Source organism: Lonchura striata, chromosome 6 (assembly GCF_046129695.1).
Source record: "Lonchura striata isolate bLonStr1 chromosome 6, bLonStr1.mat, whole genome shotgun sequence".
Taxonomy (NCBI): domain Eukaryota; kingdom Metazoa; phylum Chordata; class Aves; order Passeriformes; family Estrildidae; genus Lonchura; species Lonchura striata.
The window spans coordinates 10,462,393-10,605,511 of NC_134608.1; the positions used below are offsets into that span (position 1 = coordinate 10,462,393).

The 143,119-nt window shown below is 42.2% G+C and overlaps 2 protein-coding genes across 12 annotated transcripts; one reads left to right on the forward strand and one right to left on the reverse strand.

Moving 5' to 3' along the window:
• The first annotated feature begins 16,254 nt into the window (after window positions 1–16,254).
• Window positions 16,255–106,990, forward strand: CDC42BPB (CDC42 binding protein kinase beta). Of its 11 annotated transcripts, none has more exons than XM_021541356.3 (39): window positions 16,255–16,592; window positions 44,920–45,011; window positions 57,145–57,228; window positions 60,794–60,889; window positions 65,206–65,354; window positions 67,242–67,335; window positions 68,648–68,848; window positions 69,723–69,971; window positions 70,932–71,011; window positions 71,981–72,147; window positions 72,240–72,359; window positions 74,177–74,310; window positions 76,000–76,242; window positions 77,787–77,897; window positions 78,347–78,591; window positions 78,772–78,877; window positions 79,392–79,516; window positions 80,281–80,386; window positions 81,999–82,147; window positions 82,793–82,887; window positions 82,975–83,054; window positions 84,492–84,542; window positions 85,621–85,710; window positions 86,150–86,224; window positions 86,595–86,700; window positions 89,086–89,222; window positions 89,809–89,948; window positions 91,483–91,564; window positions 94,729–94,945; window positions 95,335–95,397; window positions 97,642–98,238; window positions 101,130–101,227; window positions 101,337–101,421; window positions 101,568–101,688; window positions 101,780–101,897; window positions 102,806–102,844; window positions 102,974–103,082; window positions 103,174–103,244; window positions 105,258–106,990. In XM_021541356.3, the coding sequence occupies exons 1-39, from the start codon at window positions 16,415–16,417 to the stop codon at window positions 105,387–105,389; spliced, it is 5,235 nt and encodes a 1,744-aa protein (XP_021397031.2). In that variant the 5' UTR covers window positions 16,255–16,414; the 3' UTR covers window positions 105,390–106,990. The 11 variants fall into 11 exon arrangements, with proteins under 11 accessions (XP_021397031.2, XP_021397032.2, XP_021397036.2 ...); XM_021541357.2 differs by having other exon boundaries at window positions 101,571–101,688; XM_021541361.2 differs by lacking the exon at window positions 84,492–84,542 and having other exon boundaries at window positions 101,571–101,688.
• A 5,725-nt stretch (window positions 106,991–112,715) lies between these two features.
• Window positions 112,716–134,346, reverse strand: AMN (amnion associated transmembrane protein). The gene is made up of 12 exons (XM_077783953.1): window positions 134,163–134,346; window positions 132,016–132,134; window positions 131,858–131,902; window positions 122,167–122,254; window positions 120,502–120,737; window positions 118,861–118,998; window positions 118,672–118,780; window positions 117,531–117,613; window positions 116,389–116,575; window positions 115,453–115,627; window positions 113,267–113,402; window positions 112,716–113,007 (listed from the first exon to the last, which is right to left on the reverse strand). The coding sequence occupies exons 1-12, from the start codon at window positions 134,203–134,205 to the stop codon at window positions 112,912–112,914; spliced, it is 1,455 nt and encodes a 484-aa protein (XP_077640079.1). The 5' UTR covers window positions 134,206–134,346; the 3' UTR covers window positions 112,716–112,911.
• Window positions 134,347–143,119: the final 8,773 nt, after the last annotated feature.

Here is a 143,119-nt window from a genome sequence, read left to right on the forward strand (position 1 = left end):
AACTAAGTGGGAGCACTTGCACTAAAGCAAAGGTTAAGTTCTTGAGTGCTACGGGCAGCTGCTGGGCAGGCCTGGCTGTGTCCTGCCAGTAAAAGCCATTTCAGGATACTCCCTGCACTTTGTAGCATTCTAAAAGCAAGAAATAAGTTGCTTGAGCCTTCAAGTGACTCAGATCACTCTGCGTCCTTGGATTCTCACATCAGGTCAAGCGTGAATAAATTGTACTTGCTGCTTTCTTAGATATATTGCTTTTGTTGGAACAGCAAACTGCCAGGTTTACTAGCAAGCTGAAGAAAATCTCTGAGGTTTGGTTTATATTTTTCTGCTGAGCATTAATGACTTGTTATTTATTCCACCATTATTTAAAAAAATATTAAAATATGCAGAGATTTTATGGCAGCTCCTGCTGAGTCATTTCAAAGTGTAAAAACTCCTTCACTAAAAATTAGCCCATGACATTTGTTAGCTAGGTTATCTGGGGTTGCATTCCTTTCCTTTGCCTACCTAGTAACTATTGACATGACAAGTACAAGCAAGGTACAAGATAAAGGGTAAATGTAAATTTGAAATAAAGCCTTCTGTGTTGAAAGGTGGGAACTGTGTTCCAATCAATCTGCTGCTACTGTTTTCCTACTGTTGAAGTGGATATAAGTCAGGGAAAAGGAAGATGCCACATAATGTGGTGATGTGCTTGCTGCAGTGCAGGCTGCTGAACAAGGTATCTCAGGGCCTTAAAGACCATGAGAGTTGGGAATGATTTGCTGGCTCATATTTTGCACCATATGTCCCAGCAGTTCAAGTACCTACAGAGTGTGCTTAAGCAATGATATGCTGCCAAGATGAAGGCTGGTGTTCCTCAGCCTTTCAGCAGCTCTGCTGAGAGAAATGATTACAGAATCTGCAGAATATGTTAGATTTTCTTTATTTTGGGAATGTGGAGCTGGTTGAACTTGCCAACCAGCCCAGCAAAAAAAGGTGAAAGGTATCAGAGGCAATAAAAGGCAAGTCAGTGTAGAACTTGCAGAGTTCAAAAATACTTGAACCAATCCTGTCAGTGAGACAATATTACATAAATTGCAGTTAAAAAAAAAAAAATGCAGTCAAAGAGAGCTGAGGTGGGGAAACCCAACATAAACATGTATTAGGAAGAAAATACTGTTATTTCTGAAGGATGCAGTAATCTATTTGATACAGGTCTTGGTAAATCAGCGCTTCAGTGCCTTATTTGCAATGATGAGACAGATGATGTGAAATGATAAGAAGTCTTGCATAACTAATTCACTGCAATATTTCAGAGCTGTTAGTGGGATGATAGTAAGAGAAAATAGAGAAGACATTTTGTGCCAAGATTTTTAAAAGCACTTCATAAAGAGAAAAGTTAAAGATTAATTGACTACTGGCTATGGTATGATAATGCAGTAAAGCATTGAGTTAGATAGGCAACTGGCTTAAAAGCAGCTCATGATGGGAGGCTAGGACATGAGCACCAGCAAGCATTTGATTTTAAGACTCTAATTATCTGTAATGTCTTGTATTTTTAAATGGCTAGGTTGTGATATTGAAATATTAGTTACAAAATTTGCAGGTTAAGACAACAGTCAGATTTAATAAGCAGGAAAGGGGCTGGTATGTGTGCAATACAACTCTGCTCTGAAAGGTGACTGAAAATTACATACAGGAATTTTTTTAACATGGTTATATTTCATGGAAAAGTAAATGATAGTTTCATAACCACCTGTTCTGCAAACTGAACAGGACATCCTTGAACATCAGTAGGGATATTTGCAGAGTTGGGTGCTTCTCAAAGTGAATCAGAGCATCAGTCTCTGACCTGAAGCCAATAAAGGAGAGATGGGTTTTAAAGTTGATGACTAATGAGAAACAATACATCAGGGAGAAGTGCCAAGTTGCAAATAGCACTGTCATGCAATACACTGCCAAGTATTTCTGCGTCCTATTCAGAAAAGTTTTGAGCTCATCAGCGTTGTGTGTCACTGCAATAAAACTGGGAGAAATAACACTGTTGCTGGGGGTACAGAATGCAGAATCTCTGCCATATGGCCTGTGGTAGGTGCATTTTGCTGAGACTACAGCACAAACCAAATGCACTAGTTCCACAAATGCTAGTTTAGGACTTGTGTTAAAGCTGTGATAGGTTTCAATTTTTCTTTTCCATATAAGGAATCTTTAAGATGAAGTAAACATATGCTTCATAGAGGGGAGGCTGCTCAGGAATTCAGCTGTTCTGGGTAGTGTGGTTTTGTATATGGGTAGTGTTTGAGGCTGAGTGACAAGTGTTGAGAGACATAGAAGAAACTCACAGGCTGCTCAGAAACAGACACAAGAAGATATATTAATAGCATAGCCTCAGCAGTCAGGAAGAGAGTACCTACCTTGTGTGTCCCTGTGTCTGTCCAGCCTAAATCCAGAGAGCTGCTCAGTTGGATCAGGGCACTGACTGAAGGGCCTTCAGGGATGTCAACAGCTAGCCAGTTACATTTTACAATCCTTAAAGAGAAGCTTCTGATGTTCCCACACTCTTGTTTTCCTCCCTTCTCCAAACTGGGAATGCAACTCAGGTCCCAGTCAACCTTTCTATTATTGTTTCAATCCCCCAAGCCAGTAAAAATAGCTTGTAAAGGCTTTCACGTTATCTCTACCACCCATTTTTTAGTCATTCTGCAGGAACACTGTGCCCTGCTCCCTTGTTGAGCCTGAGCCTTCTAAGCAAGTGTCTTTTGCATCTTTTCTTTTTTCTTTTTTTTTCTTTTTTTTTTTTTTTTTTCCAAAATCCTGCTGCAAACAGCTCAGCTATCTGGAAAATGGCCACTTACTCTTCACCTTTGCCCACTTCTCTGTTAAGAACCTCATTAAAGTGCTCCTCTGCCTTCCTGCAGTTGAATTCTTTAGAACTAAAAGCTTCAATTTTTCTTCTTTATCAGACTCACTCCCACTTCCTATCTTCTCTTCACTGCCACTTTTGTAAAATGCTCACATGCTGTTAGGACTCCTACTCTGCCCCATCATGTCCAGAAAGCCACAAAAGAAATATCTTTTGCTTCATCCTGTCAGATTTTTATACCCACTTTCAGCAATATCTTATGGCTCTGCAAGAGGTTGAGCTGGATTTTGAAGGCAAAGAATCAGTCACACAGCACATTAATCCTCAGATGCTTTTGTGTCATCCTCCCCATGTTGGGTGTATCTTGTAGATACCAGGATCTTGCACAATCCTCATACAGCACTCTATCAAACGCTCAAATTCTTAGCATTCTGTGATGTCCCTTTCTAGATTTGTGTTTCTCAAAGCCTGTGGGGTATTTCTGTGGCTGTTCTTCATCTACTTCTTCATCATGCAGGTATTTATGTTATCAGCATTCTTACGAGTCACAGTGAGAACTCCTCACGAGTCTGGTGTTCTGGGTTTCTGATTTCCTTAGCAACTGTCTCCTGCTATGTGTCTGGTGCTCTCCCTGCACCAGCACCTATGGAACCTGATTTCTCCCAAATTTGGCAAAAGCACAGAAATGGCAAAGATACTGTCATCCTGAAAATTCTGTGTAAATGGGTGATTTAACAGAGGAGGATGAGAAGCTGCACTTTTACCCTTCCAGAGAGAAAGGCAAGACTGACTCCAGGCCTCACCTACTGGGTCTGGCAACCAGCACAGCCAGGATCCTTGTGGCACTCTGTTGAGAACCCACAGGAGGTAGGTGGGAAACAGAAAGGGAACTGGAAATACTGACATGAATCAGAAGGAAGTGGAAAACACTTTGGCATACTACAGAGGGCTGGAGGACAGAGGCATGAGAAGCATGGGTGGGAAAGGCAGGTACAGGTCTGAGTGCTGGACACAGAGCAGTTCTGGGGTGCTGCTATGGAAACAACACAGAGGATGAGTAGAAGAATGATGGTTAGTGCACAGGGCACAGATCCACTGGAAAAAGGTTCCTTAGTTCTGCAGCTCATAAGCACACTCTATCCTGGGTCACTACTGACAAATGCATTGACATGATAAACAGTGACCTGATCTCTGGAGTTCTGCATAATATCTCTAGGTGTGGCACACTTAGCAGATCTCATCCCTTGTAACTATTCACAGCCCCAGGACTCTTTTAACATATGATTGATTTCTTCCTCTATTTTAGCACTTAATTCTCTTGTACATTTCTTATGACAGCTTGAGAAAACCAGCATGTATCTGGGCAGTTCTTCATGGACTGTTCCTGTTTTTCATCATTCACTTCTGTGGTGACTACTGACAAAGCAGATACCATGCTCCCTTTTTTCTCCTGGAACAGCAAATTTATTCACTGAGGGCTTCAAAACTGGTGGCTGCTAATGACCCAGGCTCATCATAATACATGCTCATGCTGCATATCCAGCTGGCTTGCTTCTCCTACAAAACAGTGCTTTGCTCATTTTTATATGAGAGTGTTCCAGCTCTCTCAGCTTTTGCATGGCAGTGATAATTCTCTGGTTGCAATGTTGTATTTCGGGGGATGGTCTTACTATATAGGATCAAAACACTCCACATTCCAAGATCCACTTGAACATATTGTTGTTAGGTGATTTCCCAATGTGTATTTGAGTTTAATACAAATCAGGGCTTTTATAGGAGAAATATTCAGCATGTGTCCAGCCTGCAGTCTAAAGAACCAGGCTTCTTCACCTGACCACCCTCATTCAATATGATGAGGAAAGGAGCCTGCAAACAAAAACTACTGAAGGATTATCTGTGTGCTCATGGGAATACTAAAGTCCTGCAGAGTCATACACTAGCTAAGAAGAGCCATTAAAACACCATTAGAACTCATACTTTGTGCTAAATGAGGCCCACAGCCCTGCCTCAGGGTAGTGAAAATGAAGCAAACCTTCACAGGAGCCTCAGGAGTTTTCTCAAGGGGAAAGGCAGCAGGCAGAGGGAGGTGCAGGCAGAACAGGACAAGCTGTAAGCTTGCAGTGCATCTGGGTCTAACCTGAGCTGCAGCCCAGTGGCTGCATGCCAACTGCATTAAAATCATAGAAGGATTTAGGCTGGAAAAGATCTTTCAGTTCATCAAGTTCAGCTGTAAACCTACCATGGCCAAGTCCACCACCAATGTCATGGCCTGTCCCACAAGACAGGACAGCTACTCACAGCTGGGAGGGTGATGGCCACTCTGACCAGGCACTTTAGATACATGAGCCTGCCCACTTGCCATCAGGGACAAAATCCTGGAATAGCTGTCCATCCAGGGCTCAGAGTGGCTCAGACCTTGGGTTGCTGCCCCAAATTCCTCCATTTGGTGTGTGCCTCCAGCTAGTGCTATCCTCATGCTTTGCTAGGGGTCCAGCAGGACCTCACAACAGGAGCTGCACCTTGCTCAGTGGTGGCTGCTTCTCGAGGAGGTTTTTGCAGTAGTAACACACCAGATGGTTTTGGGGCAAGATAAATGGGACATGACTGGTGAGGACCTGGAAAGGTAAATCCATCAATTAGCTTAGTACAGTCTTTGTCACACAGAGGAGAGACCTGTCAGCCCTGCTGAGCAGTGTCTCTGCAGGTTCCCCAACTGTGAGGCCTGGCTCCAGGGCTGATATCACCTCCCTTCTGCCCAAAGGCCATTTGCCCCAGAAAAAAAGGCAATTCCATAAATCAGCAATGCTTCCCTGTGGCACAGCAGGCTGAAGGTATCCTGGGCTGTGTTGGGAAGAATGTTGCCAACAGGGAGAAGGAGGTGATCCCCTCTGCTCAGCCCTGGTGAAGCCCAGCTGGAGCATTTGTCTAGCTCTGGGCTCCTCTGTACAAGGCAGACATGGATATAGTGGAGAGAGTCCAGGGAGGGAACCCTATGATGATTAAGAGACTAGACCATCTCTCTTACGGGGAAAGGCTGAAAGCCTGTTCAACCTGGAAAAGAGAATGCTCAAGGGGATCTTACCAATGTGTAATAAAATAAACACCTGAAGTGAGAGTGTAAAGAGAATGGAGCCAGACTGTTTTCAGTGGTGCCTCTGACAGGATAAGAGGCAGTGGGCAGTGAGAAACCTGGGACTTTCCATCTGAACATCCAGAAACACTTATTCTCCCTGAGGGTGACTGAGAACTGGCACAAGTTGACCAGGGAGATTGAGGAGTCTTCACCCCTGGAAATATTCTCTCACTCCTATAGATACTGCCCACTGCCCTGGGGTTCTATGTAGCCCTGCTTGAGCAGGGGGAGTGGGATCAGATGACCTCCAGAGGCCCCTTCCAACCCCAACCACTCTGTGATTCTGTAACAGAAACAGTGAAGAGCATGTGTAACACCTGGACTTTTAAAAAAGGCGACTTCAACTTCCTACTATGACAATGACTGATTACATTTGGAAGCTGTCCCTAAGCTTCTGCTTGAGCTGAAGCCTGCTGTGAGTACTTTGCATTTGCTCTTAGAAACTACACCCAGGTGGATGGTTCAGAGAACAAATGTATTTAAATTAGGCATGTGGATTTGCATCTTAATCATGTTATCATGATTAAGTAGTACCTCAGCGTTACCTGAGGCAACCATAGACTACACACCTAAACGAAACCTGAAATAGTCAAAGCCCTTCTGCTTTACATACGTCAGTGCAGATTTTCACATCTGCAGGGCAAATCATAGATTGGCAAGCAGCATTTTAATGATTGAAAGAGACAGCCTTGTCCGGGACAGGCCCCAATTAACTTCAATAGAATGTTTTGAAATAATGTATTCTGTTCCTGGACCATCACAACATTAAATTTAGGCCTTGTCCTACTCCTAACATAATCAATAACAAAACCTCAGGATCAGATGGATGTCAGTGGATTTCAATGAAGTTATGACCGATTCTATCAGCCCTGGGGAGTTTAGTTATTGACAGAGTGAGTCTCTGCAATTTGCTATTGACTCAAATGAAGTAATGACAATTTACTGTAGCTGCCATCCCCACCTCGTGCTTAATATCAAGAACAAAAGCAGTATCCTTTTGGAATGGAATGGAATGGAATAGAATGGAATGGAATGGAATGGAATGGAATGGAATGGAATAGAATAGAATAGAATAGAATAGAATAGAATAGAATAGAATAGAATAGAATAGAATAGTTTCAGTCTGTTAGGATCATGCAGTCCAAGCCCTTTCCAGTGTTAGACCACTCTCTCAGTAAAGAAATGCTTCCGAATCTCCAGTCTAAACCTCCCTGATGTAGCTTTGAACCACATGTTATGTCATTGGATGTCAAAGAGAAGAGACCAGTATCTCCCTCTCCACTTTCCCTTCTCAAGAAGCTGTAGAAAGCAATGAGATCACCCCATGGCCTCCTTTTCTGCAAACTAGACAGGTCCAAAATTCCTAGCCACTCCTCACAGCACACTCCTTCCAGCCCTTTCACCAGCTTTGTTGCCCTACTCTGGATGCATTCAAGTTCCTCATACCCTTCTTACATTGTGGGGACCAAGATGGCACACAATATTCAAGAAGATCCTCTCAGAAAGAGACGTCACAACTTCATGCTCTTATGCATTGCCTAGCCTGAGCCCTTCAGCCTGTGACAATGGCCACTTCAATTTTAGAAATGTCCCCATTTCTCCATCAGAGCTAAGACTCAGAACAAGTGATAACCACAGCAGCTACCTCCTCATACACCATACATCTGTTCTTATATGTCAGAGAAGCAGCTCTCAAACCCGAGGCTCCTCGGGGAATCCTTCTTTGCTGTTTCTCCCAGTGTTTTCTGGTCAGAAGACCTCCTCACACGGGGCTATAAACTCGTAGCACCATGTGGTTATCACTGCCTGGTTTTTTACCTCTGAAAACAGGGCTTTGATAAGAGATTTCTGATGCCATAAAATGGATTTTTGACACTGTCACACACTAGCAGATGCAGCCTCTACCCCCAGTGTAGGAATTGCACCCACACCTGCAACATGGTGTTTGGTCTTGTCTGGGAAGCTGAAATCCCAACTGAAGCAGCTCATCACAGATTTAATTTTTAGAACTTCAGGTTGCTCTAAAACATGGGGAGCATTTCAACACTATATGGAGACAGCTAAAAAGAGAACATGATTAAAGAGCTGGGGCTGCAGATAACTTTATATTTCCAGGCGTGGTTGAGGGCTGGCAATTACAGAGCTGGCTGGAGACCTGTGTAGAACCAGCAGTTGTCCTCTCCTTCTTCACTGAAGCTGGAGAGCCAGCCTTGCTGCTACTCTTTCTGAAGACAGGTGAATACCCTACTTGGGGCATTGTCAGTCACCATACAGCCCCCATCCCCAAATTCTCTGGTGCATGTCCAGCTCCTCAGGATCCTCCCTGACTTTTTGTCTGCCCTTCTCCTTGATTCCTGCAGACAAAGACTTCCACATGACCTCCACAGACTTCTGAAAAGTCCAGGTGTGTGCTACTGGAGGATGAGTAACTCATCACTCTTCTCAAAAAGAAGGGCATCAACATGAGAAATGACAGAGAGCCAGCCCTTAGCAGAGAGGTGGGATGTGGGTAAATCAAATATTTCTGGTGGGTGGTGGACTGGCGGTGTCTGGGAGCAGGGGAGCCAGGCAGGAGTAGCATTTACCCTTGCCTGCAGTGCTGTGAAATCTAGGTCTCTTCTGAAGTGCTGTCAATGTTGTTACAAATCTTTGTAATTGCTAACATGTGAGAGGAGACGGAAGCCTTTGGCACAGCTCCGTGCTGTGGCGGGGTAACTGCAGATCCACACTGAGTGACTCTGGATGTGCAATGGTGCAGTCAAGATCAGCCTGAAGCTTGGCTGAAATCCTTATTCAGAGCAAATGAACAGGAGCAAAATGTCTTCTTTGCACATTGTCAGAAAAATCACTTTGTTTTTAGAAGAGGTTTTATCAAACAGAAAAGTGAGAATTATCAGGAGCAGTCTTTCAGGATATTTGATGCTGATGCTGGTACAGTTATTTTTTTACTGTCCCAGGATACTGTGAATTGAAGCCATTTTGTTCCCACCTATGTCTTTTCGAACAGTGCTCAGCAATTTATAATAAAGAACCATCAGCTGGGAATGGCTTGCCAGGTTATCGTTACTGAAGAAGTAAAAGCATTTTTCTGCAGTGTCTCCTGCTGCTTTTAGGGCAGTGTACAACAGCATTTTTTCTGCATGCTATTTAGGTTCTGCCTGTATCTTAGAAAGAGATTGGAATATTTTCTGATTTCAACTTCTCATTACCACAAAATTATTATCTATGAATTGTCCATTGTGGAGTGGGAACCAGGAAAGAGAGTACAATAGAACTTGATCTTTATTTTGATTACACATTTTCTGAAAAATCAAAGAGCACTTTGTCAGAGAAGAATGAAGTATGTATTAAAGTAACATTACTTAAAATGCAAAAATATTTCATTCAAATCAGATTACTTCTATTCCTTTTAGAGAGACTTAGTTGTGCTTATCTCCATGGGAACACTACTATTAAAGTCAGTGACAGATTTTTAAAGGTTCAAGAGAGAAGACAGAAGAAGTTTTATTTTTCATCTCCTATCATTCCTCTCAAGACATTAAAAAATTAATAAAATGCAGTATTAATTTAAAATGTGGTATGAATAACACTGCTAATCTCAGCAACCCAGGAGAACTAATCCTAGAGTTTAACTAAGAAAAAGGAATACATTTCCTGTATATTTATTGCACATATCACCTAAAATTCCCCTTATTCTCTACAACGAACTATACAACTGTCAGCTTGGCTGAACCACGGTGCCAGAGCATCTAGCAAAAAAACCAAAAATCCCACAAAACAAAATCAGATAATCTTAGTCTAGCGTCAACCCAGGCACAAAAACTCGCCTCCAGCAATGATGCTTTTCACACTTTGTACAAAGATTGATCTGACCAAGTCTGGCAGATGTGAAGTTGCAGTAACAAACACTATTGAATGACAAAATGGCAGCTGTACAGAGAGCAAGACATGGTGCTGTGACTTGCAAGACATCATAATTGTTGACAAGATTAGGGGGTTTTAACATTACCTCTGTATCACTGCTTCCACCTTCTTGTGAGATCCATGGAGAAGTATGAGCCTAAGGAGGGTTTTATGTTTTGTTTTGTCATTCTTTCAACACTGCCATGTGCCTAAACAGATTGGATCATTGAGGCAGTGTTTTCCTTAGGATACTGTGGACTTGAAATCAGAACTGAAATGAAAATGAGCTGTTGTCTTGCCTAAACATGGTGATGACATTCGTTCCAGATGTCCACGACAATGACCTCATCTAAACCCATAGTTCTCAACACTTCAGTCTTTTTCAGACAAATACTGGGAGTGGGGAAAAAACAAGAAAGAAAAGAACAAGTGATCTCATAATGATTTTGATGAAAGCAGCTGCCTACTTCAGTTAATGCTGCACTCAAAAGTGTGAATGGAATGGGAAGCCTTTTAATTTGATGGGATCCATTTCAGGCTCCTCAAATTAAACTGCCTGTAAGGAGGAAACATGTAGACCAGTAAGACCAATGCTTCCTGAAACACCACCAGACAGGCAAGATCCCTTCTTTCAGGTGAACTTATATGAGCATAAATTATTGAGAAAGACATCTACATGAGCATGAAAAAATAGATAAAATAATGTGTTTGGGAACTTGCTGCAGTTAGACTGGGGGAAGTGAGGGGTTAGCATGGTTCCTTTGCTTATCAAGGCACTCTGCTCCCTAAGTCCTGCAAAGAAAACCAGTCAAAAGTGACAGTGTCCCTAAAAGTCTCTACTAATACACCTAATAAATTTTTGCTTCTTTGTTTTTTTGTTCTCTTTAAGGAAGCATGCAGCAAGTACAAAACCTTTTCACATCCTAGTTTGCTTCACCTTCAGTCAAAATGTTGGGTTATACCATCACTAAAATCTAGATGCTTACAAGAGCAAAACAGAAGTACTGCCAAAACAAATGCACCTAATGACACAACACAATTAACAGAATGTAGCTTGCCAAAGTTTTGTTGTTCTCTCTTTTTTTTTTTTTTCTAATTTATGTTATGGGAAAACATTTTAGTGAGAATTGGAAATGACCAGACTCAGCCTTTCCCAGCACCTTCCTGTGAACAACTGCCCGTTCTTTCCTCCCACTTCACTCATCATCATGTGCAAAGGGAAGAGCATTAGTGAAACTCCCTTGCTCAGATATTGCATTACCAGAGAGCTGAAGCAGACAGAGCTCCCTGCAAGCTGAAGCACAGTTCTAGCATTCACCAACAAAAGAGCAGAGACTTTGTCTTCTTTGAGAAATTTCCTATGTACTTGCCATCATGGCTAACAAACCAGTGGTTTGTTAAAAACAGACTTTGCTGCTGTTTTCAATATTGACTGCATTAGCTCAATGTTCAGGCTTACATGGTGCAATGTCATAAAAGACAGCCCCCACTGATAGATTATTTTTGGCTCCCAATATAGATGACAGCTGTATATTTACACTACATTTGGCAAGAAGGGGGTTTTTAGAATATTGCCAAATACAAACAGAGCTGGAAAGGTGACAGTTTCCTAAAAAATAATTCCAGGAAGGAAAGTCCATGATAACAACAAGATACAAAGCAGTCGTGTGACTTTTAGGCATGTTTAACTCTTTTTTATATTCTACCTTTGGAACTCATTACTATGAGCTTTCTCTGATTCCAATTTAATTATATTTTGCATTCTGGATCCTTAGAAAACTCCTCCCTTGCTGCACATTAGCCATTGTCTCTCTCAGTTAAAAATTTTATCTGATTTCTTTAATGAATAGAATATTTTTAGGTCTTCTAGCTAGGTTTTCTAGCTATTTAGATTTCCCTTTGTCTATTACTATAAAAACAATTTAGGCAAAACCCAAATAAGATATTGCAACTTGATGCTGTTTTTTCTCTTTTTCTAGAATTATCTGTCTGAATGTAACAAAGGAGACAGTTGCAACTTCTTCATTTTTTATTTTTAGCATAGTGTTTCCCTTGCTAATGAGCTATGTTTGCAATTTCTGCCCATACTCTATATTTCTTCATTTTCCTTAATTCCTAAATGATCTGTGGGTGGATTTTCCTGAAGTCATAAGGCAGTGACACGGCTATTTCCTGTTGCCATCAAAATTCTGTAACAGAATTTCTCCCTCTACAAGGTACTAAGTTACTTGGAGTACAGCCACAAATTAAAAGAAAAAAAAAAGCAAAAAAACCCACCCCAAAACAAAAAACAAAACAAAAAACCCACACCAAACTCCAGACCTAAGTTGATTGAGTTAATTGGATTCATAAAAACCTTTCAGTAGCTACATGGACCTTGTGTCTTCAGTTCTGCAGATCTACAATGATTCCAGAAAACTGAGAACCTGTTCACTTGCCAAAAAAAAACCCAAAAAACTAAACAAACAAACAAAACCCTTAAAAAATTTAAAATCAGATCTGTTCCAGAAAAACTGGGCTGTATTTTTCCACTTAAATATGCCACAGGAAAAAGGAACTGGTAAGATGGATAATTTAATTCATTTTAGCCAGATCACATTTATTTTTAGCCTATGGAATTGGCACAGATGAGTAACAGAAGCAGAATACCTTCAGCTACATTTCCAAGTTTATGTACAATTCCTAGTAGGAATATCAAATGCCACCTTTGAGCTCAGTAGTTTTCTGTAGCTGAAACCCTTGCTATGAAAACCCAGAATTATTTACAATGCACACGGCTTTCAACTCTTCGCAAGGTTTTTTTAAAACAAAATTTCAACTAATTGTGGAATACCAATAGCATCACTCATAAATAATCCTGCACGTGCTGGTCTGCTGTACTAAAGCTTCCATAGCTGTTAAAGCTGGATTCAATATCATCTGTCACCCATCTGTCGTTCTCCCAGCACTGGAGCCGGTTCTTCCCTGCTACTGGTGCCAGTCAGGAATAGCTCCCGGAACCCCTGAATTCTGCTAATGCAAAACAGAGTGAGGAGACTGGAAACAACAGAGCGATCTGTAGGTAGAGATGGCGATTTCTTCTCCAGCTGTAGTCTCCTTTATCTCTTCCTTGCTAAAGGAGGTGATGATAATCACCACCTGCGGGAACAGATAAGAAGGGCTAAGATAGATATTGTAACAAGATCTTTAAAACTCTGTTCTCGCTGGCCATTACTCTGATCAACTGCGTGAAAATTACTCTCCAAAGTGGTAAGAAGCTGAAAATGTTAGGCTCTCCTTTTAAATAAAACGACAGCACCAGAAGAACAATTGTGATTGCTGAAACACCAAGGCTTCTCTAAATGAATGTATCTGTGATACGACACAGTATGAGGTCAGATGAAGGAACTGTAACCAAGGAGGAACACCTCGAGAGAACAATGAAACCTTCGAGATCTGCTGCAAAATATTTTTTTTCAAGTGGATGTTTGCAGAAAGAAGTACAAAGAGATAGAAGTTATTCAGGAAAAACAAAACTATTTTAGTCTACTGTGGGTTTTCATTATTTTAAAATGATGGGTTCTCTGTGTGATTCATAGGATCTTCTATCAACTTGCATTTTTTCGAATTAACAGGTCTCTACACGCCTGTATCTTCTTGACCCGGGTACTAGGTCCAAATGCACAGGATGGGATTATTATGAACTGAACTGCTGTCAAAGAGATATCAAACATGCCTGAGGGCCAAGGGATCCTAGAAACAGGTATTTCTGTAATCAGCTGCTGGCCCTCTGTGTCCCATGGTCTGCTCCACAATAAATATCCATGGCTCCGCCTGGGAGTGCTCCAGACCCTTGGGAAAGGGCAGCTCCCGTGTGCAGCCCTGCTTGGGTTTGGCCTCGCCGTTGGCCCTGGAGGTGGCAGATGGGAACGTTCAGGTCTTTCAGCAGTGGCTGACATGTCACGTCTGACCATGAGCAAAGCCCAGTCTGGCTCCTGCTGCTGGGGGCAGGGTGTTCCCAGCCCAGACAGAACCAGCGCTCGGCTGCCTCCTTTCCAGTGCCATGGTTTTGAACGCACAGCACTTCAACTACCTGCCGGGGGAGACAGGCAAGGAAACAGCATCCTAGCCAGTTCGACTTTGCATCAGGACCTGACTGGCTGCATTCCTGCAGAAGTGAACTCCCATCCCAAGCTACTCAGCATCTTGCCTTGAGGTGCTGCAGCTTCCAGAGAGAACAGTTCTCAGAATAAGCTGTGATGGGAAAAAAAGCAGTGCTGAGGAAAGGTTTGAGTGCCTTACACCCAGCTCCCTTCTCCTTCAAGGGATCAAGACAGCAGCTGTGAACACGCAGGGCTCTTTTGCCCAGGCTAGCTGCTGCTGAGAAATAAAGTCCTGTCACCAGGGAGGTTCTAAAAGGTATAAAAAGCCACAGCTTCCAGACACCATGTCCTGCTGCAAAGCCATGCCTGCTCCATTGAGGCAAATCACAGAGCAGGGAATCATGACAAAGGTTGGGAAAGAGAAGGTCCCACTCCAAATATGGTAGGAGAATTCTCCCAGTGGCCACAGCATCTGGTGAAGACTTGTGGGGATGGTGGCCTTGGGGTCACCACATCCTTCATGGGAACCTATGGCCTGGCATGGCCAGGTGTGGGGCTGGGTGGCTCGGGCAGGCTGCCCGGTCCCCAGGGCACCTGCCTGACCAGTGAGGAGGGGACTTTGCCCTGGAGCCAGGGATGGCAAAGGCCAGGGCACACACACTGTTGTCCATGAAATGGGAATCATATCTGGTGTGCAACAAGCCAAGAATTGCACACTCAAGAGAGACATTGATAATTTATTTCAGGGTTGTGCAAGCCTGGGTGCTCAGTGGTCTTGCACAAATGAAGCACAAGCCACCGGAGTTTCTGCACCATTATTCATAAACAAAAATCAGAGTTAGCAACTTACCAAGCTCAGCCCCTCTACTAAGATTGGTTAGTTATTTCCATACAAGTTACATAACCCCAGCTAACTTCTACACATGCTCAGAGAAAGTGTCTTCATCTTGGCAGGGATCTTTCTGACCTGTAGGTGTGATCTTTAGTATTACACTTAAGATAGTTCAGCAATAGGATACTTGGGCCTGGAGTATTTTCTGCAAGTTAGCAATGGAGCCCCTGGAGCAGGTCCAGCAGAAGATAGGAAGGATGACTGGGGGACTGGGGCATCACTATTATGAAGAAAGGCTGAGGGAGCAGGTCCTGTTCAGCCTCAAGAAAACACAAGTGAGAGGGGACCCCATCAATGTCTACAAGTATCTGAAAGGAGGGTGGCAAGAGGATGGAGCCAGGCTCTTCTTGGTGGTGCTGCGCAATAGGACAAGAGGCAATGGGCAGAAACTGATGCAGAGGAAGTTCCACCCGAGCTTGAGGAAGACCTTTACTGTGCAGTGACCATGCACGGAACAGGTTGCCCAGAGAGGGCTGGGAGTCTCCCTCACTGGAGACATCCAAGAGCCATCTGGATGCCATCCTGTGCTGTGTCCTCTGGGGTGACACTGCTCAAGTGGGGAGGTTGGACAAGACCCCGCTGTGTCCCAGACCCACTCAGAGAGTCTGTGATTCTGTGCACAGAGACAGACACCAGCATCGCCATGTGCTGCGTGCCTGAAGCTCCTCAGCGCCAGCAGGTCCGTGCGGGAGGGATGCTGCCTGTCCCGCTGACTAGGGCTCCTTTGTCGTGCTGGAAAGGACACACAGATCTTAGCCAAAAGAACCTCCTGACTGGGGCTAACACACACACAGAGGCACAGGCACAGACCCACACACACACATATACAGAGAGGGTCACACACACACACACACACATACAGAGAGGGTCAGGCACACAGACCCACAGACACATACACACACATACAGAGAGGGTCAGGCACACAGACACAGACACATACACACACACATACAGAGAGGGTCAGGCACACAGACCCACAGACACAGACACACACACATACAGAGAGGGTCAGGCACACAGACACATACACACACATATACAGAGAGGGACAGACACACAGACACATACACACACACACATACACACACACACAGGGTCAGGCACACAGACCCACAGACACACCCACACAGAAACACGAAAGTGCCAGCGCGGACGTGCAGCCCACGCGGCCGCTCTCGCCCTCCGCGGCGAATCTGCCGCTACGGCGCGCCGCGCGGCCCAACCTTCCTGCGCGGCTTCGCGCGGCCCTGCCCACGTCGGAGCGCGCGGGCGCCGCGCGGGGGCGTGGCCGGAGGCGCTCCGAGGGACGCGCCGGGCCCGGGGAGGAGGAGCGGGATCGGCAGCGGGATCGGCCCTTCCCCGCCGCCGGGGCGAGGCCGCAGCGGAGCGGGGCGGGGGGTGGCCGGGTTCGGCCCATGGACCGTCCGTGCCCGACGCGGAGCCCGTGGAAGGAGCCGCTCGGCCGCGGGAGGCGGCGCGGGGCGGCCGAGAGCGGCTGAACCCCGGGGCCTTCGCTTCGCCCCGTCCCGTCCGTGCCCCGCGCCCGCCGCCCGAGCGGCACCATGTCGGCCAAGGTGCGGCTGAAGCGGCTGGAGCAGCTGGTGCTGGACGGGCCGCAGCGGAACGACAGCGTGCTGAGCGTGGAGACCCTGCTCGACCTCCTGGTCGGCGTCTACGCCGAGTGCAGCCGCGACTCGCCGCTCCGCCGCGACCGATACGTGTCCGACTTCCTCGAGTGGGGTGAGCCCGGGGCGGCCGCGGGCGGGGGCTGCGCGCGGTGCCCGGCGAGAGGCGGCGGGGCGGGGCGGCCCCGCACCGCGATCCCACCGCGATCCCACCGCGCTCCGGTGCGGCCGGAGACGCCGCCCCTGGATGCGGCGCCTCCCTGGGGAACACCCCCGCCGCCGGCCGGGCCTTGACCCTCCCGGTCTCCTCCCTCGGTCCCCGGCGAACCGCTTGGCAGCCGGCAGCAGGAGCACAGCGGAGTGTCCTTGGCCTGGAACCCTGCTCGGCTTAGCCCGAAACGTCAGGCTAATCCAGTGCTCCTCGGAGGGTTTCCTACCCGGGGGAGGGGAGGAGGGGAGAGCACCAGGCTCAGGCTTTGAAATGTTGCTCTGGTGCCGGCTCCTTGCTTTACAGAGGGCGTGTGTGTGTGGCTCGAAGAAACAACAGTTCCCGTTCATCATGCTGTCTTCTTTAATTTGGGCATGCCCCCCAAGGACAGAGTATTTCTAGGCAGCCTTTCTAAGAGCTTTGTTTAATGGTTCCCTACTGTTAAGCAGGCTGATAACGAGAGACCTCCAGTAGTCCGGAGCATACTGACAAAAGAAGATGTGGATACTTTTGATGGCACTTAGGATAAAAGTTTTACATCCAATGTTGGTTAGTTAAGGCTATTGACTAGAGGTATGTGGAGAGCAGAGATCCTTCCCTACTGCATGTCTAAACGAATTTATGTTAAAACGGCCATGGTGGCTGACTGGTTTATTCAGCTGAGTAAGTTATGAATAATAATGTATGACGAAGGTGACTTCTCCATGGAATAAGAATTGGAGGGGAGGGAAGAGTGATCATTGCTCACGAGAACGTTGCCCCGTTTATCAGCTGTTCCATGCATGTACAGTTAATTAGGCTTTAAAAGAGCACTCTTCAAAAAAATCAAAGAACAACAAAAAAAACGCCAACCAACAAAACAAAGGATTTCCTAAGGGAGAGGGAGGGGCAGATTTACTTCAGTAAATGCTAATGTGTGTCTTTAGCACTAGAGAGGACAGCACTAACATGAAGGGACAGCTGGTTCTCCTTAATTTCTGTGGGGACCACCACTCTTTGTCATACACTAACAAACTAAGAGGATTCACTTCCTGGACTCTTCTATTGACGTCAGTAATGCGATTGCCAACTGAATAATTAACCACTTTATCACATCTGCCCCGCAAGGCTGCAGCCTGGGGAACATTGATTATTTGTTTTGTCATGGAAGCTTTGTATGTCTTCAGCAAAGAGCATTCAGAGTTTTTTGTTTTCAAGCTGATGGCTTGAAGGAGTGAGCACCAGCAAATTGTTAAGTGTGATAGATCAGACTGCAGCATACTTTGAAAACTGAAGTTGGAAGGATTTGGGGCAGGCCAGAGAATGATATGCTTTTTCTATAGCGCTGCTGGTGGTTGTGTCTTACTGATTGATCCCAGCGTTGTCATTTTTTGTGTGATGGAGAGGCCGATTATCCAATTGTTTATAAAATCGCTTTTTTAATTCTATTTATTGTGTTCACTGAATGTGAAAAGGTTACTGACTTGATGAAAAGTATAGCTCGCAATAAAAACTGTGTAGGTTTTACTGCAGTGTGGGATTACTCTGGTATAACAAAGTGCCTATTCAATAAATAATTGAAATGTATGTGAGCTACCATCTGGTGCTGCAGAGTGGGGATAAAAGTTTATAATCCAGGCTCTTGATGGTAAGGGGGTGGACCTAAGTCTGGACTGTATATTTGTGTTCCATCAACAAGGGATACCCTTAAAACCAATTACAGTTGATACTGTGTGTTGCTTCCTTTCCTCCAAGCTGTTAAAAACAGCTAAGTGCCAGCAAGGAGACACCTTTTATCTGTGTCCTAATGCCCTCACAGTGTGTTTCCACTGACGAGGAACTTGTTTCTGCCTCCAGCTAATAAGGAAAATATCATGCCAAACATGCTCATCTTCCTTATGTCATGATGTGTCTTAATTAGAGACTGATTTGCTGTTAGGAGATATTCTGGATTAATGTGCACAAGTTTTCTGTGCTGTTATGTGTCTATAGAAGCATCAGAATGTAGTTAACTATTTGGGATATACTTTGAAGATCAGTGTTTCTTTATCAATTGGAGACAGAAGGAATTTCCTTTTGACAAGATGGTGACTTACCACTGGCAATGGAAATGAGCTGCATAGGTATTAAATTTGAATTAAGATGAGCTATGTAACAAACATTTTTTTAAAATTGGGTGTGAGGTATCACACATGTAAAATTCCCTTGAAATTATTCAATGTGGCTGATGGGCTTGCTTGCCTTCATAATTGGCTAGAGAAAATAAGAGTTCAGGTGTGGTAGTTGAGGCAGGATTTTTTTCTGGCTGTGGGATGCAGAGGAGGTTGATTCTGAGTTGTGTGGTGTAGTTGCTGGACATGGATATCTCTGCTTTCTGACAGAGCACAGTGCTGTTCATACTCTGTAGCTGGTGGACGCTGGAGAAATGAGGAGTCCAGAAAATAAAAGTCCCATGTTCATCTTGTGAAACTTAAGCTACCTCCTCTCTATTCAACATCTGCGGAAGCCGTGCACCTTACCTGTGGAGGCTGATAAACTCCAAATGGTGCATGCCATTGCTTCTGTCCTATTAATTCCTCTGCTGCTTCCTGGTAGTCCTGCCACAGGCTTAAATCTTCCTATTTGCTAACCATAGAAGAGCGCAGGGTGTGGTCCTTTGCCTTGGGGCAGTTTGTGGCTTCCATTGCTTTACAAATCTTGTAAGAATCTGCCATTTTAACCTTGTCAATTATAGCTTTCCCATGGTGAGTGGAGCTTTCAAACAGACTGTTCTTTCCCTATACTGGATGTATAATTCACATATCTTTATGCCAAGTGTCTTTGGAGGAAGAGCTAGCTGAACTGCAAGTGAGGAGTCCAAAGTCCTTTTCTTCTAGTTATTTTTATTTATAACTTCTGTTGAATAAGCTTGCACCCAGTTGGTTATCACTGTTATATTGTTTATATAATAGATATTGAAATAATGCTCAATATTCTTAGTGGGAAATGAATCCAAGTCTGTTACTTAACAGACCCATGTCTACATGTTCAGAAAGAATTTCCCAAATCTGTGCTTAATGTCTGTTAAACTGTTGCTGCATCTGCTGCTCCTAGAGTGAGAAATAGTGAAGAGTCCTGTTTATTCTAGTTGGCTTTGCTCATTCCTCTCTGAAAGTGAGACTACTTAAAGCTATCAGCAGGCACCAAGGAGGCTGTATGGACTTTGGACTTACCTGATGGACTATGGGTGTGCAGTGTGGTATTGTCCATACACTGCAGAGGGATGTCCCAAGAGACTTTTCCTGCAGTAAATGCTGTCCCTTGTACTGACAAGGAGAGAAGTACAAGAGTGCTGGAGCAGCAGAGTCACAGCTCAGGTGTCTGCACCACCTGTCCTTTAGCTTTCAGGTACAACGTGTTCCTCCCCATGGAGCCTCTTGTTCTCTCACACTGAGGCATCCGACTCTTGCATAACCCTGTGCTAGAGTGGCTGCTTGCAGGGCACCTTGCTGGCTGGCATCACTTCTGTGCTGGTTTGACATCACCTTGTTTTTCAGGAGTTATCTTAGCAGGCTGTGGCTGGTGCTCGCTGCCCCTTCCTTCCAGTCACCAGGGACTGGTGCAACCGGCTGCTCAATTTTTGGACAGCTGCTCATCACAGTTTGCAGCCAGTAGTCAAGCATGTTCAGAGGATATTCTCAGGAATGGGCCTTATTTGTATTCAAACTGATCCAGGTGCTGCACAGCCTCTCTTGCTTCAGCCTTTGTTTCCCCTGACCCTGTTTCATACTGCTGAGGTGGCGCGTGTCCCCACACTTCATTTAGTGTTGTCTCACTTCCAGATTCTATACTGGCTGGTTCTCTCTGTGATAGCACCTCAAAACCCATGTCAGAGTAATTTAGACTGATATATGTTTGTTGTTTTTGTTTGACAAAGCTCACAACATACTTCTGTGGACTGTTTCTCCTCATTTGTTATGAGCTGTGTATTTGAATGCTGACTTACTTTCTGTGCTCTCAGTTTGTGCAGGGTCGGCTACCCAGCTAGAGTGGTGTTCTGCTTTTGGATGGTGGTGGTGGAGTTTTTTATCTCTGTCTTTGTTTTTCTTTTTTCCTGAGAGAATGGATGGTGGTGGTGGAGTTTTTTATCTCTGTCTTTGTTTTTATTTTTTCCTGAGAGAAACTCTAAGAATGCTGAAGCTGTGGGGAACATGAAGAAGATGCAGATTATTAGCACAAGTAGGCCAGTTTGGCACCTGCTGCTGAGCTCTTAAAGACTGTCTGGCATAATAAAACGTGGATGCTGTTGTAGTAACATCAATATATTCCCAGTCAGGACTAGAAGAGATAAAAAATGTACACACAGAGTGCTCAAAACAACCTCTAGCCTAGCCCTGAATTGCCACTTTTGGGTATATATTTGTTACACTTGCGTCTGGACCATAGATGGAAAAAACCATGCACAGAACATTGGCCAGGAAGGGCTGCTGTGCTGATGCAGTGATTCACAGCTTTAGGTCACTGTCGGGACTGGTGCTTCTAGTTTGGATCTTGCCATTTGGAGGGGCTCGGTGAGCTTTGCAAGTTGACTCTGAGGCCTAGTCTTTTGTCCTTTCAGTTCTGCTTAAAGAGACACCTTAACCCTTCAGATAAAAAAATACCTAATTAGTGAGGGAATAACCTTACAGGGTGGCCTTTCTGTCAGAACAGTGTAGAGCCTGTTCTCTCAGCCTGAGAGCAGTTGTGTTCAGAAGTGTACATGTGAGCCTGAGGAAAGGGTGTTTCCAGCCTGCACTAGAGCATCTTCTAAACTAGCAGCAGGGCTGACCTAGTCCTGTGCCATAGGTACTGCTGTACTAAAAAAAGTACTAGGGAAGGGCAGGGGCACAACGTGTGGCAAATGTGCTGCTAGCATAGGAGGCAGAACTATCCTCAAGTATTTTTGAGATGACCTCAGAGCTGATAGACTGTGGACTTGTAGGGTTGCTTATGAGAATCCATTGGTCTTTTGGGGTTACACCAGGAAAAACTGTCACTTGATAACATGTCATATCTCTTGTCTTGAGGGCTTAAATTCCTCACTTCCTTCCCTTTGGCAGTCTTCTCCCTCCCCTGCTTGCAGAAATACACATAAAAATCCAGGAAGGGGCCTCAGGCTCTGGCAGCTTGTATAATGTCCTTCTCTGTGCAGGCAGAGGCTGTGCAGTGAGTGATAAGCCTGTTGGGCGCGTGTGTGAAGTGACAGTGCTTGGATAATGAAGACAGCTGATGAACAAGACAACTGAATTTCAGACTTTGGCTAAGTTTCCTCTACATCATCTTCTATCCACCAAAGCCTGTTATGATCCCTTATACCAGAGCTAGTGACAGGAGGGCTTGCACTGAGGGCCCACGGGGGGAGGGTACAGCTACAGGTGCCTTGCAGATGTTCTGGAAAGGTGAGTAGTGGTAGTGACCATGGGGTTTTTTGTGCAGCATGGATGCAACTAGAACTCCTTCCTGCTCCTAAAAGCTTTCCTGTGGTCATAGATGGGAAACCATAGCTTGGATCACCTTCTGTAACGAGGTCATGATGGTCATCTGGCAGAATAATGTGACCCTGGCTGCTGAATCCCAGTTTCCTGCATTCTCTGCTTTGATGAAGCTGGTTTTGTTCTTTTCAAAGATGTATGGTAGGACTAATAAGGAGCCCAAACTGCCATGTTAGCTTTGACAGCACTGTAGTCAGGGCTAGTGACATGAGGACGTGTGGTTAAAATCCTGCTGCTGTGCGATGCTGGACTCTTTACACATCTCTTTACACATCCTCTTTACACAGGACATCTGTTTCAATCTGTTATTTTTAGAATGAGGCAGAATCTTTTAATGACTTTTTCTGTAAAACTTCATGCTGTGCAGCATTGGGACTGAAGGTTACGGTTGAATTTTAGTAGTGGCAAAGTAACAGGGTCTGGAGATTGAGAGGCCCATTGGCATGTGCTGTTAAAGTGGCAGATGGCCTGGGTGAAGATTGTCTTTTGTCCCATAGAAGGAAGTCGGTATTGCTTTTCTCCTGGGGATGATGGTGCTAATAAATAGCACCACTCTTTAGTTAGAGCTTGAGGAATTATGTGGTATATTGAAGGCTGTGTGATCTATATTTTGCATTTAAATTTTGTTTATCTATGAAAACTCAGAAGGGGGTAAATAAGCCACTGATAAGTTTGTCTTCGTACAGGAAAATATGTGTGCAGCTAGTAGTTTCTCTCTAATGGTACATGATAAAGTATAAGATTGTAATGCAGAAGTAGGATTTCATAAGCATCCATAAATCTTTTTTCTGTCTTGTTTCACTTGCAAATCTAAATTATTGTTATATTGATTTTTCACAGATAATATTAAGATACAATATTTTGCAAAAAAAATTATTCAATTTACATCCTTAAAACTTGCACGGTTGTCAGAGTTATGCATTGTCAATGGAAATGGCTTGAAAGTCAGTTTAGTCAACAGATCTAGTACAATGAACTTTTTTATCAAATTAAGTTGAACTAATCTATTTTTGCAAACAATGTGTGGGAATGAGTCAGTTTCTTCCACACCTACTAGAACAAATGATTTTAACTTGTGTGAATCGGAATTGAAAATACTTTTCTCATTCTTTTTTTTAGCAAGTTACTTCTCCTTTATGGTTGTATATTAATGTTTTAGGAATGTTGATCTGTAGTTGAGATTAGTTTGGAATGTTAAACTACAGATTCTTTAAATTTATAAAAAATTACTTTTTTTTCCCTTGCATGCAATTTGAGGCAATTCATGCAAGCTGGTTTAAGATGGGTATTACAAAATGGAAGAATTATAATATTTAACAATTGCAAATTTATCTGTGCCACTAACAGAATGCAGTGCCTTAGATTATGAAAAATTTTATGTGTTCATCGTTTTCATTACCAAAGTCTGAAAAAATTAACAGGACAATGGACTACAAATAACCCATTTAGAAACTTAGGAGGGATTTGTTAAAGCTTTTTAATGTATTTTTGCTTTTGATAATACTTGAAATAGAGTTTACATTTGTTTCCTGAGTCTCATAAGGTACACTTGAGAGTTCCAATATATTCTTGATGTTACCAAAGGGCTTGTATCATGCTCACTGTTACATCCCACTGAAGTGCTAGGGGGTCTTTCATTTTATTGTGTAAATTTTAATTTTTTTTAAAAGGGATTTAATTTAAAATATTCTTCAGGTCTGAGAATTTTTATGTACATTTGCTCTGTGGTTCAATGTGATCTGTTCATTTTTTAGCTGTCTTCTAACACTAAAAGCTTCCAACCCATTTTTCTCATCAGCATATGCAGATTGCCAGAATGCAGGCTTTCATTTATAAAGATCTTGTTCACTATAATGAATGTAGCTTTCTTCAGTAGGAAACTACACACTGTTTTCTTAAGCCCCGATTTTGCATAGACCTCAGTAATCATGTCTGGAGATATACTTAAGAGTGCATTCAGATTAAGTGTGTGCATCCATCATTTCCAGCTGAGGCCTTAGGCATCCTGAAGTGCCTGAGATCTTAATTTCTATCATTCATGTCATCAGGGTCTTAACACTGAAATGTGTTATTACTTAACCATGGCCTAAAGCTTCAAATGTGATTAGTACCTCTGGGTACCCTACCTAAGACATCTATAAAGGAATCTGAGCTTTAGAAAATAGTGGGGATATCTTTATCAAGTATTAAATCATTGAAACTGTGTGGAATTTATTAATCAGATGTGCATTAGTGAAGTCTGAAGTATAATTCTTAATCTGTTTAAGTGTAATGCCACTGAGGGGTGAATTTCTATATGTGCCTTTCACCAAAATGCCAAGAAAAGATCAGAAGCAGCACCAATTTCAAATATATCCCAAATTCTTTTCCTAATTTATAATTGTCCTCCAACATAAAAATAAACACGGGTAATTGCTTTGTGAAGTCCTGCTTGGAATGTGTTTATGCCAGTTTAGTGAGATGTGCATGCTCAGAGTTTTGGAAAAGTCAGTACAAAATTCTGTCTGGACTTTTAATTCGGCTTAAACCTGAGTTATGTTGTTTTAATTGTCATCAAAAGATTTGGTGAAAGGTGAAGTAACAAGTAAAATGACTCCTGTTTTAAACTCGTTTGAGTTGGTATATGGAAGTCAGTCTTAAAGAAGTGTTGCAGCTATTCTGACAATATTGTACTTTTTATTTGGGACTGTGTAGTTTGTGGGATGTGGATTCATTCTTTTTACAGGAGGTATAACTTCACCCAAAGCACAGCAACCACTGTGAGGGGGTTGTATATTATGATTTCCCTGCCAATAATGGTTCCTTAGCCTAAGAACTAAACTGTATGCCTTTGAAATCTCTGTCCTCATCTGAGGAAGGACAAGGTTTGTAGTAATTGCATGGTAATACTCATGGACATCTGGAATCATTTTCCCACTCTTGAGGAGTTCCTCTGTCTCTGGTTCCCCCACTACTTACAGAGATTTGACTTGTACCTTGGGAGTGGATGGGGATTGTCTCCATTGCCTTACACACCTTAGGATTGCTGATGTTGTTATAACATGGCTTCTATGATCTTCATTTTGCACATCTTTCCCAAAAGTTGGCTTTTTCATGGAGTTTTTCTCTGTGCTGCCAGCCTTATTGTTGCCCGTGTGACTTGGATTATCAATACAGAAACTGGAGTGTTCAGAGTGCCTTTTATTTTACTGTAATTAAGGCAGAGTAGAAACAGCAGGAGGGTGACTTCAGGCATGGAGATCCTATTATATAATTTTGAAAAGTGTTCCCAAAGGTTTGCTTTTTAATACGTGTTTTTAGTCTTTAGATTTAGCTCTTTTTCTGATAGGATTAGTTAGGTTGTCATGTGGTGTTGTTCCCTCCACCCCCATTTCTGTGTATCATGACTGCATGGTTGTGGTTTGTCTCTTATGACCCCTGAGAGATGGACACCCAGTGTGCAAGCTCTGCAGGCTTTGTTCTATAGGCTTCTAGTTTTTTGATCCAAAGGGGAATAAGCACATTTTTCCTATTGATAGGTGTTTTTCCTATAGTTATGTGTACTTGAGTAAGATGTTTGTATTGAAATTCTTAAATAAAGGATTTAGGTTTCTGTGTCTAGTCTGTAATTGCTTACATTATGTCAGCATAAAATGGGAATGCAATGGAGTATTTGACCACAGTTTCTTTCTTTTTAATTTGTATGCTCTTTAAGGCAAAGAGGGAATCACATTCTGTTCTCCCTGTCAGTGGCTACTTTTAGGGTGGCATTGTTGCCTTGATGCTCTCAAGTTACACATCTTGAAGGAAAAGATATTTTTGTGATTCGGAACCATGGGACTTCCCCGAGGAGGCTGTGAGAAGAAAAGTTTTACATGTACGAGAGGCTAAAAGTGATCTAAATGTCATAGTGGAGTAAGTGATAGAAGTTGGGTTGTAGGTGTAGAGTGAAGGCTGGAGCCTGTGGTATTTAATATTTCTGCCTTTATTGCATAATAGGTATTTTTCTTAAACTCACAGCACTTCATTTGTCAGAGCATACTGTCTGAGATCTTGCAGGTTAGCTGTGTCACAGGGAAGAGGCACACACATTTTCCTTCCAGATCAGCTTTAACTAGTTGTAGTAAAACACCTTGGGTGATGTGGCATCATATCACTGCATAGAGGAGTTAAGTTTGACTGTGTTAACTTACTCTGGTATGTAATTGAAGATTTCCATTACCAGTTACTTCAGCCTTTGGTTTCCTGAGCAGTTGATATTTAAGTGTGGAATAATGTCAATATACACACAGCTGTTTTTAAACTGTGGTTCTTCTGGCCTGGTACTTCAGATAACATGGGACAACAGTGTGGGGTGCCTAACTGGAGGCTGTATCAGACCCACAAACTGTCTTTATCTTACCCCTAGAAGTATTTACTGGTTATTAAGGCAAGTGAACTGTGGTTATCAGTGTGTGTTTGCTACTGTGGGCCAGCAGGATTTGCTGGATTGGATGTAGTGCTGTACCTACAGGGCTGTGCTGGGCAGGCTTGACCCTGGCAGGCATGACCTAGTCAGGTTTACATCTGTGGTTAGAAATAATCAATCCTTGTGCATCCTGAAGTTGACTCTCATGTGAATTGTGAAGATAAAAGCCCTGACATTTTCTGAAGGAGGGAAGTGGGAATTTTTAATTAAGAAAATTAAAAGCTATCTGTGAAAAAGCTTTTACTGCCCTTAGGAAAGGGCTTTGCAGTAATTTTCATCAGTGTTAAAGGTATGCATGCATTTGAGTGGCTCAGACCAGGAGAAGTTGCCCTGGTTTATCCTGACAGAACGAAAGCTGTAGGTTGTCTAGGTACAGACTTCCTGTTCTTGTGGGTAATGTTAAACATCATAAAAGATTGTGTTTAATGTTTCAGGCATGTTTTGAGGGTGGGAATAGCAGATACCACATTCCATCCTCTACCTTTTCTATATAGCATTATACTTCCTTCACACTGAAACATCACAAAATTCAGCATGACAAATGCCAAGTCTTGCTCTGTACAGCTGTAAAAGTTGGGGAATGACCATCTAGATAGCAGTCTTACAAAAAAGGATTTGTGGATCCTGGTAAACAATCAGTTGAAGAAGTCAGTGATGTGTCATTGTAGAAATGGAAGCTGCCTATGTGCAGGACTGCGTCTGAAGTGTGTAGCCAGCAGGCTGAGGAAGTTGTTTTTCTCTTCACACCACTCTTCCAAGGCCACTTCTCTTGTACTGTGTCTAGTTCAGGGCTTCCCAGTACAGAGAAACCACTGGGAAACTGAAGTGAGTCTAGGAATAAACCACTTATGTGGCTGAGGGCCTGAAGTACATGAGATGCAACAAAAACTTTAGATGTCTGGAGAAAGGAAATCTCATCATTATCCTCCACTGCTACATGTGTGCTTAGGGAGAGCAGAGAGGCAGATGCTTCCTGGGTGCACTGCCAAGACGGACTAACAGTGGACACAGGCTATAGCAAGGAGGATTCTGATTCTTTGTGAGAGAAAAATAAAAGTGCTCCCCCTGACAATGGTCTTGCACTGGAAGAGTCACCCAGAAAGATGAAAGGCTCATTATCCTGGCAGCAAACCTCAGCTGGGCAAGGCCTTTGTCACATGATTGAACTTCGATGTTATCTCAGCTTTGAGTAATTTGGGTGGATTCTGGTGTCCAGGAGTCCCTTCCAATCTAAGTTTACTTTGCAGTTCAGTATATCTTTTTTTTTCAAGTTAACAAATTTATTTAACATCATGGCTGCTCTAATAGTAAATAGTTGTTCTTCATACTTCTCAGAATGAAAAGCAATATGTGAAATAGCATCTTCTTCTTGCTGTAGATAAAGTAGCTAACACAACTTGGTTTTTTGATAGTCTCAGGTGGTCGCCTTGGTTGGCTGGCGTTTTACCACAGTCTGACTATAAGTATTGACTAGGCATGTTAAATGAAGGGAAACTAAATATTTTTCATGTTGTTCTTCCATGTATTTAAAGAAAGCACCAGTTTCCTTGTTCCTGGCAGTGAATTTGCCAGAACAGGTTTTAAGAACTTTGAACCTATATTTTATGTTTAGTGCTGTCTCTCAAGTGTGGTTTCCTTTTGTCTAGTTAGCCTTGATAGCACTTGGATATTTTAAAGCATTCCTCCATGGAGCTGTCAGAAGAGCCTGCCCTCCCTGCATGACTGTGAGCCTGAATCATCCTTTATGAAAAGTACAGGTGTAGCTGTTGTACTAGATATGTTCTCATATCACAAAGGATCTCTTATCTAATAGGGCTCCTAATATGCTTATATCTGACACTATAAGGAGTCTGGGTAAGCAGTTTCTAACAACAGGGTGAAACAAATGTTCCTCATAAGAAGAAGATGTAATGGGAGATACTAGCTTAAAAAACTAGGGTTTTTTGTTTCCTCTGTAAACTGAGAACTCATGGCTTACATGGAGTTGGACTTGCAACATGGTTTTAATGCTGATATTCTTGATTGATGATAGTAGACTCAGCTAACCAAAATGTACAACAAATTCAGTGTTTCAAAATCATATTGGTATATGGAAGTGCTATCAATTATGAGTATAATAATGTACAAATGGTACAAAATGTAAGAAAGTAATCCTTTTTTAGTGCTGTTTTGTACTTAGAAGGTATCCAGAGGCACTTGACTTGCCATACAATGAATTTATATCTGTTGTCTTTGAGTATTTTGCTTACAGCAAAACCCTTGGAAAATAATAACATTCTTCAAAATCCCCACATTCCTAAATGCCTGAAAGTCTGGTAGATATCCTTCTCAGAGAACATACATCGTCAGCTGTGTCATGTAGGCATTCGTTGAGAGCACTATATAATGTAATGGTGCACTGCCCTTCTGGGGCAAGGACTGTGTCTGTGAGCGGTTTATAATGTGTGTTCATTTTTTAGAAGAAACTTTTCTCAAAGTATTGTGTAGTTGTTTCAGATACTTTGGTGCTTGCACACTCTGGAGGTACCCTGGGAGAAAAAGAAGACAGTGAAATAATGACAGTAACGTTTTATGTGGACTGAGTCTTGCTGCTTAAAACTGCTGAGAAATGCCATTCTCCTCCTCTTTCCTTTAATTGTTCAGACTCTTCACTTTTCATGTCTTACTTATATTTAGAGAAGGCACTTTGCAGTGATGTCTTTAAAACAGTAGTGCACACTTGTGCACACATGGCAGCAGTGATCTTTTGTGGCTGTAATATGTCATCGTCCACATTGGTAATGATGGCTCATTCTTCAAGTATATGCTTGATAAGTGCAGAATAAATAATACAGACCTCACTGGAAAGTGTGCTCCAGTAGTTCACCTTCAGAGCTCTGTGGGTGACAGCTGGTGAAAGATAATGGATTATCTTTCTGCAAGAGGAAAGCATGGGCAAGACCTACTTCTTACATCAATCTCCTTGCCCTCATCTCTTCCCCCCCCTCATGTCCCATATAACACTTAAGAACCTGTCCTCTCCATTTTCTGAGGGACTTGGGTGGAGATTGCTTGTTATCACTTTTGTGTTTAAAAATATAATAAAAAAAATTAATTGGCAAGGAAATAAATTTAGCTGTGCATAACAATTCATGGAAGAGGAAATCAACACTGTCTGCTTGTAATCTTTTAACACATATCCAGAAATAGGTTGTTGGAGAGTCATAGTATTTGTTTTAAAATTTATAGTATTGAAATAAAAAATAAGCAGTTCTGTGAATTAGAAAGGAGTGGAAAAAACATTATTTAAAATCCAAAATATTAGTCAATATACTACAAGCATTGGTCAAGCCAGATGTCTTTAGCTGGTGTTTCCAGAAGTTCCTGTACTTTAAAGTTAACTTTGAGATTTTTTACTAAAATGTCTGTTAAGAGAAGTTTTGAAGGAGAGATGGAACTGACGGTATTCAAAGAAAAACTTCTCACATGAGATTACAAAGATTATTGCTAGACTTGGGGATTTTGAGTTGTTGAAGTATGTTCCCATAAGAAAGGTGAAACTCCAAAGTGACTTCTTGGTTCCTTAAAAATGCATTCCTTAGCGAGTGGCTCTTAAGAAGAGTAATTCCTTAAATTTTGATTTCATATAATGCAGGTATAAGTGCTCCTGTTTTCTTTCCTTCCTTTAAAATACAGCTGAATAGTCAGTCAGGAATGAGTTTTTGCCAACAACTACATAAACTACTCTGCCATTGTAAAATTTCTTTAAACAATCAGGTGTATTTTTGTTCTGTAACAAAATAAGAGTAATGACTGATGCAGTCTGAGCATAGTAACAGACATTGGAACAAAGTGACCCTCGCTGCTTATGCAGATAATGCAGTGGACTAGTTTAACACATGACTCTTCCTTTTTTTTTTTTTTTTTTTATCATGACTGATACTTGTTTTGAAGGATTTTATGGACCTAGGGGTTTTTTTTTGGTTTTTTTTTTTTTTTTTTTTAGTGATGCTTCTGTGCACTTGTTTTAAAATTTAAATTATATAGGAAATGAGTTAAATATCAAGAAATTACTACAAAAGTGAAATTTTGGGGCTGTTAAGATATAAACAGTAAGACAGTTGCCAGAAGTATAGTCTTCAAGGCTTTTTAACTCCTTCACAGAAAATTTGATGAACAAAAAGTCAAGTTTCATAAGCAGTCATCTTTCCCCCAGTGCTGTGGGATATTTGTGTCCTGCAGACCATTGCCACAGACCTGTGTTTTGTGTGTACCTGCTCATGAGAACCAGAGTGAAGCTGTATGTTAAAGACCATGAAACTACCAAGAGATATTTTTGGTAAATGTCATGTCCTTGCTTGATTCACAGTGGCAGTCCAAAGATGGAATAATGTATTACTGAGCACATTTTTCATGAGGCTAAAAAAAACCAAAAAAAGGCCTAAGTGACATATATATTATCTTATGTAAAGGAAAAAAAATATACAGCTGTTCCAGACTTTTACATTAGAGAATTCCAAAGAAGTTTGTGGAAGAGAAGGATTACATAGCCTCAGCTCCACAATACTAGTATCAAAAATGAACCTAGCTTGTCTGAACTGCAGCATCAACAATGAAGAGTTTGATAGTCTTTATAAGATTGTGGTTTGGGACTGAATGTGTTTTTAAAGTGAGTCAATGCAAGTGGAAAATACTACTGAAGAGCTGAAACAATCACGAAATGGGTAAAGTACCCGAGGTTTACTTAGATGACACTGGAGACAAATTAGTAAAGGAAAATATTAAATTCTATATAGAAAAAAAAAAAGGAATGGGGTATAACTAAAATGTTGTATAAGAAAGTACAAGGGCAACCATTTGACTTATCTATGTAAATATTGGCTCAGTGTCTATAGTAGTTTGCAGTTGCATTGAAGTAGATTAAAACATTTTGTAGATTGACTGAAATTCCTTGGTTTTCTGTTTGTGGTAACCCCTTATGCTTGTGGTCTCCTCAGAGGCTGTGTGTTATGTTGGAAGATTTCTGGAAATAAGTTAATGCATCTTTACTGATTCCTGGAAATGGGAACTTGTAAAAGTACATTACACCAGTAGGGTTTTCCAGCTGCATTTTGAGAGTTTTAAAGTTCTTCTAAAAGTTTTCTATGCCTTCTAATTTTTACGTATTTCTACTGAATTTTCTCATGCTATTCATGTAAATAATGATTGTTTTACATTCTTCTTTGTAGGTAGAGAGAATTGTTAGACTGTTGGTTTGACCAATGTGGTTGGAGAAGTTACAATTTCACCCTCCAATCCACTGTCACTTTTAAGTTACTATATATGGTAGAGCCAGAAAATAATGCTCTCTCTCTTAGTTCTTTTTCTTCCCTCTTTTACACAACACAGGGCTGTAAGATATTTTGTGTCATAGTGTAACCCTGCATCTGTACTGGCATGCAGATGCTCACCCTGGTGTTGCATAGGAGCTTCCAAATGTTTGGCTGTTATTTCCAAGTACGAGTAAAGGAAAAGGTTGGAAGCCAACAGAATGGAGCCTGAGGTATAGATGAAGATTTGAGATTGCCACCCTACTACAAGCTTGTTCTGAATGTCTTAGTACTTGATTTTCTGTTTTGAAATCAACACACCTGTCTAGATGGGCTGTAAATGAGGGGAAAAAAATGAATTCTCTGCTTAAATGCTCTTAAAGCAAAAGGATCATGGATGTAGTATTTATTAAACATAGATGACACATGGATAATGTTACACTTTAAGTAAGGAGGAAAGTACAAAACTGAAAATTTTTGTTTAAAATGACAAGCTTAAAAGCAAAATGCTTTGAGATACTGCACCTGATATAAGAACTTTCTGTGGTGATCCTCACTTGATATGCCTATCTTGAAAAGCTGAGGAATAAGATGTAGAGGTGAGACGTAGTATTTGCAATTGTGAGTACAGTGATTGAACAGATTTTTGTTCCCTTCCGGTTTTCAGAATATGTAAGAAGGAGGAAGCAGCTAGAACCCAGGGATCTTGGCTGGCTGCTGATCATGCTGGAGTGTTCAGTAATGGGAGGTATGATCTGGATTGGAATGGTAGTGTGGAGGATATAAGATTCCAGGAGCCTACAAGAGGTTTGGGAATGCCTAGAAGTGTGTCCATGAAAGAGCATGTCATGTGGGCTGGCAGTCTGTTGAGAGCTTTCTTAAAATCATGATCCAGAAGCTGGATTTAAGAATTTCTGAAAGATATCATGGCAAAGATGTTAAGGAAAGATGGGCTATAAATACTAAAGAAAACCAAAACTGTTCTTTGATACACAAAATACTGAGATAAAGGGAAAGAGCTTATTCAGTGTACTGTACATAAATTACCAAAAATTCGGATAGGAAAGCATTGATAAAAATACAGAATGAGGGGGAGAGAAGAAGGAAGAACTTCATCCTGCCTGTACTAGAGAAAGCTGAATTTATAATGCTTGGAGACTTGGAAATGTCTCTAGGAAGAGGCTTGGGGTTCTATTTTTAGTTTCCTGTTCTGTATGCTTTGCATACACATGTGATGTTAAAGCTCTTTAGTCATGTTCTAATTCAGTTAGATTTTAAAAATTCACTCTTAACTGTTCCAAGATTTGCTTCCCCTAACAATGATTTTTTGATTTGATGGAGAGTTTAAAAAATTTAACCTGTATAAATAGTTATGTCTAAAATTCTAGATTATCATTTATCCAAAATGTTTTGTTTAATGGGTATTCACTGTGTGTTAAAAAAACAAACCCTGTTTTAAATGGATTTTTTTTTTTTTTTTTTTTTTTTTATTTAATAGTAGATGTAATGGTCCTGGTCAGTTTGAAACTTCAGAATAATTAGCTCATACTAGCAAGCTGATAACTGATAGCTGGTAAATAGGCAGTATTCTAAAACAGAATTCTGTAGGCTTCTTGGTTTATTTCATTGGTAATTAATTTTTTTTTTTTTAGCCATAAGCACTTAAAAAAACCCTCTACTGCTAATAATCCATTATCATACAGTTTTGACTCAATTTTTTGAAAACTGTGTCTAAGACCAGGGATAGGATTTTCTCAGTTTTTTAGTAGATTTTCCCCACCCCCCTCCTCCCCCCTACTCTCGGTAGAAATTTAGATCTTTCTTATCCATTTAAAATTTTAACTGTATTATGTGGATAGTCTGGGAATAGATATAGACAAATTTTAAAAGATGCTGAGGCAGTGTCAGACATTAAGGAAAAGTTGCACAGTGAAATTAGTAGCACATTGCCTTATCTGGGTGAAGTTTTCATCACGCATTGGAAGGCTGAGAAATGTATTTCTCTTCCATTTAGACTTTCTTTTCATCCTGTCTGAGTAAGTAATTTGTCAGGAAGCATGCTGATATGCTGTCTGGAGATGTGCTTACTTTCTGAGTACCCCAAACCCCAGTGGTTTTTCTGTTACAGGCAGCTGGCCATGCTCCTGTTGCCCTGCTTGCCCTGAGTTTTCTTGGTAGTGACCTTTGGCACTTGAAGTCAGTGAAAATAGTGCTGCTGTAAATGGTCTTCCTCTTGCTCGCTGCCAGCCAGTGGTATTGGAATGAGTAGAGCGAGACAGAATAGCTTTGGCTATAGAATCCTGGTCTAGAGGGGGAAGTGAACAAGAGTTATAAATCCTGAGAGTATTTGTAATAAAAAAAAGCCACTCTGAGCTGTCCAGTATAATGTGTAGCAAATCTTAGCACGGGACTTGTTAGTATTCTCTGCAGATTTAAAGACAGTTCCCCTCTTCTCTGCTTCTGAGTAACTTGAACTACTCCAAAGATTCTTGTGCCTGGTTACAGTAATTGCTTGTCGCATGTCTTCATGGCCTTTTCCTACGGCAAAGATCTGACTTTCAGTGACCTTTTAATTAGATCTCAAGCTCCAGGCAAGTTTTGAAACAGGGTGAGTAATGTCTGAGAAAATGTCCTCCTGCCCGCTGCCATTTAGAAGGAAGTGAAGAGAAAGATGTGCCACACCTGTTCTTAAAGTAGTTGTTGCTACCCGAACTCTTAAAATTGAAAAAACAGCTCAGGGTATTTATATGTGTAGTGTTGCAGTCAGGTGCAGTTCTGTAGCGCTGTAAGCTCACCTAATTGTCCCACCCCCTTGGTCTTGTATTTCCTGGTTTATGGTCTTGATCTAGTTGGGAACTGAAGTGTCTGCTCCTTTACCCTCCTTGCCTTGATGATTCAATTTCTTCAACTACACGGTGATAGATGTGTTACGTGTATTGGTAGCTTGGGATCCTGCTGGTTTAGTGAGTAGAATCAGGTCAGTGAGGTGAGACCAGCTGGGTATGTTGGAGCTGATGGGAGAGAGCAGATCTGTGGAACTGCTGCTCTGGTCGCAGCGATCCCTACAGTTGTGCCATTAAACTACTTTAAATTTATAAGCAGAGAAAGGCATGCATTATAAGGTGGATTTCACTCCTGTTACTGTATTTCTGTTACATTTGTGTAGGCTGCTTTGGCAAGAAGAAACTTACTGGAAACCTCTAAGCTCTAAAAATAAAGGAGGTGGCATGTGGTAAATACAGCACCTGTGTAAAGTGTAAATTGTTTTATTACATAATGTACATATTGTGTTTATAGTAACTTGAGAGAAAATTTTGTGTATATCTGGAGAAAAAAACCCCATGCATTTACTGTAAGTGATTGGTAAAACAAGTATACCGCTTTCCTGTTAAGTTTTACTTCTAAGATGAAATAAAGTATGCAGTCAGAACTTTGCTCATACATTGATGATGTAAGTGGTGGCTTAATTAATGTAAGTGTATGTATGCTTATATCAGCACAATGTGGTCATCAGATTGGAATTGTTTTATTTCTTAGGATGTGCAAGAGGTGCTGGGTCTGATGAAATTTAGTTTCATCCTATGTTACTGAAATTGGAGTGAGCTCAAATTTGAGATTTTCTTAAGCTCTACTTTGAAACCATCTGAAAAATACCAAAATTCTTTTCTCAGCAGTCATAATTCTCAGGCTATTCTACAAATAATTACTAACTATCCTGTTCGGATTGTTCATCATGCAGTAAAATAAATGGATTTTAGCAATATTTACAGTGTTGTTATGGAATACAAGAAATGGGATAATTGAAATTTTACTCTTTGTAACTAGTGATTCATGTAAACCCCTGAAACAATTTTTCCATTGCTGATGTGCTTCAATATGTGATTGCCATTTGCTGTGGCTTAAATGGCCTCTCCAACACCTGCAAAATCTGGCCCTGAACTAGGAATACAGAAAAATTGAGGCATGAATAAAGCTAAATTAAAGAGATACTGCATTCTGTGGTGTTTCTTACAAAGTTTTAACATCTGTTTTGGAAGTGTCTGTCCTAATGTGGTGTAGGTTGACTAGAAACAGGCTATGGTGTAGCCACTTCCATGGTTGCTCTGCTCCACACGATATTCACCTCAGTTCTGAAAGCTATTTTGCCCTTCTGCAGCCGCATCCTGCTCCCTGCCTTGGGCTGGGGCTACAGTTCACAGCTGTATGGGTGAATGGTGTGGTGGGAGGGGATGGAATGGGATAGACAAGTTAGCTTTTGCCTGGAAATGCTCGTTGTTTGACGTACCACATGGAGTCTGGTGATCCAAACAACGGACTGGAGCGTGGTGAGAAGGAACAAGGAGGAACTCCTTCAGGAGAGAATGAATTCTCTGGATTGAAGTCATTGTGTAGCTCCCTTTTCAGTTGTCTCAAATGTCTGGGATGTCAGACAGTCCCAAGGAAAATCTATATATGGCTTGATGTCTTCCAGGCTGGGTACTGTCTTCTTGAAGAAAATAAAAAGACTGAAGATTAAGCTTATGAAGGCATTGGATATCAACAGTTATAAAAAGCAGAAAAGTTCCTTTATTGTAGAATAGTAAGCTTTTCTTTGCAGATTTTTTAGCAAGACTTAAGAGGAAGGAAAGTACCATCTTTGAAAATCTTGCAAAATCTGAGTAGAAGAAACATCCATTTGTTTTGGTCTCTGCAGAAAGTGCCAACTTGCAGACTTTGTTGGACTTCTGCTCAGTATTTTAGTCAGGGATGGTTCTAAGGCTGAAGAGGCTGATGGACCACCAGGGAATCTGTGGTTGGTATGTAATCTAATAAAAGAGCTGGGAATCTTAGGGAAAAGCTTAAGGTTAGAGAAGCATGGTAGCTTTTCCTCTCCCAAACAAATTTGACAAGTTGGAAAGAGGTATGAAAAACTGGACTACCAAGTGCAGTCAGGAGCACTGTTTCTCTAAGGGCTTTCTTAATTCTCCCATGAGAGTTAAGCTAGAATTTAATCTCAAATTGTTGGGTGTTTTCTGAAATGCCTTTGTGAGTTGTTACAGAGGTGCAGATCTTCTCATCCAGTCTTTCTGCCTGCTTAAAAAAGTCTGTGTCCTGACAGCAATATCTTGAAATATTACATTTTGGGAAGCTTCACCAGGTGTACATAGTAATTCACTTTTGGCTTTCCTGAAGTCAATGCTACTTACAGTCACATTCTTTTCAGTATTAGTACTAACAGTTTTATCTTCCAAGATCAACTTCAATATTAATAAATAAGACAAGCCCTGACTGAATTATTTCTAGAAACCAAGGAGCAATTCCCTAAATTTGGACCATTCAGTGACAGTAACATGAATAAAATGAAAAATTGGGCAGTGAGCTTCACTCTTTGATACTGATGCAAGCCTTCTCTCCTTGTACTTGCATCCCTTGTAGTACTAGCAGACACCGTGGTCTGATTGGCATGTGGTTTTTATTTTGCCTATTATTGACAAAGAAAGGTCTTGCGTATATATGAGTACAGCAAATAGTCATTTGCTGTGTTTCTTTGGGTATGTGAGCCAACCCTTACTTCCTGTCACCTGCTAGAATTCTGTTTCTGTTTAGCTCTCAAAGACACTCAGTGGCCTTGGCAGGAGTTACACTGGCAATGTATTTTGTCACTTGGACTACTGGAAACCATCTGTGTGTTCCTCAGTACTTGTCTGTACAAACCTTGAGTATTGTCTTGGACGTCCTTTCATTGTAAGCATGGAAAGCATGGGTGAATGGGCCGGGCAGGCAGATAGCCAGCTATTAAGTGTTTGTGGTAACATTCATCAGTGAGCTGGCATATTGCTGCTGATTGAGTCCTCCTGTGTGGCACTTGCTTTTGGGGTTTGCTGCACAAAAAGAATAACAGTGAACGCAGGTGATGTTTTGAGGTAAATGCCTTGCTCTTCTGCTGGCAAATTTAGCAACACTAATAGGATCAACATCAGAACTACTATTTGATATTTTTCTTGAAAGCATTTCCCAATGCCATTAGCCTTTAGCTTGGTGATAAATTTTTCATGCAGTTATCTCAGATTAGTGTACAAATTCCAAATGCCAGAATCAGTTCTTCTGTAACTGATAAAGCCAGTTACGGAGCAAGATGCAGAAGCTACAAACATTTGGTTTATACCTAAAATTAATGATGTTTTTATCTTTTTAAGCCTTTGAGGGGTTTTGTATGTGATTATTGAATCCAAATGTTACCAAATTCATGGTTCTGTTAAGTATCTGATTGAAGGTGCTCAGATGCTCTTTTACATATGTCAGAAAACTTTCATAAAATGAAGCAAAATCCATAACTGGCTGCAAATTAATACCTTTGTGCCACAGTTCTTTAAAAATCTTGAAGGCTTTTAAAGTATTTGTATACCAAATAAAGACTAACAATATGATATTTAACTTAATAATTGGTTACTTACCACCTTCTGTCTTGAAAAATCCACCTCAAGAAGACTCAGACTTTCTTGCTATTGTGTTCATGTATGTGTTTCTATGGCATTTTAGTAAATGCCATGATACTGTTACAAGAGAGCAGTACCAGCCACTGTAAAACTAGCTGGCCTTGTTTGGGGAATAAAGAGGATTCTGACATGTCAAGCAGTGTTGTAGCAACAGGCTGTTCTGCAAGGTCTGGAGGCACTGTAAGAGGTAACCAGGTTGTGCTTCTCTGGTTTTAAAGCCAGTGGAGTTTCATTGTAGTGATAACCAAGAGTCTTGCACCACTACATTGATCCAGTGGATGTTGATGAGTGATGAAGAGTTGGATCACTGGGCAAGAGGCAGACAGATTAAGTGAAGTGTGTCTATGTATGTTGTAAAAACAGGAGGGAGAGCATGACAAAAGTCAAAGGCACAGCAGCAAATGTGTCAGAACACAGAATGTGTCACTTTGACTTGTAAACAGCAGAACTTTGGTGAAGTTTGTCTTCCTGTAAATTTGTATTTCTCAACTTTACTAGGCTCAGTGGAATAACCACCTGCCCTTCCCATTGCATGAACTTCTCTTTTCGGCTGCACACTTCCTTTCTTCCCTCTTCTGTGCAGCACTGTCCCAGTGTCCCTGCATGACTGTGGACAGTGAGGTATGTCTGCTTTACACCTGGGTGTGTGCTGGCTGCCAGCTAAGCAGGTGACTGCTTTATTCCTGCTGCTGCCTTTCCCTTAGTGGAGGTGGTACCCTGGGTATCTCCTATTCACTGCTGTTTTTTAAATAAAACTTGTAGCAGCTTTGTATCTTTGGACAACTTCAGGGGAATTTGGTAAAGAGGATCTGAAGGGACTTCATTGGGATCAAAAGGTACTGGGTGAGAGGAATGGCTTCAGAATACCAACAGTGTGATCACACATACCTTATTTCCATAGGAAACCAGACTGAAAAAAAGCATTCACAGAGGTAGACAGTAAGAGGAAACAGGCCAGCACAGGAAAAGGGAAGCAAGGATCTATATTTGGAAAAATTAAAACTAGAGTCAGCATAGGATGGAAGAATAAAAAAAATTTGCATTTCTAAAATACAGGGGAAATGTCACAATCCGATACAAGAGGATTGTACTTCTTTAAAACTCAAGTGTGGGTTGTAAGAGGCATTTATCACCTTAGTAAGCAGGTTGGGGCTACCTGGGTGTGGGTATCTCCCAAGACATGTATACAAGCACTAACTTGTTAAACCTGCCAGCCTGCTGTTTTAGTAGCAATATCATAGGAGTGCTGTTTCTTTGAAAAGGGTGCACAAAGGGCACACAAGTTACTTGATTTCTAGAATGTAAGTTGATGGATGGCTGAGGGAAATGGTAAAATTTGCTGCTCTTTCATGTTCTTCCTCCAAAGAAAACATCTTAAATAAAATACTGGATCTGCCTGGTGGGAGTATGGCTCCGCAGACAGTTATCTGCGTCATTTTGTTTTTCCCTGACATTACTATTTTGCAATTCACATAGTTTCCTACCACAATATTTTGTAGAGGGAATTAGGAGATAAAGCAGAGCATGGTGGCAGATGAACTTGTGTCTGACCAGACAGTTTGGACATACCTTCAGGGTAGATCCACCTGAAGGCTGTTGTCATGTTATATAATGACTTAAACCCCAAATCACTTACACCATCAACTGTGAAACTATCTGGTGTAGGCAGTTTGTTGTATGAATAGGTTGTCCACAGAGCCCATGGAATCTCCATCCTTGGAAGTTTTTGAAACCTAACCAGGCAGAACCATGAGTAACCTGGTTTTAAATCAATATTGACTGTGATTTGAGCAGGAGATTGGATTAGAGACCAGCTAGTCCCTTTCAACCTGAATTGTGAGTCTGTATTATTTTCTTGCTGTTGTCACGTTTATTTAAAACTTGTAGCTGCCAATGATACAAAACATCAGGTGTTCTTGAACATTTGGCTGCTTCAGCCAAGTGATTTTTGTGAATTTCTGGAAATATGTACTGCCCAACAAAATTTAGACGAGTCCTCAAATAAGAATCCTGGGGTAACTCCACCACTGAAGCTGCAGTGATCATAATCCAGCAGGTTGTCTTTTGCCCATTGCAGTGTAAGGGTGTTTTGTGATTCCAGATGGGAAATTATTGGCATAAATTGGATGATCCAGAATATGAATGGAAAGTAGAAATTCAAAACATATTTTGGGACTTCTCATTTTTAACCACATTGCAGGTGGGAAGAGTTGACATATTATTTTTTGAGGGTGATGCTGACAACACTGGCATTCTTCCTTGACCTGCTTTTAGAAATGAGAGGAAATTTGACATATGAAGCCATCATGCACCCATTCCTGGGGTAGCAGTGCAGAGTGCCCAGTCTGCTGTGTCAGATCATCTCCACTGGCATTTCCTGCAGCTTTCAGTCATTCTGAAACTGCCTCCAAATATTTTCTATTAGGTGGCATAATACAGTTTGACTGCAGTGTAGCTCTCAAACCTAAATCACATACCTATTTACCTGTGAGTAAAACATTTAAGTTATGTTTTCAAATTATTAAAATGTATGTTTTCTTTTTGCATAAACAAAATATCCTCATCCCATCTATCAATGGAAGAGGAGACTATGATCAGAATAGAATTGGTGTGTGGAGAATTGTGTCTTTCACATGTACCCTGGTTTTCAATGAGGAAATCAATGCTGGCATTTCACTTCTCATTATGAATCAAAACATCAACTGTTACTGTTTTGTATTATTTTCTTGAGAGCATACATTGGCTTCTGAAAATTGGTTGTTTGGATTTGGTGTTTTTTCCTTGCCTGGCATTATAGAAAACACCCTTCTTCCAAACAAGCATAAGTACAGTAATGCAAAATCAGCTTGAGAGAAAAGGCAATGGTGCATACAAAGATACGGCTCATAGAATGTCTATCTTGAATTCTTATTACATCCTCATGAATAAACAAACTCTTGCAATTACTTGCAGCTAATGTTACCCTGACAACAGTGTGTATATATAACAAAATTCAGTAATCACTGCCAACAAAACCCCCAGTACAGCTAAAGCTCCTGTTTGCCAGGATGAAATATTTTCATTAAGGATTAAATCAACTCCAGATCATAAGTTCTGCCTTCAGTATTAGGATCAAAAAGTAATTATTCATTCCTGTATATGGAGATAAGTTTGGTTTGAGTTCTCTGTTTATCAAATAGTGTCATGCACAGGGAAAAGCTGTATTTCTTTTTACCAGTTAGGTAGTGATAAATCACTTGGCATTTTTCTGGCAAGCACAGTGGACACAGTCTGTCTCTGATGCTTTTTGCTGCAAGTTCTCCTCACTCAATTTTGCCAGTTCTGTGCATACTACCGATCAGCATATTTGCAGTTGAGGAACAGCAGCCTCCTGGGACAATTTCAGGAATGCAAATTGGAAATATTTTTTGATTTAACTTACTAAGAGATAGAAACTGTGGAATCCAATTCCACAATTGAATGTGAACTACTTAAATGCAGCAGTTCACATCCTGGTGTAAACAGGGTTCTACTTCAAAATGCCACTAAAGTATATGTAAGTTGAAATAAATTACTGGTCTGTTGCCTCCTCTGAGCTCTGATCTGTTCTGTAACTGCTGTTGCAGTCTTTGTGATCATTAGATTCTTTTGACATTCAGTTTTATTTTTGAGTTATATTTACTTTTAAGGAATCTTAGATGCCTTGACAAAGACTCTGAATTTTTTCAGTTCAGGGGAAGTCCTGCCAAGTTTAAAATTTTTCTGTACATTTAGATGTTCATGTTGGTGCTTTCTAAGACAGAGACCACTGAAGCGGCAGTATTTCTGAACACCAACACCTGCTAAATACTAAAAGCAAACATTAGTTCAGTACACAAATGGCTTGTAAAGACAGTAACTTCCTTCTAGGAGTGAATCTTTCTTTTAATTTATATATGTTAAAGCAGTAGTTTTATTAACTAGTTGACCAGTTGAGTTGGAAAAAGCAGGACCAACCTAGAACTCTTGTAGATTTTATCAGAAATTTTGGTCAAGAAAATGAGGGCTGATCATCCTTCCTTCTTCAAGAATACAGTTTCTAGGAAGATGGCAATAACACCCTTCTGTCTTACTTCTGTTTCCTGAAACTTAAGTATGTGCTCTGCTCAATGCATATTTATTAATATTAAAATACAAAACTAATCAAATTAACTTGCTCTTATTCAACTTTATGCATTTCTAAACTGAATTCCAGTTTTGATGGTGTGAAGTTTGATGCACTTCTAAGTGGGGAAAGTTGAAGATAAAATAATAAAATATTTTGTCACCAGTCTGCAAAAATGTAAGATAAAAGGGTTTGGGGTTTTTTGAGTGTGCAAGACAGCTTGAACTTACTAGGTTTGTGTCTCCTGGCTTTGAAAGTTGTTTGTGATCAATTTATAGCAGCAGAGGTTCTAATACTTAAAGCAATTATTTTATTACCCAGAGGAGTTGTGGGTGCTCCATCCCTGGAAGTGTTCAAGACCAAGTTGGATGGGACTCTGAACAACCTGGTGTAGTGGAAGGTGTGCTTGCCCACAGCAGAGAGCTTGGAACTAGATTATCTGAAAGGTCCCTTCCAACCCAAATCATTCTGTGGTTCTCTAGTTTTGATATTCTATTTACTTAGTAGAATTATTGCTAAAATTTTATATTTATTTAAAACAAAAGTTGTTATTATTGGGTTGGTGTCCTCCAGAAATAAATACTAGATTTCATTTCCCCATGAACTTCAGTAACAGAAGCTGTTGTTTTGCAAAATTAGTTCAATGACCAGCATTCTGTAATAGCAAACCCTTAATAGGGGAACTTGCAGGTTTATTTCTTGTCTGCAGTTGTGTTTCCTCCATCTGTATTCATTTGATGGGAAGGAGGTGAGAGAACCTTGCAAAACAGTTGATAATACCACTGCTGACAGCTGTGTACTGTACTTGTACAGGTATCTGACTGGACTGGTATAGATCTCTAACTGGTTTGAGGTGGTGGTGCTGGGAAGGTTCAGTGGAAATTATTTTGGGTTTGAGGTAATAGTCTCAGTGATCTTGTGGTAAGGAAAGTGTGGTTGGCGTTTCTGCCCAGCTAAAATAGGGAGTCTAGCAGAAAATCTAGCAGTGTCTCATTCTCTTTGGATAGACAAGAAATTCTCAGTGAAAGGGCTGTTACTTCTGGAGGAAGTCTTTACAGTAACACCCTCCTAAATACTAAGCAGCAGCATGACTGTTCTTCAGTACAGCCATTTCTTCAGCATTTTAGCAGTTCACGTTTTTTTGCTGAGAGGTTTTCAGGCATTCTTGATTAGACTTTATAATGAAATTTTCAGTCTCCAGCTCAGACTTCTGTATCTCTGTGTAGTTGTAAGGTTTGATTTCTTTGTGTTAGCATCTGAAATACACCTTTAAGGTAGTGACCCCTCTTGTAGGAATTCTGTTTGGCTTATAACTTACTAGCTTAACCATAATGTAAGGTGAAGTAAAGCAGACGTCTGGGCTGAATTTTAAGTAGTAGTTCTGTGATGTTTTATTCAGTTTCAGATAGGAAAAATACATGTATTGGAAAACCTTGGTCTTTTTAGTCTAACAGGATTTGTGAGGAGGTGAACAACAGCAATCTTTTTGTGCTTAGTTTGAAGAGTAAACTGTTTCTGTGCTTGTGCAAACTCATCTTTGGGCAGTTTGCTTGCACTTACACCACTGTTTTTTGTTACTGATCTGGTCTTCAGAGTAGTGACTTGTTAACAAACTTGAATGTTTGTTAACATTCTGTCTAAATAGTGATCTACATGCTGTGATGTGCTAGAAATAAATAAAGTATTCTGAATGGGATGTGGAGAGGAGAAAACCGATGGATCTACAGGTATAGTGGAATTTATCCACGAAATATTTTGAGAAATGTGGGACCACCAGAACAAAATAAGTGTAAGTAAGTTAATCACTGGACATCTTTTTAGACTGTAGCCTTTCACTATTTTCTCTAATTGAGATCTGGTGAATGTTGCTTAGCAGAAAAGATAGTTCAAAGTAAAAACCTTAAATTAGCCACAGATCTTGTGGGAAATGGTTTCACTGCTGTTGAGTAGAGACAGCAATGTCTTGAGATTGGGTTGTTAAAGCCTCAGCTGATACTAGCTGATATAATAAAAAGTAAAGCTGCACTCCACTTAGAAGAGAATTAATCTAGTGCCTGTAGGGTAGGACAGATTGTCCATAGGGTTTAGCAGTAATGAATGAGCTCTCCCTTTCACGTGGTCCTTCACTGATTCACAAAACCCTAAAGAAAGGGAGGGAAATCCTTCTGAAAGATCACTCTGCTCTATATTCTCACTAGCAGCAAGGCAGAACCATTTGTGCAATTAAACTTCTAAAAAAATTTTAATTGTTAATTAAATAGTATAATTAGCTTTTTTCCTCTCTGTAGTTTTAATAGTTGAAAATATGCTATTGCTCTGGGTATGCAACAAATACTTTTGACTTCCAGTTTATGTGTTGGCTTGTGATGTTTCTCTTTGTAATTGACTTTTCTTTTTCTTTTGTTAAACAGCAAAACCATTTACAAAACTAGTAAAGGAAATGCAACTCCATCGAGATGACTTTGAAATTATAAAAGTGATTGGAAGAGGTGCATTTGGAGAGGTAAGAGATTTTAACTTTCAGTTGAAATAATAAAACTTTTATAGTTTGTGCATCTGATTTCTTGTTACAGTTGACCTGAGGACAAAAGTTTCACACAGATGTGCTGAAATACTTCCAAATGTGGGATATAGCTAGGTACCTAATTCAAGGTCCCTTTGAAGCAGGTTATTCAGTGTCCAAGTGTGCCATTTCTGTGACTGGCTTTCTGACCTCAGTGTAGCCAAACAAGTGTCTCTTGGATATGAGTATGAGTGGGATGGTCCCACCTAGCAGCTGCACAGCTGAATTTGGGATCTCTTCTCCCACTTGCCATATGTCCTGCTCACTGCTGCTCTAATTTAACACAGAGCTGGGCTGCTTCTATGGTAGGAGCGTGGAGGCTGCTCCACCCATCTGCCTGTCTCTGTAGCAATCTGGTAATGCAGAAAGACGCATTTGGCTGCCTCAAAGGCTGTTCCCTGTCATCTTTGAAGATCAAAGGCTGCTGGATCTGTTTTTTGGACAGCAAGTTGAATCATGTTGGGATGATAGGAACGCCTTGTGTTTTGAGGACTCTCGCCAGTCCCAGGACCCTGGACTGAAGCTTAACTTCTTAATATATTTGATTAAAGTCTCATTAATCACACAAGCCTGGTAGGGCTTGCCACTGGCAAAAGCATTCACAGACAGCAGGCATAGGATGCCCGAGGCTTCTGGAGGACCTCAAAGACAACCTTTTCAGCATTTAAGAACAGGTAACTAAAGTCATAGCTGTCAGCAAAAAAGGTTATTAACTAGAGAATTTCTAGAAGTAAAAACCTCTTCTATTTCTTTCAGGAAACTTTTTTGAAGTAGTGCCACACTAAAGTGAAACACAGAGACTGCCATTAGTGGCTCACTTCAGCCCATGAGCACTCAGCTGCACCTTCAGCTGCTGGTGGCTATGGGGAAGCTTCCTGATCCTCATGTCCTGTTGTCTCCACAGAGAGCAGGATTCTGCCATGACAGGCATTCCTTCCAAGCATGGTGTGCTCTGGACACCTCAAACTCTTTCATGTAGGGCTTGAATGTTGGACAGGGGTAGCAGAGGGCAGCCAGAGGAACACCAGGACCCTACTTGACCTGGGTTCAGAAAACAAGGAGGTTTCTATGTGCATATGCACTTGGTAGTGGGTGATGTAATGACTTTATATCCACGTAATTTTAAGATACTTCAGAAATTGGTTTTGAGTAAAGTGGACACCTAAGACAGAAATTAATGTCTCAAGAATATCTCTTCATGTGTACCATCATCTAATGATGCACTAACATGTAATTTGCATATAAACATCATGAACACGGCTGCTGAAAGAAGTGGAATATTTTAATAAAATGTCCAGATTAGCAATAACGGCTTTCCCTGTAAGACAAAAGTTCACTTTTGAACTTGATGAGTGTTATATTTGTTGCAAAAGAGGAAGTGATATCTAAGAGTAATGGAAATACTGCATGCAAATCACTTATTTCATTTGAGTGATTCACTTGAGCATTATTTGAACATGAATTTTTGAGAAAAAAAAGTTACTGTAAAAAGTTTGTCAGGAAAAAGCAATAATTGGAAAAATATTGGTTAGTCTAAGGGAGGACTGAATGCTACAAACTTCGTCCAGAAAAGAAGTCTAAGGAGGAAGGTTTATAAGTAGATAAGAGGGCTAAAGAACCAAGTCAGTAGTGGGTACCTGTCTGCCTCTCTGTTAGGGTTTTGATTCAAAGCAGTGGCACAGTTTTGAAGACAATGCCCCCACCTACTGCGTAAGGATTTTACTCTCCATGAGCTGGGCTTCTTCTGGAGGAAACTAAGCAGAACCTCCATTCCAGGTGTGCACCAAATGGCCTTTTGGATCCAAGGAGTGTATAAGAATCAATCACTGGGTTTGACTCTCCTAACAGCTTCAAAGCATGTTTGGTCCAGGAAATCAGGCTAGATACAGTTTGAAACAAAATTCCTGAGCTGCATACAGTATAGATGGGAAGGCTCAGCAGAGGATACTTTGATGTTGTTCTGCTCTTGCTGTGCCAAATGACTTGCTTATAGTGGCTGTGACCACTGATATCTAAAGAATTTTAGATTAGCATTTTGGCATTTTGTCTTTTGGCAGGATTAGAAAAGGTTTCTGGATCTTTTCAGAACTAGACTTGTGATTGCTTTGGCTATCAAAAATGGGAACCCTTTATAGTGACTTGCAGATGGAGTCAGTGTTGGGAATATTCAAGGAAGGCTTGTTTTCCATAGTACTTGTTCTGTTCTTTTTCAAAAGATGCTCTTCTCTACTTAAATAATTTACCAGCTGGAAATCTCAGTACAACAGTAGATGAAGTATTTATATGCATTTCAAGAGACTTCAGTTTATATTTGCCAGGATGACCTTTCTTAGCTTGGGATCAAAGTCTTAAAGTGCATGAAAGATACAAATGCTGAGTGGAAACTTGTGTTAATAGTGTTTGGAGTGCCAGAATCAACAATGTGTTTCATACTCTTTCATTTGGAGAAGCATGGAATGTTACAAAATCAATTCACCCATCCCATCCCCTCCAGTGGAAATGAAATTTCACAGAAGTGAAATGAGAAAGTATCTTAATTTCATCCTTCTGTTGGAGCTGTGAGTGCTCATAGAGTCAGTGGTGTCAGTTATCTGTCAATATCACATCTTGTTCATCTCTTACCTAGAAAAGTTTTAGTTTATAGTTGCAGCAGCTTGAAACTTTTTATCAGTTTAGATAATACAGGAATCATTGATTTTAAGTTCATTATACTTTAATCCCTCTTGCCACAGAATATTTTGTGCTTTTTGCTTATGAAAGAATCCTTTGACCCTTGTATATACCACACTGGTATAACTGCCAGATTTTATAGGTATTATAAAATAGTAATTATGTAAAGGTTGACATTCCATAATAAGAAAATGAAATGTAGTTTCTTGAAAGGAAGTGGTGGCATCTTGTGTAAAACTACACTCAAGAAAACTGAATGGAGGAGCTGTGATTAATTTTTCATAATACTTTCATACATACATGGGAACTATGTTGGAAATTAGTTTATAGGCTTTATGTGCTAAAAATGCATTTTAAGAATGCCTATAAATATTTGTTTAAATGTATAAAGAAATTAATCAGAATTAAACTAAATATATTCCTGTTAGAATGAAGTAGTTTAATTTAAATACTAAACAAGTAGACTTCAAAAAGGATGAAAATTACATTCCGTTCTTCTCAGTTTAGCTTCTTTGGATTTTTTGGAGAATGCCAGGGGCTTTATTCTTCCCAAAGAACTTTTGCATAAATCAGTAGCTTTGAAGAAATACAGTTCAAACAAAATAAAAGCATGATATTAGTTATTAGTCAGGATCAGTGGTCAATTTTTGCCAGAAAAGATGTAAGCCAAGGAAGGAAACGTGGTATTTGACCAAAGAGAGGATTGAGAGCACATGTGAGCTTATCCCTGTGAACACAACTGCAAAATCAGTATCTAAGGCAGATTGATACAATCACCAGAATACATCTGTATTGGCATGTCAATACCTTTTTCTTTCTTTCTCCTCTGCAGAACTCAGCTTTGTTCTTTACACCTTTTCCAGCAATATGAGAACAAAGCCGAATGGAAAACCACCTGAGTGAAGGTTCTTGTAGCATGGCATGTCTGAGAAAGCAAGAGAAAAATGTTTCTTAAATTCTCATTATTATTCTAGGAGAAAAACAGCCTATCTTAGAGCCTGGAGATTTCCTCTGTAGCCACCTGGACTTCTTCTTTCACATAAAGGAAGCCAGCCACTTTGCAATCAGGGTGTACTGAATGCCTGAATATTCCTTACCACAGCATGTAAGGCCCTGACTCAGGAAGTCACTAGCTTGAGAACATAATGTATTTTTTTCAGAAGTTTCATAGTTGGGAAGAAAAATTTTAAATGTTTTTTGAGTGTGTGATAGTTAGAAATGCTTATAATTTGAAATGCTAGAAGGAGGATAAAGTACTCATGGTTCTTCCTCATCTCCTAAGCTATATTTGCCTGGATATATAACCCAGCTGGGTGGAACATTTTCATGAGTGCCCTAGTGTTACTTTCAGTTTTTCATTTTCTAGGTCATACAGGCAGGTAACTCATGTACAGAGGGACAACCTCCACAAGGAGCAAAACTAATAATAAGTGAAAAGCCCCCTGAAATAAATTAAGAAGTAAAATGGTTTTCTGTTATCTTAATTCGGGTTTCGATTAATAAAATTACTGCAGAAGTCTGTATTTGTAGACAAGAAATAGTATCTTGTGTAGCATGAAGTATTTTGTGAAACGGCACAGAAAACACACAAAGTACATAAGAGTGAAAATCACTTTTGCAAACTACACAGAAGTGAAAATACAGTTTTTAGGAGATTTAAGGTATATCAGCATAGAATGCAAAAGTCTTTCATATTTTCAACCTTTAGAAAACCACACCAAAACAACAAAGAAACCAAAAAGCAGTCAAGCTGTGGTTTGAAGTTTGCCTATGCCTGACTATTCCTTTCATCTAGAAACACCATGGACCATTACTTGAAATGAAATGATGTCCTAAGAACCTGTGCTTGGTGGGATTGTGCTTACCTGGGAAACCTGGCCAGCCTGAGAAGCGCTTTCTGTGTGCTTAGTGTTTGGCTGCACATGCCACACAAGCTGGGAGCAATTGTGCTTACAGCAGGCTGAGAGGGATAGGAAGAGGAGACTGTATATGGGAACTGCAGCTCTAATCATTTGCATGTGCTTCTTTGCAAACTTCATCTGCCCTCAGTAATGTGCTTGTTTAAGGTCACATGTCCTCATTTTGTGTAAAAGACCATTTAGGCAAACTGCTGTATATCAACACACTCCAGTCAAAGAGCAGTTGTTGAAGGAAGAATGAGTCAAAATGTACCTTGTTTGGGAGCTTGGATTGTATAACGTGGCTGACACCTCCTGGAAATTTGGCAGCATGGGACTGAAACAATTGTCTTCCTTCCCTTGTTTGTTAGCAAGGATTTCTTGAATGAGCAATACTTACTGTGGTTCCAGCAGAAGGGTGGAACTGCTTGGTCTTGCTTAGCACAAAAATAACTAAAACTCTTAATGTGCCCCACCTAAGTATTACTGTTCTGGATGGATTAGAAATGGATTCTCATGTAAATGCTGTTGTGTACAGACTTGATCTGTGTAGTGTTCAGTGATAATACGTCACCTCAGCTCAGGATGCTTAGTCACAGTCTCAGCTGGGATCAACAGACAGAAAAATGTGTTTCCAGAAGAAAATAATGGCTGAGAGAGAATAAGGCTGATCACCTGTGTACCACAGGTTCTGATCACTGATGTCATTTCTAGTGAGAGATACTGGCTGAGGTTGCAGTGAGTCAGAAGTGAATATGTAAAACCTGAGCTTCCCGCGGTCAGTCGTGCTTGGCAGTGAGAGGCAAAGCTCTTTGTGCCCTTTCCACCTGGAAATCACAGCTGTAGGGTACCGAATTCAGTGTTTTGATGTACTTCTAGAAATTAACCTAGGGCACAGGGAGCCTATGGACTGCAATTAAAGCTGTCTCACCTATTCAGAAGCTTTGGTGGTTGCCCTTAGGTGCCCAGCAGGGACTGTACCTTCCTACACTGTAGATTACAGAATTCCAAAGTATTGTACAGCACATGTGACACTTTTCATTCAACAATTCAAAGAGTCTAAGCATTCAGAATACGATGCAAAATAAGTATTTAATTAGCCCTGCTTTTCTTTAATATGCTCTTCATGAAAAAAGAAAATTAAATCAAAGCAAGCTATTTTCTGCTGTGGAAATGGATGAAGAAAGAAGCTGCTTTGTTTTGAAAATGCTTCAAAAGAGCTGGTTGCTATCTCAGTCCTCCCCAGCTCCGTGTGTGTTTGTGTGGCAGCACCCAGTAACTATGGAGACAGGCAGGTTGCAAGGGGCTGGAGACACACACAGTTCATTGTGGTGCTGCTGTGGGAGCAGACATTTGTCTCTGCAAACCCCCGGTCCTGAGGAACAGCTTAGGTGCTATTTGGGGCCTTTATTCTTCTTCTGCAGTGTCTTTCTGGCTGGGACTTGTAAGGGATTTCTTACTTGCACAGCATGAAGATATACACTGCATGCTCAAAAAAATCTGATTTTGCTTTGGAAATCTGCACCATGGCATATGAACTCTATCAAAAGACACTCTGGTTTTTAAATTTATATGTAAAATAGACATTAAAAAAACTGATAGAGCAGCCCAGACCAGTTTTTCCTCAAAGATGCAGTATTAAAACTATCAACTAATGAGCTCTATATCAAATCCTTTTTTCCTATCTGAAAGTGTCAGGAGGATAAAGTAGTTGCTGCGGTGTTTTTGCAGTAGCTGGTGTGCAGGGTATCAATAGCATGAGACAGAAATAGTAGAGTAAATGCGGCATAAACAAGCTTTAGCCAAAGGAAATGAATGTAATATTAAATTATAAATCTGGTAATAAGACATTATGGGTAAATTGTTTACATCTGAAATGACATTTTGTCTCTTCTCCCAGTCGAAAGGCTTGACTAAAACCTCTCCTCAAATGTCTAAAACCTTTCCAAGTTCCCGTCAAAGGTTAATTCATGCTATTTTACATTGTTTTATCCATGCAATTTTATTGTCTATTAGACTAAAGAGATCTTTTTATCATCCACTTTTATTGATGCCCTTCCTTCCAATTTTATTTTTAGATAAAATCATAGAATGGTTTAAGTTTGAAGGGTCTTTAAAGATCATCTTGTTCCAGCCCCTCTGCCATGGGCCAGGGACACCTTTCACTAGACCAGGTTGGTCAGAACCCCATCCACTCTGGCCTTGAATAATAAAAATAATGTACATTTTATTTTTTCTTTTTTTAGCAAGTAAGGCTTTTTCTATTCCCACACTAGCATGGGAGGCTCTTTAGTTTCTTGATCACCTCAATCGTCCTCTTTCACACCTGGTCCAGATGAAGTTTATTTTTCTGAGGTGTGGCTGTGTGTGGAGTTTCCAGTGAGTTTGTATTGCAAGGCACTAATGTTTACCCATCCTCAGTGGTGCGTATCTGCCTGTGAATTCCAGATTCAGTTTGCTTTTTTTCTTAACTACCTGCCATTATGAGCTGTTTGCACAATATTATCACCTATATGTCTGTGTTCCTCTTCAGCTGAGAACATTTTGCAGTCGGGTTTCGCCTTATTCCTGTAAGTCCAGTCCTTAAAGATAAGTTTTACCTGAAAGCTTAAGGTGCCATGAGCATGAATAGTGTTCTAGTGAATTTTTTTGGTCATTGCTTTGAAATTGATGCCAGCATGATTTTTAAAAAGTATATGTTAACTGTCTTAATTGTTTTCTGGAAAGCCAGTCTTCTATGTAAATGATTTCTGCACTTTATTGCACCATACTTACCATTTACATAAAATAAAATTTGTAACTTGATGCTGCTTACTAATGCTGATCATGTCACTCAGAGGGCACAGTACAGTGCTGGGAAGTTCTCTCTTGTCTGTAGAGGATTATTTGGCTCAGATTTGTGCCCTGTAGATTTCATTGGAACACTGGGAAAGGTGGAACTTGGCCTTGGATGGCTTTGCAGAGTGCAGCCCTAAATGTCAGTATTGAGTGGGTTTTGAAGGTCAAAACATAACCAAATACTCCTATAAAACAATAAAGAGGCAAAATACTAACTCTTGCTGAAGTCTAGAAAGCTACTTTAGCCATATTGGTTCTTTATTTTATTTTATTGCACTACAAGGGAAACAGAGCTTTGAGACACGAAGTATGGCAAGGAAATAGGTGGCAGAAGCAATACAAATCTGATGGGGTGTTGTGGTTTGTAGTTACTCTAGATGGCTTTAGCCCCACTCTTGATACATTGTTTTTTATATAAATATGTTGAAAGTTTGTTGAAGTGAAGGCACTAGGATTCATTTGGCTTTCTGAAATCCTTGAGGAAATATACTTGAGATTTATTGCAGTTTTCTTGTTGCTTCAGTCTTGAGCCTGACAAGTCATGGTGATGCTAATCAAATCAGATGGTAATCAATCCATACAGACTGGAAGGGGGGTTGCAGTGGTGGGGGAACCCTTGCACCTGTAATTTTTTTCATGTCACATTTTTAAGACTTAATAAAACAGAATCACCTAAATATCTACCAGACTACTTTGTGATTGTTGAGCATTTGGCCCCCTGATTCTGCATTCCAGCCTGGCATTATGAGATGCAAATTGGGAATAAGTCATTTCCTCAGTTTGACACAGGTATTAAAGGTGGTAGTTCTGGGCCAAAGGTGTGTGAATTGGTTAGCTCATGTCCCACCCCTTTGAGGCAGAGAGGTCAGGAAAGAAACTCAAGAACAGAGCAAAGCTGAATCCTCACAGGTTCCAGTGGCTGTGGGTTCAGGGACTCCCCAGCCCACCCCTCTAACTCGGGGGTCAGCAGCCACTGAGGCCCACACTGCAGTGTGTGTTACTCAGGTATTAAGCATGTCTGTATTTAAATACTTTCTGAATACTTAGGTGGCCACAGCAGCCTGTGGCTGAGTTCCAGAACTTTTTTTGTGACAATAATACTTCCTTAATCTTCTTACCTTTTTTTAAAAAAAATTGATGCTTTTCAATATCTGTGTTATGAGAAATGGCAAATTATTGTTCTCTGTTCATGTTCTCCATGACATTTATGGTTTCCTGTGTCTGTCATAGCTGTTACCTCTTCCAGGCCTGGGCTGTTTTATCATACCTCTGCTTATACATTTTTTCCTTTCATTATTCTTAGCATATTTTTTTTTTAAACTTCTAATACAGTGTAAATTGTATTAGTCTTAGAAATAGAGAGTGAATATTAAATTCTAGTCTGTGCATAACATAAGCATTTGTTCAGCCAGTAGACTTTTAAACTGAAGATAGAATCAATGCTTTTGTTCTTAAAGCAGGGATTTGTAGCAGTGTATAAATCTGTGTCCTTTGGAATATCTCTGAACACCAACTGAATGGTTTTAGTTTGGTTAGTAGATGTGGTGGATCAGTATGTAGGATAAAAACCGTCATATTTAAAACCAGACATCTTGCATGCTTAGCACAACTGCAGTATAAGAGGCCTCTGATCTCACAAAGTGGTCAGTGTGGTTACTGTAACTGAATTTGAGGTATGCCAGAGAAGGAAGAATTAATATAAAAGTAAGAAAAAACTCCACTGCAACGTCTCAGAAGGAGACAAAGCATTATATGACAAAAGTAAACTTAGAAACGCTGCCACCTGATGAAGAATGTAAAAAAATGTAATTCAAGGAAACACTGAGGTATTTTATGGAAGAAAGGATCTTTTCCAATATTGTAATGGTATTCTTCCTTATAATAGCACTGAGTTTATCAGGGCATTATTTTATTTGTGCTTCCCTGTTTCAGTTCAAATATCAATGAAGCTTGGGTTATGCTTTTCTATTTGTTTTCTTTTAAAAAAAATCCTAATTATTTGAATTGGTTGAGGAGTCGAGTCTAGTCAGGCAAAAATTCTGTCAGTTCTGTGAGATATCTTAAGCAGTCCTAAGATTTCTTTCCAGAGATAAAATTAATGGGGAATTACCTAATTTGCTGTGTGGTTCAATGAATTTTTCTGCTGACATGAGAAGCTGTCCCACTCTTACCCTTATAACTACAGCAGCAGTGTGTTTACTGGTGCCATAATTTGATAACCACTGAATGTGAAAATATGAGTCAGCTTTCTTTTTATGAACTATACTTTTTCTTCCACAGAAGACAATTATCTTCCTCCAGAAATTTTAAATTGGCCTTTTTAAAGCAGTCTTTTCAGTTGAAAAGAAATAGCACTAATATAGTTAGTGACTGGGGAATTGCTAAATAAGTCCTACAGACTTGGCATCCTTTCTTCTTTTCCTTTCTTCTTTTTCCAGGCCTGTTTAATTTGTCACTTTGTTCTAACACTTACACATCTCAGCTGTGCCTGCCCTCCATGATGCCAGGCTTCTATCGTTCCTCAACAGTTGAGCACGCTCCAAATTTGTGATATCCTGCAATGCCTTTGGACAGTGATGGCCTTAGATGAAGTGCAGTAGATGCCTATCTGGGTTCTGATTTGTGCACTGTATTTGTACTTAAATAACTGAGCAGTTCTAGTGTTGTGGTGGTATGAAACTTGAATATTGCTGCACCAGGGCTCACAGAGCTACGCTTGCAAATTGCATTTGCTGCAGAGCGTTGGTTCATTCCTCTGCAGCAGGTAACCTTGGTGCTCCTCTGTCCCTGTCCCTGCACCAGAGGTGTGGGCATTTCCTGAGTCACCATGTTTAAAAAGTGTAGTGGGTAATGTCAGCATCTTGCAGTTTCTCAAAGCTTTTAATGTACTGTTTGACTTAGAGTGTGCCTTCAGCTGGATCAGGGTAATGACCCAATTAAGTACATGGAGAGAGGTTTTTACAATGACTTTTAGCTGTGATGAAAAGAGGAGCAAGGCTGTTTACATTTAAGGCCATTACAGAAGGTCAGTTGAACAGTTTCATATGTACCAAGGAACCTCGTGTGTTTGGTTTGAGACTTTTCTTGTCTTGCTCATCCTTCCCCCGCAGCGTGAGCAGTGTCTTTGGGAGGTGTTTGTAGGCCAGGAGACACAGGGATTGTAATGTAGCTCTGGATATTCTACTTCACATAGAGAAGCTGCTTCTTAGTGCTTTGCCTTTCCCAGCCGTGTCCAGGGCCAGATTCCCATGTCTTTCCTGCAGTGGGTACCTTTTTTCAGGGCTGTGTGCCTGTTACATGGCTGTGCAGGTGTGTACAAGGTGCTGTCACCCACTATGTGACCTGATGGGTGGAGGGCTGAGCTCTGTACCTGCAGGTTGAGATATGTGTGTAAATGTGAATTTCCTGTTCTTGTGTTACTGGAGAAACAGTAGCTTCCCTGCCTCTCACTTGGAACTTCTTTACTGGTAAGGTGCAGGGTGATACTACATTTCCCTCTTCCTTCCTCAAGACTTAAGACTTTTTATAATGTTGCTCTGCTTCATGAACTATTCCAACCTTTTTTATAGTCAGCAGCTTCTTAAAGCTGCTGTAGCTGAATCCTTCCTAGATAGGAGTTTTTGAACAACAGAAGAGGAGAGGAGAGGTGATGTCATTCCTTTTCACACAGCTATTCAAGAGCTGTGTTGGAAGCAGTGAAAGCTGGTTGGTTTTCTGCTTCTAAAATAGAGATGAGCTGAGAAGAAGTAGAAATAGCAGTATGAATATTTAAGCAGTCCATGTATAGTCCTGTGAAAATGTTGCTGTGTTAGTCATGATGCCTGTTGGTTTTTTTGGGTTTTTTTTGCCAACTGGAAGAACTTTGTGGAAATTATGGCACTACTACAGGAATAATTAATTTTTGGTCCTTGAGAATATATTGACTTTGGTCAGTGACTGACATTTTCTTGGTCAAAATAAAGTCTTTGCATTCCTAAGCCTTGAAGTTTTTGTATTCTTGGTTTTTTCTTCCATTTACAGCTGTGTGCAGGGCTACTGTTTGTAATAGATCAGTGTAAGCAAGTCTAATACACAGCATGCATAGTAAAATGCTGTAAGCAAAATGGTGAATAAATAAATGAATATTTTTTTCTTTTAAAATATCTGCATAAGGTACACGAAAGCATCCTAATTTGCAAATATCTTTCAAGTTTCTGAGACTTGAAATGTGAAAGCAAATTAGTCAAATTTCTATTAACTGCAGCCTTTTTTGTTTTCTCAGGCTGCCCTTTTAAATGTTGCCCCACTGGCTGCAGGCATGACTACAAGCCCCACTTGTTCTTGGGAAACAATGCAGCTTTACTGCACATCTTCATATGAAAAGCTTCATGCTCCTCCTGTATCATCCCCCATGTACTTCATCATGAGCTCTTGACCACACAGGGTGCATCAAGTACATAGTAGTAATGTTGGAGAATACAGAAGGAGCAAAGACTCAGACTACAGTTTATCAATGTGTCAGTTGATCACTGATGACTCCTTAGTAACTTATTTTATGGATTTGTGAAATTAAGCTTAAACTGTTTGAAAACTGTATTTCTCTGACCATGCTTTTGTGTGAGTATTGATCTCTTGCAATATTGTATTTTTCTGACTATGCTTCTGTTAAAAATATCTTAATTTTTCAGGTTGCAGTTGTTAAAATGAAGTGTACAGAGCGCATTTATGCAATGAAAATTCTAAATAAATGGGAAATGCTTAAAAGGGCAGAGGTAAGTAATATGATTTTTTAACACAGAGAATTTTTAAAATGACATTAGGAAGATTACATTGAAGCTCTTCCAGACTAAGAAGAATTATTTCATGAGCATAGGAGCTTCGTTCTTTTCTCTTTTTTTTTTTCCTTAAGCTGTTTTAATGCAATCAAGTCTGACAGTCCCTTCCAGGCATCTGTTGTTCTCAGCATTACTGTGTATTCATTTACCAGACAGTCTGCCCTAGTTCTTACCCTGAATTTATTGGCCAGATTTTTGTTTACAGTAAAGGCAAGTTAAATACTACATGAAAGCTGAGATTGGTGCTACTATGACATTCACAGCTGTATACAAAAACGTTATGAAAAAGGTCTTTCTTCTCTTCCATTCAGAAAGCATCCACTAAGGAGCTTTACATCCTACCGTTTGAAACAGGATTTATGTAGCTAGTAAAACTATAACTAAATATTTTGGAATCAGCTTCAGACCATAAAACAAAATGTGTTAAGAAGGTAAATCTGTTTAAGAAGGGGTGTTTTGGCAAAAGGAGGTGTACACTGTCACAACAAATTCTGTAAATGTAAAGGCAAATGAGTACTTCACACATTAGGAAAAGAATACTAAGAATGCACAGTGGGAAGAGGCGTTCTAGGGTAGGTATTTCCAGGATACATAGTCCTCCATGGGAGAGGAAAACCTTATTGCACATACATAATATTATGTTAGTTAGCAGAAAATGAACAATAGATTTGAAGAGAAAAGACATGTATTGCATCAGGACTTGTAGCAGTTCTGTTAAGGGGCAAGCAGTAGTGGCTTTGCTGAGGTTTGAGCTTCCTAACCCTTCCCTGTCCCATTCTCCTGTCCCCTTCCTGACACCTCCTCCCCCCAGCCTGCCCTTCCTAGTCCCTCCCTTCCTTTCACTGAGTCAGTGCCAGGCCTTTTCCTGTGACAAAATCTCCTCCCTCTTGTTAAGCCCCTCTTCAGCACTGCCTTTGCCTGATTTAGTCACAGTCTGTCCATCCATCCATGCACTTCTTTAGAGGCAGCAGCAGCCGCTGCCACCCTGCTCTCCTTTGAGCTGTCAGGAGATTTCACACCCTGGGCTGTGCTGCATCAGCAGTTCTGCATTAAGCCTTTCCCTGTAAGAGGGAAATTTGGTGCCTTTTCTATGCAGATTTCAGCTGTGTTAATTCATTGGGCAGTATAGAATTATTTTAAACACAAATATTTGCAGAGGTCTTCTAAACTCTAATGGAAATACAGCTATACTGCCTTACTTCAGTAATTTTTAAAGTGATTTCATTAAGTGGCCTAAGTCAATGCAGCTTTTGCATGCAAAGAAGACAGCTGTTTACAAATTGTATTCTAATCATGCAACTAACTTGTCTTATCCTCTCAGGCAGGCATGAAGGGTGTATAATGAGCAATAGTTTTCCCAACACAAACTTAGGAAAAGTAACAGTGAAAAAAATATTTGTCTCTGCTGATTTTCCCCATCTACAAAGGACAATAAAGGAGCTGTCTTCTCTGCAGGACTGCTTTGTCTTTTCCTGATCAGTTTGCTTGCTTGATTTGGCTTTTCTGGATAAGTAGGACATTACAGCCTGCATATCAAGTTCATGCAACATCTAGGTGTTAAAAATTTCCCAAATGTGGTAAAACCTGTTCATTTTTAAAATTAAGCCTGCAAGAGTACAGTAGCTTCTTAAATGGAGAGTTCCACTGAAAAAGCATACTGCAAGTATTTTATTAACCCACATCACCTATTATTATATAAAAATATTATTATTATTAGTGGGTTAAAAAGCATGTTGTTACACTGGTTTATATTTGTTGTGCATGACATAAAATGTAGCAAGAAGTTAGCAAAATACTGCTTATTCATGTACTAGCTGCAAAAAAAAAAAACCCATATGGTTGCAAGTCGCTAAAATAAAGGAAAGGTTAGTGAATGTCACCTGACATCCATAAATGGTTTGGAAGCAAAAATAGGCATGCCATTTATGTTGATAGGCACCATTTGTATTCATCGTTCTCACAGCAAAATACATAGTCATTAGTGTATTACTGTTGACAATTCCAAATAAGTCCTGACTGGCTGATTAGGTAGCCTGTCATGCTTTCTGAAGCCACGTCTCAAAGCCTTTTAAGCTAGTGTAAGCAGAGAAGGAGAATCTTATGCTCTGAATTCATGATGCAGTGTTCAGCAGCATTACTGGGTTTTCAGTCTTCATAACATTCCCTCGCTATTTGAGGTTGCACAGTGAACTGGATCAAGGGACTGATGTCTTCAAAAATAAACAAACTAGTTTTCTGTGTTGGCAGCCTGCTCACATCATGGTGCCAGGAGAGCTGAGAAGTGCAGTACTCTGGTGCTGTGGGAAGGGGATAGGATTACTTGGAGCTGCTGTAGCTGCCAGCCTTTTTTGCAGACTGCTACTTTGGCCTTGCATTCGTAAACCGTTAAACCACCCAGCTGGCATTTAATTACAATTTACTTCTCTTTGCACCAGTGATTACTAATTTACAATGTGACCACAGCATGGTCTTCTTCAGTAAAATTGTAGATTGAATTTTGCTTCCTTTGAGGGGAAAATAGTTGGAGATATATTTGTAAGGTGCAGTCAGTATATGGTAAGGCTTGGGCTTCCCAGGCACATTTCCATAGTACATTTTCTCAGACATCTGAAGAAGTTGCAAAGACCAAAAAAAATTGAGTTCTTTTCTAGAACCCAAACACTTCAATCTGTACCTGTCAAATATCCTGATAATGCCTCTCTGGATTGAGAGTAGTAGAAGAGTCCCAGGGTCTGTTTCATGATAGTTCTGATCCAATAAAAACATTTATATATTTTTATTGGGGAGAACCCGCTTGAAGTTTATGAAAGTTGGTTTTATGTAAAGATGCTGCGAAAACCTGTTACACAGACCTCGCTCCTATGAAGTGTTGCAGTGTGCTGTTTGAAGTAGAAGAAAGATTATTGAAAATGAAAATGTATTATTCTGGACAAAGACAAGACAGTCATAGTAAAATCTGCTTATTTCCCATAGTGTGTTAGCAGTGTCTGGACTGGGACTGTAATGTAATAGAAGTATACATGAAACTGTTTTCATAAAGGTCTTTATCAGAAGAATCGGATGTACTTTGCTAGAGCCATTATCTTTCTACTGCAGATGGTAGTGACAAGTTATTATTTTCTGACTTTTAAAAATGTTTTCTAAAATAAAGACTTAGCTTTGACTTGAATTGACTTGTGGGTTTTTTGGTGTTGGGGGGTGTTGTGTGTTGGTGTGGAGTTTTTTGGGATTTAGTGGAGGTTGGTGGTGTTTTTTTCATTTGGTTTGGGTTTTTTTGGTTTGGTTTTGTTTTATAAAGTTGCAGTCAGGATTAGAATGACTGAATGCCTAACTAAAACCTGCAGAGATTCCCTGGCATGTCACTTGTGTAGACTGAATTCCAATGAATAGGGACCTCTGTTCAGTAATTTGAAATAATCCCATAAAACATCCATATATATTCATCCTGTGAAAACTACTTGTTGATGTTGACAATGGCTTTTCTCCCCCTCTCTTCCTTTAGACAGCTTGCTTCCGAGAGGAGAGAAATGTCTTGGTGAATGGAGATTGTCAGTGGATTACTACATTGCACTATGCCTTTCAAGATGAGAATTATTTGGTATGTTTGATTCATAAGTAAAAAAAAAACTCTGGCTTGTGAAAGAACTTTATTTTTGGTATATTTAAAAAATATTAGTGCATTAAATCTGTCCACCTCATGCCTCACAGCAGTGTTTCAATATTCTTGTTTTCTCCTTGAAGAAAAACTTCAAAGGGAATGACGGTAACTCCAGGAGAGTGAGAAAGTTGTATAGGACTGTAGTATATAGAGATTTAGTTAAGCATCTTAAATTAACTAATCTCCCCTTGCATAAAAAATACCATGTTCAAATTTAGTATTTTGGATCAGGTTGCAGTTAAGTAATCTGAGATGTGTTAACCCTGTGAAAGTAAGAAATATTTTATTTAAAATTTTCATAATGTCTTTTAAAGCATGACTTTAAACTTTTTTAAACTGCCAAAAGTAATTGAAAGCTTTGTATTTTAAAATCGTTGGGGGAAAATTAGCCTATTTCTTAAAAGTATTTCTATAAAATATGTTTTTAAATCAGCAGATTGGTCTCAATAATTTGAGGGACTTTAGCAAACACTTATAAAGAAAATCTGTACTCCTATGATATTTCTTTATGATTGGTCACTTGAACTGTGACATACAAGCCTGTTCACTTTAGTCACAGAAGACAGCAGAGTACTGGTTAGGAGCAAAGTCAGTAAAGCCCCAATATTCTGCAATGTACTGAAGAGCTTCCCTGCGGCTACTTCAGGCTTTGCAAACCTGCTGTTTCTGTAACATCTGACATAGCTGTAGTGTGAAAGTTTTCACCTTCTTAACACTTCAGCAGCATGGTAGCAAGTCATGAATATAAATCAAAAAATTGTATTTATAAAAGGCTGCCAAAGAGTTCAGGAAATAAGCAAGAGTTAGTAAGTACTCAAACATTTCCACAGATGCTGAGAAAAAACACATTACTTTGTCATGTTTGGAGTATTTTTAGAATAACAAGCACATGGTAGGAAAATAGCCAGTCACGTTTTAGACCCTCATTTACAGGCTATTTCCATTGAATTGTTTGTGATAGGTCCAGATTTTCAGTCTCTCACAGTGTAGTGTCTCTAGCACTGCCTCGCGATTTCAAATCAGCTTGTAGTTTCAAATTCCCACAGAACCAACCTTCAGACTTGCATAAAAAGCATTCTGTTTTGTATTTCCAAGTAGCTTGTAAGAATGGAACTACCTAAGGAAAAATTGTTAGCTGTGTGAGATAACAAGCAATAGCAAAGACAGCACAGAGGGGAAATCTTTTCCCAAAGTTCCCAAAGGTGTTCAGACACTGAAGTTTCACTTGACAGCAGAATGTAGACATCTAATTTAAGATCCAGTATCTAAGAAGACAACAGTTCTGCCTGGCAGCCAAAGTCAGCAGATTCCCAGCTTGCCTGAGGTCTGCTTCTGCATGTGCTGAGGTGCTGCCTTCCAATTTGGTCTGTTACTCAGAAACCATCTCCTGTAAATGTCTGGTGCTCACAGATGGAGTGGATCTGCATCTCAGTCACCGTTGTAAGTGATGCATGAAGAAAAGGTGAAACACATCAAGAAATCAATTAATACAAAAAGCTGGACAGAAGATTCTCTTCCATACCATCTAGTACTTGTCCAGGAGCTAAGAGATCTTTTTTCAGTTCTCTCTGGAGCTTGAAGAATTTTATAGCTACATTGTTCCTCATCCTGGAGAGTGCTGCCTTGTTACAGAGCCTGGGCAGATTTAGTTTACTTTTAACTGTCCTTTTAGCTGGTCCTTGCAGAATGGAATAAAAAGCTGAGACTACAACAAGAGCAGACATCAGAGCTTGGTTTTCCAACCTGATCCTCTGCAAGAGAAACCTCTAGGTTCCAGTATTTTCACCCAGTGATGTTTATGCGTTATATCTAGTGATTCTTAAATACAAAACCACATAAGGTAACCTTGAGAAGAGGGAGAGCCTTGTGTGTTCTCCCACCTAGTGCTCTGCCTCTTCTGGCTGTATGATAAAGTGTTCAGAGCAAGACAAAGAAAAAGTAAAGTATTAATGTAGAAAAGTAGTAGCTGCCTTTGTAGAATCTAAAAGTACTTAGGGTTTTATTCTCTCCCTTTGGTATTAACAGAGCATTTGATAATGCAGAACTTATATTTAAGCAAGAAATACAAAATTCTCTGAAACATGTTCTGGAATTCATTTTCTGGTTATGCTCTTGTAGTTTTAAAACCAAGTAAATGCACCATACATTACTGTTTTCTAAACAGACAATTCTTAAATTACATTATATGGAAATGCTACATAAGTTTTTTCTAGTTCTTAAAAAGCTTCCATAAGAGACAGCCTATGTCAAGATGGGTTAAATCAGTCTTTGGTGTTTTAGCTGAAGCAGATATGATGTAAGTGAAACATAGTCCATGAATATTGAGAACTTGCATGGAACTTGAAGTTCTCCACCCCTTACTGATTCAGATCTCTTTATTTTCTTTCCCAGTCTCATTAATGGAAAAGGGCATATGTGTATTTCCCTGCTGTCAGCCTCTCAAAGGCTTCTGGGTACTCATGAGAGTATTTTGATAGCCTTTTTTCCTTTGATTCCTGACTACTCTCACCATTCCATGTAGTTAATTCCCTGGAAGAAATGCACTACTGCGAGATTTCAGCATCAAAAAAGCTTTTATTTTAATGCCATAAGAAGGGAGAAGCACCTCCTGGCAAGCAGATAATTTTGAATTGAAAAATTAATAAAGTTCTGCTTCCTCAAAGATGAGATCTCTCACCATCTTTCTATGATCCAAGTGCCTTCCTTCATGGGTCACCTGAGTTCATGTTGAGTTATAAATGTTTTGGGAGCTGACAGAAGTACATTACCTTGTCTCTGGCAGGGAGGATATTTCACTTCCCACAGAAGTTTCTATAAAGTCTCTTTGTTTTGATTTTGAGAGAAAATACTTCAAGTTAATATTTCTTTTAGAGGATTGATGGTTTCTGTCTGTAGCATTTTGTTTTCAAACATAAATGTTGCATGTGTAGAAGTTCAGTACATGTTTAAAGTTCCTTGGAGCAATACCCACAGATTGATTTCAACATAAATGATGCAATTTGCTTATCAGATTAAGTGGTTATTTGAATAAAATAGAGAAAAATATCAAAACCTGTGGCTTTTGGAGTCACTCTTTTAATCCAAAAGATAGAGAGGAAATGGCTAGTATTGCACTTCATTGCAGTTCTTTGCATTTCTGTCTTCTTTAATTTGTTTCCCTCATGGAATCAATCTGTGGCAGGGACAGTAGATTCTAGGTCGCTTTACTTTGAGGAGAAAAATAACATGATGGCTTTGTAAACTTAATTCCAGAATAAGCAAAGTGAGTCTTAAAACCACATATCACATCATCTTGGGAAACATGGAACAAATTGACTCAAGACTGGTAGTACTAGATGAAGTCATTATACATATAGTGATGGTCTGGATTTTGGTGGATATTGCTAAGAAGTACCTCAACCATAATCCTTGTTTTGTAGTATGAGAAACAAATAGCATGCCTGAGTGCTTTTCTTTCATATTAGCCTATCAGTATTGGTCCTTCCCATGGATAGGATGGTGCCTGATTGGCCTAGGAGGCTGTTTACTTTTTCACTGAAATATATTCAGAAGAACACCAATATTTGACTTTTAAATTTCCCACTTTAGAGCCTCTGGCTTGCCAGTGCTTTTGGCTTGTCATGGGCATCCCTGTATAGTATAGTAATGTATAGTGTCATCAGACTCCTGCCAGCTGTGTTATGCATCCATGATGTGGAATGTACCAACATGAGTATTTGAAGATGTTGATAAGTGCCACTTCAAGAACAACGAATAATATTGAAATGGTACCATAATTAAAAGTAGTAATGAAGTGTGTATTTTAGACTCAGCTGCATCAAATATTGATTTTAACTATACTTCTTTTTTCTTTCATCATCCTCTGGAAATTTTCAGTTTAAGAGTCAATACCATACATCAGTTTTGGTGATCTTAGATCATTTTCTTTGTGATACTAATTAAGACAGAAATAAACTCATCCTGATTTACTTCTTTGTTGTTGTCATATTTTATTCGGGTTTTTTTATCGTAGGAACAATCATTATCACATAGTTACGCTGATGTGCCATTCTTACTGTGATTATTAAAGGAATAGGATACCTTTTTACACTAAGTAAATAAAAGTAAAACAGAAAACTACCAATTTTGACTGCTTTCCACAGGCACAGAAAAAAGTAGTGAAAGGGTTTTTTTCAGGGGTTAACTGATGAACTTTAATTTTCTTTTTCTTGCCAGCTGTCTCTCAGTACTTGATTGCTTTATTTCTCTATTTTCAGTATCTAGTGATGGACTACTATGTTGGTGGTGACTTGCTGACACTTCTCAGTAAGTTTGAAGACAAGCTTCCTGAAGATATGGCTAGGTTTTACATTGGTGAAATGGTGCTTGCTATACATTCCATACATGAGCTGCATTATGTGCACAGGTAAAATACCTTCTTTTTTGGCAAAATATACAAGTACAGTTATTTGAAGTTAAATTACAAATTTACTGCTATGTATACAAATTCACACAGTAGCCAAAAGCAAACTACTATAGATACATGCTTACTTTATGCTGTATAATAGCTGTATAAACTACTTTATTTTAAATATCAAGTTTTAATGGATTAGTATCAGAAGCAGTGACATTTATCTGACTAACCTTTTAAGGTCTGTTCTATTTTTAATCAGGGCTCTTGACTTATTCTCAATTCACTTAATAAATATTTATCTGCTTTTGTCCAAGCAGCCTAGAAGTTCAAAATAGTTTGAACTTTCTACAGATGTTTAGACATTCTGCAAAATTTATGCACAGTAAGCCCATCAGTCATCTACTTACCTGAGATCATCCTCAGACAGGTTTTCTGATCAGTGGGCATGTGCTGGTCTAATTGTTTTTGCACACAAGATGTGTATTCTGAATCAGTGGCTATCATCAAGTAAACCTAGTTTGTGGTTGGTAGTAGCTGTACAGTTAAAGGTCAAAAAGCATATGGAATTCTCAGCTATGATGCTTTGAACTCTTCTGCTTGCATTTTGATTGCTGTTTTAAAAATTGAAGAGATGTTTAAACTCTCTAAAACTCCTGTGAGTAAATGTGTACAATATTTGGGGATTTAAAAATGTTACAGCCTCAGAGAAGTTCACCAGAGGCACCATTACCATCAATTTCCAAGGAAGGTGGCCTGACTTACTGGGCAGCTGAATCTTTTCACAGGGCTGAATGCTGGTCTGTTGTGGCAATAGGAGTGTATGGCTCTGTGGCCAAAACATGCCCTTTGAACAGGGTGTGTGCCAATGCCCAAGAAATTACTGCTTGGCAAGTGAAATGGATTAGGACGAGGCATTATTGCTCTGGAGAGGGTTTCAAGGACCTTTTAAGGGCTTATATGACCTGTTAGCTGCAGATAGGAGACAGTGGAGCTCAGAGAGGAGGCATTAAGCCTTTTTGAACCACAGTACTGGTCCCTGAGGCAAGTGAGAGCTGCATGCCAAGCAGAGATTGGCTCATGCTGCAAGTGCCACTGTGAGCAGTGCTCTTTAAAAAACAAATTAGTGTATAGTTGTATATTAGTTTTTACAGTCCCCTGCAACTACTGAGCTTGACTTGTGGTTGTAGAATGTTGACAATATCTGGAACTGAAATGTATGGAATGAGTTTAACAATGCAGAATTACTGATTATTTTTTGGGGAAGCATAGTAACATAGTCCAATTTTCTCAACACATATTTTTGTGTATTATCACAAGTAAATACACATTTAAATTTATGTAGACAGGCATAGATTAGCATTTATTATTTTGTATTAATACTGCTAACAAGCAGCAGTATTAGTGACATTTCAGTAATTAATTTCAGAGCATTAGCCCTTGGTTAAAAAAGGTTAATTCAAGTTTGTTTTGGAAAAATGTATCAAATGTACCTTTTTTAAATCTGTCATGATTTTTCTCAAAACTGTCAAGTGTGAAACTGGAATTCAGCACCTTAAAAATCAGCTTCCACATCTATGTAGCAAGGTGCATTAGAGCATCTTATTTTTATTTACTCCTAGTAATTCTAGTCTCAGATTAAACTGAAGGTGTTGTATGGTTTTTAAGCTTTTCAACACATGTAGTAATATTTGGAAAACTTCACATTTGAAAAGAAACACAGATTTTATGGTGCAACAAAACTGGTGGGTATAAGGTTGGTCAGGGGCAGAGAGTCATAAATAGTACCAAAAAGTGTTTATATCATTGGGTAAGATTCTATGTTATTTTGATGCAAGATTAATCTGTACAAGCAGGGTAGAGATTATGTTTAAATCCTTTCACTTCTATCTATTATAACAGGGACATAAAGCCTGATAATGTTCTTTTGGATATGAATGGCCACATACGACTGGCAGACTTTGGGTCCTGTCTGAAAATGAGTGAAGATGGCACAGTATGTATGAAGCTACATTTATTTGGGTTGCTGATAGTGGGGCATTCTAAGTGAGTTGCTGGTTTTAAAGAGATTAGACATCATCAGTGTGTGCATCAGGGATGTGATAGACTGTGAACTTTCTGACACGCTAAAAATTGAGGGTGCTTTATAACTCAGCATACTTAAATGCAGTTTTGAAATCTTCATCTCCTTATTTTACAGGCTTCTAACTTTTTAAGTTATCTTTTGCTATATTTTTTTGGTTTTCACTTTTTCTTCTAATGACCATTTGAGTCCAAGGGGTTAGGGTGAGTCACCATCCCTGTAGGTATCAAAAAGATGTGCAGATGTGGTGCTTGGGCACACAATTCAGGTGGACTTGTCAGTGCTCAGTTAACAGTTGGACATAATGATCTTAAAGGTATTTTCCAACCTAAATGATTGTCTTGATTCTGCAATTAATAAGCAGTTTGTTTTATATGCCTTTGACAACGGAGCAGTAACATGATGGTAATTGGCCATCTTGTGCAGCAGATTGGATTTACCTCTAAAAGCTGAATTGCTTGTGACAGGTTTTGTTTGTTTTGCCTCATTTAGGGCACTTCCAGGGGTGCCAGTCCTGCCAAAATATGCCATGCAGCATCATTCACTGGTTTTGGCACAAACTTATGTCTTGTTGATGTTCTTTAGTCATAAAATGCCTGTCAGAGCTTTACCATAAAAAATGTAAAATGAAAGAGCCATTAGAACTGAGAACCTATTCCTAGAGGTTAGTCTGCCCTGATGGTCAGGGCTTTCCTACTACTTGTGCACAGAGTAATCTCTTCACCTTTTTCTTGTAGTACATCCAGTTGCACATTAGGCAATAAACATTTGACTGATTTCTGACATAATAAAACTTACCCAGGAAATTTGTTCTACAATCCTCAAATGGAACTGTAAAATTCAGGGGTAGGACCTGGTCTCCCTACTTATTCATTTTTCATTTCAACTTCTGGGCAGTAAATTGCAATTTTAAAATATAAACAGCCACAAAGGCAAAATATATTTTGTCTTTCTGCTTTCACAGTATCTGTGATTATTTTGGGTTCCTACTGTGTTCAGAATAAAACATATCAACTGAATTTATGTAGCAGTAGAATGGAACTTAATCTTGGCAGTCTTTGTTACTTTTTTAATATTTCCTTTGTTATGTTGCTATGAATTTATGAATCTCTTCCTTCTCCAGAACCATGTTGGGGAGTCTCTGTCAGAAATACTAGTGTTTGAATAAAACAATTGCTGAGAGAAACTGGAAACTTATGAGAATTATGTTTGCCTTATTTTTAAGGTACAGTCATCAGTAGCAGTGGGTACTCCTGACTACATCTCTCCTGAGATATTGCAAGCAATGGAAGATGGAATGGGAAAATATGGGCCAGAGTGTGACTGGTGGTCACTGGGTGTCTGCATGTATGAAATGCTGTATGGTGAAACACCCTTCTATGCAGAGTCACTGGTGGAAACCTATGGGAAGATAATGAATCATGAAGTAAGAGCTGTATTAAATCTCTTGTGTTCTGAGCTTATGTTTACAGAGAAACTTATCACTTAAAGATATTGAAGAGATGGTAGTTGTTTGCTGTTTCATAGTATTTTATATTCATGATGGTATGTTGGTTCAGGTATTAGGAATGTTATCTTCTCTGAACTGCAGAAATGTAATTCTTTGACAAATTGAAATTTTTCTCTAAATGCTGTTTTTTTTGTTGGAAAATCTAAGCAATCATCACAAAATCAAAATTAAAATCTGCTCCAGTTTCTTCAGTCTACAGTATTTTCAGTTGTTAGTGGTAATTACACTTTTTAGATCTTTGTTTATGATAATAGAAATATTTTTAAATGTAGATTAGATTTTGGTAAGAAAAACAGGTATTTAACCTATATATTAGAAAAATACATTCTTAAATATGACAACATAAAGAATTGACTAACATCATGGGGTTTTAAGAGTTGAAATTAATTTAATCTTGAGGAGTACATCTCCAGGAGTGGACCTCTGACTAAGAATACCCAGTCTATCTTTATTGTATGAGCTTTAATATATTGTAGTGTGCAAAAATCGTGGTATGTTTTTAAAAAAAAGTTTGCTTTTCCTAACACAGTTATTGTAATCACAGATCAAAAAGACCTGTTTTAAAGAAATTGAAAAAATATTTTTTACTTGAAATCCAATTTAAGACAAAAAAAGTATGTCACTGAATGTATTGAATTGTGCTCTGTCATTACTCACTGTAACTAGAACAATATTTAACTATTCATTTTGAGTTTTAGTGGTGTAGTTTAATGACTTTTTTGTAACTACAGTTTTAAGTTTTGAAATTAATTCCTTCTCTAAAAATTTCTTCATTTGTTTTCTTTTCTAGGAACGATTTCAGTTTCCATCCCATGTTACAGATGTATCTGAAGAAGCAAAAGATCTTATTCAGCGACTGATCTGCAGCAGGGAGCGTAGACTGGGACAGAATGGAATAGAGGATTTTAAGTCTCATGCATTTTTTGAAGGACTTAATTGGGATAACATCCGAAACCTAGAGGCACCTTACATTCCAGAAGTTAGCAGTCCTTCTGACACCTCGAACTTTGATGTAGATGATGATGTACTAAGAAATCCAGTGAGTCTTTGTTTTTAGATGTTACTAATGGAAGTATGCATCCTTGCTGCACCGCAAGGTAGTAGTGAGAACTTACTTCAAAATAAATAAAGAGATGAAAAATAAGTCACTGCAAATGTGAAAAATTCAAGTTTTTCATCTCTTGGCATTTTGTGTTATCAGAAATCAGGAGCTGCTTTTTTAAGTGGTAGCACTTGCCAGACCGCATTACTGTTACGTGGTCAAAGTTAAAACATACTTAGGTAGGGAAAAAGGCCTCTTAGTTGCCCTTTCAGTTCACCTTAACAGGGAGCTGGTATTTGTATTTATGCTTTTTCAAAGATGAAAAAAAAACCCTGTCTTTACAAATACACATATATTCTCTGTGTAGATTGCAAGCACAGCTGTCCAAGTGAGAGGACTCGTCCTGCTACTTCTCCACTGACTTAAGAATCAGGAGGCTGTTTCTTGAAGTAGGGAACATTGGTGTTGCACTCCTCCATTTGTGTTTCTTGTAGTTTACAAATGGTTCAGGATGAGTAGAGAGCTTTTGTGGTATTTTTTTCACCAGTTTGTATTCCAAGAAATGGAGAGCTTTTGGCATGTTTTTCGATTACACGTCTGACAGTAACTAGAACAGTAAGACTAACAGCATGCATTTTGGTGCCAGGTCACTTTTAATTAGGAACTTGAAATTTTGGGTTTCCTTTTACTGGCTGCATTGTGCTTTGAACTTGTTGAAATGCTGCCCTTTCAAGTGCCAGTTCAAGAGGCTCCGAAATTCAAGTCATTCTATTAGGCGACCTAATCTGAAATAAAGCTTGTCCAGGGGCAGTGGAGCATAACTGCCAATTGTCAGTTGGTGTATTAAGAAAAATCTTTCCATTAGCTGTCTCTCTTTTAGCTGTTGAGGCTCAATGAAATGCCTTTCACTCTGTATGGGTTCTTTCTTGGGTTTTCATGCACATTGTTTTCATGCAGGAAGTGGTGCCACCAAGTTCTCATACAGGCTTTTCTGGATTGCATTTGCCATTCGTTGGGTTTACATACACAACTGACAGGTAAGCAAAGGATATGTTTTATAAAGGAAACTTATTTCCCAAATGCAGCTAGTTCCTGGGAATTCTCATTTTTATAAACATATAGAAAGGTTGATGTCCATAGGTGTACATGCAGACAATCTTTTATTCCTTGTTTGTTTTTCTCGAATGTCTGAACATATTTTGATCCTGTTTGCCAAGATTAGGTGCTTTTATATTAAATACTTTATGTATTTGAAATGAAAGAAAATCAAGGGACTAGATGTGTCAATTGCAGCTCCTGCATTGAGAGGCTGAGAGCAAGTCTTATCCACACTGGACATCTGCCAGGAGCTGTTCAGGATTATCTCATTGCTCCACTGTCCTGCTGATAGACCAAGTTAACACAGAGGGTTCTGAGCATGGACAAAGTGGCTCACTTTGCATGTCTTTGAAATGGCCTCCATCTGACTTCAGAGATCTCTCAAACAATGCTTTTCTCTGATCTTAGGGTATTCTGACCTGTTTGTTATTCCATTATTTCTCTTTGCTGGGGTTTGTTACCCCATGAACCCAAAACATGTATGTCATCCTTTTCACAGTGAGATCATGTGAAAAATTAACTTAAATCCATCTTTGCCATGCTTTAAGCTAAACTTTTGGGGTTGTCCCTCAGCTATCTCAGTGCAGGTACACTTACCTGCTTCCATTTCTGCCAGGTACCTGTAACTTTGGCATGGGAGAGTTAACATTTTCAGTCATTCAGGCAGTTTGTGAAGCCAAGGTATATCTGCATCATTGAAGTCCTGCATACAGGTATCTTAATTCTACAGCATGCACAGTAGCTAGGGAATAATAACTTTACCCTGAGAATTGTCTCTACAGTAACAATTACTGCAATAATTGTACTTCTAAATTTAAGGTGCATATTTGCTGGAATCCCAGCATGTCCCAGCTATAGACTGCTGTGAGTATTTATTAAAATGTCCTAACTTATGTGTTTCTTTTCAGCTCTTTATCTGACAGAGGCACTTTAAAGAGTGTGCTACAGTCTGAAACTGTAACCAAAGATACGGATGTACAGCGAGAGTTAAAGAACACTTCACAAATAGAAGGCTATGAAAAGAAAATACGGAAATTAGAGCAAGAAAAGCAGGATTTGAACAGAAAACTGCAAGGTTAGTGATTTATATTTGTTTGGCTTCTTAGTTCTGCTCATTGGAATATATTCTATTGAAAATATTTTCCTTTTTTTTTTTTTGATTTTAAGAATCTACACAGACAGTGCAGAACCTTCAAGGTCCAGTGTGTGTTACAGCAAATACAAGCCGTGATAAGGAGATTAAAAAACTAAATGAAGAAATTGAACGGTTGAAGAACAAATTAACAGGTAAGCCTCTGGCATGGTAATTATAGTAATGCAATTTATTTTGCAATAAGTAGAATTAATGTTCTTGAGCTATTTAAAAAACAAAGGGTTTTAAAGCCTTGTTCAATATTAAGAGGCATTTCAGCTTTTTCCAGATGAGTGCTTAACTAATTCTTCCATTTGCTTGGCTTGATAGCACATACTAGCATGAGAAGTCCAGATTGTGATGAATTGTGTGGATGGATTCAGTTAAATATTTTGTGTGATATTTGTTTCCCTAAAAATCTCAGGAGATCTTGTTGTCTTACTCCTGCATTTGGGTAGGAGTATTATGTTAGAGACGTTTTACTTGGAAGCAGGTGTAAGAGACAGGAGATAGAAGTCTGCTCTTTAGTAACATAAAGGAGTAGATGGGGGATGTGTAATAGTAGTTCACATTGAAATATTTCTGAGCTTCTGCTCCCTTTGTGTTTCTGTGTTTGGTGATGCATTAATTAGGAAGCACTGAGCATTGCAGAAAAACAAATACTGGCATCTGTCCTGAGGGAAGACTGACTCACCCATATCACTGAAAATCTGTTGCTTGACAATGCTATTAGTTTATCCATGCAAACCTCCTGTTAGCACCTAATTTTTAAGTGGGAATCAGTGATAAACAAAATGGTAGTTTTGAATCCTAATAACTTGGCTGAGAATTTTATAGAGGCCTGTATAGTGTGAGTTCAGATGCTAAGTTGCTGATGCTGATTTTTTTAGAATATCTTTTCCCAATTTCGTTTCACAATATATTCTTTTTGTAGGTGTATGTACTGCAAAAATTAGCTCTGTTCTCCTACACAGATTATCTTCCCCAAAAAAAGCTATTTTTGTGTATTATGAAATTAGGTTTGAGTCACAATAGTTAGATTAATGTTCTGCTTTTGCAAAGGGTTCAGGTTTATCTAGTTCTTCTACCAGTGATGTCCTGTTAAATATAAATTCTAATAGTGTGTTCTTATTTAAAAAGAACTGGCATTGGTTCATGTAGGGTGGGAGAAAATTTGTTCTGAAGTGGGGAAAGGAACAATACTTCAAACATTATAACTGCTTATATCCTGAATACTTGGATCTATTTTCCTGTTCTGCAACAGATATCATTGGAATTTGAGTGAGACAGTTATTCCCTGTGAGATTTCATATTTATTTGTTTAATAGAAGTGATAATTAAAACCAAATGGAGAATGGCAGTTCATTTTTTTAGAATTGGTAAGACTGAGCAGGAGTATATAAAGGTGGCTATGTTGGTTTTTTTGCACTTAAATAATTTCAAATCAGATTTGTTTATTTGTCTTTGAAAGTAAAGTGAGAAGAAGCTGCCAGGAGTATGGTCAATCAGGTCTCGGGGTCACCTTGTGCAGGATAGTATTTCTTTCCCAAGCTGTTCATTAGTTCTTACCTAGAAAATGAATGGTCCTTGCCTGTCTTGCTGGATGCACTAATGACTGTTGCCTTTTTGTTGCATAAGGAAAACTATTTAGGAAACACATTACTAGAACTGGAATTGGAACACTTCAAGTTTATTTTATGATTTTCTAGGGCTAGAAGTTGTGTTCCTCAAAAACAAAACAAAACATTGTGCTAAGGCTTTTTGACTTAGGGATCACAATATTTGGGGCTGAGAACAATAAAATTATTTTGAGTTATCAATGTCCCAGAGTTACTTTAAACAGTCTTAAATGGTGGGAATAGGAAAGAAGCTGATTTTCCCAGCAAAGTGATGCTGGTTTGCATGAGTGATGTGGTATGTTTTATTGTTGTTAATTTGGGACCTGTTGCCTTTAATATGTATTAATCTACAGATATAAGCAAATTGGAAGCACAGCTTGCAGATGCAGTGGCTTTTCGACAAGAACATGAAGACTCCATGCACAAGCTGAAAGGACTAGAAAAGCAGTGCAGAGTACTGAGGCAAGAGAAGGAGGACCTTCACAAGGTACTGATCCAAAGATAGGTAGTTTTTTAAATGGTTGTGTAGAGTAGTTCTAGAACAGTTCCATTGTGATTGCAATTTTAGTGTTTTAAATGCTGCTTTTTAACACTATGTAGAGATCTTAGGGAACCTGTTCAGCAGTACAGTAGCTTTCCAAAGTATCACACTTCTATTTTTTGGAAGTTGATGGGCTTCTTATTTCAACTGTTTTCTGCTAGGTGAAACAAACACCTAAAGAATGATTTTAATTAATCCGTTTAATTATCCTTAACTATTTCCGTAGAAACCTGAGGGCAATCAAGAGAGACTTCAGAGTCTTGGGATGACTTGTTAAGGGGTCAGGAACACAAGTGTTCTCCTCTATTCTTCCAGTTTCAGGGAATGATGAGGGAGGAAACAGACCCAGCAGATACCTGGCTGGTATCCCTGGCAGAATTACAGAGTTTTTGACTGTGGGTCAGTTTACATGACACCAGGCCCTGCTGGTGACATTTGGGGTACAGCTGTCTATTTAGGGGGAAAGGATGTTTGCACAGAAATTAGCAGGGCTCATTGAAAGAGCCCACTTACTCTTTTTTATACCAAAAGGTTAATTATTGCTTAAGGCTAATGATGACTTTTATGCAATCATTGAATATATTTGCTGTGTAAATTTTCCCTTTGTTTGCTTACTAAAATTTAGCAGTATTTCAGTTTTAAGTTGGCAATATATTTTGTAGTAAAGTAAATGGGGATTTGCATATACTACCTACCACTTTCAATAATAGTAAAGAAAGCTATCTGTATTGGAATAACTAGTTTTGCAAAAGTCTACCAGCCATATTGTTCCTGAGCATTCATATGGATCCAAAAGTAGTACCTGGGTCTGAATTTCTGGGCTGTTTATACACTAGACTTTAACTGTCTCTCTTCTGTGTGTTAACCACTGTAGGGATTATTTGCCAGAGTGTATGAGTAGCAGAGTGTATGACTATGCTGCTTCTGGTCTGAGCACATGCTTTTTGGGAATTTAATCTTCCTGCAATGCTCCTACTAATGGCAGAAATTTTTAGAATTCCCTTGTACAATATATATTTATTTTGTTGTGTCATTCTGCTCCTTTTCTTATTTTTTCCTCCCACTCTCAAATGATTTTATGTCAGACATTCAGTTTGTATTTTAATCCTGTTAATTTTTGTGAACTACTTTCCGTAAAGGAAATAGTTTTCGTACTTTCAATTAAGTATTAAGAGTTTCATAATTTGTTTTAAGGAATCTTTTTCAGTCTTCTGAAAAATCTCAAATTTGCTGCAGCCCCTCAGTGCTGGTACAATGTATTTAATGTTGCTCCTGAATCTCCTCTCTTCTGAAGCATTCCTTTAAACAAGGTTACAAATGTGCAGGTACATGGTGGTAATCTAAAATCAAGTTATTTGGAAGTGAGGTGGCCTTGTGTAGTCACATTTATAAGAAAGACTTCTGGGATACCAAAGGTAGCTTTGGAGCTGCCACACTAGAAGTAATGGCTGTCTTTGTATGTCACTGCAGCTGCTTAGCTAAACAATTGTGTAAATTAAGAATTAGAAATCTTTAGTAGTTACATGAGGTGGTCAAAACAACTTTATTATGTTTTCCAAGTTTCTTTCTTCTTGGAAAGAATATATGGAGTTCAAATTACTCTTTTCTTATTATATATATATTTTTTTAAACCAGCAACTTGTAGAAGCCTCAGAGAGATTAAAGATGCAGTCCAAAGAGCTGAGGGATGCCCACCAGCAAAGGAAGCTGGCAGTGCAGGAGTTCTCCGAGCTCAGCGAGAGGATGGGGGACCTGCGCTCCCAGAAGCAGAAGCTGTCCCGGCAGCTTCGCGACAAAGAGGAGGAGTTGGAAGTGAGCATGCAGAGAATCGACGCGCTGCGGCAGGACGTCCGAAAATCAGAGAAGATGAGAAAAGAGGTAGCTTGATAAAATAGTTTGTACTCCTGTGTTTCAGCTGCTGCTCACCCTGTACCTCATATGTGATTGTATGGAAAAATTGGGAGCGTCTTCTGGGGATTTTTGTGGGGGTTTTATTTGTGCTCAGACTGATTTGAATCTTGAGGAAAGTATTCTTGCTCTATGCCCCGGTTGTTAGTTCTGGTGTTTTGATTCTTGTAGAGTTTTGACTCACAGTCAGCTTGAAACCTATAAAGCTCAGTGAATGTCTTCATGTGCTCTGAGGTTTTTTTAACTGAATGTTTCTCTTCAGCTGAAATGCGGAATAGTGATACAAAACTAAATATGGGGTTTTCCTTCTTCTATAGTTATGTCATTGGAAGAGTATCTGTAATATCTTTAAGTGAGTTAATTTCCAATTAATATTCTAGGAAATTTATAGTTTTTCATGAGATTAAGTAGATAACCAGAAGAGAGCATAAGAAAAAATTAACTGTGTTTCATCTGGAGTGTTTTAATCACTGAAAAATCACAACATTTTCTGTATTCTCTAGAGGGGTGAAGTGTAGAAGAGAAGTTCCAAGAGCCATATAAGCATTGCTAGAAAACCTCTGGCAAATTGAAGAGTAGTCTATGAAAATGTAGTAGATGATGAAGTTTCTAAGGCTTTTCTCCATGAACAAGATGTGATAGTTAGCTAGAAATTGATGAATTGCTGTGGCATCTCATCTCTAGAGCAGAGTGCAGCAGGCATTCAAGTGTTGTTGCTAATGCATTTAAATACTTTCCTGCAGAGCATTAAAAATCTCCTGTCTTTGTTCTTAAAAATTCCTGTGCTCCCTTTCATAACAGTTTTATCACTATTCTATTCAGAGCACAGTCTAGAAGTTCATTTTCTTGTCCCACAGTTTTGAGTACACTCCTTTTGAAAACAACTTTGCTAGTTTAATTTGAACACAGAAAAACAAATCTCACTTTTCCTGTCAGGGTTTGAAACTGTGCTGTACTGCTTGAATTCCAGCAGTTGCCTTAGTTGCCACTAAATCTAAATGGTCTTTCTGATAAGCTTTCTGAAGTCAATAAATGGATGATCAAGCCTATTTTGTTCCATAATTGCAAACTAAAAATATTCAGTGTTCATATTTAAAGTGTTTTTCAGTAATTTGTTTTAAAGGTTGATATTTTTAAGCTGCCTTACTTATATACTAAAGCATGGAGCTGACCTGTAAATGTGGGAGGCTTTTCTCTTTCTCAGCTGTAGTGTCTTCCTAGTGCCATTTCCTTCTCTTTTCTATAATAGAAGCTGTGCAGTCATCCTTGAATGAGCTTGATGTAGTTCACATCAGTACAAAGAGTCATAAAATAATAGTTCTCTGCTTGTGACAGATGGATGCCTGAATCACTGAAGGCAAAACAATTATCATGACATTCTGAGATGGTTGTTATAGTGGTGCAACTTAAAATAGAAATAAGTAAAACTTGCTGCTAGGCCGTATGGAGGAAAGGAAATGAATGATCCAGATAGTGTTATCTTGTGCTGAATGACCTAAAATGACTCGTTACAGCTGGAAGCCCAACTTGAAGAAGTTGTAGCAGAAGCATCAAAAGAACGCAAGCTCCGTGAGCACAGCGAGGTTTTCTCCAAACAACTGGAAAATGAACTGGAAGCTCTAAAGGTTACATGGTTTTTGACAAATATTTACTCATGGCATAGAAGATGCAATAGTTTGGCTTACTCAACTGTTGATATCAGTGGGAAACTTAAAAACTGCAGCATTACTAGAAATCTGACCTAACCCATCCATATTTATTTGCCTTTTTTGCTTGAAAGCCTTTAATTGCTGGATATTAATGTCTTGAAAATGTTCAGTTTATATAATTTCTAAGAAGCTAGTAAACCAATGTGATCCAAATTTTTTACCTCTGCAAGCCATTTCAGCTCCTTATTTGGGTCATGTAAGCAGAGCAGTCATTTATAATGCTTGAGGACAGGCACCTTTTAAATCAGTGCCCAAATAAAAATTTTTCCAAAGTTCCACCAATTGGACAATTCTGACTTTTAAGAACATACTCAAAATATAAAGACCATAGCTTCTCCCTGATGGCTTCTCCTCTTGTTTTGCAGTTGAAGCAGGGAGGCCGGGCAGCTGGTGCCACACTGGAACATCAGCAGGAGCTTTCCAAAGTTAAGTCTGAGCTGGAAAAGAAAATCTTATTTTATGAAGAGGAGTTGGTCCGACGAGAAGCATCACATGTTTTGGAAGTAAAAAATGTAAAAAAGGAAGTACACGATTCAGAGAGCCATCAGCTTGCACTCCAGAAAGAGATCATGACATTAAAGGACAAATTAGAGAAAACAAAGCGAGAGAGGTAAGCTTTTGGGTATGCTTCCCTCACTATGGATTTCTTTTTGTTGTGTGTATGTATTGCATTGCATGGGTGTCTGTGCAGGCTGGTATTTCACCCTGTTTATTCCTTTTTAAAAATCCCAGTCTACGGCTTCAGCAATGTGACAGTTTAAGTGTTTATATTTCTTTCCCTTCTCTTTAGGCACAGTGAAATGGAGGAAGCAGTAGGAACAATGAAGGAGAAATATGAGCGTGAAAGATCTATGCTTTTGGAAGATAACAAAAAACTTACTACAGAAAATGAGAGGGTAATTATTTCAGGAAACATACAATTCTTACTTCATTAGTCTCTGATGTTGAAGTGGTCTATTCACTGATCAGAACAGGATCTGTGAATACTCAGGCACTATCTGAATTTTAAAAATGTAATTTTTGCCATATAAATATTAGAGATTTGGCTACATAGTAACTTTAGCATCTTGTTACTCTGCTCTTTGGGGGAATGATTACTACAATTAAGAGGACATCACCCTTTTTGATTCTTCATTAGGATTGCAAAGAGAGGGAATCATTGACACACACTCCCTGCCTTTCTGGTGGTTTACAGTTAAACCTTATTCCTCTCTGACCTCTACACTTTCTTTTTTGTTTTGCTTTGGTTTAGATTATTTTCTGTGAGCTGATAGTTTCACAAAAAGAAAGCCCATCCAAATAGTCCAGGGTGGTCTTGTTTGTTCAGATTCTAAAGGTGTGTGGGCATACACATGTATACAAAGTCTGAAAGAGCCCTAAGTCATAAGTGAAACTAATCTCTTGTTTCAGCTCTGCTCCTTCGTAGACAAGCTAACAGCACAGAACAGACAGCTAGAAGATGAGCTCCAAGATCTAGCAGCAAAGAAGGAGTCTGTTGCTCACTGGGAAGCTCAGATTGCAGAAATCATTCAGTGGTATGTGCTGGTTAGAGATGCAGATATGGCCACTTTCAACTTCTAAAATACTGCTTGGCTTTTTTTTTTTTTTTTAACATATAGCTAGGCCTTGTCTGTGTCTGAGTCCAGCAAAAGCATGGTACTTCTGAGTGCTGATTTTGTTAAAATTGTCAGATGCCCCTGAAACAAGTACAAAGCAGAGTCTTGGTGTCAACTTTCTTCAGTCTCTCAAGTGATTGTTAAATCATCCAATTTGGAATATTTTGGTAAATTCATTCAGGAAGTTGGTCATGATTTAAAAGGTCAGCATTAGCATACAGAACCTCTAACGTATAGAATATACAGAACTAGCTGTACTAGACAAGCACTTAGTACTTCCACTCTTCTCTGCTATATAATTCACTGTTTTAGCAAGCTGTGTACAGGAATTTCAGGGTGCAAACAAAAAGGACTGGAAGGTAGCCCTTACAAAAATTGAGCAAGTAATATGCAGATAATTTTTGTATAACAGCGAATCTCTGCAGAACTCTTGCTAATGGAAAAAGGGAGGTTTCAGTTACCGTAGCAACTGCCACAATCAAGAAAATCAGATAAAAGAAAAATTTAAGGCAGGCAATTTGAGATGTATTCAGTTTTCTGTTGCTGGGAGAGTTTTCCCTGCTCTGTTCATTCCTGTTATGTCTCTAAACCCAGTGCAGACCCTCTGATAATTTGGTGGTACAGTATTTGGTGCTGTGAGCCATGAAACTGCTAAGTTACGGGTTTTTGTAATTGCACAACAGGGTAAGTGATGAGAAGGATGCTCGTGGCTATCTTCAAGCATTAGCTTCCAAGATGACAGAAGAACTAGAATCATTGAGAAGTTCCAGTCTGGGGTCACGAACACTGGTAAGGAAATAGGAAACATTCAGGATGTTCTGGGCATGTCTGAGAAGCTACATTTTTGTACTTAAAAATAATTTATCCTCTGCTCTGCTTTATAGTTTTTAGCTACTGCTTGCAAATCCAACTAGGTAATCTGATCAGAATTTGATCATTACAGGGGGCAGTTGTTTCATACTAATATCTGCCATTACAGATATTAAACATTATAGAGGAGAAAAGAAACAATAACTTAAACCATCAAAGGGGAGTACAGAAATATAGCTTACCATATTACGCACAATTGAATAATTGCTGTTACAATGAGACAACAAAGTAAGTTTTCATCTGTGAAAAAATGCTATATGGCTTATACCAATAGAAACTAGGGACACACAGAGCATGTGGCTTTATTTACATGCAGAACAATGAGACCTTTGTGCCATAATTTTCCCATACAGTAGTAACATGAATTCCCTAAAATTTAATAGAAGAGCTCTCATAAAGGAGTATGGTTTCAAAGAGAAAAACACCTGCATAAGGAAAGGAAGAGTCATTTGCAGCTTGGCATGGGAGCCCACATCCCTACTAATGCAAATCACCAGTCTGCCATCCAGATTCCATCTGCTGCTGGTTTATGCACATGAGAAATTACTCACCCCTTTCAAACCTATGAATCTGAGAGAACAAGAGAAAGTTTTATTTCTGTGAGCTGACATTTGTCTGCATCATCAGGAGACTATTTTACAATATTGAGAGGTTTAATGGGAAGAAAGATTGGATCAAATGCAGTTTGCATTTTTATCTTAGCTACTGCCAGAATAAAGAACACTGTCTGTTCTTTATATTATAACTAGTTTCTACAGATCTACAGAACCTGCTCTAAGGCAGTTACTTCTCAACTTAAAAAGTGCTTCTCAATTTTCATGACTATTATTTGCAAGTTCATCTATGACTAGAGAGATATTCATTAGGTAATACCAGAAATGTAGTCCACACTGAAAAATGTTTGGAAAAGCTCAGAATGTTAGCTTTTGGGGTGGTAGGGAAGAATTGCATGGTGTATGCTGAAGTATGGCATATGTTGTATGTATGGTAGCATATGCTAGATGCATGGTAGCATATATAGTATATCCTACTTAGCAAGCATAAGACTTGCTTAGGCAAACGTTCCAGGTATCTTTGGCATCTCCAGACCCAGATTCTTTCTTCCTTTTTTTCTTCTCATGGTTTTGCTGCTCTTGGTATGTTTTATGTTGGTATGGTTACATTAAATGTCATCTAACTCATCTTTGAAAGTCCATTATCTCACTGTGCAAGTTTTACACTCAGTTCTAGATTGGACAGTGAAAACTACTCATTTCCAGTGGGTTCTGTCTTAACTTCTGTGCCCAGTAATCCAGCATTTTGATTTCCAGCATATTGTGTTAATGGTATAACCAATATTAAAATTACTCATTACTTCATTTTTGTATAATGAAGACTGACTATTGACTAATTTTCATGCAGCAGGTATGCTATCCATAACTGATTAAAAGAGCATTCTCTGAACCAGTGTGAAGGCTAATTTATGTCTTTGGGCAAGAACAGAAATATCCTTAGACAGTTTATAGTAATACTCAGTAACTTACTGCAACAGGATCCACTTTGGAAAGTGCGACGCAGTCAGAAGTTGGATATGTCAGCAAGGCTGGAATTACAGTCAGCCCTTGATGCAGAAATTCGTGCCAAACAACTAGTTCAAGAAGAGCTACGGAAAGTTAAAGATGCAAGCATATCTTTTGAAAGGTAATGAGGGTTTTGGTTCTGTTTGGGGATTAATGTGCAGATCTAAACTGCTGATTAGAATAGCAGCAACTTCTTTAAAATGGCTCCTTGTGCCTGGGATATTGGACTCTGTCAGAAGGGTTCCATTCTACAGACAACACATTTCTTACATAGTCACATGAGTACTGTAAAAATTTATTCGAGTAAACACTTCACTACTATAGTAAGTTACAAATCCGGGGCATCTGAGAAAAAGAAAAGGTACAAGAGCAAATTCAAAGCAAATTCACTACCATTTCTTCAACTAACTGGAGAGTTAGACATGTTCTTGGGAATTAAGAGTCAAAGTACTACTACAATAATTTTGTTTGGCAGATACCTGCAGTGATAGCAGAATTCTTAAGTACAGTTTTAGATATCTAGTCAAGTAATGAGGTGTCTGTTCAGGGGATAAGTAAAATTAATAATCCTTTTTAAAAATCACTTTAAAAAACTCTTAATGCCCCTCAAAAAAACCCAGCATAACCCCCCAAAAATCCCAAACAAACGAAAAGGCTTTTTCTGAAAGTCTGAGATGTAGGACCAGAAATTAACAACCTTGTGTGCTGGCATTCCTGCCTTTGAGACATTTCAGATTACATTTTGATCGTATTTTTTTATTTTTAGTAAATTAAAGGAATCAGAAGCAAAAAACAGAGAACTGTTGGAAGAGGTGGAAGGTTTGAAGAAAAAATTGGAAGAAAAATACAGAACAGATTCAGGTAATTAAATTTACCATGTTCTAACAGAGTTCTAACACAACTTGTGATGTTGCCTTTTAGCTAAGCCTATTCTGCTTTTGGTTTTAGGTCTCAAACTTCCAGACTTTCAAGATTCCATTTTTGACTATTTCAACACCTCTCCTCTTGCACGTGATTTGACTTTCAGAGTGAGTTATTACATAAAATAACTACAAAATTGAGATAACTGAATTATATTTTTATAATGTAAAAGTAACTCTTAGTCACTGTATGGCAGATTGGTATACTTGCATATTAGCCAAATAAGCGTGGCACAGAATTGGATGCCCATTAGTTGTCAGTTTGCTTGGCATTTTGTAGAGAAGCTGGCATCTCTGGCAAATATTCTCAGAAGTTCACTTTAATTATTTCCCATTCTAGCTCCTTTGGTTAGATTAATCTCAAACATTTGCTAAATGAAATATATTCAGAGGGTTTTGGAAATGCTGGCACACCCTGTTACAAATAAGGAATTAAATGCTTTGCAGTTGGAAGATGCTGATTATTACAAGAAAGTGTTCACACAGTTCAAGGAGTGCTTAAACAGATTTCTAAAATGGTTGGCTCCAGATCTTAATGGAGTGGTTAGAGGAGAAGGGGCTGGGAAAAAAATCAGAGGACTCACAGATGTTGGTATAATAAGTTTATCGTGACACACCCTGTGATCCTTAGAAAACTAATCATTCAAATCACAGCTCCAAGTAGGCGTTTCACTTTAAATGATTTGTGCATTCCCCGAGGAAGCAGCTGTTAAATGCAACATTGAATCACATTTCCTTACTTCATGAACTCTTGATCCTTGAAGATTTTTCTGGGGTTTTTTAAAATTTTGTTTTGCAAAGCATAGACAGTTTAGGATAAAACCAAGGGCTTGAACTGTAACAATCTGTTTATGAAGTGGAGTTAAAGGGGCTCAGCTTAAAATCTTATCAGTCTGGTTAGATTTTCTATCTGAGATGTCTACTCTCTTTTTTATTTTTCTTTTTTTTCTTTTTTTTTTTTGTTTGTTTTTGAAATGCCACATTTGCTAAAAACAAAAAAGTCTATGACATGATGTGATATTTTCATACAGTTTGTGTATTTGCTGTTCCCAGTCACAAAATGGCTATGCTGCCTTTTTGGTGAAGCAGGAAGATGTGCTCTGTGGGTGACAAGGAGGGAAGAGAGAGAAGCATGATATGTGCTACTTTCTCAATACTAGCTTTTATCTACTAACCTTGACATTTTAAAACATTGCTTTAAAAGTACCAGATAGATGTAAAACTGTAACATGTAAAATATCAAGTCCGTAACTAAATAAGGTTCCATTCAATGGATCATGGAATAAATGTATATTCTCTATGGAAATGCAGGTGGCATTTTCTGATGAATTACATTAAAATTGCTGACACTGTGCTTAATAACTTTTTTTTTCCACAATTACTTATAAAGATGTTTTGTATCATCTGCTTTGGGATTAATTTAGTTTGAATGAGTTTCACTTGGCCATATAAAATTTTATTTAGCTAGTCAACTAATATTCTATCTGAAGTTTTCCTGTGGGTGATAAGCGATCGTTTTTATCCCTCATATCTGTTACAACAAAGGATTCTGTTTCTTCTTCGTCTACATCTTCTCTGCTAGCCTTTTGGGAAGAAGTAAGTTTTTGCTGGTAGTTTTGTGTCCTTATTTTGTTGTGACCTGTCTTAGTAAGAATGGCCCTCTAAAACTAGATATTTTTCTTCCTTAATTTCTCCGTAACTTAATCCACTAAACCTCTTCAAGGCTTACTGTCTTATAGTTTGACTATATCTATAACTAAAGCTGAATTACACAGTATTTTGAAATTGTTCATATTACATAATGATGCAATTTGATCTTAAATGGCCCAGCCCTTCCAATTAGTTTTGAACAAAACAAAAATAGCAAGTATCTGAATAAATTTAGTGAGCTAACTGGAGAAGTCTTCCTGTCTAAACTGGCTGGGAAGTGGGTGATTCATTACTTGTTGCCTTTAGTGCTAATTACATCATTGATGTGAAGTCTAATCTCATGTTCGTTAATCACAGTTTTCATGATGTCCTGAGAGTACAGTAATACAGAATCCTACTTCCACACCCAGCTGCTTTAGCTCTGCAATTGTAGCATACTTCCCCCTTGTGCTGGCAATTAGTAGTTGCTAATTTAAGTGTGAAATTAATAGATGGCTTGTAATGGATGCTAGCTTTAAATTTAGTGAAATATAAGACACTGTGATTAATTAGACATGATTCTTTTAATGACAGAGGCCAATAATTCTTAAACAACTTTTTTAAAGATTGAGTATTACTACTTTAAGATTTTTTTCTTGTGGCAGACTTTCTGGCTTCTGTATGCTAGAAAAATCCTAGTGTAGTAAGCTGCCATGAGAAATCAGCTATTTTAGGGATGATTGCCAAGCTACTCAAACATAATTCCATACCTGCAAGCAAGAGATTAGACACAGCCTTGCTGGGAGAATACAACTGTTAGAGCATTTATGCTGTCTGCTATGAGATTTTGCATTTCAGTACTTCCAGCTTTTCCATCAGGTGTCAGGGTTTGTTTTGAGGAAGGATCTTTTCTCAGAGTGGATGTTAAATGTATGTGTACTTCATATAGAAATCAGCACCGGGTCTTGTTTCCATTTTGTTGACATGAGGAGACTTCATCAGATGTGTGGTATCTAATCTAACATGTTTGCTGTTCCTTTTGCAGACCAGCTCTATTAGTGAGCAGGAAATGCAGGGTCCCAAGTCAGAGGTTTCACCATCTACTTCAGTTGTAACTGCAGAGCAACCACAAGAAGTAAGAGACCCGTTAATTTTACCCTGAAGAGTAATTCACCAGAAAGCCTCTCTGTCTTGTTCATGATAAATACGTACTGCAGCATTCATTTTGAAGAAGCAGGATTGAATGCTGGATATTTGCAATGTCTCAGTGTTAATTGCACCTGCTTTGAGGACAGTTGCAAATGAAACCTTTTCGCTGGCTTTGTGTATGTTGATGTACCTCATTTTCATGTTTTCTGTATTGCTGCTTGTTTGTTAGTGTGCAGGCTTTCCTGTGAGTGCTTTAAAACACAATCTGTTTCTGTTAAATCAGAATGGCAGTGTTTATGATGATTAAATTTTTGATAATTTTCAAGAAAGGAAAAAGGAAATCGGAACAATAAGCTCTGCCGCCCCAATCTTGAAACAAATTCTTGAAGCCTTATTTTGCTCAATTACAGTTTCTTGTGATTCAGGAACCAATTCGGCTTCAGAGGATGCCTGCTGCTCCTTCCCCCACCATTCAGTCCATTTCTCTAGCTGTACCAAAGGTAGGGGGACTGTGCTAACCTTATTCTAAAGAACAAAGGAAAAAAATATCATTTATAAATTAGCCCTCTGTGTTTTCTTGTCCTGTTTGGGTTTGTCATGTGTGTGTTTTTGTTTTTAATCAAATGTGGGTTTTGTTTTGTTGGAGGGTATGACAAAACATGGTTGTAGTTTTGGGTTTGAGTGTCTTTTGGAGTTGGAAATAAAACTGTTACTGTTGTCTTGCAACACCTGCTACAAGATGCACTTATATAAAAGAAGCGCAGGCTTCATGATGTACACACTGATACACTGGAGGGTGGTGGAGGAAAGGCCTTGCATTACTTAAGTCCAGAAAATGAAGTTATTTTTTATCCTGAATGTATCTTTCAGCCTAAAGCTCACCAGCTCAGTATCAAGTCGTTCACAAGCCCCACTCAGTGTAGCCATTGCACCTCTCTTATGGTGGGATTGGTTCGACAAGGTTATGCCTGTGACGGTGAGTTGGTGAAACTTTTTGTACATTTTCAGCAAGCCCCTCAAAAAATCATCCCAATGTATTTTAAGACAACCATTTATTTGGGGAGGGAATGAGAGGGATGGGTGCCACTGGATGATTTTCTTTTCTATTGCATCACAGCATATTCTTGAAGTTTATTTAGAAGAATGATGATGCATAATGAATGTGCATAATGGTTTCCTTGCATATTGTTAATTAATTCTACTACCATTAGTGCTGTTATAGTGCAAGGGAGGAGGTAGGGAAGACAGGACTGGTTTCTTTTGTTGTACTAGAGAAAAGTGCAGGAATAATCTGGTGACATTAGTCTGATTATGTGTTTTATGCTATTCTGGTCATAAACCCCATATGTTGGGAGGACTGTTTGCTCTATTATTTGGCCTGTAGCCTGTCTTGCTGTCCAGTAGTTTTATTTAAAGTGCTTTCTCTGATGCATGTATCACTATTGAATTCATGTTCAAGTATGTGGAGGTATTTTCATTTGAAAATACTTAATATATATTGATTAGACACATGAGCTTAGTTAAATAGGCCACAAATCCATGTAGTATACATACTACAGTATAAATAACTTTATTTCTGTGTCCAGCTTAGTTCTTGCTAGTGGCAGCCTCTCCACTGCTTCAGTATCACTTATAGACTGCCTCATCTACCCTTCAGGGCTTTTTTCCTGTCAGATCTTCTGGTGGCAGTTCTCCCCCAGGAAGACCTATCACTGCCAGCACTTGCCCTGGGGCTGCCTTTTGTCTCCTGTTGCTGACAGTTCTGAGCTCTTGTTTTGCATCTCTTCTTGCAAGCTTGAAACTGTCTTTTTCCTTTAGTGTAGCTATTGGCTTCACTCTTCTTTTGTCTTGTGTATTTTGATTAAGCTCTGCATCGTTAGTTTTCCATTTTGCCCCATCTACAGCAGTTCTTAACTGCTACAGAAAAAAACTAAATCACATTGATATAAAAATAGAGATGACTCCAACAGACCAAAATTTCACCAAACGTTCCCCTTTCAATCACTTGCATTTCCCAGTTCCTCCTCTTTCTAATCCTGGAGACTATGGATACAGCTACACTGACAAAAGACTGGAACTGATTCTATCCTGTGGATTTTCCCTATTCTGTAACTGGTGTACCTTGAAACCACAGTCCCTAATAATCATGATGCCTCCTCAAAGAGCTGAATTTATTACCTGATCTTGGGGAGCACCTACAGTACTTTGTGTGTATGACTATTTGATAACCTCTGCCCTCCTGGGAGCAGACAGGAGCTCAAAGAACAAGCCAGGCAACCTGATCTGGGCTGCCCCCTCTGATGTCTCTTCCCTCAGGCATCATGAGGAGGAGGTTTTTTGCCCTGTCTGTGGCTGTAGCAGAAGCAAGCTGTTTCCAGGTTTTTTGGAATCCTTGGAAACTTCATAATTACAGAACAAGATGTACCTAGGATATCTGCCAGATTCTCACTTCTGAGAATATGGTTAGGAGGAAACAGAGGACAGATCAGAGTGTTGTGCCCCTCTCTTCCTCCCTTCCCAAGCCTGCTGGTAGAAACAGGATAGCTGGGACAAACAAAGCAAAATCTCAGTGGAAGGATCTCACCCCTAAGCTGTGGGTCAGATGTCTTGATATAACACATTAACTCATTCCACAGTTCTTGCAGTCTGTCTCATGTGAAATAGCATGTGTGATGAGGTTTTTCTGTGTACTGCTTCTGTGTGAAGTGCTCTGTAGACAAGACCTAGAGACCCCTGTCCCTTGCTGGTGCAGCACAAAGTGGTGCAAATGTTAAGAAAGCATGCAATGCTAGTTTGCTCCTTATTTGAACTTACTGGAACTCCCAGCAATAGGTATATATGGCTCTTCCATCATGCAGTATTTCAGTCCTTGTCCCTGGTTTCTCCTTTATTTATGCTTTATTTATGTCTATATCTTGTGTTTAATAGTTTAACCCTTTCTGGGTTTTGATCAGTCTAGTTTTACTTTGTCTTTGCAGTGTTCTTGCATATGTGGATCAAATTAAACATCTATTAGCACTACCCTATAATTTTTATTCCTTCTTTATTAATACTGTTTCTCTTCTGTGACTGGGTTAGTTAGTGCTTAACACCAGCAAGGCTGCCCAACTAATTTTCCTTGAAATGTGAACTCAGTTCCTGCCCTTTATGTATGTAATAGGCTAAAAAGAGGAAATAAAGGCACTTTGGGGAGTCTCTTACAATATGTGTGTGTTCACTCCTTCAGCATAGTGAGCTATTGCAATATTTGACTGCCAGTTTCAGTGTGATTAATTAACTTGCTGAGTGTAGACTATGTTAATCACCTGTTATGATTGCCTCATACACATATTTCACTGTGAATTTTCTCTTTTGTACTTAGTGTGTTCATTTGCATGCCATGTTTCCTGCAAGGATAGTGCACCTCAGGTCTGCCCTATACCCCCTGAACAAGCCAAAAGGCCCCTTGGAGTAGATGTGCAAAGAGGAATAGGAACAGCCTACAAAGGCTATGTCAAGGTAACAGTCTTTTCTTCTTGGACAAGAGAAGAATACTTAACCTCACTTACATCTCTACAGCTTGGAACCTCTAAGTATGTTTAAACACATCTAAATAGTGCTAAAGCCTTAAGGCTTTGTGTGTCATCTATGTAACTTTTTATTTATTTTATTTAACCTTTGTTGCTTTAGATGTGGGAGAAACACTTGGTTTTACTACAAGAGCTGAAGGTCAGTAGACCAGTAGCTACAATGTTCATAAGCAGCAGGGAAAAAAAACGAATGGTTTAAGAAAGAATTTCTGTCATTTTTGATGTAAGCATAATACAAAAGTTAAACTATCCTACTACTTTGGCATTGGTGGAGTATCCAAACCTAGTATCTCTATAGAAATCTTAAGATATTTTTTAAGCTGTAACAAGGAATGGTTGAACTTAAAAGAGGAAAAATGATTGCTTGATTACTTGATATTGTTCATCCTGTTTTGAAGGACAAGTAGAATGTGCTCTAATTCCATTGATCTAAGTATAAGCTTTTCTAAATGTCCTGCTTTCTATGTCTTCTACATGTGCTTATATGTAATAAGCAATCAATTATTTACCTGCAGGTCCCAAAGCCTACAGGAGTTAAGAAGGGGTGGCAGAGGGCTTATGCAGTTGTCTGTGACTGTAAACTGTTTTTATATGATGTGCCTGAAGGAAAATCCACCCAGCCTGGAGTTGTGGCAAGTCAAGTCTTGGATCTCAGGTTTGTATTGATGCAGCAGAGTAGAAATCCTCTCTACTTTTTTCTTAACAGGAGTGTTTGTTCCTAGTATACAAGAAATTTTAAGATTTTGAGAGCTCTGGCCTAAGAAGATTCATGTATTCAGTACATAAACTTCAGCTGAGTTTAGGCTGATCAAGTTGGCTCAACAAGAAATCACTTAAGTGACTTTACAGTCACTCACACTGCAATCACCAGTATTCACAGCATTGGCATGCTTCTTCCTAGAATTCCATATGCACCTGTAAAAAGCAAGTATATATAGTTAGATTGCTTTTCCCATGCACTCTGACCTCAACATCGAGTCACAGATCATCCCATACCCAGTAAGTTCAAGAATGTTAGAAAAATTGAAGTAGTCTGCAGAAAAGCACCAACTAATTTCCACTACAATGGCTCTGACCCTGCCTTTGAACAGGAGTTTTTACTTCAAGGGGAACCATCTGAACCAGTGAACCAAATATCAGAGACTTATGTTGATCAGAGTAACCAGGGAAGTTCTTTTATTTCAATTTATGGAAATACCAAGAAAGCATACCTTTTAATGTTACAGCACCTTTGTACCTGTGTTGAATATAAAGTTCACATTCACAAGCACCTTGATTTTTATTTTTTCCAGACAGCTGTACCGTGGGGTTACACCAGTACTGCTGTGCTGTTCTCACACTCACTGGGAGCTGTCAGTGTCAGCTCTGACATGCTGGCAGCAGGAGCAGGAATGTGAAGTATTGCAAATAGCAGCATTCACATTGCTTGAAGCAACTCAGCCAGATACCATATACCAACTGTCCCATGCTTTATCTGCTTATTGTGGCTGCCCCTTTGAGGCTGTCATCTGAGGGTTCTCAGATGTTTTTAATAGATGTTAACCATCACAGCTATGAATTCTAGCATGGGCAAGTTTCAGACATTAGTGTCATCTTTGCACTAAAATTGGCAATTATGGTGATCAACTTGGTCAAATTCAGTTTAAAAAGGCTAGTGGAGACAAGCCCTCTGGGGTGGAGCACTCTAAAATGCAAAGGTTGTTCTGATGTCTGTTTATTTTACTGTAATAGAGAATAAAATCTAGCTGTTTTGAAAACCCTTATTTGAAACCCACGAACTATAATTATGTTGCCAAGAGCTTTTTATGTGATTTTTCTTTTTTTCCAAAGGCCCCTCTCTTGCTACACATTGAGGTATGAATTATTCATTTCTAATGTGTCTGCTGGGCTGGAAGAGCAATATTCTTGCTTCTAATTGTAGAATAGGTGTGGTTAGACACTAAAACTACACAAAGCCACCCCGCTTAACTTCAGGTGGACTGAGATACACGTACCAGATGCTGTAGAGACATAACTGAGGCTTGTGAGTTGTTTGGGTCAAGGATGGTTAGAGCATAACAAAGCAGTTGTGACCTCTGTGCGGTGTTAGGAGATGCAGCCTATTGAAACAGTGGTGATACCAATTAGATTTTGCTGAATATTCTGTGTATGTGCTTGTATGTGATATTCCTGTTCTCTTTTCTCACTAGAGATGAAGATTTTTGTGTGAGCTCTGTCCTAGCGTCAGATGTAATACACGCAACTCGGAAAGACATCCCTTGTATATTCAGGGTATGGCTACCTATGACTCTTCCAGAAAATACCACTTAAATACCAGTATTGTGTTTTGATAATGGCAAATGCTGTCCATATCTAATGCTGATTAAGTTACGTATAAGTGTAAGAATTTACAAGGGCTGCCGATACATGTAGAAAAGCAATATGGTGCTCCTCTTATAACTAAAATGTAAAGAATGAAGTTCTCCTTCTTTAGCTGCTTCATTATATATATAGTTTGTCATTTTTTTTATTTTCCTGATTATAATTCAGTATATTTTCTCTCTTTATCCATTGGTATTACCAGATTCTATTGGTTCTTGCTTTAGGAACCAATGCTGTAACACGATATTCTGAAACTGATGTAGTTTCCTGGATTCCATATTTAAGTATAGGAGAAGAAAAATAAAATAAAATAAAATAATTAACTGAGCTATAATATCCCCTTTAGTGTATGTTCTATATGAATGCTCTGTTTCATTTTTAACAAGAAGGAATTTATTCCTATATTTTGTGTGAATCATATTAAATCTGGAATTCTAAAATTTAGAAAAGAATACATGAGTACCCAGTATCTATAGTCCCTTACATTTGAATACAGAAACTCACTGTTTTCTGCTTCTCTGATCTTTACCCATTTAGAATCAAGTCAGGAAAACATGGAAAGCAAAGAGCTGTCAGTCAATTGCACTCCCTATCATTTGGTCCTTCAGGATATTACTTGGGAATTGTCTTTACTACTTGTCTGCCTCTGTGTCTCTGCTTTTCTTTTTTTTTTTTTTTTTTTTTTTTTTTTTTTTTTTTTTTTGTAAAAATATGTTCTGCAATGAATTTTCATACTTTGGTTTACTACTACCTTTACCTTAAATTTCCTCTTGTTTGTATTTTGGCTTTTGGGTTTTTTAGTTTCTATCTCCCTGCTTGCTTCTTAAATTAGCAAACATGGAATACTGCAGGAAAGGACTTCTGAGGAGAAAAAATATGCTGTGCAGAATGATGGTTCATTCATTTAAGAACAAGGCATCCATACAGTTCAGCCTGCCTGACTTCCTGCTCTAATTTCTGCCTGCAGTTTTTAACTGAAAGGGCATCTAAATAATAAAAATAATTGTTGTCAAATAATCCTGTGTAAAAATACTTGTGTGGCTTGATATACCTCCATGGTTTGATCAGATTATCCCCTACTAAAGAGATGTGATGAATTAACTGGAATTATGAATGAACATGATGTGTGACTATATCCACTTAGGTGGGGGACCAGAGAAGATTCTGAGTTAAACCTATTTTCTCAGTTCTTTGTCCTCCTTCAAAAGCAGGAATTTCTAAAACTGGAAGCCACTAAACCTGATTGGGAGAGTCTCATCTCAATTTCATTTAGTTCTAGATCTGCATCTTGCTTGTACAGAACAGTTTAAACTGTTAATTCATATCATCTGTGTAAAAATATGGTCCTTCTTTTGTATGTGTCATTGCACGTAACACATGGTGGTATTGATGGCCTACGAAAGACAGATTTTAATTTCTTCTGGATATTCTACCATCAGAAAACAATACAAGAATGCTGCCAAACACTAAAGTGTTCCCACCTCTGCCCCCCCCATGAATTCAAGAAGAGTAAGAATTTGTCTCAGATTCAAACATTTCTCCTTGGTAACTAGTTTTTAAAGCTGGATGTTAGGTCATGCTGACATTCAGACACTGCAGTCTTAAGTTCTACCATTGATACACATTTCTAATAATAGTGTAAGAGTTGTCTGTAGTGGAGTGCTCCCACAGCTTAGCAGTCCAAGTCAAGAAGCCTTGAGTTTTGTAGCAGATAATGGATTTTTGTATGATGAATAATTCAGTGTATATTATGACTAACTGCTTGTTTTTTTTTCTTGCATTTTATTATATCTAAGTTGCCTGCTTCAATAGATTGAGGAGTAATATATACTTCAAAGGGAAAATAATTGCTGGAATCTGGTTTTGTTTTGTTTTCTAAACATTATCCATTATGCCTCCATCTGTCTTTAAAATATTAATGCTTAGTTACAGTTTAGACAGGAGCAAACCTTTATGCAGGGTAGTAAGAGCTACGAGCAGTTGCGACTACTCAGTTCTTTCCCTACCTCCTTTCACCTCCACCTTTATCTTGCTTTTGAACTTCTGTCTTTGACATCCTATTGTCCCAAGTTTACTTTCAGATATATTTTATCTTCAAGATGAGTGTTACTGTTTCATTCACTCTTCCAGGAATTGTGTGTGTGTGTGCTGCATTACCACAACATCCATCCTTACAATGATTGTCTTATAATGGCATGTAGGCTAAAGTCTGATATTCCATGTTGCAGCCTTCAGATTTGCACTTTTACACCTTTTGTTGCTTTTCTTCTGTTTAATTGCTGTTGCTGGAGTCTGTAGTAAGGGCTGATCCTAGCTGTTGGCCTGTTTGTGGCTGAAAGTATAGTTCTCATGATACATAAATGCTTTAGTCTCTTCATGCAGTACAAAAACCCAAAATATTAAGAATTACTGCATACATTCTTTAGGCAACAGAAGTTCCTGGATAGTTTTTCTACTTAGAACACATTCTCCTTTGAGATCTATGGGATGATTTAACTGAAAATTAAGTGAAGCCGTAGTGATTTTCTTTTAACACAGAGGCATGAGAGAATGCAGTACTTCAGTCTCAAATACTGCTTTCCTCCAGAGCTTTGAATGCAGATATGATGTGCTCTTCCCCTGGACAAATATTTGGAAAATTAGATAACAAAATCAAAATCTAGAACTGATGATAGCAATGCCTGTGGGTTTAAATCAGGCTCATAAAGCATGTGTGTCACTCTCAGTAAGTTGTGGTTGGGTGGGAGGGAGGGATCAGGGCAAACAATGGTTCAGAGCAGGAAGGAGCCTTTTACTGCCATCCATTGATTATTGTGGCATTCCCTGCCCATATTTTAGGATTCAGAATATTTAAGCAAGGATGAATACTTCTAAGCAAAGCCACTGTGGCTTCTGCAGTGGTTGTTTTTTGGTCGATTTTTTTGAAGCACTGTGGCTGTATTAACTGTGTTGTGTATGTGCCTTGAGTACATCATTACATTGTTATGAGAAAGTGTAGTTTATATTCACAGTTCTGTGTGATAAAAACAGCTTTTATTACTCTAACTAATTTCACTGTCTCTCTCTGTTTAAAGGTGACAGCTTCTCTCTTAGGTTTGCCTTCAAAGTCTTGTTCTCTACTGATCCTGACAGAAAATGAGAATGAAAAGAGAAAGTGGGTTGGAATCCTAGAAGGGTTGCAGTCTATCCTGCTCAAAAACAGGCTGAGGAACCAGGTTGTGCATATTCCACAAGAAGCCTATGACAGTACACTGCCTCTTATTAAAGCAAGTTTAGCTGCTGCTATTGTAGGTATGTTTGTTTTAACTTTTATCAGTGTATAAAGGTTGGAACTTTTAGATGGGCTTTTATAATGAGAGCACTGACATCTTGAAATTAATTCCTCAGCTGAATTCCTTCATAGGAATTTAATAATGGGCGAAAAATGCTAATCTTGCATTCATATTCAGGTTTCTTCATCCACTTGGAGAAAATAATATTGTTGAGTTGTTCAGCAGGTTGTTTTAGCAATATGGTACTTAATATGCTTTTGACAGACTGTGTGAACTCAAGCAAAATTGATTTGCTGGTGAAAATCTGTTAGTGCAGAAATTTTTTCAGCTGTTCAAAACAAACAGCCTGTTTTGAAGATAAGACCAAGCATAGCTGAATTAATGGCCTTTTTTTCCCTCTTGGTTTAGATCGAGATAGAATAGCAATTGGTTCAGAAGAAGGACTGTATGTGATAGAGGTGACCCGTGATGGTAAGTTAGGCCATAATGCATGCAGTAATTACATACAAAATAATGAGCTCCATAACTTTTAGTGCTGCTGTAATATAGGTTGCACAACGGCCTTTCTTGTATAGTAAGTATTAAGCACTCAGTTAAATGATGAGAAGGAAAAGTGAATGTGAGATATAAGCACTAATTTGGTCATTATCATTACATTCAGATGACTGGCTGAAATTAAAGGGATGAGTTACTGGGCATATTCTGACACATTCTCACCTTAGCTGTGTTCCCACAGCAGGTATCAAAATGCTTCAGCACACAGAGCGTGCACAGCACACACAAAGTTTGTAGACTTCCCTTTAAAGCCTCCATGTTGTGTCTGTTTCTTCCAGAAATTTGACAGCCACTCACATTCTCTTGAAGACCAATGGTGTCCAAAGCAAAAGTATCTTGGGGTGCTAGTCTAGTCAGTGATTTTCTCAATTCCTTTTTCTTTGTAAATTAGTTTGTGGTTATTAGAAAGCTGGATTTTACTCATGCTAAAGCTTGCATTTCAATGTAAAATAAAGAGTGAGTATAGGTTTTTAAAGACTTACTTGACTTCCAAAATTGAATTATATCACGGATGTGGTTTTGGGTCAAAAGAAAATTCTTCTTGTTTAGAATAAGACCTTGCCCAATTCCAGTAGGAACTGCTTTATACATGGAGACAGCAGATATTTTGAATTCTTTTTAGGAGTAATGAATGCCATTCCTTTGAGTAAACTTCCAGTGGTCATCATTCTTTAAGTAGTTAGATATAAACATAACTTGAGATGCAAATAATTCCAGGAATTCCATTACAGATTCTTGCATAAAATAAAGCTGTAAATTTAATTTGAAAGGTCATTTCCTAAAGGAACAATTACCTGCATCACCATGTTATGTGTAAATGTGAAAATTAATTATCAGTTTTGGTTTTAAGTTAAGAGATGTTTAGCAGGAGTTTTCTGTGGCCACTTCTGTTTGTTAATAGCATTTTTATAAATCGTAATCTGGTTTTTATTTTATGGCACTTGTAATTTTTTGTGTTAATTAACTGCCAACTGTTTATAGCAAAGGTCTTTGGTTAGAATATTGCTTAATTCTTGACAAATAAGCTGGAGTTGGAGCTAGGAAGGAAACCATTTCTCTGTGGCAAAGCCAGTTATTTCATAGAGCATTTCTTCAGACATTTCATCTATTTATTCACATACACCACAACAGCACTTTGTGATTTAAACAGCTAAAGTCTTATTGCCAAGTTTAAAGTATTTGATAACTTTGACTACATTACTCAACTGTTAACTGAAAAAACGCAAAGAATTTCCAATGAAGCATTCTCTTTTTTTAACTACAATTCACAAATATTTTTAATGCATTCAGCTAGCAGAAAAATGAAAGTTGCAATTTAATTTTATTGATTTATGCTTATTAAGTTTCCTAGTTTATAATTGCTCTTCTTTTGTACCCCATTAAATACTCACTACATTCTTAAAAGTTCTATAGCCAAGATCCCCAGAGAGCACACATTGTACCCAGCCCCCATAGCTGCCTCTAACCCTGCTTTAAAAGAATGCAAATAGCAAAACTCCCCATGGGTAGCCTGACTAGTCCTTGTTCTGAAAGGATTTTCCTGGTGCCTGTCTGAGCCTCTCTTCCTGCAGCCTAAGCCCATTCCTACTCATCCTTTCCATTCTTTCCCCATCACAGAGAGCATTTTTCTGCCTTTCCATATGTGTGTTTTACACCCCCTTACTGTACTGCTTTTGTACCTGGCTGAGAGATCTGCCAACAGTACAGCATTTTGTCTCCTCACTTTTCAGGATTAAATACTTTCTATTTCTTGTCTGTGTATTCTGCTAATTTGGTCTTCCTCCAAAATTTACTGAAGATGCTGATGTTTTCCTGGAGGTGGAACCCGCTTCTGAAGATGCAGCATCTTTCACTGTACAGATGGTACAGATACAATTATATAAAGGAATATCTCAGTTTATCCTACATGTTAAGAAGCATTTTCCCACAAAGTGTTGTTGAGATTTTTTTATGAATAGAGAAGATTACAGGAATGCCTTGTTTCATTGTTTGCTCTGAGAATTAATAGCAGAGAATCAAACATGTGTAATAAGTGCTCTTCCTCACCTGGTACATGTCTGTGTTTCGATTAATTTTCAGACATCACAATGGAGCACTGCAGTATTTCTGAGCCTGGTGATTTTCCTGTTTAACTTATGGCAGCTCTTGTTTCCTCTGCAGTGATAGTCCGAGCTGCTGACTGCAAGAAGGTGTACCAGATAGAGCTTGCTCCCAAAGAAAAAATCATCATCCTCATCTGTGGTCGGAACCATCATGTCCACCTTTACCCCTGGGCCTCTCTGGATGGGTCAGAAGGGAACTTTGACATTAAGCTTGCAGAAACTAAAGGCTGCCAATTGATTACAACTGGAACACTAAAGAAGACTTCTTCTACTTGTTTGTTTGTGGCTGTCAAACGACAGGTTTTTTGCTACGAAATTCACAGAACTAAACCTTTCCACAAAAAATTCAGTGAAATTCTAGCTCCAGGAATTGTACAGTGGATGACAGTGTTCAAGGACAAGCTCTGTGTTGGCTACCAGTCTGGGTTCTCTCTGTTGACCATCCAGGGAGATGGACAATCTATAAACCTGGTAAATCCTAATGACCCCTCGCTTATCTTCCTCTCACAGCAGTCTTTTGATGCCCTTTGTGCTGTGGAGCTCAGTAATGAGGAATACCTGCTTTGCTTCAGCCATATGGGAATTTACGTCGATTCGCAAGGTCGAAGGTCACGCATGCAGGAACTAATGTGGCCTGCAACTCCTGTTGCCTGTAGTATGTATATGTTTTTCTGTTGCCATATCCCTGTTGCTGCTTTATTTGTCAAAAAATACTCAGCATTGTATTCAGTTTTGCTTCAGTTTGTGTCTGAATATCGAGTTTAAGTTTTGATGAGTTAACAGATACATGGTTCTTCCTGGTGATAGGTTTGGACTTGGAGATCCTGGATACTGCAAGAAATGCTCTGTCTTACTACAGAACATAGAAGAATAAATAGTGGAATGCAAAATAATTTTTACAGAGAGTAGTCCTGGATGCAGGACAGTGCAAGACTACCTGTCTGTGAAATTCTATAAAAATTTTTGTTCACCTAGAGAGCAGAAATCCAGTTGCTTGTAGGGTGTCTTCTGTGTACTGTACTCAAAGTACAATGGAAAGTTGAAGAAGAAATGTAACTGCAAGTCTAAAGATTCATAAAGAAATAAGAGATAAAAAATTTCTCCTTTTGGTTTTAATTTTAGGGGGACAGTATCCAAAAATAGTATAGGTCTGTTTCAGGAGCACTGGTTATCACCTTGGTAGAATAGAGGCACATGCAGAGCATTTATCAATATTCAGTAGTCAAAGGCAGTTGATAAATCTGGTATTTCTATTTGAAGCTCAAATAGCAATTAAAATTTTTTGAATGAATGAAGAAAATAAATAGCTTTTTGTTTAAGTAGTATAGCAAGGAATTGGTTTGATCAGGCCAGGCCCTAATAGGAATGTGTTTAATTGTATTTGATTTGAACTGAAATTGTTTGCTTACTTTATTCTGACCTAATTCTGTACAGAAGTCTGAAGCAAAGTCCCAAGGAAACAATGTAGTGGCAAATTTACTTTAAAACATTATTAGCTACACCTAATGTTTCCTTTTCCTTAATCAGCTTTACAGTTTTTTGCATTTCAGCAAACTAAAATTGCTAGTTAATGGTTTTGTCTGTTATTATTAGAAGTGTTCTTGCTGTAAACTATTTTGTAACCTTCTTGTATGTGCAGTCCTGAGTGGTGCTTCGGGCTGTTTTTGTAGAAGCAGAAACATTTTCTGCTGTCAGAGGAAACGGAATTATTTCCCTTTTCATTAGACCTGTCCTCCCTCCTCACTCCTAGTGTCTGTCAGTAGTGATGGTGGGTTTAACTATCCCACCTGGAGGTTGTAAAGTTACAGAATGGTTTGATTGGAAGGGATCTTAAAGATCACTTAGTTCCAACTCCCCTGCCATGGGCAGGGACACCTTCTGCTAAACCAATTTCCTCAAAGCTCCATCCAGCCTGACCTTGAACATTAGCCTGGATGGAGCAGCTACTTCCACATCTCCATGAGCAACTTGTACCAGTACCTCACCACCCTCACAATAAGGAATTTCTTTCTAATATCTAGTCTAAACCCATTCTCAGGTTGAAGTCATTTCTCCTGTTGTATCACTCCATGCCCTTGTAAAAAATCCCCTTCCAGCTCCCTTGTAGCCTCTTAAAGGTACTGGGAGGTGCTATGAAGTCTCCCCAGAGTCTTCTCCAGGCTGAGAACAGCCCCAGCCCTCTCAGCCAGTCTTCGTAGGAAAGACCACAAAGTGGAACTGATTCTGCTGTAGTAAAACACCATCTTGTAGAGAGGTTTTGGGCTAAAACAGAGAATTTGTGTGGGGCATTCAGTGCCCTTGCCCCAGGAGAGGGCAGGGTGAGCACTAGCCCAGCTGTAGCCCTGGCTGGCCCGTCAGGGTTGCCCCTACAGCAGCCTGGTGCTGTGCCCTGTGCTGAGCCAGCCTGGCTGTCCTAGGGCTGTGTGGCTCCCGTGCAGCCTGCTGCAAAGCCTTGGAGCCAGCTGCTCTGGAGGCTGGAGCATGGGCAGGCACTGACTCTGGGAACCACTTGAGACCTGGTCAAGCTCATCAGCTCTGACTGGCAAGTGCCAGCCTTGGCTACAGGTGGTGTTGCTGCCTGATGTTCGGTTCTCCCTCTTGATTTGAACATCCAAGCCAACTAAGACCACATGTGATAGATGCTTGACCATAAATCACTTTTGTGTTACATTTTTATGATAGCTGTCCAAGGCATTCTTTTAATGAACTTAAAAAAATAGCACCACAACTGTACTTCAGTTCTTCTAAGAAGATTCTGTGATGTGTTTAGTGTCCTATTGGGTTATTTTCATTTTGTTCATTGAAGCATCTTCTCCCTATTAAGTCCCTTAAGTTTATAGTAACTGCTTTTTACATCAGGAGACAGTCTTTACATGAGCAGAAGCATGTTGATACAAAGCTCTAGAGATCTCTGCTTTTCATTTGACCTAAAATAAACTTGTCTGCTTGATGCCTTTTATGCTTAAAAAAAAAAAAAGTTGAAAAGAGAAAATGAGTTACGGGCTTTAAGCACTGTGACATTTTTCTGTTGACTTGATGAAAGTAACCCATACATGAATATCTAAAGGTAGAAAATTGTAAGCAAAAGAGGAAGGAAATTGAGAGCAGATCTGCATCATGAGTTCATGATCCAGCTCACAGATGGTGGCTTTCTCATCTCCTCTGTACTCAGCAGATGTGTAGTTAAGTTTGCTTCTTCTGAAGTGAAGTAATCCATAGCAAAGCTAGCTGCTCAGTTCCTACCACCTAGCATTTGTATGCATCTGAAAACTTCAGATGCCATTTTGCTATTTCATGAAATGGCAATGTGAAGTTTAAAAAAATACTGAGAGTCAAATTTAAACATTTCCATAATTTTGGTAGTTGTCATTAGCAAATCTATTTTCACAAAAAAATCTATTTGAAACTGGGGCTTTGAACATGTGTTTTAAAATATATCTTGCACATAGTGGAAAACTTGTAACTGTTGAAATCTGTTCAAATGTTTGTCAGTTCTGCACTACTGAAATGACATTAGGGTTTTCTGTTTGTTTTCTATCAATGCAGGTTGCAATTCTTCATATGTAACAGTGTATAGCGAGTATGGTGTTGATGTGTTTGATGTTAACACTATGGAATGGGTCCAGACTATTGGCCTGCGAAGGGTAAGTAATTTTCTTTGAATATTGAACTTAATTGGGTTACTTTCAAATGAGGTGTTTCTTCAGAGTGTATGCTAGACTTGAGGTAATTCTGTCTCCTTCCTCAAAACAGATCAGACCATTAAACGTGGATGGCACACTGAACCTCCTTAACTGTGAGCCGCCAAGGTTAATATATTTCAAGAACAAGTTTTCAGGTGAGTCCTGAACAAGGGTAGAAATGTGGAACTCATTCTAACTGGTTCATTTTCACCATGTTACCTTTGCACTAGATTAAACTTCTGTTGAATGTGTCTGGGTCAGCCTGTACCTCTGTGTGTGAAATGACTTTGTGCTGTTACAGCAGGAGCTGGCCTCAGTGTACCAGAAACCTCTGACAATAGCAAGAAGCAAATGCTTCGAACCAGGAGCAAAAGAAGATTTGTATTTAAGGTTCCTGAGGAAGAGCGGTTACAGCAAAGGCGGTAAGAATTTATTTATAAAAAATATCTGAATATACATGATGACATGCAGAGACTGGGAATGCTAATAGTAAAAATCACTCTTGTTTTTTAGGGAAATGCTTAGAGACCCTGAGCTAAGGTCAAAGATGATTTCTAACCCAACAAATTTCAACCACGTGGCTCACATGGGACCAGGAGATGGAATGCAGGTCCTCATGGACCTCCCACTGGTAAAATACATTTATAAGGGAGGGATACCTATGTGCATTTGTTCTTGCTCACGAAAGCTGTGAAGATGAGCTGGATGGGCTCAAGTATTATCCCTGTACTGAATTATTCTTTAAATCCTTTTGAGAAAGGTGAACCTTCCTGCTGTGCAATGCTTCTAAATCCTGTGCAAGGAAATACTGGAAGCTGATTTATGAATGAGACACTGAAAAACAGATATCATTGCCAGGAGCTTGTTAGCAGTTTTGTATATAATCAGTTTCTCCTCCTTCCTTTTTCTTGTTTGTCTTAAAACAACAGAATGAATTTCCTTTCCCCTCATCCTCTCAACATTCTGCTCTTGGTATCACCCCCAACAGGCTTTGAGCACGTCTATCACGTGAGCCCTGTCTCTGCTGCAATCTCTCTCCAGAGTGACCATTCCTCACTGCAAGGCTCCCTTCTGCTTTCTTCCTCTTCCTGTCCCTCCTCTGCTTCCCTAGCAAGGGTAGGAGTAGCTACAAATTGTTAGGAACTGGAATATGGTATGCTTGTGGCACTTCAATTCTAGAGCAATAACAAGGGTAAAAAACTAATGCTGTGGAGGGAACTAAAATGCATGCGACTTGCAGTGCTTTATAGCATTAATTTTATTTTGTATTTAACTAATACAGCATTTTATGAGCTATTTTAGTGTTAAATCTACAAGAGGAAGACATGATCTGTATGTACCCTCCATGCTAGAGCTGTTAGTCAGGCTTTCTCTTGTCCTTCTCAGATAGCCAAGATGTGGGTCAGGCATTTGTCATTCCAGCAGGAGGAGAAGGAAAGCAGAGCTGTTAGTGCAGTCCCTGTCCCTTCATAGAGGGTTTGCTGGCTGACAGGTTTCAGTGGCTGCTATGGGGCTTAGTTCTTTCTCTGTCTTTCTCAGGGTTTGTGTCTGTTACTGAAAATATGTGGATGTGGTCAAGTAAGTTCAGTTTTTCTACCAACACTGGGTTGTAATAGCTTCAAAAGCACAGTAAAGTTTTCATGAGTAACAACTTCTTCTTGGATAGCTTTTGTTGCTGGCTAACAAGGTGTTTCATTTACACTGTAGAGTGTCCTACCTCCTGCCCAGGATGAAAAATCCTGTCCATCTTCAGCTAACCTGTCACGGCAGCAGCAGCAGCAGAGAAACAAAACCTACATCTCATGGCCCTCGTCAAGTAAGGCTGGGAGCAAGCTGCTCACTTCTGAGCTGTACTCTGTGATGCCAGCAGGAGCTGTAAACTGCCTTGTGTCCTTTTCTCTCTCCAGGTGGCAGCGATGTGGGAGCAGCCATGCCTTCCCGGAGCATGTCCGACCCTGACCAGGAGTTTGACAAAGAGGTAAAACAGCTTCTGTACACGGAGACCGACGATATCCTGCTGACGTAGATTGTTCTCTTTTTCCAATAAATTACATTCCCAAGGAAATACTTCCTAGAGATGTTTATGGAGATGTTTTCTTTCCATAAGTGTTTTTCCCGGCCTGTAATACATGTTTGCAAGTTAGATATACCAGCACAAAAGCAAAGCTGTGAGAAGATCTCCTTATGGTGATATTTTAAGAAGTGTAATGTCTTCGATTAAGCTTTATAGGCAACGGAAATTTGACTAATTGATGAAATGTCCTCAAAGTTCCTAAAAATGTTCTCTGGGATATTAGCATAGAATAGCAAAGTAATATGACTAGTTAGATAATTTTCTGTGCTGTCTTAAGGAAGACTTTTTGTCATGTAACTTGAGAAAGAATCAAATTTCTAATACATAAAACTGCTTTTAGCAAGAATAAGAGTATGTGCCTGTAGTCACCAAATGCCCTGGCTCTACAAAACTGATGTTCCTGAATGTGGAGAAGATACATGATTTTTGTATCTGTGATTTATCATGTGTTTTCTTCTAAGCTTTGCTAAAGCACTGTCTGTGCAAGGAAAGTGTTAGAAATTATTCCTGGGAAGTAAAGTCCCTGATTAAGATATTTTTTAGTGCTTTTTGGTACCAAATGGCAGGCCCAGATAATGCTCTGAATTTTAAAGCATGTTTTAGTGAAGCCAGACTTTTGCTGGATGCCTTAGCACATGCCAAGTCCAGAGTTGTGATGGCTCCTGTGGTCTGATTTCCTTTGTAACCTTCAGTTAGCCATTAAAAGCACATAAAAGTGGGGATCTCTAAACATGAGTATTTTTGAAACAGTCTTGGTTTTCAAAGGTGGTTATGGTGGACTATGTTAGTTATTCTGCTCACCCTTCCCAAACTCCATTATAGTCCGTGCTCTAATGGTAATTGTTTGTAGGCATGACTAATGAGGGATTCAAAATGCATTTTTTACAGTGTTTTCTCTTTTTGGTAGCACTTACAATTTTTTATGACTTGCTTAACTTAAAAAAATAGTAGTTTGAAACTGGAAAGAGGGTCTAATAACACCTTTTGGCTTTATACTATTTCCCCCATGGCTTTTGACTTTATTAACTGGATCATGTTAGGATAATCTTGTTGTAGATTATCTTATTTTTGTTCAAGCCATGCAAAATCTTCTGAATAGCATTCTTGAAGGATGTTACCTTTCAATCTATTTGCTAAGTATATATTTCCCTTTCTTGAACACAACTTGCTGCAGTGGTAACAGGTTTGGTGTTTTTTTTTTTTTTTTTTTTGTGCAGTATTTCATTAGCTGTGAATCTGTGCAGTGTTCAGAATTATAATACACCAAAATAGTGGGAAACTGGCCAGTCATCCTGTGGAAGTGAGACCAGCCTGTGAAGGCAAATATCCAACAAGTAATCTCATACTGGGGAAATAACTGTGGATAGTCTTGATTAGATATTGACGTAGGACATACCCACTAAGTATATTCTGTTTCCAGATCTCCAGCCAGATTCTTGGCAGCCTTCACTCATTTGTCAGGCACATCACAGGCTTGTTGCTGTTTTTTAAACAGTTCATAATGCTTGTTTCATTCCTCCTCACCAAACTGAAGATGATTTGACCATAGTTTTTATGTTTACATGGGCAGATAAAGCTACTCCTGGGCTATAAAAATTGCAGGCTGGTAAATTGTGAACAAATAGATGCATTCCATCAGGAAAGCTTTGCAATGGCTAAAGGAGAGGAGCCAGAGATGTAGCAATTTCCACATACTTTACCATAATTCCAGTTGTGTCAGAAGGTCACCTTTGGGACTGCACTAGAGCCTGTTGATGGTAATGGAAGTAATTGCTTGAATGTTTAACTATGGAATTAATCTAATGCACACTGCTTTGTCGATGTTGCTCACCCTCATTTTTGAGTGCCTTTGAAAGCTTTTGAGTGTAAAGAATTCACTTCAAGTAAACATAATTATTTAATGTTTCTCATTAACAGCCTGATTCAGACTCCACCAAACACTCTACTCCATCTAACAGCTCAAATCCAAGTGGTCCCCCAAGTCCCAACTCTCCTCATAGGAATCAGCTTACACTAGATGGACTGGACCAGTCGACCTGTGATGCGTAACGCCACCGCCCTCGCCATTCCACCTCCTGTCACCCACTACTCCTTGGTGTTCAACAGCAGGGCAAAGCCGTCTCAGATGCTAGTGCCAAGACTGACACAGACTCTCTAGGGTTGTACAAGAATAATTATATATCCAGATTGTAGATACAAACTATGGAAATGAAGAAAATTCTTTACTAATAGCGGTTGAGCTTTTTATGCAGAATTGTTCACTGCTCGGTTACGGTTGATTCCTTTCTGCACAGCTGTGATACAGTTTTATTGCATAGGAGCATTTAAGGCCACCAGTAAATAGTCTTATTCTTATGGTGAAAGAGAAATAGAGTTACTGATAATGTTGCTACAATATCAGGAATATTATTTTTCTATAGAATGATGTAATGTCTGATTAGCAGGAAATCCTTTTAGACAGAATTTGGACTTCTAAATAGGAAATGTGAGCAGGCCTAGTTACATCCTCAGATGAATACACTTTTCCCTTTTTCCTGTAACTGTTTTTTTCCTAAATCTTAAGGAGAATGGTAGGAAGCTGTAGGTAGTTTCCAACATCAGTAGAATCACCAGGAAGTCAAAGAAAAGCTGGTTATAGTTTTGTGGCCTTTTAATTCATTTAGCCATTACATATACAGCTGCATAACTGTATTTCTATCTTTCTACCAACTTTTTAGTCTTGTACATAGGACTACTGACAGTTATCTCTTTACCATTCCCTGCTTTTAGTCCTCATCAGTCATTAGTCAGGGCTTTTAAAATACTGCTGTGAAAAAAATTGTACTCCTCATTCCTGCCCTTCTCCTCCTGAGAAGTTGTTTCTCCTGGGTTTTTGGTGTAAGGACACACTATGCTGTTTAGCTAGCAAGCCTTCTTGTGGACACATTGCCCTCAGAGTCTGCTTGACCCGAGGGACTGTATCGCACTAAAACATCAGTCTGTTCATTGGTTACCAAAGTGGAACGTGAAGGATGTGTAACTGGGGGTGCTGCTTTCTCATTAATTGTATCCTCACCTGCATGAAGACCCCATGATTATTAATCAAGTATTGATCATGTAGAAAATGCACAACACACTCCTGTATATTTTGCAATGGCCCATGTGCGGTGATGTTTTGCGTGTATATTTAATCTCATGCTTCCATGTATTATACATTTAGTACTCAAAGATTTGTGACCATGTTTCATTAAAAGCTTGTAATTAATTCAGTGGCTGGCATATCCAGTTTGTCATTGTCACACTAGTGTGCCTTCTGTGCCAATTTTATGACAGTTGGATGTCACTTATTTAAAATTCCGTTTAAATGGGCTAATGATATACCAATGGCTAAGTTCTTTTCTGAAACACTGTATAGGACGTGCACTTATCTTTAGTTTAAACTGAGTGTTCTAGTCAACATTTAATCCTGTTACGTTAAGTGTTCGACAGTACTTGCTCTTTTTCTCAGATTCTTGATAAAGGGGCTCAGTTAGAGCTGGACACTACTGCTTTGGGGGTTTTCTGGTTTTTACTTTTTTAATGTAAGTCTAAGTCTTTGTAATTATTGAATTGTGAGAACATTTTTGAACAATTTACATGTCAATAAAACAGAAGAGGGAGGTTTTAAAGTTTATAGTCGTCTGTCTTGACATCTTAAAACAATCTACCATTGACACTTGCTTCAGTCTCATGATAAATGCCCTTTGTTCACATGGACATTTGACATAAACTGAAGGTATTTTGGAGCTCCATACCCAAGCACTGCAAGAGAGGTGCGTATTTCTGAACATGAAGGAGTATTCAGGAGCCATGGAAGTCCTTTTGGTGGAATACAGCGCTGAAATTTTGTGCCCTCGGTTTGTTTTGATTTACTGGCCCTATTAATTCCTTTTTAAATGATTTATATGACTCGTTACTTACAGCTGAAGCATGGTAAGGAGGCTGCAGGGTCTATTCATGCATCTTAAGTATCATAAAACAATAAAATATATTTCACTTGTCAAAGCAGTACTCCCAAGGAAAGGCTTAGGAACATTTCAAGGATTGGTGTGTGAATGGTGCAGTCCCTCATGTAGGGGTATTTTTTTTTACAGCTCTCCTCATGCTCTGGTATTTGAGCACCATAGAGCCCACAGTGGCTAGACAGTGCCAACATCTCCTCTAGGGTGTCCTAGGTCAGCATCCCTCATCCCTTGTGGAGTGCCAGGTATTCCTGAACTGCTTCTTGTTTGTCTCGCCCTTCACAGGAAAGGCTGAGCTGGGTTTTGGACCCTGCTGATCCTTGCCTGACCAAACCTACCTGGGCAGACTGGGATGAGTTGGCTTGGGAAAGTGCACCCACACTGCCCTGGGGATGGTGATAGCTGACAGGAGATTTGAGGGCTGTGTGCTGGAAGCCTTCTCACAAGTATTCATGCTAATCAGCCTTTGACTTTTAAAAAACATTTCTCCTGCTCTTGAACTGATTTTTCTCTGCACAGTGAGGGCTTGGGATGACAACAGTCTTTAATTATGGGCATTAAATCATAGCACTCAGCAGTTCCAGGGCTTGGTTATAATTTAAGCAGGAGAACGTTTCTAGAAAAATTAATTAATTGCTCATATGAATACATTATTCTTTTTTTTTTCCTGTTTAAGTCTGGCCAAGCAGAATTCTTTCCCAAGTGATCCACCGCAGCCCTTTGCAGTTCATCTTTCCCCCTACGGATTTTGACTCTAGTTACCTAAAGAGTCCTCTTGAGCCCTCAGGAAAATTTTCATAAATGCAGAAATTCAGGTGAAATGATTCTCTTACAATGCACTTTCTTATCCCTGGAGGCTACCAGTCTGTGACTGAAAGTGAGGATTTGAGCTGTGCAAGGAATGAGGGTAATTTGGTGTCTGCCTGTTTCTCTCCTCATTTCATTTTCACAGAGGTATGACATCAGGTCCTGAAGCTGGAGTGGGGTGTACCACTCACTGGAACAATTAGTCACTTCTAGCACAGATATTTTCCCCAAAAAGCTGAATATTTTGGAATACATCATAGTATCCCTTGCCACCCAAGAACTAAATTTATCTGCCACCATCTCTTTCTACAGAACAGGTGTGCTGAGGATAAACAGCTTCCCAAATAGGTATAGTCTGCTGGAGATTGGTGGGGGGGGAGGGGGGGATGTATAAAAGCTGGTTTTAACTTTGCAGGGTAAGTGCTTGACACAGTTAAGCCACAGGGAGGGCACTTCAGTGTGGAAATGCTGGAGGTGCTGCAGGCACCCTTGTTCTGCACAGCGCCAGACTGGCGTCCCTGAGAGAAAGCAGATGTGTGAAAACCTTGAGAGCTGGCACTGGCAGCCTAAAGCACTGAGAAGCAGGAAAGTGTTTGAGGGAAGAGATGACTGTGGGGACTAAACTGCACCTTGAGGTGCAGTTAGCAAAGTGTTAGTGAATGGAAGGTGTTGCATCATGACCAAAACCCTTGTCTTGCTGAGTTTAACTTATTTCAAAACAAATAGGAACATGGCATTCTTGCATGCCAGGCTACTGGAGCATCTTGTGTTCCAGTTTGCACCATCTGCTCTGGATGAAGCGGCTCTGGCAGGCAGAGGGGAGGAGGACAACCCAAAAATCAGCGTTCAGCTGCCCAACCCTTGCCTTCCAATGCTGTGGCAGCAGCTCTGGCCCGCCTTCTGCCTTCTTGCACCCCTGTAAATGTGGCTCCGCTCTCAGCTTCCCCTTAACAGGGGGAGCTCATGCCACCCTCACCCAGCGCAGGGCAGCCCCTTCCTGCGGGGACAGAGCTGCTCTCCTGTCCTGGGCTCGGTGCTGGCAGGGCAGCACGTGGGGCTGGAGGGGCTCTGCTTGAGGGGAGGGGGTTCCATGGGCACAGGACCACGTCAGGAGGGAAGGCACAGTGCCAGCACGATCTCAGTGCTTGCAAGATGTCCTAAACGTGTGTTTGGGGACAGGGGGTGATGACGAGACATCAGCTGCAGGCCTGGTGTGGGATGCCCAGGAAAGCCAAACGCTGGCAAGAGCAGGTCCAGCGGTGCCTGATGCTCAGGCCAGCGCTGCCGGCAGGGTTAGCTGAGGACAGGAGCAAAGACAGCAGGACGTGCTCAGCCAGCGGGAGCTGCAGTGCTGTGCTCCAGCCAGAGGAGGAACATGGACTAAGGAATCAGCCCCTTCCCTGTCCTTGCAGCAAATATTTTCCCTGCTCCCCAATAAGCTGCAGCACTTTTTTGTCATCTGACTGCACAGGTTCATGCAGGTTTATTGATGCTTCCTCATGGATAAAGCCCTCCGATTTTTTTCAGCCTCGCCTGCTTTGCTGTTTGTTGCGCAGTCCCTGCTCCGCAGTCCCGCGAGGACGAGCAGTGCGGAGCCCTGCGTGCTGATGGCCAGGCCAGCGCGGCCGCCCCGCAGCGCCCTGGCCAGCTCCTGCACCCCGGTGAGACCAGGCGCTGCCCAAAGCCCTCCCGCCACGCTACCTCCTGCTGAAAGAGACAGAAAAAAAATTATTGCACTGAGCCAAATCTGTCCTCAGGCTCAGGGATATTTTGAGGACTCGGCCACAATCTGGGTTTGCACAACTTCTCCGAGTGGCTGTATCATGCAAAGGGAAGGCACTGTGCTGCGAGTTGGTGTCCATTAATAGTGTGCAGGTTGCTTTTTCTTTTGACACCCTAGGAAGCAACGACTCCTGAGATCTTGCCATTAACACTAATGCATTTTGAATTAGTCTGCCACAGTGGGGGACCCCTGACACTCAGGACCAGAAGCAAAACAAAGCCATCAGGTGCCCAGACCTGCGTGCACAGCCTCAGTGACATAAACCACCCATCTAATGTGCTGCTTACCAAGGATGTCTGTGAATTAAATTCCTTGTTTAGGCAGGATCCCAGGAGACACGTACCAAACGCCTTTGCTCTGCCCTGCCTGCACCATGGGCTTTGTGTGTCTGTGTGCAGCAGTCATGGATACAATCACGGATACAATCACGGATACAGCTGTTTTTCCAGCAGCTCTTGGTCCCCCGGCATCACAAACTGACTCTGGTGCTTCATTTTGTTTCTGCAGAGCTCCCCCATCCCTGCGGCGCGTTCTGTACGAGCGAGCGGACGTGGCTCCTGAAGGAAAAGTACAGACTGTGCTCTGCTCGTGCACTGACAAAAATTGATCTCTGCATTAATTAAAGCCTCTATTGTAAGTGACCTCGAGGTGCTAATGCATTTTAAAAATGAAGCTTCACCAACAGCAAACTAATACACGTAGGGGTGACCAGGTAGAGATTCCTGCCATGGGGTGGTCTGCCTCCCTCTGTGTCAGTGATGTGTCCCAGGATGGTGTCTGACTCCACAAGCACATGCCTGCCCATGGTTCACCCTCAAATCCCTGTGTCACCAGACAGGACACAAAGCTGATGTCCTCAGCTGCTTGCAGGGGAGCTGCACCATCCTGACACCCTCCTGTGCAATGGTCCTGCTGCCAATGGGTTGTCTCTTCTCTCCCTCAGCCTGCAGCCACGAGACTCTCTTGCCTTTCCCCTTCTGCACGTGTTGTGGGGATGCAGCCATCAAGATCCAGTCCTCACATCACAATTCACACTCTTAATGAGTGAGGCCCAAAAATAGCCAGGGAGGGAAAAAATTCACCCTGAGATGGGGACTCCCTGGGGGTCACCCTTGAGCCCTTTCCTTGTGTGGGCAGTGCTGGTGTCATGGTCTGCTTGGTGCAGTGGCCTCCAGTGTGCACCACTGCATTGGCCCCAGAAAGAAAATTCCTCTGTGTGTGTATTGAAGGCTTGTGGGCTGGAGGAAACACAGTCACCTGCAATGAACTGATGTGAAAGGGGAAGAGAACACAAAAAGACCCCCAGGGGCAGAAAGGAGGGCTGTAGCAGGTGGAGGATGTGGCTGCTCTCACAGGCACCATGATAACACCAGGGCTGCTGAGCTGCACCGAGCCCTGGCCATGGTGGGGTCAGCAGGAGGGCTTGGGCTGGGGATCTACCTTGGGCTCGTGCCACAGGGAGTGACTGTGTGTTGTGAGGTGACTTTTTGGGAACTGTCCCTGGGTCACTGCTCCCCACAGTGATGAACTGGTTGTAGGACCATGGGATGGTGGGGATTGGGTATTCCCCATGTCAGCTGCTGGAGGCTGATGGCTTCCTCTGCTTTTTGGCCAGTGACTGTTTCACCCAGCAACAAGTGCCTGACAGAGGCAGCAGAGACTCTGCCCAGGCAAGCTGCTTTTCATTCCAGTACTGATAGAGGAGCCCCCTCAGGAGAGGTGAAATCCCAAGGAGTGTGTGCCCTGTGCACAGGACTCCTCCTGGCTCTGCCCCATTTACAAATTCACTGCAGCACCCAGGAGCTCAGAGTGGCCTTGTTCCCTGCTTGCCTTGTGCTTTTGTCCTGCCTGTTTCCAGAGGACAGGGCTTGTCCCACCACCACATGCTGCCTTTTAACTTTTGTCAGGGCTCTGATGCACCTAATGATGAATTCCCAGCCCTTTGAGAAGGGATTATGTCTTCCAGAGACTAGAACAAAATATTATAAACTTAAAATAGCTGCTTCCTTATGGAATACGCCAACAAGCCCTACTGAATACTCAGAAGAGTGTAAATTTGCATCTATTTGCATACATATCCATAATTTCCACCTCACCCATCTGCCCTGCTCCATAAAGATGCACTGCCTGACATTGTGGGCAGATGATGGTGTTTGACACAGGCCAGCACTAACGAGGCCCCTCAGTGCCACTGTCCCAACCCTCATCAGACATGGGCTGCTGTGACTGTCCCCAGCCCTCAGTTCCTGCAGGCATCCCTCCCTGGGGACCCTGGCATTAAGCTTCCTTCCCCTTCTACCATGAGAAGACTTTCTCACCTTGAGAATAAACAGAATAAATCCCCAAAGGTCCAAGAGGGTCTCCTACCTATTAGTCCAGGCACAGAGGAAGGAGCAAGCTCCAGAAGCTTCCCTGGGGAAGGAATTGTTTAATCAGGACTGCATTGCACCAGTGCCCAGTGGGCAGGAGTGAGAGGAGGAATGGGGACCCTGAGCAGAGATCGCCATCACTGAGCATGCTGCTGGAAAGCAAAACAACCTTCCCACTAATGGGTCCAGGCCCTGAAGGCTCTGGGTCATATTCTAAAGTGTGTTTGAGCACTGGATTTCTGTCATGCATCCAGGGATGCATCCTTCAACCTGCTGTGTGCCCTGGGGAAAATTCAGCACACTGCAGGCTAAAGCACTGAGAAGTATCCAACTTCTTTGGATACTGAGACCCAAATCTCAATGCTGAACTATCTAAAAAGAACTGACACCTGCAAAATACAGTTTAAAACCCAGAAGTAACACCAGGGAGGCCATGTCCATGTGACTGAGTCCCAGCAGTGAAGGTTTGCTATGGTTTCCTTCACTGCACAGACACTTTTATTCAGGTGGGATCTGCTTCTGGCTTAAATCCCACCAGGAGTGATGTTAAGGACTGTGAGGGGCTGTGAGGGCTGGAGAGGCAGTGATGTCCCCAAGGGAGTGGTGTCTGCCCCTAGCATGAGTCCACACCATCAGGTCTCTGTCTCGCTTGCATCGTACAGAGGGTTGAGGTAGAAAACCTGGAGATCTTTGGGTGTCTCCTCTCCAAGGTCAGCATCTGGAGGTTCCTGCAACAGCAAGGAGGAAAAACAACCAATGGGGAAGAGAAGCAAAACCCTTGGCAAAACCCACCCAGGGCTGAGTCCCTGCAGCAGCCGAGAGGCTGGTGACCTGAGGGAGAACGGGAATGTCCCACAGACCCCTCCTGGCCCGGGGAAAGCAGGGCCCCTCTCAGGGTAACCCTAAGAGGCTTTCAAGAGTGTCACAGCACCCAGCAGCTCCTGCCCATGCCCTGAGCACCCCGGTGTCCCTGGCAGGGTGACTCACCACGCTGAACATGGGGTTGTCAAAGCCTTTGTCACTGGCTGGTGCAGGGGACACCGGGTCCTCCATCCTCTGCCAGGGCTGGTGCCGGCGCAGAGCAGGAATCCTGGGGAAGAGCTGGGCATCACCATCCACATCCCTCCCCTCCCTGCAGCTCCCCCAGCTGAAACCCAGCGTCCTTGAGATGTGGATGGGGAAAATACACACGGGGAAAATGTCAGGCTGTTATTGAAATGGTGTATTTGTATCCTTTCCCAGGGAAAGGCAGCTGAATCCAGCAGAAATCATTAGGACTGGAGATCTGGGACCTGCATTCTTGAGGGAGGAGTTTGCAGAGGCAGAGAACTCTAGCACAGGCTTCACTTAGGAGCAATCATTCCTTCCCTGTGGCCTAAATGAATTGCAACAGAGCTGACACCTGTTCCCACTGTAATCTCAACAAGTATTACTTTTATCATTACTTTTATCACATTATCATTTTTCCATCTTACTCACCATCACTACTTGCATTATTTTCTTCATTACTTTTATCCTAACGGTCTCAGTCCCTGAGGACTCCCCTGCACTGGGCACATGCTGCAGGTGGGCTCAGCAGCAGGTCCATGCACATCACCTCAGGAGCTCTGAGGGAAGCTGTGCCAGGCTCCTTTCAGTGGAAATAAGGGAGACCTGCAGCATGAGTGGGACAGGCCCTGGGCTTGAGGTCAGTTCTGTCTCCTGTAGCTTCACAAAATTCCCTCCTGCTGCTGCTGACAGAACTGGTTTCAAAGGCCTGTCCAGCATCCAAAGAAGCATCAGTGAAAGATAAATCATCAAGTAGCAGTTATGGGTCTGGGAGTTTTATTTAGAAATTAAATGAAGGCATGGGTTTACTGCTAGGAAATATAATGTCAGCACGTGTCAAGCAGCAGGGCAAGTGTTCCTGGCCAGGGCCACTGCTGCATGGTGACAAAATCCCAGTGGGGGAGGTGGGAGGGAACAAACAGCCTGACTGGTGAGCCTGTGTCACGGCAGCCCAGCACCGGGAGCTCAGCACCCCTGGCAAACACAGGTGCACTTTGCACATGCAAATTGAAGCAATTCCTGGCCCCTGGTTATCAAGTGTGTGAAGTCACCTCCACTTGCCCACAGCAGGGTAAGTGAAACAGCCCACAGTGTCTCAGCAGGCAGCCAGTACACCCTGCAAAACCCTCCACGAGAAGGTGGGTGCATGTGGGAGCAGCAGAGGTGGGTGCCCCATGGGCACTGCTAGGATGCCCCAATCACTGCCAGGCCCCATATCCAAGCTGGGAGAGAAAATGGTGATGAAGAAGAGGTATTTCTGACTACTTCCCAGCTGTGGTGTAGTCAGGTGCACCCTCCAGCCCTCCCCTGGGACCTGCACTCCATACTCTATGCTGTGTGAACAAGCAATGCATCAGAATGCAATGCACTTGCTCTTGGATGCTCTCTCTCCCTTTAATGGTTATGAAACTGTGGGACAAGTATTTTGCATTATTTTGATGCATTTCTATTGACATGCTGGCAGGTTCAGTCCTCCCCTCCCTAGCAGGGCTGCAAACTAATGGTGCCAAGGAACAGGAGATGTCACCAAGCACCATGACTAGGCTGTGCAGAGCCCCAGCCAGGCTGCAGCAGCCCTGCTCCCACCCCAGCACAATGCACCCTGCCAAAAGGCAGCTCCTCCTGCCCATGGAGGAGAATAAATCAACAGCCCAAGAGTACAGAAGTGCCTTTCAGCCACCTCACCTCCAGCAAACCATGAGGAGCAAGAACAAGTTTTAAACTGACACAGGGCAGGTTTAGATTAGATATTGGGAACAAATTCTTTACTGTGAGGGTGGTGAGGCACTGGCACAGGCTGCCCAGAGAAGCTGTGGATGCTCCATCCCTGAAAGTGTTCAAGGCCAGGGTGGCTGGGGCTCTGAGAAACCTGGTCTAGTAGAAGGTGGCTATGGCAGGGGGTTGGAACTAGATTATCTCTGAAGTCCTTCCAACCCAAACCATGTTGTGGTTCTATGAACAGCAGTGTTGGGGGTAGCAGGCTGCCAGGCCATGCCTCTCTCTGTGGGAGCTCTGGGCAGCAGCGTGTGCCCCTGTGTGCCAGGCTGGAAGGACAGCCTGGGCTGGCAGCTGCTCCCAAGCAGAGGCAGCTTGAATATCTGCTGCTGGCAGAAGCCCATCCTTACCTCAGCTTTCCCTTTCTGTAGAGAAAGAAGATCCCTCCAAGGAACAGGAGACTGAAGAGTAGCCCCATGACTGTCCCTGCTGTGATCCTGCTCACTGGGTGGCTCCCCACTTGCCCACTGGCAGTGCTGCCAGTGGCCACTTCCATTTTGCCACTTGAAATGCCAAGAGCTTCACCTGGGAAGAAACAGGAATGAGGATTGTACAGGGCAACTCATCCCCACACCCATGGCAGAGGGAGCCTTCAGCTGGGTCTGGTCCTGCTTGTCTGGTTGATCACCCTTCCCTGGGAACAAGGATGGGATTCACAGCTGGATGGATGAACTCAATGGGGACAAGCCCCTGTGGGTCTCCCACCCACACAATGACCACCCGGTCCCCTGGCTGTGACCTGTGTGCCCATCAGCATCTGGCAACTTCCACTGGCTGCCTCCACAAGCAGCATTCTGGCTGCAGAGCAGCTCTGCAGACAGGAAAGCCCTGGCAGGTACCAAGCTGGTCATGGCCAGACATGGCATGGAAACACACCAGTATTCCAGGCTGCAGGAGGAGAATTCCCAGCTGGGCAAGCGAGGTGACCCTTCCTGACCCTTCCACTCTGCTTTGCCCTGCCCTGGTGAGCCACAACTGGAGCACTGAGCCAGGCTCTTCACAGCAGCACCCAGTGACAGGGCAAGACGCAATGGGCAAATACTGAATATGGTAAATTCTACTTAAATACCTATATTTGTCTAAGTATTTATATATAAAAATCTGGTTTACTGTGAAGATGGTCAGTTGTGGAGACAGGCTGCAGAGAGATGCTGTTGAATATCCATCCTTAGAGACATTCAAACCCTACTGGACATGTGGGCTGCTGGCAGGGAATGCAAAGTTCTGGCCAGCAGTGGGTCTGGGTGCCCCTGCAGGGGAGCTGCTGAGGAGGACAGGGGCGTTACCGTGCTGTGCTATGCTCTGCATGATGTCTGCTGCCAGCTGCTCCGCAGCGGTGCCTGCCTGCGCTCCTGCTCTGTCATCAATCAGCACGATCTGGATGAGAGGAGCAGCGCTTCGGGACACGATGCCCAGGAGGGTCTGTGCTTTGTGTACCTTGGATATGGCCATCTGCACGCCAGCGTATTTGGGCTTCCCAAAACACAAGGAGACACGTAAAGCCAGTGAGAGGGCAGGCACAAATCAGTCACATCTCCAGACAGCCACGATGAGTGCAGCTGCAAGGCCCATCTGAACCTTCATTGAGCCCCACCACAGAGCTGCCATCCCTGTCACAGCAGTGCTGTTGCATTTCCCAAAGGAGAGGCTTGTAGGTACCCTCTCTCCCAAGCTGTGACCAGCACCCAGCACACAAAGAGCCCACATGGAGGAGAGCACGCTGAGAAAGCAATTTCATGTATCACACCCATTAAAAGCTGTATTAAGACGTGTGGCTGTAAGGAGGGCAGGCAGACAGCTTTCAGCTCAGGATCAATAAAGCAATACCCTGGTATTGAACCACCCAGTGCAACACAGAGCACACCTCCTCCCCCGGCAGCCCCTGGCAAAGAGGAGGGAAGTCATGTTGTGTCTGACAAGCAGGAGCATGAAGTGATGCTTTGCAGAGCACCTGAGAACTGGCCAGTGCCAGTCACCCACCCAGTGCCTGCTTACTGGGGAATGGAAAAGCAACTCAGCATTGGCCAGAGACCAGGGAATGCCCTGCTGCAGGGTTTAACCATCCCAGCTGGGTGCACAGAGTCCCATGGGACCTAGACCTGCTCTCCTGTGTTTTCTAGAGCAGGGTTGCCAGCAAGCCCCCCTGCACCCCTCCCCACTGCAAGCCAGCAGCTCTTCCTGCCCTGAGCTGAGCAGATGGTGGGGCTGTGGTGGGGAGCAAGAGACCCAGCTCCTGCAGCAAGTGGGCACATCCAAGAGGTCACACGGGGAGCGTGGGCCCTGCATCGTGGTGAGGAGTGAGCTGCACCCCTGGCATTGCTGGGACTGCATGCCTGCCCCAGACAGCCCCACAGCTACCAAGTCACTGGCAGATGTGACCAGTGGCTTGTGGTTTTGTTAGCCCCTCCCAGTCTGACAGGCTTAGTACCTGGCTCAGCAACTCTTGGACCAATCTGTCCTGGTACTTCTGAAGGTCAAAATCAGGAGTAAACTCCAGGTTAATGGTGGCCCCTGCAGCCAGGAAACAGACAGACATCAAACTCACCAGGTGTGGGCAGAGAGCAGCCATGGCAGCACAGCTCTGACTGCCATGACAGGCACTGGGGACCCTCTGCTACCCTGTGCAACTGGTCTGGCTGGCTCAGAGAGAAACCTCCTCTGCTGGTCTTTTTGTCAGTTTGGTTTGATAAAAGCCAGCATATTCCGGAGAGAATTTTTCCCTGGAAAGTGTTCTCCCACTTAGAGCTCTAGGAAGCTCTTTATGTCCCTGGTTTTGGGGCCATGAGGCTGTGGTGCAGTAGCATTACCCTGGTTTTGGGGGGTAGGCTGAGAGGAGGGAACATTTGTGCTCCCTGCACCACTGCACTGCAGTCATGGAGACAAATATTTTCCTGAGAAAAAGTACCTGAGAAAACTCCTGAGAAAAAATCTCACCATTTGCTGAAATTTTAAATTTTCCTAAAGACTGTAAGACACTATGCTTTTAGGAGCAGGTTGGAGAAACATATGGTGCCATTTTAATGAATTTGGTATGACACACCAAGTATTGGATACCAAGTATCCAGGTACAGTTGTGCATGGAAAATTGCCCCGGCAATATTTCATGCAGATTAATGCAGGAGCACCCATTGCAGAGAGAACACTCAATCTGCATGCTTTTATTTTAACTGAAATTAAACAAGCTGGCTGTTGGGAAGCTGACATTACAGTGGAAAAGGTTGCATTTCCTCTGCGTATTTTCAGCTGCATAAACTCAGCAGAGCCCTATTAGCTTGATGAGCTGTGACATCCTGACAGGATAAACCAGAAGCAGGGATAAAGGGCTGTGACTCGAAACAGCCTCCCAAAAGCCAGGATCTCATCAGAGAAACGTATTGGGATGGTAGCACGATGGGATCTGTACATAGGACACACAGATGGGACCCCTGGCATCAGTGATACAACAAAACTTCAGCTCACAACCAGCTGCAAGCCCCCTGCTCCCAACTTTCCCCCATGGGAAGCAGGCTGGGGCAGCTGGCATGGCAGGGAGAAGGAATAGGGCCGTGTCCCCCGTGTCCCCCACTCACCACAGACCCCACAGCAGTGGCCAAGGGGCTGCAGAGGGCTCTGGCACGCTGGCTCTGGGCACTGCCTCCCTGATGCCCTGAGCAGTGCTGCGCAGATGCGGGGGCCATCCTGAAGGAGAGCAGGGCAGCGTCAGTCCCTCACCCCACACACTGCACCGGAGCCCCCAAAATGGGAAAGGGGAGACTCACCGGGGTGTTCCCACAGGCACAGCCAGACTTATCAGGACAGCCAGTGCCGGTCACCTGGAGAGTGCCATTGCCATGAAACTGCAGCGGGGCAGAGGGGCCCCCCAGGTACCCAGCCCAGGATGATGGGGTGTTCAGCTCCTGTGCAGGGAAGAGCAGCAAAGGTGAATATCCCAGGACAGGTACCAGTGCTGGCCCCAGGCACCCAGCCATGCTGCTGGGATACCTGGAGTCACATCTGATGGCCATCCCTGGGAAGCCCCACTGCAGGCAGTGATGCAGCAGGAAAACCCTGCCAATACACCCATTCTATCTTTTCCCCTGGACCAACAGAAACCTCTCTAAAACCAAAAACAATGACAATGAGATGGCTGGGTCTTTTCTTCTCTTGCTTTCCATCTTTATGGTGGCTCAGAGAATTCAAGTAACCAGCTTTCCACTACTGGGAGGAAGGGGGCTGGGGCTGAGCTGTTTTCCTTCTATCTGGGAAGAATTTCTATGTGCTTGGCATTAGCAAAGGCTGAGCTGGACTGACCAGCCTCATCCTGCCAAGTCACCGGTGATTCCCTCACCCACTCTCTTCCACAGGAAGTGTCTCCATGCTCTGGCACAACAGCAGATTTCTCAGGCCCTGGGGTGAAAATAGTCATCACAAAGCACAGAGTAGGCTGGCTACAAAGGGATAGAGAAGCTCATAAGGTCAGATCTGAGGGAATATGTTGTGATCATAAAAAGCACCTTCTCCTTCCATTTCATTGCTCAGCAGCAGCGCCTGCCCTGAGGGACAGCCAGCAGTGGCCCCTCGGGGGGATGATGTGCTGTGGGGTAGTCTGAAGTATCAGCAGGACCAGCATCACTCTGAGCACCCAAGAGCATCCACCTCTGCATCCCTGGGGCTATGTGAGCCTGGAGTGAGTTCCACTGGGGCGCTGCCTTGTTCAGACTCGCCTGCACCCGCCTGGGCACTGACTGAGTCTATTACTCAAAAAGCAGCTACCTAGCGCCTGGCCCCGAAATGGCAGATCCCAGCCAGCGCAGCAGCAGAAATAATAAATAACTTATGAAACGCCTGCCGCATCTCCCACTCCTGGAAGGAGCCTGTGTTTACTGCTGCAGCTCCTGTGATCTTCTGCTCTCTGACCAGAAGGGACCCAGCTCGTGGGGAGCCTGATTCCCAGGCTGTGGCACAGCAGGCTGCCAGCACTTCTATAATTATCCCTCCAATCAATTAAAGAGCAGTGCAGAAGCAAAGCTGGGACATGATCACTGGGCCACAGGCCATGTTAAGGTCGGGTGCAGGAGGGAGGTGTCCCCAGAGGGTCCCTGAGCAGCACGGCTGCAGACACGTGCCTGGGAAAGGAGCGACCCCTGGGAGCCAGAGAAGCTGTCCTTTGCTGATGGTTTGATCCATGGTTTGGCCCTTCTTTAAACATTCATGGTGAGACAGCCTGCACCCCCACACTGCAGGGAGGGAGCCGATAACAAAGCGGTTGATGCAAAAAGCCATTGAGGCCATCCTCAGCAGCAGCAGCAGCTCACGCAGCTGCAGCCCCATGGGTGTGCCCCATCTGCTGCCCAGCGCTGCTCCCCGCTCGGGCTGTGCTGAGAAGGTGCCCAGCCAGTTTCTCTTCCTCCCCACCTCACCTGGCCCATGACAGAGATGCTGCGGAGGTGAATCACGGGCTGCGATGAGTCGGTGTTTACCCGGAAGGAGGTTTCGGGCTGGAAGATAACATCATCGTAGCGGCACGGGACGCGCTCCTCGTCCACGGAGAACAGGGGCCCGCTCGGCCTGGGCTCCCCGCTGGGGAGAACGTCCTGCCACAGCGTGGGGTCGAACCACGCGCGGTGCTCGGCGTCAGCAAACCTCGCTGTTCCGCCTGGAAAAGGCACAGAAAAGGCTGAGCACGACCAAACCCAAATCCAAAGCCCCAGCAGATGCATCTGGGTTGGTAAATCCAGGAGTTGCCTGGCCTGAAGTGAAGGATCTCACCCTGTGGGCAGGGAGCCGAGGGCTGGCCCTGGCATCACCCTCAAAGACACCCACTGCAGGCATTTCCCAGAGCTTGGCAAAGCTTCCCAGGACTCAGGGCTGGGGTCAGCCCAAATCCCACATCTGGGATTTCCCCATTTTGCAAAACACATCCTTCTGGCTAACGAGAAAAACATCTGCCTGAATGCTGAGTAACAGTTAAACCTGATAAAAATGAGTATGATAATTCATGTCCCAGTTTTCCAGCAGCCTGGTAGGTCTGCATAAATGTGACCAGCCCTATTTCCTGCAGCAGGTAACCCTAAAGCCAGTGCTCAATTTAACTATCGATTATTTAACCATTAACCATTTCCCTGCTGGTTAGTCTTATCATGCTGTGCCCTGATTCCTTCTCTCCCTTCCCAGCAGCTGAAGCTTTACTAATTCAGCCAGCATGCAGGTACTTAGTGACTGAATTATTTGCATTCATTTTAAAATCATGCTTTAGAGAAGTCCATTTGTGAAAGTTGTCCCAGAAACGCCAGCTGATTTCAGGAGAGCACTGCATGGTAAGCAGGAAAAGCCCACTGCCAAGCACGGGTGCCAGACATCCCTGCTGGGGGGCAAACAAGCCCCAAAACAATAAAAATTATAGGGATGAAGGACTTCAGAGTGACTCCAGAGAGTCTTAAGATACAATCCTTCCTCTGGGGAGACTGACCTTTTCTCTCTTTTTGCTCTTTTTTTTTTTCATTCAGAGTGTAGGCACAGGTGCTCTGTTTGAATGCTTCCTTCTCTGTAGAGGAACTAAAAAGTTACTTGCCACAGAAAGCATGGGGTAGTTCTTAAGCACCCAAAATACACCTCCCTAGAAAACAGCTTTCAGATAAAAGCCAGCACCAATGACACAAAGCTGCTGTCTCAGCCATGGGCTGGGGGAGGGGAGGATGAGTGTGTGGGGCCAAAGGCCAGCATGTTGTGATGACCATGGTTTGGTTCACCAGTGTGTAACTCCTAACTGGTTTTCTTTAGAAACACCCTGGCAGAGAAAATAAGGGCTTTGATGTGGCTACGTGCTTAATAGGCAGGGGAAAATACAAATAATATTTGCCTCTCTACTACAACTTCAAAGCTTCCCTACTATAATTACCTTTTAAGAAGACAGGTGATCTAGGAGGAAAAAATTATCTTATGTGAGGGAGGTCATCAAAGAAAAGGTAAGTATTGAAGAGGAGTGATTCACTTTGCTCTGAGGGAGGACCTTTCTAGAGGTATTTGGGCTGAATTAACATGATTCATCACAGGCTGATGGGGTGCCTGGTTTGGGTACTAAATACCTGAGTCACAGCCTGGATCCCAGCTGCCATCAAAAGCTGTGAAGGCTGCACCAGCTGCCAGCAGGAATTCTCCGTTCAGGGGCAGGTACTAGATGAAGGATGCAGAGTGTTACTGTCCTGCTGCCCACCACCCAGGCTTGTCACCAAACAATACTGCTAATTGTCAGGCTGCCTATTACACTCAGTCTCTGAGGCACTTCACAGTGATCAGGAGCTACCCTTGCCATGCCCCATGTACATGGGGAGAGGCAGTGTGATGTTGTCTTCCACAACACAGAAAAACATTCAGAGAAGCAAGAACAAGAAAAAGCAAAATAGCACTTTGACAGTTGCTTCCTCCTCTTGTACACACTCGCAGCAGCTCAGGAATTGATTTACACATGGTTGCTACACCAAGGAAAACCCAACCTTACTCTGCAAGTGCCAGATGCACCCTCACTTAATGGGTTCCCACCTCCAGGGGCTGTGCTTGCCCCACAGAATATAAATCAGGGCCCAGGCTATGCTTGGTACAGTGTCAGGTAGTGAATTTGCACTGAGCACAAGGAAGGGAAACACACAGTGGCATTTGGAGCAGCTTGCCATAGCCAGACTCTCTTCTTTTGGGTAGGACATCACCAGCTGGTAGGTACTGACCTGGCTTCAGCTGCAGGGCCCACCCATTGACAAACCTCACATCTCTGGCATGGGAACCTTTCCAGCAAGAAACAGTGGCCACCTGGGCCACCAGCCAGCACTGCTAACTCTGAGACAGGCTCTGACAAATTATTGATTCAGGCAAATTATCCACAGCAAAAAGATTATTCAGCCCAGCCCATCTTATTTTACATTTAGAAATTGCAGAGGCAAAGTCATGGTTTTTTCCAATATTTTAGAGTCAGTGATGCTTAAGGCACCCTTCTCTAACTTGGTCTATCCAGTGTTTTAGCATCACTCCCAACAGTAGCTGAAAGCCTTCCAGGACCGAGTTCTGCCAATGTACAGGGTCCTGTGCTCAAGCAGAAAAAGTTAAATGGGATTTTAAGGTTTCATCTACTTAACTGGTCATTAAACATGTATGTAGGTTAGAGAAAGCAAGACTTATGACTGACTGCTGCATGGTGGCCATGATAGCTCTCTGTCCCTGGCCAGTCTTGCTTGAGGATACTCAGTCCCACTCAGAGGCCACCATGGGGAAGAGAGGGGGGAGGTGGACAAGGCAAAAAGCCCATCACCCCCAAACTGTAGGTAGGCACCTGTTAGGAAGTTTAGTGCCTTGCTGGTGTCACACTTTGAAGGCCTTAGCCCTGGTGCCCTCTTGGTTCAGGAACCATAAGAAGCCATGATAGAGAGCAGAGGGTGGCTGTCACCAAGAAGAGTCCCACGGCGCTCTTCTGCACCATCTGCTTTGGACCCAGCAATGTCATACGTTGGGCTGGACAAGAGGGGATGACACTGGGAATAACTGAGGTTGGGGCAACGTGCCCCAAGGGCGTGGAGTCTCCTCCCAGCCAGAAAGAAGCCTTTGCCTATGGACACTGCTCTATCAAACCACAAGCTGTGTCCTGCCATCAGGGTCTCTGAATTTCTATCACTTTTGAGTAGAGGAAATTTGTCCAATACTGAAGCACTGAAAAAGGCTGAAAGGCTGAAAGGCTTTTGTATCCTGCCAGGATACAAAAAAATGATGAAAAAACCATCAACACATGTCTGTTTTGAGGCTCGGGACTTGGCCTGACTTCAGCCGGGTGAGGGCAATGCTACCAGCTTCAACCACAAAATGCTGTTCTTCACTTCAAGTGCCCTGGCTTGTTTTTGGGTGAGCTCAGACAGGAGTGGGCAATGGCACATTTTGGAGCAGTCAGCTACTGCCCATGCTCAGGGCAGTGCCAGCAGCACTGCCAGCCCAGTCTCTTCTTCCAGACTGGCTGGGCTGCTGGAGCCCCTGGGTGGTTGCCCAGTTTGCAGGCTGGGCCCCTGTGCTGGCTGTGCACAGCGAGACAGGCAGGAAGGGTGGCCAGCTGGCTGTGGGGCCATCTGAGCTGCTCAGCATGGGGCTTTGGAGAGGATGCAGCAGATCCTTGCACCAGCACAGGGCACCAGCTCTTCACAGCAGTCAGCTCTGGGCACTCAGACCCAAAGCTGCAGGGATATTTGTGGGAAACAAGGAAAATCATCCAGCAGCTGCTGGTGAGGGGGATGGTTACACAGCAGGGCCATGATTGGTCTCTGCTTGCTTTCCCAGGCTGCTGAAGTCAGCATTTGTGAGTGTTGTGGCTGGGTCGACACCACTGGGTTGGGAAGTCCCTGCTCTCATCCCTGCCTGCCTGACAGCTCTCTTCCCTGTAGTTCCCACTTTGGCTATGGCCATGGGTCAGAGCTTCCCAAACACCCTGTGATGACCATGCAGGACATAAGAAGCTTTTGCGTCCAAGGGCATTGTTCATTCAGACCTTCACAAACTAACTAGGGGAGAAGGAAAACATGTCAGGGTTCACGCGGTGGGGCTGAGTTCAGTATGGTAAGAGAGGAGATGAGCTACAAGAGGGTAACTTGCTCAGTTAGGGATGCACACAGAGATGCATAACACTGCTTCCATGACCAACCAAGGTGGTGCATCCTGCCTGTGCTTGGGAGGGTAAGCAGGCCTGGATGGGCCAGCAGGACACAGCACCAGCTCTGCTCAAGAGGAGAGCTGGGAGAAATGCCTCATGCCAAATCTGCCTCATACCTGCAGAGCCTGTGCTCTGGAGACATTGGCCTGTGAGCTCTCTGGACAAGATGCAGCTTCTACAGCCACAACAGGAGATCCTCCTCCACTGCTGAGGCCAATATCTCAGGCTAGGGGGCCTTCCAGACAAAGTTGCTCATGTGGGTGTCAGTGTGGCAGGGAAATGAGAGTGAGCACACACCATGTCCCTTCATACCCTGGGATTAACCCAAACACTGCAAGCACCAGCCCTGTAATTAAGATGCAACACAACATGATGCAAGAGTCACCTCATCTCCACAGACATGAAGTTCAGAAAGAGCTCTGTACTTCTGCTTTGCCACAGGAATTTCTGGGGCTGGGCCCTGCAGCTATAGCTCCCTGCCTACTGAGGCAGCTGTGCTGCACATCCACCACCAGCTCTGCCTGAGATTCTTACTACTGGGCAGCATTTCAGGAGTGTCTTCATCATCCAGTGGATCTTTGTAAATAATTTGCCCTTTCTTTTTTCCTACCATAAGTGAAGTATCTCAGCTCACTGCAGAGGACTCTGGTTGGGCAGTGGTTTTCTACCTTTGGGAGTTTAGTATGGAAATTGCATACAGGTTGGGCCACTTTCCAAGTACATTTTGAACTGAGTAATGACAGGTACCAGTGGACCAAAGCCAAAATGCTGGCTATTTCATCTGCTTTCCCTTCCTCCTGCCAACCTGTACTCCAGGGCCATTAATACAACAAATGCTTAGAGTCCAATTAGTCATTTTCCATCCCTGATAGAGGTAAATCACTTATCTCCTCGGTTATCATTATCAAGTGCAATGACAACTGAAACACAGGCACAATTTTTCTTACCACAGTCAGGGAAAAAAAAAAAAAAAGACCCCATGTGGCTCTTGGACCAGACTAGCCCCAGCATTGCACTACCAGAAGGAATCTGCTCCCTCAATGCATAAGTGAAAAAGAAAATAATCTCCAAAATGTGAAATAAAAAATAGCAAAGTCCTGAGAGATGGCTTTCTAGTCAGGTGGCCTCTAATTGTAACCAGCCTCTGGCACATCCTTGAGTCACAAGCATCAGGCTGAGATGACCGACAGGAGCACTATGATCAGACCAGGAAAAATGCAACACTTGTGCTTTAACCTGGGTGAAGAGCACTTGTGACTGCAGCCAGGTCTTCCCCCAGTCTCGCTTTTATTTGCAGCATCAATACATTTTAATTCCTTGCTTGGATGAGATGGTGCCACTATCCCCATCACTCAACACTAAGACTGCCTGGGCACACTGAGCTCCATAGTGCTGCAGCAGCAGGCAGGTCAGCAGCCATCAGCCCTGGGTACATGCCCTCTCCTGGCACCCAGCCCAGGAGCAGCTCTGGCCCTGGTGCTGATAGCCCTCCACCAAAAAACATCACTGGGATAGGATGCAGGTGGGCTATGGCTCCAACATAGACTCTTGTAACCCATCACAAGCAATAATGCACAAGGGAAATTATTTCCATTTCGTCTTTCCCAGTGCAGCCCTGCTGGGGCAGTGGCACCCGCAGACAGCAGCAGGCAGCCAGGGCAGCAGGCAAGTGGGCCCTGCCCATTCTGCACACAGGTGGGAACAGCAGGGATTTTCCCAGTGCCTGCTGGGGCTGGGGGTCTCAGCGCAGCTGGTGGTGGTGCCTGGGTGATATCTGACACCCCCCAAAGGCACAGGGCCAGGATCACCACAGGTGAATCCCTCTGATAACTCTGGAGCATTGCCAAGGGCTTGCTTGCAGCAGCATTTCTTGGGTTCATTACTGAGGCTTAATTTATTCACCTTCTGATCCAGGTGAAGCTTTCACCTGCACCCTCAGGACAGTGTCCTTCCCCTCAGCCACACATGCCACCCCACATCTCCAGTTCACTGCCAGAGCCAGCCTGTTCCTGCCACAGCCCTCGATCCCACAGTGACTAGTCCAGGTCCCTGGCAAGGCAGGATGACCTCCTGTCATCCAAGACCTCTGTGTCAGCTGAGGAGGGTCACCTGCTGCTGGACCTTGCCGCTCCCTGCCCAGACACATGGTCCCAAGAGGAATGGGGCTTTCCCTTCCCAAGGAAACCAGGCCAGAACTGCAGCCTGTATCCCCATGAAGCCCATGCTCATGCAGGCTGGGCACAGAAGCTAGTGTTGCTGTCCATCAGCCCCACCAGCTGTGTGGGGGATGCCCACAGCCCTGCTCTGATCCCAGCAATAGCTCACCCCTCTGCTTCTGACCCAGAGCAGGCAGAAGTACAGGCACAGGAGAGGTGTGCCAGGGGATATCATCATTTCAGCGTCATCCCCTGCAAGCTAACGAGGTGCTTGGCTGCCCTCCCTCCCCTCCTGGCCGGCAGCAGCAGCACAGCCGCGCTGTCATTGATGCCAGGGCTGGCTCCCCTGCTGTCTGCTCATCACATTTTAGGTTTTGTTTCAGCACACGGGCTCCCTACAGCACCTGCCCAACCTGGCCTTGCCACCACATCCCCTGGCACAGGGGTGGTCTGACACAACAGGTTCTCAACACATCATGGTCCTCCCCATCCCTACAGAGAAGCCACAGCTCCTGGCCATGCCACACAGGTGCTGCCCAGAACAGCCCCTGCCAAACCTCCCCAGTGAAAGCCATGGGAGGGTAAAAAGCAAATGACAGACCCAAAAAGCCCATTAACTTGATTGCAGATGCCCAGTACAGACTTCTAGCCGAACAGGTCCCAACAACGTACAGAAATCAGGTGTCACAGTGACAAGGGAAGCCTCTTGGATAGCTGAAGACACTGAGCTCTGGATGCAGAAGACACCGAGAGGCTTAAAGCCATTTGCCAAAAAATCTATTTCAGATTAGTTAAGCTCCTTTCCCTGAACTTTCCTCTACAGACAAGGTCAGAGAAAGCCAGGAAGAGGCTTGAGGTGCAGGCAGAGGGGCCATGCCCAGCAGTGAAGGGATGGCAGACGGTCCATGGAGCAGCTTCCCAGCCAGACAGGCTCCAGCATCCGCTAAAGCCCAGGATGCTGGCAAGCTGCTCTGCTCATCACAGACTTTAGTAACTCCTGCTGCTGGAAACCAGCCTGAAATGAACAAATAGACTTGGGAAGATGAGTGTAAATGGCTGGTTTACCAAACTCCTTTCCTGCACGCACCTTCATTGTACACGCTGACACAGAAAAGACTGCAGGATTCCATCTTGGAATTATGTGCTGGCACACACACCTCTGAAATTTTTTATCTTCATTTTAGGGGAAGGAAAAATAATCCCTTTTCTGGTTGTCTCATTACCCCGCTGTCTGGGAAGAGGTGGGGGAGGGAGCACCAGTGGCTGGGACTAGCACGAACTGTGGCAATTCATTAGAGCCGGTGCCCCTGGAGAGCAATTGGCATTTCAAGATCAATCTCTGCCAGGAACCAAGCGGGAGCATCCTGCAGCAAAGCCGAGTACATTCTGCTCTTGCAATTAGGCAGCTAAAAATATAAGGCTGGGGGAGGTGTCTCTGGTCAGACCCCAGTGCCACTCCAAACCCTTGCCCAGCCTTGCAGCATCCCGTGGGGCAGGCAGGGAGGGGGTACGGACAGATGCGGCCCCACAGCAGAGCTCGGGGATGGGGCAGACCTGGAAAGGTGATGTCAGGGCTGCTGAGTAACCCCAGCCAGTGTCCTGACCCTGGGGTCAAGCAAGACTGCTCTGCCCATGTGAATAAACCTGACTCCTGCCACCCTGAAAATAGAAGCAGCAGCATCCATCCGTGGCCCACACATCAGTGCTGGCTGGCTCAGGCACAAACTGCACAAGGTCTGGTGTTACTGGGGCAAACACCAGGCTCATTGCTGCAGCCATGCCCTGGCCTGGCTCCCTTTGGAAGCACAGACACAGCCAGAGGGTCCACTCCCGCTCAGGAGTCTTTCTCCCCCATCAGGAGACAAACAAAGCCAAAGTCTGCCCTGCCCTGGAGGACCCATGCCAGGCATCATCATCTCCATTTCCATCTTTTCTGCACATTTAGTCTCAGGCACCTCCAAAAGCTGGGTAAATACTGATCTGCATCTTTAGGCAGCTAAACACCATAGAAAATCCAACCTAATCACAACGGTTGTGCATCAAAGCCACTTATGCTTTAAGCTGGATTTGGATTTAATGTGTGACTGAATTAGGGATCCATTTGAAACTTCAAATAACTGCTGAACTGGGTGCTCAGTGGGTGAGCTCTGCGCAGAGAGGCAGGCTCTGTGCCCCAACAGCCTCCTCCCAAGAAGGCATCTCCCTGCACATGGCTGGTGCCCACACAGGATGGATGGGCAGGGGAGCTGGAGAGCCCACCATACAGAAGTGAACTTTCACTTACATGTCTGGGAGAGGAGCGATGGTGACACATGAGGACCACCGGACACTCTGCTCTGCTGGGGAGTTGGGATGGGAGATCTCACGCTGTCCCTTCACTACCAGCACCAAGCATCCTCCCCTATACTTGCCACAGCAGGCACTTATCTTCATGAAAATTACTGAGAGTCTAATCCTTCCTCAGCCATGAATTTCCTTCCATGGTACTACAGCAAACAACATTCTGCTTTTTTTTATTTTTGGCCAAAGGCTGTATAGCATCTCCATGGTGATTCTAAAGCTTAATGTATTCTTGCTGATTTAAGTGATTAATGCTCCAGCGCTCGTGGCTGGCAGCCAAACAGGTGCAGCCCAGCCTCCCTGCAAAAATCTTCATGACCAATTCATTTCCTAACCAGCTGGTTGCCAAATTTCATGCCATTTGTATGAGTAGCAGCCTAGTTCAGGTGGTGGGTTTCATTCCTTTTTCATGCCTAACCTTGGCAGTCCCTGTATCATCTGGTGACAGCAGAGCATGGCAGTGAACAGGAGGGAAGTGCCTGAGCTGAAATGAAAAAGAAATATTAACCACTTCACTAAGAGTCATGCTGGGACAGTTCACAGGGAATGGCTGGGGCAGTGATGCACACAAGGAAGGTGTGAGCTGCGGTACAGGTTAAAGGGCAGGGTTGGCTGCTCACTGCAGTGCAGCTCAGTGCAGGAGAGGAATGGTGCCCTCACAGCCCATGTTCATTCCCTCGCAGAACCCCCTGGCAGTCCTCCCCATCTGCACAGCAGTGGGACCACAAAATTCACTGTAAACCTGCAGCCTGTGCAGCTGCCTGCCAGCAGCAGGGGCTCAGAGAAACCCCAAGGCAGCAGAGGGTCCCCAGGGCTCCTGCCAGCACTCTGGATCCTTTGACAGGGATGACACAGGGGTCACTGGGGCACCCTGACCCATCCCTCAGGCACAACAGGAGCCACCCACCCGAGCAGGGGGCAGGGCCATGGATGCTGGTTTGTGCAGTGGATCTCTCTCCCCTCAGGCTGCTCAGCTCTGCTCTCCAGCTTGGCTGCAGGAGGCTCAGCCATAATGACTGACGCTGCTCTGCAATTATGCACTTTGCAGGCCTCTGATGAAAGTACTTTAGAAATATTATACATTCATCTGTAAGTAAAATAAAATCTACTGGAGTGGTATTTTGCTCTTTTCTTCTCTGGGTAAATTCCACATCATTTATTACATTAGATTTGTACGTATTTCCCCAGTACATTCTTTCTTTCAAAAATTCATATTTAAAATGCCATATAAATAAAGTATCTTTTCCAAATATTTGTAGAGGGATTAAATGTGGCACATGGCGTTATTAAAGCATCAAAAGTATTAGTGGCATAGACAGCCTCAACAAATTACACCACATAAATTTCAAGGGCTTCTTCAAATTTAATGGCCAATAAAAGAGCAAAGCTGCCCTAAAAGTGAGAGAGGAACCTTGTCCACAAGCTCATCAGGTCTAGAGGATGAGGTTTTCCAAACAGGACCCATCCCATCTCTTCCTGTCTCAGCACTGAGAAAGGCTCACTTGTGACCCATCCCCCACTGGCAGGTTGGGACAATGGGCTTGCTTTTCCCTTTAATTCCTCCCTGTTAAATTTTACCCTCCAAGCCACAGAGACTGTGAGCCCATGTTTCCATGGCTGCCTGTCAGCTTGCTCTAGGGCAGAGTTCCTCATGTGGGGCAAAACCAGGTTGCTCATAAACCCCCTCTGAGTTGAGCTGCCCCAATCTTATATCACTCAACACACACATTTCAGCAGGGTGCCATGCCCATCCTGCCACAGCTAGACTGATAATACCACAGAAAAATATAAAACCCAATGACAATTGAAAGAAAATTTCTCAAGCAACATTTTGGGATTTCCCAGAACAGTTTGCTTTCATTTCAAGCTATTTTGATGTCAGCTTCACTTAGCCTCTGCCCAGGGCTAGTGCCTGCTCTGTCAGCAGTGCTGTGGGTTGGTGCTCCTTGGCCAACTATTGCTAAGATCCCCATCAAATGGAGGGGGTTTTATCTCTCCTTTGAGGAGAAAAAAATCAATTTCTTTCAAATTAAATTGGATTTTGCTGTACTTTCTCTCATCTCTCCTAAATAAAAAGCAAAACAAACAAACAAACAAAAAATCAAACCAAAAGCAACCAACCAAAATAACCAGAAATGGGCTTTTTGCTTCCAGGTTAAAAAGAAACCCAGGCTGCTGTAGGACTCCTGTTCCTTGCCCTAGCTGAGGTATCCTTGGTCTGCCTGGACCACGGAGGAAAGTGCCAAAGTCCATGGAATGAATATAAACTGACAGAGGCCAGTAGGACATTAGATATTAGGAAAAAATTCTTTACTGTGAGGGTGATGAGACACTGGCACAAGTTGTCCAGAGAAGCTGTGGATGCCCCATCCCTGGAAGCATTCAGGGCCAGGTTGGACGGGACTTTGAGCAACCTGGGCTGGTGGAAGGTGTCCCTGTCCATGACAGGGGGTTGGGACTGATGACCTTTAAGGTCCCTCCCAAGCCAGATCATTTCATGATTCTGTGGAGAAGGGAAGAGGGGAATGTGTCACCAGGCAGAGCTCCAGGGCTGGCCCTGCCCTCGCCCACCCTCATACACCTCTGCCCACCATGCCTTACCATGTCTGTCAGCGCGTGGGCAGACCTGACGAACACTGAGACAACCTGCAAGAAAAGCAAGAATAAAGTGTGCTTTGGCCTGTCAAGTAAAGGGACTTTTCCAATGCCTGACAGTGTTTTGTGAAAACAAAAATAAAATAAATTTAAAATGTCTATACCTTGTCCTTCTCAAAGTGAACCACATCCCTGGCACAGGGGACTCTGCCTTTATCCCAGTTGGAGGCGGTTTCGAAATTGGTGTTGGGGATCCACTGCTTGTACACGGCAGCGGAGGCAGCTGGGAGGGAACACAAAAACCAGTTTAACTCAGTCCATGAGAGGCACTGGGAGCCAGCTCTACGATGTGCTTTAGGATGGCTCGGCATTCATAGGTCAGATTTGGGGATTTTCTACCCAAGAGCAGCTCCTCCATTGTCCCAGCTGAGCAGTCATGGCCCTTCTCTACACAGGGTTTTTTTTTTTTTTGGCTGGGTGATGGTTTTAGCCACCCAGACAGGAAGAGAAGCAAGGGACAACCAGCAGGCAGACAGAAGGCAGGGAAGTGTCCTGCAGGCAAAGAGTAAGAATAACATACACCTGGTAGTTAAACAATCCTTGCAGGGGGTTTAGTTGTCACTCAGACTAATTAAACAAGGCAAGATTCCTCAGCCTTCGTTTTCCAGCAGGTACAGAGTGGGCATGCAGAGCTGTGATACCACTAAGACAGGGCAAGAGAAGAAAGGGCATTTACCATAGGACATGTAGCACAAGTACAGGCTGGTTTCATGCGTTTGGAGCTGGAGAGGGAGGATTCAATGGTGTACTTCAGCCTGAGGCATAAACATGTTGGGAAACAGGGTTCTTCCCCTTGGGGTTTCCTGGGATAGTGGCAGTCCTGTCCTTGCACTCAGGGGTGAGCCTGCTGGCCAGGGACAGGACACGGCAGAGGGGGTTTTCACTCTGACCTCTCTGTTGGACAAGCACAGCAGAGCAGCCTCCCAACCTGACATTGCCCAGGCTTGGCTGGGGGGTGCATATTCAGCTGAAGATGAATCAATCTCCAGAAGCCTGAATTAAATAGCTTCAGGCAAGTGAGTATGAGACAGAGAAAATTACAAAAAAAAAAAAAAATAAAATAAATAGCCCTACTTTTGTGCTTTTAATGGATCATCTTTTCTGTAGGAGAAAGACCCACAGAATTACAAACCATGTAGACAGGCCGTGGTGGCAGGACTGGGGCACTGGAGAGGTCACGGCGGCCAGCCGGGGTCGGGAGGGGCTCGGAATGACCGCGGCTGAGAGATGCGCTGCACAAAGCCTGGGCGCGGCTCCTCAAACCATGGGGTGCCGTGTGGCTGCAGAGGCTCTGCCAGCACACTGCGATCACCCTGAGGTGTAACTTGCGCTGTTTCGCTCTGCCAGGGGCTCTGCCGAGACTGCTGGCTGCAGTAGCCATCTCCAGATGAAGAGGAAAGGATGTATTTTTAACCAGAATGGACGTCCTGGAGGCCAGGTAGACCCGCGGAGGGCTGCGGGTGCCTGAGGGACCCCTGAGGCAGAGCGAACACCCCTCTGAAACCCTCCGAGAGGGGCAAAACATCACCGGCGGTGAGAGCCGCAGCCAAGCAGCTGCTCGCAGCGTTGTGGTCATAAACACCTTCCTGGCTCAGAAAAAGAGCAGGAAAAGAGCTTAAGAAGGAAAAAAAAAAAAAAAAAAAAAAAAAAGTTCCGTCCTTGCTGCGGTTCCCTCGTGTCCCCGGGGAACGGAGAGGTGGGAGCCCAGCCGAGAGCCCCATCGCACAGAGCCTCACGTCCCGCGGGCCGAGCGAGCTCCCAGCCGGGCCCGCCCTGGACACGGCTCCGCCGGTCGGAGGCTAATCGCTGTGTCCCATGCATTCCTGCACCCTCCCCAGCCCTGGAATTATCCCTGTGCTATTTCCCGTCTCCCGGGAAGCGCAGTCCTTGAAACATCAAAGCTACATGCATATTCAACAGGGAGCGTGTCCCGCAGCGCAGCGCTGCTGACTGCACATGAGAGGCTGAGCGGGCTCCGCAGGGCTGTGCCAGCCTCGGTCCCCGCCTGTCTTCCCCGTGTCCGGCTGGAAATGCCTTCTCCCGATTGCCTGTGCGTGACAGAGCCCGCAGCTCCGCTCCGATCCAGGCTGCCGGGAGCACACGCGGGACGCGGAGCTCGCCCCGCGGTCACCCCGCTCGCCACGCCGGCGGGCCCGGGCGGACTCACCGAGGAGCTGCAGGATGCCCAGGCGGGCCCGGGCGGACTCACCGAGGAGCTGCAGGATGCCCAGGCGGGCCCGGGCGGACTCACCGAGGAGCTGCAGGATGCCCAGCGGGAAGAGCAGGCGCTCCATTTGGCGGCCGGCTGCCTTCCCTCGGCCCCGCGATCCTGCCCGGCCGGACCTTGCACCTTCCCGGGCACGTGACGGGCCTCGGAGGCCGCAGGGAGCGGGAGCTCACCACAGAGGGAAGCAGGTTTAAACCTCAGCGCAGCCTCAGCCTTGCGCTGTTCCAGAAGCTGGTTCGTGCTCAGCTCCTTTCCCAATCTCCCTCTTTCCTTGGCATTAGATCCCGTTGGGAATCTAAGAGAGCCACCGAGGAGGGAGCTGCGGAGGCAAGAGTGGGGATCCCCCAACTTGGCTCACCAGGCCTGGCCCCCACGATCCCCTCACCCACCCAGGTCCAGCTGAAGAGTGTTGGGATGAACACTCTGCGTGCACATCCCACACCACTCTCCCTGCTGAACAGCAGCTACCTCGTAATTACTAATAATAGCCTCCGTGTATTTTCAATTAGCTCTCTTGGAAGGGAACGGCTCCCAGCCACGACTGGTAATTGTACTTTGGCCACCAGCTGATTTGATCATTAGCTGGCAGTGCCAGCACAGCTCTGCGATGCTCCTGTGGTGGCTGCTGGCAGTGGCACCGGTGCATGGGGATGCAGCAGGAGGGGGATTGCACCATCCCTGTCGTCTGCTGCAGCATGGAGCAGTGCCACATGCCGGTCCAGGCCCAGGTCTTTACCAGGGGTGTGTTAGGAGCAGAGAAAGGTGGGGGGAGAGCATGGATGGTGGCAGAGGCTGATGCCAAGGAGAAAGCCATGAAGCTCAGCTGCCCTTCAGCTGATCCTGGTACCAGCAGGGCAAGGGCAGAAGATTGGTAAATGCAGGGGTTTACTAGAGGCCAGAAAGAGACTGGAGGAGTTCTTGGAAGGGTCATCCAGTGGATGGGACACAGACCACAAGAAGCTCACCTGACATCAGCAAGGATTTAGGAGTGCAGGAGTGGGAAGCAAACCATCCCCATCCCAGCATTCATACTCCCACTGCTTCCTGGCTTCCAACTTGGCAGACTGAGGTGCCAGGAGAGAAAGCTCCTTAGAGCTGCAGCTCTAAGCTTGGGCATCAGCCAAAACACAGTCAGCACTTTCTACCCAGGGAGCTCAATGCTGAGAGATGTCCTCGAGGTGAAAGGTTGCTGCACTCTAATTACCACTCACAAATCTTTCCTAGGGGACTTGCAGGGTGAATGCTGGCTGCAGTGAGATGTCCTGTATTTTAATAGAGGGGGGGAAATTATAAATCATGGATACTTGGCAATACGAGCTTAGAGAAAGGACTGCAGTGTGCAGAGGGCCAGTGCACGCTTGTCTGTGGCCTCAGCATCCTGCAGCACAGCCAGGATGGGAGCAACTGCTCATAGGATCCTGTGCAGAGAGCAGTGCCACGACCCCTGAAACACAGTGTGCTATGTTCCACACCCTTAGTTTTACTTTCTGTACTCTGCAGCTGCTGCTTCTCCGTGCTGCTTGTGCCACCAAAGCTGATACTTGATTTTAAATGAGCTGGAACTCATCTGGCAAGCAGGCAGAGGTCAAAAATCCCTAATCTGCCTGTGAAACCCTGCTCAAGGATGGACAGTCCCTGCTCCAGCATTAGGGTAGGACAGGGCAGGGTAGAGGAATGACAGAAATTCTAGCAAGTTATTACTGGGGCTCGGTGCTCACTCCAGCATCGCTGAATAACCCGGTTAGAATAACCCGCCCTCACTGCAGGTCTCTCCCCCTGGCTGGAGCACACTCCTCTCTATCCTAGCTTTTATTGTTGCTATTGCCCCAAGATGCTGTTGTGCCTCAGGATGAGACGGGCACAATGGAAGGCTGTACAGGAGCAAGGTTTGGGTCAGGTGGTTACAGGGAGAGTGAAACAAAGTTGAAAGGAAGGAGAAATCAGTCCCCAGAAATTAAAGCAGCTGCCCCAGTGCAGAGATCAGCACATTTTATTCCTTGCTGCCTGCCCATCCTTCTGTTCCCCTGTGCTGGCTGCCCACAATGCCCCTGGGGGGACAAGAACATCACCACTACAGAGGGGAAACAAGCACTCAGTGGATGCTTGACCTTCCCAGTATTGAGTTATAAACGGGCATCAAAGCCAAAAACACAGTTCCCCTTAACCAGCCAGAAAAGCCACCTCCTAAATCCCTTCAGGGACATCCAGGACCTCTCAGAATTTCCCTGTTGTACAACTGCATCTCTCCTCACTGCTTAAAAGGAAATATCCTGCAACACAAGGGACTTTCCCCAGTATGAGCACTCAGATACAGCACTTTGCATCTGGAAAGGGAGCTCAGGGCTGAGCACAAAGCAGTGATGGTGTGGGCACCAGGCCCCAAGGTGGATGATTGCCCCCCACAAGCACACGCTTCCTGCAGCCTTCCAAACAGCCAAGCAGTAATGGCGCCGTCCCCAGAAAGTCATTAAGTGCATGGCAAAATTACTCTGTGATAATTGTGTTACATGCCATGGCTCCAAACAGAGAGAGGGGAGAAGGCAGAAGTGTGCCAAAAACTGGCTCCCAAACCCCAAGTGCTGAAGCCACCCCCTGTGGGAGCTGGGCTGTACCCTGGCACAGAATGTTTGCCAGTCTCTTTGGCACAGTGCAGCATTGCTGAAGGTTTAAACATGAAGCTAAGCTTAAATAAATGAGGAGAAATGGCCTGGAGGTGACAGCCCCTCTAGCTGTTTTCTGTCTCATGGCTGCCCTTAAAGCAGGCAGCCCCTAGCATCAACCAGAGAAAATCCCCATGAGAGATTTCCTTTAATTTAAGAAAAAGATAGTCTCGGGTGCAACAGCACCATCTATACTGTGAGAACCAATCTCTGATGGCAGAGGAGCTGTGTGTGCTGCTGGGACAGGCACAGCCTCATTTCAGGGCTGGTCAGCCAGTCTGTGGAGTGAAACCCCTCTTTGGAGCTTCATGCCAATTCAGCAAGAGGTGCTTACAGGCCTCCAGCAGCCACAGAGTCACCTTACCCTTAGGGCAGCAAGGCAGGAGAAGTCACTGGAGAGGATCACATTTGATCTCAGAGCTACCTGGAAGCCACACCCCAACACACTTCTTAATTGTAGTGTGAAGCAGGGGAACAGGAGCTTCCTGTTAGGGGTGTCTGCAAGGAGCAGCTATGGAGTGAGATCTGTGCGCATTTAGGGGCGTGAGCAGGTTTCTTTCTCAGCCCTGAGCCCAGGCCAAACTGCACACTGGAACCAGCCCACTCCATCCAACCACATGCATGGCTAGGATTTCTTTTTATCCTGGGAAAACCAAGCATCTTTCACCAGCCATCACTACCTACCCCAGGGACACCTGCTAAAGAGGCCACAGCTGGGGACAGGCTCACACCTCACCCATGTTCCTGCAGGCTAATGGCACAGGATATGCTGAGGCAGATGCCACTTCTACCTGCCAGACAGAAATACTGGGTAGAAATCCAAGTAATCTCTGCAAAGCTTCTGCATTGGCACAGAGCAGCCATTGAGTGTCCACAGCAGTGTCTGGAGCTCCCACCTCCACTCACGCAGCTGTGCTGCCAAAACACAGCTGCAACCAAACCAGCTGTGCCCAAACATTGCTTAACCCAAGGTGCAGCCTGCAGGGTGGAAGTCAGTTGAGACCTGAGGTCTCTTCTGTGTTTGCCAGCCCAGGCAGTGGGAATTCAGTCCCTGGCTTGGGCCATTCCCCATTCTTCTGATCCTACAGAACACACCAGAGCATGCACTGAGGTCCAGCGTTCACTGCCAAAGACCCACTTGAAGGAGTGAGAGATCTGAGTGGGCTCAGTTTCCCCAGGTGTCACATTTGTCAAGGGGGGTAGGGAAGATACTTGGGTTTTCACCTGTTTTGGCCAAACAACAAGCCAGACACATGACTTGACAGGAACAGCCTCCAGAGCTCAATCCAGGCGTGCAGGAAGGAACCACACAACTGACTCACAAAATAACTGGCTTTGGGGAAGGTGGGGGGAAATAATCTATTTCACCACTTGCTTTGATCACTGGCTATTTCCCTATTCCTTAGACAATTCCAGGACTTGGTCACATCAAAGCAAACAGGGAGCAGGATACACAGGACTGAACATTTTGAAAACCTCTAACTTCTTACTGGACAGCAAGCAAACCCAAGGTGTTGAAACTCTAGAAATCTTCCCAAAAGCTTTAAAAAAACCTCCTACAGTTCTTCCAAAGGATGGCCCTAGCAGCAGGTCCAGGCTCTGGCAGTGTTCCTGCCATCCAGGACCCTCTGCAGCCCAGGAGCTCCTCACACTGCTCTCCCTGGCTGCTTGGTGCTTCCAGAGCTGGCACTCTGCTCCTATCACCTTAAGTACCTGATGGCCCACTGGGGGAAAGCACCCCACGAAGCTGACAGTCACCTTCTGGGACCTGGCATAAAGGAGAAACCTTTCATAAAGCTTCACTGGAGCCAGGAAGGGCACCACGTGTCATTTCAATTACGATTCCTTACTGGGGGTGAAGGAGCAGGGAGGTGAGGATAGAATTAGTATTTGCCTTCACGTTTAAAGCAATTTGTTTCCTCTCTGCTTATCCTGCTGCTCTGTAATGATGGAAGTGTCACATCTGAGCAGCATCAAGCTCCCCGATTTGGGAGGAGGAGACTCCTCTGCAGAGGACTCTACTGGAAGGTAACTCACTTCATTAAGACAAGGGAACTCACCACCCCTTAACGCTCCACAGCAGAGATACGAAGAGCTTTAGGCATTGCAGCCTCAGGTGCCAAGGCTGGGAGTGCGAGTGGAAAGGCTGATGAGCAGGACAGAGAGGCTGGAGCACCCGGAGTCACACCCAGTGGCTGCTCTCAGCAGCGAAGGAACATCCACCTCAGCACATCGGGCACAAGGTGAGGACGGCACTTCTCAGCCACCCTCCCCTTTCACCTGCCTGCATTTGCCATTTCTCTGGCATTCCCATTTTATCGAGAGAAGGCACTCGGCTGCCCAGCACTTTCAGAGTGCCTGTTCCAAACACCGGGATGGACTGGCCAGGTCGTTCTCACATTCCAGGCTAGCAAAGCGGCGGCTTTTGCCAAGACACTGCGGTCTTGTGTCTGAGCACAGGCAGGACGTTCCCGCATTGCTAAACCCAGTACTGCCCCTGCAGCAATGGGAATGAAGGGAAACTGCAATTTCAGTAGGAGAGGGGTGGGAGGGACGACAGGGAAGAAACAACAGCGTGGTGCTCAGTAGAAGTTTCATGCTTTATACAAAACCCCAGGGGATCAGGGTTTTCATCCCCAGGTTGAATCTGAAACGTGGTGGAAATACTATTGCTCCACACATTCCAGAACTGCCCGGTGTTTTACAGACTGCATCATGTTCTGTGACTTCGAGTACACACCTGGCATGAGGTTCTCAGCTGAGAAGAGTCACTAATGACACAAAAGAAAAAATAAGAAATCTACATCTTTAGACATTTAAGCTATGCTTCAACTCTCCCACACCTCTTTGGGAAAGCAGTGTACCACAAATGCATGAAAAGCCATTCCATTTATTTCTACTCTATTTGTACAAGGGCTCTCAACTCTGATGTCAGGATGAACACCATTGCCTGGTTTATTCCAGCAGAGTTAGCACATGGAAAATAGGACTCTGACAGAAGTTATTGGAAGTTACCTGTGCAGAGGATGGGAAATGCCACAGTAAAGCTCTATTGGGTGTGTGAACACAAAGCACAAAACAACCATTCGATGGGCTCACAGAGGAACAAGGATGCACTCTGGCCATCTGCAAGTCAACAGCAGTCATTCAAATTCAACGCACCAGGTTTTTTTAAAAAATATGATTTCCTACTTATTTATTTTTCCTTTAATAACACAGTTTAGCATTTCAGAGTTCAGCATTCTACACTCTTACACACTGTCCTTGTTTATTAGCATTTAAACACAAAAAGACATAGCAAGACCTCCAAACACAAATAAATACAAAAACACAATATACAGTAAACTGAAATACAACATATAATAATGCTATTGGGAAATTAAGACATGTTGCTATTTCCTTTTTTTTATTATTATTTTAACAACATGGTTATTGCTGAGCAATAAATTATACATTTTAAAATTGTTTTTCCCCCTAAAAGAAAAGGACAAGATCCACTGGTTACCAGATCACTTGCACTGTATCCTTACAGCTATTGATAATTAAGACAGGCAGAATATACACGATCAAATGAGGCTGGCCTTCTTTGGTCTTTGTTTTTGATCATAAAACTGAACACAAGTGTACCGTTCACTGAAGAGTATGAGATTAAAGAAATGGATACACAAGTTTCAAACACATTAATTTGTACATTATTCTCAATCACGGATATCTTTTCCATAGATAGTTCTCACAGAATTTCTTGGAAACAAATGTCAGCTTTAGTTTTCCCGATTAATATGTTGTTCCATGCATCTTAAAGGTTATCCTACTTGTCTAAGAGAAATGGACCTACATTTAGCCCATCATCTCCTAATGGGGTATTTTTCACAGCTCTCTAGTCACCACTAATTCATTGGAGTTTTATACCTTGTAGAAAAAATCCTGAACTTCCCCTTTTTTTCTCTATAAAACTGAAAAAAAAAAAAAGTATTAATTGAACAACAGCTACAAGAAAACAAAAAAGGTGGATTACACGATGCTTCAGCAACGATGGAAGCTTGTACCTTCCCATTCCACAAGTACAGATTACACAACTCTCTGCCAGTGATGCAGGTCATAGTTGGAAGATGTGTCCTTTCAGGTGCGAGCTATATTCAAATACAAAGCTCGGAACACTATGCAAGAAAATGACCTTTACGAATGATAATGCTGGTTTATCTCAGTAACCCTTAGACAGAGTCAAATTTTATCACTACGCATCACACTGCCAGCAATGGAGCGTGTGAACACCGGCATTGCTAAGAAGTTAAAAAGTCCTTGCAGAACTGGCAACCAAATTAAAAGCTTAGTTCCAAAGGACCAAAAACACAAACACCACATAGAGACAACAAACCCTTCCCTGAATGGGTAGGTTAGTAAGCCACAGAGTCGGGATCCAGATTCGAATTTCACATCAAGTCTGGGATGTTTGAATCCAGGGTTTTGGTTCGGGTGCTTCTCTGTGAAATTCAGAACTTATTTGAACCCTAAGGAACTAATCCTAACTTGGAGGGGAAATAATGAAAAAACACAGCCTAGTATCTACACTGACATCATGAAATGGAAGACAGAAGCTGCAGTCTTGACCATATATTCGAAGAGAAACAGGAATAGTCAGATCCCTTATAAATTGTATAACTTTACTCTTCTGTATCTTAAGAGGATGTCCCCTGAATCAGCAGTCCAAAGTTTTCCACAACATTCCTATCTGGTGCTTCTCTGCAAAGGCCTGGATTAAGAGCCAAGAAAGAACAATCAAGCCCTCCAGATTTTGGTTTACAGAAGAAGGGAGAAGCCTGGATTAAGAGCCAAGAAAGAACAATCAAGCCCTCCAGATTTTGGTTTACAGAAGAAGGGAGAAAGCCCCACAAGAAAGAAATGGTCAGTCACACTGACTGGTAGAACAAAGATGAACCCACTTCACTGTACAATGGTATTCTTCCTCCTCAGTTAAGAGGAGCATCAAACAAGACTGGTTTTGGACGATTCTGAACAGACAGAGCAGGACACAGGTTTGCTGCTGTTACTGACACTAACATGCTGTGCTGGCCTTCACTCTCCACACATCTGAGCCACCACGCGTGTACAACCCCAAATCACGACAGCTCGTATGTTTAATTCTAGCCCTTACTGTCCTGATGTGGGTCTTCAGAGTATGTCAACTTATTTTCCAGTTCCTTTAAGGGACAAAGGTATTAAAAGAGTAAAACTTTGTGATTCAGAGATAACACAAGGGAACCGGAACCTCTCATTCAGTCCCAGCTCCACGAGATTCCTTTTGTGACTCTGGACAAATCACTTCACATCTCATCCTTGATTTCCTTGTTCCAAAAAAGATAAATAGCACTTGCTATACACTGTACACAGTATTAGAAACTCAGATTAAACTGCCAAACCAATCATTTTTATTGCAGTAGCTTTGACTTCTAGGTCAACCAGAATATCAAGGTATTGACTCAACAGGACAGGAATTCCAGGGAAGAAGTCCAGATGCTTTTTATCATTTTTTGTTCTAAATTAGAGGAAATAATTTGCCATCAAAAAGTTGCCCATCACTATAGTTGTTTAAAATACAGGAATCTCCAAATTTTCAGAGCATGAGGAAGAACTTGTGTCCTAAATTACAATTCAGAATCTTCAGAAAAGCTAGACAAAGTGTTTGCTACATACAGGTCTTCAAACCTGAAAGATATGAATCAAAGTTTGCCCTTAGCCAAGATCCTCCTTTAGCAGCAACAAGTTACATTTGCACCAATTGATCAAGTATAACTTGGAGGAAAGGGTTTTGTTTCATCACTTCTACATAAAGAAAAGACTTTGCATATTTATGTGCATGCATGTCTGTGTGTACATGTATGTATCTACACACATACAAGTAATTTACAGAGCAAAATCTAATAGATTAGAATTACCCAACCCAAGAATTTCCCCCCTCACCTATCTGTATATTTGCATAGTTAAATCATATCAAAGGCATCAATGCAGGCAACTTTCCTTGTCACTCCCTACACACTTCTCTGTCTTGGACCAAAGAGCACCAGTGTTTTAAAAACTGAACAAAATATCAACAGATACCCTGCACTGTTGGTGAAATGCCTATCCCACGAGATGGAATACAACTACAAATAGGTGGTAGCTTTTAAACTCCAGCTCAGCAAGCCATAATCATGGTAAGCTGAGGAAACAGAAGCGATACAACATTCATGGGCTAACATTCATGGGCTCAACACTTAAATCCCAGCTAACACAAATCTCTATTACCTTTGCATTTGAGAAATTCACCAGGCACAGAAACAGGCA

Bases quoted from the DNA above. Each gene is read 5' to 3' on its own strand.
- CDC42BPB (XM_021541356.3), top strand. From the start codon at position 16,415: ATGTCGGCCAAGGTGCGGCTGAAGCGGCTGGAGCAGCTGGTGCTGGAC. The intron at 16,593-44,919 runs GTGAGCCCGGGG...TTTGTTAAACAG, and splicing joins GTCCGACTTCCTCGAGTGGG to CAAAACCATTTACAAAACTA. The intron at 94,946-95,334 runs GTATGTTTGTTT...CTCTTGGTTTAG, and splicing joins TTTAGCTGCTGCTATTGTAG to ATCGAGATAGAATAGCAATT.
- AMN (XM_077783953.1), bottom strand. From the start codon at position 134,205: ATGGAGCGCCTGCTCTTCCCGCTGGGCATCCTGCAGCTCCTCG. The intron at 118,999-120,501 runs GTGAGGTGGGGA...TTCCCTGCACAG, and splicing joins GCATCTCTGTCATGGGCCAG to GAGCTGAACACCCCATCATC. The intron at 116,576-117,530 runs GTACTAAGCCTG...TGTTTTGGGAAG, and splicing joins TCCAAGAGTTGCTGAGCCAG to CCCAAATACGCTGGCGTGCA.